Here is a 144,179-nt window from a genome sequence, read left to right on the forward strand (position 1 = left end):
GGAGAGAAATGAGGGCTGTCTGCTAGCACAAAGATTCATGAATGTGGAAATGCCATCGAGGGGCACTATGTGTCAGCAAAGACTTCATGGTAGTGGGTTTTAGGTTGGTCAAAGTTGTAAAATACCCAATTACTGGCAGCCATCCGAGTATGTCCTGGAAGGTTAAATACTTCATAAGATTAGCAAACTCTCTCTAAAAGTACTAAGTAACCTTGTGATTATTCTGTCGATTCCTTGTTCCTTGACTGCTGGAGGCAGCTCTCCAAAACATTAAAACAATTCCATGCATTTCTTGTTGTGTAACAAACCACCCCAAAACTGTAGACTCGGTGTTTTAAAATAAGGACTTACATTCACTTGGCTGTCAGTGGGCACGGCTGAGGATCCTCTAATTGAAACCAGGTATAACCAGGCTTCACCTCAGCTACAGGTTGGGTCCAGGTCTTCTCCATTTCCCTATATCTTATGTTTCTTGGGCAAATAGGCTATTAACATTTAGTTCTTGTCATGGCAGATGTGTAGTAGGAAGACGCAAGCCCTGTTGTACAAACATATTTTAAGTCTTTTTGAAGATCTCATTCACATTGACCCAAAGGTCACATGGCCAAAATACAACATAAATTGAGAAGCATATTTTATTCTTAGTTAAAGAGGTAAAGAAGTACATATGTGCTGTAAAAGAAAATATATAATCGCAATTCGCCCTTTTATTTCAACATCCCTCCTCCTCACAAAATATAGTCATCTCTATCCTTAAGAAATTATTTTTTAAAACCGATACAATCCAAACATCAAGCCCCAAGCCTATATTCTGTAATCAATATCAGATTCAGGTGAGGGTTCTCTTATTTAGCAATCTCATGCATTTATAATCAATCTACTCTCCACACCCTAAATCTATAATAAAATGGAGAGAGAATGACCGCAATAAACCCTTCTGTGCAGAAAGACAAAGAAGAAAACCCCACGGTATTCCTGGTCCAAAGTAAATTCTGAACTCAAGCTGAGCAAATGTTGCCATCGCACCCTCTGTGCTCTTTCATTAGAGCCACGTCTGCTCTTCTCCAACCGCTCGTGATTCCAACATCTGGAAGGCCCGTGCCACCCCCCAACACCGCCCCCCCCCCCAATCATATTCCTTGGTAACTTCTGAAGGCTTCAGTAAACCTATTCCCATCACTGAGAAAGTTTTTTTTCTGTTTGCTTCCAACCTGTCGAAAATTAAGATTCCTTCAACCACCCCCCTCCACAGATTCTTTCTAGCATCTTTTTAGTTTGGGCTGATAAGGCTTTTACTGTGTAAAAGGACATGTATGTCATTGTCTCAAAAACTTGGAGGGTTTTTCCATGTATTGGATTACAGACACATGGTGCCAAAGCCCACATCCACAATTCCTTTTGAGACATGCCCTGTGCTTGTTCTTATATAGCCCTTGGGTGATGCAAAAAGTTGATGTTCTTATCTGCTAATTCAAAGACGGGAAGTTTGAGCCCATCCAGAATCCACTTGGAAGAAATGCCTGTCAATGGAAGTTGTGAAAAATCAGTCACTGAAAACCCTATACGCTGATATATATGAGGTTGTCATGGGATAGTAGTTTGTTAGTTATATCTAGTCTTAATTATTGATGCTTTGGGCACTTTTAACTCGGTGGAACCAGTTTATTAAGCTTTGTAAGACCCCTTTATTTCCAAGGCCAGTGCCTTAGATGTCTCATTTCTAAAACAGACCATTTTGGGGGAGAATGAAGTTTTACAAATAAATCCATAACTTAATGTACATCATGTATAACTTTTTAGTTACCTTTTCTTTTTCATCTTTAAATCTATCTCTTGTGAATTTGGACTAATGTTAACAGATGTGCCCAAATGAAAAGTTGCTTAGTGTTTCGTCATCCTTAGGGAAGTGGTAAAAATAAAAGTTTTCATTATCCAAAGCTGAGATTTCGACCACTACTAAGGAAACAAACCAAAGGTGCCACTTTTATAGAAGAAAATGTTCAAACTATTTATATAAGCTTTATAACACTGATAAAAGTCAACCCAAAATATTTGTTGATTACTTAATAGATTTTCTTTGCTTGTATGCCTTCTCTGATATTACATTTGGAGAGTAGCATCATGGGACTCTACCTAATACTACGGTGTTCAATCCTGAACAGAGCAATGGCTGATGATTTATGCAATTAAAAAAAGACAACGATAAACTCCATATAAAGGGCCCTAAAATGACTCATTAGATGATTTCTTTAATGATTGCACGCAGATGACATAACCTTTCTGAGCTTCCGTTCTCTCAACTCAGTGAGCATTATAATATCTTTCAGTGTTGCCATGTGGATGAAATGCATTTATACACCAACAAGTGCCCAACACAGGACAGTGGATTTGCTCTGTCTCCACCTATGCTGATTCCCGGTGCACCTGCCTCTCCGTCCTTGTGATCTGGGTGGCTGAGCAATTGGATTTCTCATTCCTCTATGCAGTAAGATCTCTGAGAGTGATTGGAGCTCCACCTACCAGGTGGTTTGGGCGAGTCTTTAACACAGACTGAAACTACACAAAGAGAGAGAAACCAGCTATGGGGCTGCTATGCTGCCATCGGAGGCGTTGTAACGCTGGATCCAGCACCTGTAGAGGTGACCTTCCTGATCATGGCACAAGTGGTTTGTCACTGAAGCCAGAAGCCAAGAGAGCGGCTTTCCTTGTTCTGCTGTTCTCTGAACACAGGAGAGGTGGCAGCTTTTCGGCAAGCTGTTCTTGGGTATGATGTTGCAAGTTATTTCTGGAAGCTCAGCTGAAAAGCTGATTTTCAGCCCTGTTAAGGATTCTGTAAACTATCTGTAACCCTTAATAAATTCATTTTTGCTGAAAGTAACAGCAGTGGATCTTTTTTCGACAGTAGATCACACACTAAAAAAAATGTTAGCTATGTCTGAAGATCCTTCTCATGGAAGGCATCCTTTAAGGGAATATGTTTTGTATAATGGGGGGGGGGCACTGCTTTGGGAGAGAGCCTTTATTCAGATCCAAATGCCTTATGAGTCACAAAAACTCAGACAAATTATTTCACTCTCTGAAGTGCAGGGTACTCCTCTGAAAAACAGTGTTAATAATATCAATCCTAAAGGATTTTCAAATTTTCAACAAATGTTTATTGACCCTTTTCTAAAGGTCAACTCTTCTAGACACTTTATTTAAACAAAACAGAAGAAAATGCTTGCTCTCACGCAGCTTGCCCTTCAGTGAGGACAAAGAGACAATAAATATTTTAACAAATAAACACATGGAATATGTCAAGTAGGAACACATACTTAAAAGATAAATAAACTGGTGGGGAATGTAGTTAGAACACAGGCACATCTCGGAGATATTGCAGGTTTGGTTCCAAGTTACCATAATAAAGTGAGTCACATAAACTTTTGGTTTCCAGTGCATATAAAAGCAATGCGTATGTGCATGGGTTTGGATTTATGGCAGGTCCGATCCCACGGGCCTCTCTTAGTGTCCCATGCCAAATCAAACTGTAACCCCGAACCACTGCCTGGCTTTACCCCGTGGGTTTCAGGCACTGAAACAGGTTTCACAGCGGGGGAAAAAAAGCAATGCTTATACTTTACTATACTCTACTCAGTGTGCAAAATAATTATAAAAATGGTTTAAATATTGTGAGAGTTACCCAAATGTAACACAAAGGCACAGAGTGAGCACACACCAAGTAGCTTCAATAGGACTTGCTCAACACAGGATTGCCATGAATCTTTAGTTTATAAAATGACATAATGTGCAGCACAACAAAGCACAGAGCAATACACAGAGGGAGGCCTGTTTACGAGTAGGGAGGTCTAGGTTATTATAGGAAGTGTGACCAGGGGAGGCTTCTTTGGTAGCATAACGTTAAACCTGAGGCCTGAAGGAGCTGAGGAAGAGATTCATGTGGATTCTTGGTGGAACAGTGATCTGGGCGGAGGGGGAGCAAGCTCTGCTCATTTAGAGACCAACTGCAGCTGGAGTGCAATGAGTTACGGGAAGAACCATTGGCAGAGAGACCGGCGTGGTATCAAAAGACAAGGTCATGGTCCCCAGGGCATTGCATGGACTTGACGTTCTTTGGTGGGTTAGGGTGGGAAAAAGGGACGGAATATGTGTCCAGCTCGAATTGGCACATTACAGTCTCATTCTCTTCCCTCTACAAAGAACGGATACAGCGGTTTAATCCCTGTGATGCCCCTAAGGTCTCCTGAGATGTCTACAGGGATGTTGCCATTTTTATTTGGTTCTTTCTCTCTCTTCTCTCCAGGTGGCTATAAAAAACAAGTCACCTCCATTGTTCAACCAAGCCATTATCCTGAGGCTGACCAATCCTCAGTAACTCAGCCAATGTGGGGTAGACCACATAAGCAGAGAGAAAAGTGGGGGAAGAAAACATGTACAATTTTAAAAGAAATGAAGTTGATGTCATCCTCTGAGCTAACATCCCAAAACATCATCATAAAAGCAGCTTGGACAACTATTTGTAAACATGAAAGAAAAGTCAGTTTGTCAGTTGCTCTACTACAGTCAATTGGCTTCTCTGAAACGCATGTCTGACCCCAAGCAGACCTATCTGTCACCCTCCGATGCTGTCTTTCATCTCCTGCTGCACCTGGTTATCAGCCACCCTCTTGTCCTTGTTGCTCGTTCTCTCTTCTTATCTGGCTCCCTATTTTCCTGGCAAAGTCTTTTATCTGCTAAATATTTAAGATCTTTGAAGATTTCCCTGGGACTACAGGTAGAGTGGACCAAAGCATCTCTTTACTCTTATAACATTTTTCATATATTTATTGAAATACTTAATAAATCTACCTGTCTCTCTTACCAGGCTGTAAGCAACTAATCCATTGTTTGACCCAAAAAAAAATTTGCTGAGAGAAGAAAGGGAGGAATAAAGGGTGGAGGTGTGTGGGAAAGAGGAAGGAGCAGAGAAGGAAGGAAAAAAGATGATCTTTTATTCATGTCTTACAAACATTTTTTTGAGAAATGCTGAATATATAAAAATCTTAACAAAATATAAAATCCTTTAAAACTGTAAACCAAAAGGATGATGATAAGAGTTAATCCTTGTGAGAAAGTTAGAGCCTCTAGGTAGGAATCACATTTTCTATGATAAATAATAATAATTTATAAATTATCAAGGGTTCATGAGGGAGGGAAATGTGGGAAGGGAGGGGAAAAATGAAAAATGGGAGCTGATTTCAAGAGCCCAAGCAGAAAGCAAAAGTTTTGAGAATGAAGAGGGCAACAGATGTACAACTGTGCTTTACACAATTGACATATATATGGATTGTGATAAGAGTTGTATGAACAGCCAATAAAATTATTTAAAAATATATTGAAATTATACTGGCAAATATTAATATTTAAATTTTTAATTCACCTTGCCATAAGTTAGGGATGAAGAACAGAACTGTGGATTGTCCATAAGGTGAACAGGAATTTTCTATTCATCTTTACTCAAATTAGACAGTGATTTGAGGGATATGATTTGCTAATAAAACGTTAGTTCTCAGAGCTAGGAGGCAAAGGGTATTTATAGAGGCCTAAATAAAGGTATGTATGCATATGTAAATATATTTATGTATGATGATGGGGAAATAGATCTGTGTGCATATATTTACATGTTTAGTGTTAAGGTTGCAGTTGAACATTGGGCCTCCACTCAAGTACTCCCTCAATGCAAGAACACTTTGTTCTATTAAACTGACATTCCATGATGCTCACCCTCCCAACACAACCACTGAAGACAAAATGGGTACATAAGCAAATGTGCTGAAGAAAGCTGATGGTCCCGGCTATCAAAAGATGTAGCCTCTCGGGTCTTAAAGGCTTGCAGGTATACAAGCACAAGCAGCCATTTAGCTGAGAAGCAACAAAGTCCACATAAAAAAGTACACCAGCCTGTGCAATCATGAGGTGCCGAAGGGATCAGGTATCAGGCATCATCAGAACAAAAAGTCCTTTCATTGTGAATGCGAGGGGAGTGCAGAGTTGAGACCCAAAGCTCATCTGCAGGCAATTGGACATCCCCTTATTGAAAGGTCGCGGGGAGGAGACAAGCCAGTCAAGGTGCAGGGTAGCAACGATGAAACATACAACTTTCCTCTAGTTCCTAAATGTTTCCTCTCCCCGCCTCCCGCCCCCAACTATCATGATCCCAATTCTACCTTACAAATCTGGCTAGACTATAGGATGTACACTGGTAAAGATAGGAACTGGAAACACAGAGAATCCAGGGCAGATGATCCCTTCAGGACCAGTGGTGAGAGTGGCGATGATAGGAGGGTGGAGGGAGGGTGGGGTGGAAAGGGGGAACCGATTACGAGACTTATTGGAACCCCCAACTTTAGTTTCCTGAAATAATCTTTAATCCTTAAACCCAAACTATCTCACTATTTCACTGATGAGAAATTTAAGGGACAGGGAGAGTAAAAGTTAATAGTAGTTAAATAATGTTGGCAGGAATGATGAGGATTGAGACACAATGTGAATAATGTACTGATGGCATTGTACTGATGTGACAATGTGCATGTAGATATTGTTGAGTGGACATATGCTTTCACAACAATATAAAATAGTGAGAAATTCTAAGAACAATACTAACCCATTAGGAGTAAGATACACACCAGAGTTCTCTCTGGAAGAATAACTGCACTTCAAGAGATCCATGAGGCATGAATCTCTAGTGAATTCAATATCAGCCCTGACAAATATCTACAAATCAATAAGACCTTAATACAAAAGTAAGAACTCGATTACCCCCATCCCTTTCTTCTGGCTTATGGCTATGCGCAAACTAGTCTCAGGTTATCAGTCACTTTTCACAGCTTCATTCTTTCCAAATTGCTAAATGGAGAGGACAAACGTTGTTTTCTTCTCTTCAAGATACCATAATTATCACTAATAAAAATTAATAGATTGTGGCATTTCTTGGAGGACTAGCCCATTATTTGAGCTAAAAGTCATTTAAACACAGGTTGCCAAGGAAAAATGGACTGAGAAGCATCATTTGGTGAGATCCAACAGGGTAAACAATTCCTCACTTTGCTTTGAGAGTAATCCCACTACAGAGAACGCATTATGATGTATGAATAAAAGAACATTGTTAGTCTTCAAAAACGAAATGGAGTTCATTAAGATTGATATGCTAGCCATTGGTGAGCTGAAATGGGTTAGTATTGGCTATTTTGAATTAGAAAAATCATATGGTTTATTAAGCTAAGAATGATAAATTTAAAAGATTGACATGATATTTATGGTCAAAAAGACATTTTAAGATCTATCTTGAAGTAAAACACTGTATGTGATTGGATAATATTAATATGCATATGAGGAAATTCAATCACTATATTATTCCAAATTTTGAATCAACCATTAAAGCCAGTGATAAAGAATTTGAAGATTTACACCAATTTCTTCAGGCTGAATTGGTCAAACATGTAATGAAGATGCGTTGATAAGTTTTCTTATTGGAATGCAAATTTGGAAACAAGGAGGAAGGAGCAGTAGTTAGAAAATATGGCCTTAGTGATAGACACGAAGCTGGAGAGCACATGATAGAATTTTGCAAGATCAACAATGTCTTCATTATAAAGACCTTGGTTAAACAACATAAAAGTTAACTATACACCTGCATTTCTCCGTATTGAATACAAAGAAATCAAATTGACTGCATCTATGGGAAGTAGTCACCAGAGGAAAAGCACAATATCAGCAGCTAAATGAGGCCAGGGGTTGACTGTGATACACACCAATTGCTCATATGTAAGTTCAGATCGAAGTTGAGGACAATTGAAGCAAGTTCGCTAGAGCCAAGACAACCTTGGAATGGCATCCCCTTATCAAAGGGTCACAAGGAAGTGATGAGTCAACCAGGGCACAGTACAGCACCAAAGAAACACACAATCTTCCTCTGGTTCTTTGAGGCTCCCTCACCCTCCACTATCATGACCCATATCCTGCCTTTCACTGCATACTATACCGGAGCATGTACACGGGTACAGATAAGATCTCACAGCACATGGGATCTGGTTCAGATAAATCCCCCAGGAGTAGAAATGGAAGTAGTGATACCAGGAGGGCAGGGAGAAGGTAGAGAGAGGAGGGGAGAAGAAACGATGCAGGAAGGGAGATAGTGGTTGGTGTAAAATATGAGAATAATAATAATTTATAATTTATCAAGGGGTCATGAAGGTGGGAGTGGGGAAGGAGGGAAAAAAAGAGGAACTGATAACAAGGGCTCAAATAGAAAGCAAATGTTTAGAAAATAATTATGGCGACATATGTACAAATATGCTTGATACAATTGATGTATGAATGGTTATAAGAATTGTAAGAGCCTCCAATAAAACAATCTTAAAAAAAAAGAAAATATCATGGCTTGAGTCTGGCTTACCTAAGTCCCCAAAGTAACATCCTTGCTCTTCAATATTCTAAAGAGGTCTTGTGCAGCAGATTTACCTAATGCAATATGTCTTTTGATTACTGTTATTTTTATGAGCATTGATTGTGGATCCAAGGAAAACAAACTCTCTGACAACTTCACAATTTTCTCCATGTATCATGATGTTACCTACTGGTCCAGTTGTGAAGATCTTGGTCTTCTTCACATTGAGTTGTAATCCGTATTGAAGACTAAATAAAATCCTTGATCTCCATCAGCAAGTGCTTCAAGTCCTCCTCACTTTCATCAAGCAAGGCTGTGTCATCTGCATACCCCAGGTTGTTAATCAGCCTTCCTCCAATCTGATGCTGCACTCTTCTTCATATAATCAGCTTCTCTGATGAATTTGCTCAGCATATAAATTGAACAGGTATGGAGAGAGGATACAACCATGATGCACATCTTTCCTGCTTTCAAACCATGAAGTAGTCCTCTGTTCTGACTGCACAACTGCCTCTCGTTCCACGTGCAAGTTCCGAATGAGCACTACGAAGTGTTCTAGGATTCCGCTTCTTCTCAAGGTTACCCACAGTTACCATGGTCCACACAGTCAGATTCCTTTACACAGTCAATGAAACACAAATAACCATCTTTCTGGTATTCTCTACTCTATGTCAAGAACCATCTGAGATCAGAAATGCTATCCCTGGTTCCATATCCTCTTCTGAATCCTGCCTGAGCTGGACCTTCCCTGACAATGCAGTGCTGTAAATGTTGTTGGATAATCTTAAGGGAGGGGGTGGGAATGCACTTGTGTGATATCCAGGACACCATTCTATAGCTCGAACATTCTGTTGGGTAACCTTTTGGTTTTCTCATTCTAGTTCCTTGCGCATTTCATTATATTTGGGTTTTTTCCCCTTGACCTGTCCTTTGATACGTTCTATTCAACTCGTTGACGTCATCCTTTCTTTCATTTACTTTAGCCACTCCAAGATTAATAGCAAGTTTCAGAGTCTTTTCAGGTATCCACTTTGATCTTTTATTGCTTTCCTGTCTTTTTAATGACCCTTTGCTTTCTTCATGAATTACCATCTTGATGTCCTCCCACAGCTCATCATGTCTTCTATCATCAGTGTTCAATGTGTAAAATCTGTTCTTGAGGTGTTCTCTAAATTCAAGTAGAGTAGACTAAATTTCATATTTTGACTTTTGCGTACTTGTTTTAATATTCTGAAGCTTGATCCCTAACTGATATATGAGCGATTGACTGTCTGTTCCATAGTCGTTTCCTGGTCCGAGTTTAGCTGCTGATTTTGAACTTCTCCATTGGGTCTTCTACTGATGTAGTCAGTTTAATTTCTATGTATTCCATCTGGATAAGTCTGTGTATATAGTTGCCTTTTGTGTTGTATTTTCTATGAACAACTCATTGGTTTTGCAAAATTCTATTGTGAAATCTCCATATTCAATTATATCACCAAGTCCATGTTTTCCAATCACCTGTTCCTTCCTGTTTGTTTCCAAATTTTGTATTCAATCACCAATAATGATCAATTCATCTTGATTGCATGTTTGATCGATTTCTGACTGAAGCCATTGGTAGAATTCTTTCATTTCTTTATCACTAACTTTTGTGGTTTGTGCATAAAGTTGAATTATATTTGTATTGAATGGATTTCCTTGAATATGGATAGATGTCGCCAGCTTGCTGATAGCATTGTACTTCATGATGGGTTTCGCAAGATCCTTTCTGCCAATGCCATGCCATTCCTCTTGACCGTGTTAATCCTGGCAGAGTGAATCAATGATTTTCTGATTCAAAATTGCCAATACCGAGTTCAGCTCACTAATGCCTAGGATATCAATCTTCATGTGTTTCATTCTAATTTTCCTAAATCCATACTTCACACATGCCAAATTTCAATCATTAGAAGATGTTTGCAGCTGTTTCTCTTTACCTCGAGGCATGCCCCAGCAGGAAATGAAGATCCTGAAAGCTCCACTCACACACGCTTTCCTCAAATCATGTCAAGGTCAACTCTGATCCAAGAAATTAACTCCTCCTCAGTCACATCTCGCGAGCCCTTGGACCTGAGGAGCCCATCCTCTGGCAGTATCTCTGATGATGTTCCGCTTCCTTTTTATAGGCTTACAGTATTTGACAGTGCTATGGAGCTCTGTATACCTATTTTAGCTGCTTCTTCATCAGAAGTGGGGAAATGAGTCCTTCAGTGTCTGCTCTTAGTCTGCAAGCTCTGCTGAATCCTGCTCACTTTGGGTGACTCTGGTGGCATTTGAAATACCAGTGACAAAACTTCCAGCATCGCAGCAACACACAAGTCAACCCAGTAAAAAAAACTGACAGACACGTGCGGAATTCTTTATTATAGACAAATCCAAAAGAAAATCTGCTCTTAGTTAAAAAAAGAATATTTGATCAATACCTAAATATCAATTCGCTTTCTATATGCTACACACCAAGTACTTAAAATGCAATGAAACATTGGTGGCATTTAAAATAGAAGCAAAATTTATGAGGCATTTAGGGGTAAAAGAAATCTAACAAAATGTGTACATGCATGACCTTTACACTATACTAAAATATATTAAAAGGAATGTCTACAATGGGAAGACATGGCATTTCATGGATAAGAAGATACAGTAGTAAAATAATATACTTCAATCCAAATTAAATCATTGGTTGAATGCAATACCAATTCATCTATTGTTTTAGTTAGTTTATTTGTTTTAATAAAACTTGATAGACCACTTCGGAAGTGTGTGTGAAAGACTAAGAGACCAAGAATAGTCAATATACATCCAAAAAAAAATCAAGAATGGGGAACCTGTTCTACTCAATATCAATATTCATTAGCTTACTTATTCCATCTTAAGGTGACTTAACATATAAGACGCACTATTAGTTATATGCTATTAAAAAAGGAAAAGGACGTCACTCTAAGCTATGACACAGTATATTAGTGACAGGCCTGCATAATGAATGAATTAGTCATACTAGCTTTTCGTTGTTTGTATTTTCCCATTTATTCTGACACATTACACCATTGTTTCTGCCTTCAGATGAATTATTTATAAGTGACAAAGTATTTTAGAAGTATTTCAATAAGTAACATAAATAGCATGATTTAATTATGACTGTCTTGCTTGATTCCATTTCATGGGGCATTTGGCTGTTATTTTGAGAAGAGAACATTAAATTAAAGCCATTCTTCCTATATGGATTAAATATTATATCTATTTATTATTAACAAATATATGCTCACATGCTCTGTTTTTGAAAGATAGCACACACACAATGGCTTTTCCTTTCAACAGTAAATAATGGCATATATTTTGGACAACATCTGATCATCTGTGACCAAATAGGCATCTTCTCAGACAATGAAAACTGCATTTTGATGCGACCTGGCCAATGGGAATTATAAATTGTGGTCCACCATTAGCTAGTTTTTAAGTAAAAAGAAAATGTCTATCTAATCACTTATTAGAGATGGTGTAAAACTGAAAATTAAGCCAATGTAATATTAGCATAGGAGAGAAAAGTAGGAGCAAAGGACTATAGAAATATAGCTGCTCACCTATGGAGACATGATAAATAACAAATTGGGTAATTCAGATCACTAGGAAGAGGATAAATCAGTCAATAAGTAGTGTTGGGGAAATCAGGTGTGAAATCTGTATGAGCTTAATGAAGACATTCTTATGAGCAAAATGTATAAAGTACTAAGGAATAAATTAATAAATTCAAAAGATTAAATATATATTTTTAAATTTTCTGTTCATCAAAAGACAAACCTCAAATTGAAAAATCTTGTAATATATGTAATATGAAAATTCAGACTTAAAACTTCTATAAATCAAGTAAACAGCAAAAATAGTGGGTCAAGAAACATTCCACAGAATATCAATGGTGTATAAGGTCATAGAAGCACATTAAAAGATGCTCAGGCTCATTAATAATAAAGTAAATTGAAACCATAATAAAATGCAAATTTCCTTCTTCAATAAAAGCAAGAATTAACAATACCTTTAATATGAACCATTGACAAGGATATGGCAAAAAAGAAGACGGCAAGATATGACAAAATAATGAGGTATAAATTACCAAGGGCATATGAAGGAGGGGGGAATGGGGAGGGAGGGGGGGGGAAGAGGACCTGATGCAAGGGGCTTAAGTGGAGAGCAAATGCCTTGAGAATGATTGGGGCAGGGAATGTATGGATGTGCTTTATACAATTGATGTATGCATATGTATGGATTGTGGTAAGAGTTGTTTGAGTCCCTAATAAAATGTAAAAGAAGAAAAGAGAAAAAAATGATTAGGGCAAAGACTGTACAGATGTGCTTTATACAATTGATGTATGTATATGTATGAACTGTGAAAAGAATTGTATCAGCCCCAATAAATTGTTAAAATAAAAAAATTTAAAAAAAAAAAGAAGACGGATCTTACTTGTCTGTATATAAACTGGAAGCCATTTTGGAAAACAATTTCAATCATGTTTACTTTATAAAATTATATAATGTATATATTCCACTACTATGTACAGCCTTAGAGAACTCATTGCACATGTATCAGCTGATATTAAAGAATGCTTATTGAAGCATTGTTCTTAAGGGCAAAATAAATTAATGAATGAGGTAGCTTATTGTGCCAACCTGGCCAATAAACACATGTGGGATTAATTGAAAGGCGGAGAGATGAATGACTCCGCGAGCCTCGCCTTTCTTGTCTCTTGCTCTTTGATCATCGGACCAGTGGGCAGCTGCCTTGCTTGTTCTGTTCCTCAATTTTCAAGCTACACTACCTGTGGGACACCTAACCCGTGGACTGTGTTGCTGTAATTTGAGATTCCTTCAAGACCTGCTTTGGCACACCATTGAAATTTACATCTCTTGAGCTGGGGACTGTCCGACCCTGTCATCTGGCTGCCTATTGGTGACCTGCCTTGCTGTTTGCTACCTATCCCTGTATAGCCTGAATTTCTCTACAGAGGGCTACCTGGCAGCCCTCAAGACTTGAAGGACTGCCAGTGTCTCACAACTGTCTCAAGGGAGTGAGTTGCACTGGGCCACTTGTATTGCTTTATAATTTAATTAACTGTTTATTTTTCATGTTATATATCTATCTATCTGTATAAGTATACATAAAATTATTAGCAATGTTGTTTTGTCTCTCTAGAGAACCCTGTCTAACACATGAATAAACCAAACTACTAACCTAGTTATCATGATGTTATTTCCAACAAATGGTGAACACCTACCTGTATGATAGAGTTGACCTGTGCTTCATAGTGTTCTCAAAGGCTGATTCTTCGTGCCACCAGACCTGAGGTGTCCCTGAGTAGCCTCAAACTGCCAACCTTTCCACTAGGAGCTGTATGCTCAATCACTTGCCCTGGTGGTTCCAAGTTGGGCTGCTAAGTGCATGTCAGCAGTTTGAAACCACCAGCAGCTCTGAGGGAGAAAGATCTCTTATAAAGAGTTACAGTCATGGAAGCCCACAGGTCAGTTTTATCCTGTTCTATAGGGTCACTGTACATCAGACTTGGTCATCATCTATAGGGTCACTGTACATCAGACTATGAGAAGGGATTAATTTGATGGTAGTGAGTTTGGTTTCTCTCTCTCTCTCTCTCTCACACACACACACACACACATCTCTCATTTATCTATTCCATATACACTCTAAAGAAATATATTTGTCATAGAGTAAATCAAGCACATTAAAAACTGACAAGCCATCAGTATTTTATCTTAGGCTTTCCACATCCCATCTGGAGTCTAATGTATTTATCGAGCACCCTCTATTCCTATCCTCTGTGGAGGTGAACAGCATCATCAAATTGTTTTTAAAATTTTTTAAAGCTTCAGTTCGGTACCAAAAGTGATCTAAAAATAAAATTGAAAGGGAACAGTTGAGCCTGGAGGAATGAAATCTTGTGATAAAACTCAAAAGTGGCCTTCAAATAGATGTCATGTGGAAGAAAGTGTCCATTAGATTTCTAAACATAGTTCCTGAGAGGAGAATTTGGATGAAAAAATTATTACAGGATGGAAAAAATGTTTTCGAGTAGGTAGATCTTGACAATTAAAAAAATGTGTCTACGTGCATGTGTATATTTTTAAAACATTAAAGCTTTCAGTATTTACAGACATATATATTATGGTGGAAAACATTTTAAAATACACTGTCTGTTATCTTTCCCATTTGCAACGGGATGTTTGTTCCCTTTCTGTTATTCTTCATTATGCCTTATGTATTCTAGACACAAGTCTTCTGTCAGATGTGGAATTTACAGACATTTTCTCCCAGACTGACTTGCCATTCTAGTCTCCTGACGGTTTTTAAATCTCTAAATGGCCTGTGTTGTTATCTACTTATTCATTTCTGAGGTAATTTGATTTTCTCTCTTTTTCACTTTTATTATTACAAAGCCTGTTAGTCATTACGATGATGGAACTTAGTGTTCTTTGTTTTTCTATTTTACTTTTGTTTCCTATTGAATTATTTTCTCCTCTGAATTTTGTTTACTTCATTCCATCTACTTTCATTAGATTTAATGTGATTTTTATTTGAGATATTTACTTTCTATTTGAGATATACACTTAAATTAGCTTTTGAATATTTATTTTCTATCTAAAGAGTCCCTTAAGCTATAAATTATTCTCTAAGCGTTAAATAGGCTAATTATCATAACTTTTTACATGTCATAGTTTTGTAATTATTCAATTAAAATATTTTCTAACTTTTACTTGATCCCTATTTTATATGTGTGATATATATTGTTCCATTTCCCAACATTTGGAGATTTTCTAGCAATCATTACTCAATGCAGAATTAATTATGTACAATTTCATGATTGCAGTATTTTGATTTGGGGGGAGCTTGGTTTATGTCTCAGTATATGGCAAATTTTGCCAAGTGTACACTTAAGGCACAGCTTCTCTAGTTGCTAATTAAGCAAAGCTCGTAATGTATTTGTAACTAATAAGCATATGGAAATTGAAAATCAAAACAGCTGACCACTCCAAATCCTTTTACTTTATAACCCTAACAGCTCCTCCTTTTTAAAGGAGACCCAGAATAAGGGAAGGCCCTCCAATGGGTTCAGGCTGCATACAACTTGTATTTTCTCTTGGATTCTGTAAGCCGGAAGATTCAACGGGTGCTTAATGTATCTTTGAAAGACAGGCATGATGTTAGGAACCCTCACCTGGCCATTATGGATGAGTCATAGTGCACATCATTTTAACGTTTTCAATAAACAAGAGTTTAGTGATGTTCACAAGAATTGATTTTGCCCCTAAATAGGAAACCTGCACCTTTTATTTCAAAATATTACAAACTCGATGCTTGAAAAATTCAGCAAGTAGAAATCAGGCTAAAAGAATTTATCTTGAGAATGGACATTGGATAATCATCACATCGCTGTGGCCTGTTTTCAAGGAGGGGGTGGGAGCAGTTCTATTTACATCTCATTTAGAACTTCTCCCTTCCGCCACTCTCAGCACAACTGGTTCATCTTGAAGTCTTCATAGCGATAGTCACTGATGGCATTCTCACCAGTGGCATACTTGTGGTTAGGAGAAGACTATTCAGGCTCCAACTTCTCTATGTAGCCCACTCTCAAATTTAGGTTATTCAGATTTTGGTGCCAGATCATGCTATTATCTGTGGAAATGCTTTCCTTTTGAGTAATAGAGTTTGGTTTACTATTATGACTATATGATGAATTGATTAAGGGCTTTGCTGCTAACCAACAGGTCGGTGGTTCAAAACCACTTGCCACTCCACAAGTGGAAAGAACTGACCATCTGCTCCCTAGGATATTCTAGGAGACCCTATGAGGTAGCTATACTCATATAGGGGCAGAACCAACTTGATAGCAAGCAACACCACCAGCAGCATTAGCAGTACTGAACCTGAATAGAGCTTAAGTGCTTGGCCACAGACCACTAATAGACCATGTGACTTTAGTTGTCCACCATGAACCAGGAGTTATTGACCCACCATTTTGGTCTGCATAGCATCACTTCATTGTTAATTGGAAGTCATACTCATACTTTGACCCATGCACAAAAAGGAAATTAAGATGGATTCGAGTCCTCAATGCAAACCCAAGAGCTACAAGGATCATAAATGAGAAAATTGGGACAAATGTAAAGGCCCTAGTGTAGGGCATATATATTGGGGTTTTTTGTTGTAGTTAGGTGCCATTGAGTCAGTTCCGATATTTAGTGACCCTGTATACAATAGAATGAAACACTGCCTGGTCCTACGCCATCTTCATAACTGTTCTTATGTTCGAGCCCACTGCTGCAGCCACTGTGTCAATCCATGGACTACTACACATCCTAGAAAACAGCGATGACACCACACAACACCTCATGACACGGATGGAGTTGGACACCATTACGCTGAGCGAACTTAGTGGATCACAAAAGGGCAAATGTTGTATAAGTCCACTATTCTAAAGCTAACACCAAGACAAAGGCACGCTTCACAGGTTATGCAATCTTCTAAGGAGGTCTCTTAAGCAATTCAGTAGTGAGACTACACAAGGTCCATGAACCATATACCATCCCTTATTTGTACATCTTAAAAACCATGTTGAGAGAGGAGGCCTTACCTCAGCACATCTCAGAATGGGGCGAAGGAAAAGAACAATCACTGCCATATAATATCATTCTATGGTCCCTCCAAGCCAACAGACACTTGTACAAGAGTGATACGTGAACCCCCATTGGAAATTCAAGTCAAGGTGGCTGGGGGTGGGAGTGCAGTGGACAGAGAAGTCTGTCTTTGTCTTGGTGTGTATACTCACAGCAGTGAACTCATGCTTGTCCACCATGCTTGTCTCCAAGAAGGCAATTACACACCTCAGAATCTGGTCACGGTAGGCAAACAAGATGAGGCAACCTACCATTGGGGGAAAAAACTTTCACATTATTTATAGAGACTACAGGGGATAATATGCTTGATATTATGTTTCTAATTGGAACATTTTCACCTAGTTTCTACCCAGACCTTGGCGACCCAGGCCCTCACTGTTTGTATAAATGGTGTCTAGTCAGTTAATATTTTAATATGTACAAGTCAACAATTCACATAGTGTGGTCTAAAAAGCTTGCCTACACATGTGTAATTTCCTTTTTTCAACAGTGTTCTAAATTCTATACCACTGGCTAACTTATTGATGGTATTAGTAGAATTACCTTATGCCTTCATGGGGCTGTCTCCAATAAAATAATAATACTGTCTCTCTCTATATATAAAGCATAGATATATGAGTATACTTTGAATACAAGCATAATTATACCTCTAACTTAAGAACAATTACATCTTATGACATGGTCCTGTTTAATACTTGGATGCTACAAGAAAGTATGGTTTAAAAAAATCAGATTGCCCAACTATCAGAAAGAATAGTGCCTGGGGTCTTAAAGCCTTGTTTCAAAACAAGCAGCCACCTAAGTGAATTGCCAACTAAATCCATGTGAAAGAAGCACACCTCTGGAGGAAGAAACTATATGCGGGCTTAAATTCTGAACATCCAGTTTGCAGAAGGCTATGAATGACAATGAGAGCCCCAAATTTGTTTGCAGGGTCCCCAGGAGGAGTAAGTCACCTATCATATCTCAGATATGCGAATAGCCTTGCTAGCTACAGAGAGCATTTTATCATTGATAATGGCACAGACAGACAGCTGGGTAAAATATAGCACTTAGCCATTTGATCTCTCTTTTGTCCCATTTTTAATTTGTTCCAGTTTTTCTTTTCTTTTCCTTCTTTTTGTTTTTTAATCATTCTATTAGGGGTTCATACAACTCTTTTTACAATGTGTACATACGTCATTTGTGTCCAGCACATTTGCACATATGTTGCCATCATCATTCTCAAAACACCCACTCTGCACCTGAGCCCCTGGCATCAGCTCCTCATTTTCTCCTCCCTCCCTGCTCCCCTCTCCCCCCAAACCCTTGATACTTTATAAATAATTATTATTTTATCATATCTTACACCATCTGACGTCTTCCTCACCCAGTTCTCCACTGTTCGTCCTCCAGGGAGGAGGTTACATGTGAACCCTGTCATCTGTTTCCCGGTTTTAATATTTTCTTTTCAATTGAGGTTTGTATCTGTTTTATCTTGTCCTTATTGTTAAGGCTTTGCATTGGTTTGTTTCTTGATTTTGTTTTGTAGGTTTCTTCAGTGTATGGAATCCAGGAGAGGTAAATCTATAGAACATCTAACTAGATGAATAATTACCCAGTGACATGTCAGGAGAGGTTGGGGGTAAGCAGGGGCTAACAATAAGAACAAGGAGAAAGAAAATATTCTAAAACTGAATGTTGGGATAATTTTACAACTCTTCTTAATTGTAAACTGTGTGATATGTAAATTATATGCCAATATAAATTAATTAACAAAGAATACAATAAAATGGAAATAATATAAGAAACCAGCCTCAAATAGGGTCATCAGTGCTGAGCCCACGAGGACGCTGCATAAGAAAGTGGTCCACATTCTAATGGCCCCTACTCCTGGCACACTATTTTCTTTCTTTCACTTCACACCTGTGGTTTCATGGGGCTCTCCCTAAAACCAACGAATCAAGGAAGAAAAAAAATGCTTATGGTTTAGTGGTGGTTTTGCCTGGGGTAACAGCAGCATCACAAAAATGGACCGTTGTAACAGCCTTTGTCTGGAGCAGCCTTAAAGGACAGAAGTGATGGGAAGCTCCACCAGGAGGTGGGATTCTGAGGAATGCATATGGTTATCGCTTTTGTTTGGATGGTGAACTGGTGCGTATTTGAACTGGTGAACTGTTGCTGACTTTATGGATGGCCTGTCCGCATTTGACTTTGCTTATGGATGTGGACTTCACCAGGTTCCAAGTGGAATGAAGACTCTTCATGTTGAAAAGTATGAAAAATATGATTGTCTCTTCAGAGTACTGGATTGATGTAAGTGGGCAGTATATAAATTGGCTACCCAAAATTGGAGGGATAAAGGCATGAAGTAGTTGGCTTACAAACTTTCATAGGTGAAGGAACATATTCACAGGATTATAGGATGAAGGTGCAGGTGGTACTTAATTGCAATTGTGAGGCTTCAGAATCATGTACACGTGCCAAGTTGGCAAGGGTGGATTGAGGTAGTTAGTTTATCGTGCCAACCTTGCTGATAAACACCTGTGGGGTTAATTGAAGGACAGAGGGATAAATGGCTCAGTGAGTCTCGCCTTTCTAATATAGGTCTCGGGTCTCTTGTTATGTGATGGTTTGTACCAGGGTGCAGCTGCCGTAGCCAGTTCCCTGCTTCAGCTGATAAGGCTCACTTCCTGCAAGACATCCCCAAGGAGAAGCTGCATGGACCCACCCCGATGCAGCCATGGGTGCTGGAGCAAGCCGTGTGCAGACCCCTGCCAGTGCTGAGATGGCACACGCTCACTGATTCGGCTTTCCTCCTCTTCCTGCAGTCGTCATCATTGTGTGTTGTGAGATGGATGATGACTTTATGGATTGGAGTCGGGCATATGGGTTAATGTTGGACTTGCGGGCTTAGGCAACACTGGGTTGGGATGCTTTCTGGATGTGTACTTTCCTTTATATAAAACTCTTATACATGAGTTTCTGTGGATTTGTTTCGCAAAAGTACCCAGACTAACACAGAAGGTAAGCTGACTTAGTGTAGTCTCACAACATCATGGGCTGTAGGTGATGTTTGGGCTGGTTAGTCAGGGACTTGGAAATCATACAATGAAAACATTGGTGACAAAGAAGTCTGGGGAAGAGTATTTTAACACCCCCACAAATGGAACCAAGTGCAAAGACATTTGGCTCCCATGTAAATTTTCATGAAAGAGTGACCCCAACAGAAGCTGAATTTTAAAACCAGGCTTGTGGGATTATCTTTCTGTAGACATCACTCAGCCTCTTACTTAGTCACCTCTGCCGTTTCCTATGATCGAAGTGACCATAATGGCAGAGATTGAGGTTCTCATAGACTCATCAGTAGGGACATCCATTTACCAAGGCCAGTATGAGTGTCCGATATCCGAAATCAGAGATTTATACTGAGTCCCAATATCCCAATGTTCTCTAGGCAAATAAACCCTTTACCTGTAGCAGGCACTGCTTTGGAATTCTTCCATCATGGAAGAGAAAGAGTTTAATTATTACTGGGATAGATAGACACTGTGAAAAAATAATATTTTGTTGTTTTTGTTGAGCTTACACATCCAGTTATACTCTCATTTGACAATATGCACACCAATTTATGCATAACTTTAGTTACATTTTTTCACATTGTGTCAACATTCTCTTTAGTTGTGTTCTGTTTGTTCCTTTTCCAGTATACTGTCCCTTGCCTTCATTTTCTCATCTTTGCTTTAGATTAAATGTTGAATTTTTGTGCTCAGACAGATTATTTTTTTCATATAGTACTGATCATAGGAAATTGCTTTTATTATTATTTTTCATTCTGCTTTTCTGCTAAAAGCTGATCTCAGATGATAGCTCATTCAATGTCTAAAGGAAACCTCTGGGTGAACGTGTTAGGGACTCCTCTGGCCTCAGTGGTCCAGTCGGTCTGGACTTTTTAGAATAAATCGAGTTGTGGTCTGCATCTGTCTCCCATTCTAACTGAGGTTATCTACTGTTCTCCTTTTCAGATGGTCTCTGGAGAAGCAGTACACCATTTCCATCTTCTGTTCTCAGAGTCGATGCGGCAGTGGCTCGTCTACAGGTTGTCAGTCTTGGAAAATGATTTCTTCTCTGAGACATTGGTTGTCATCTTACTCTTCTGCTCCTGGAAAACAGTTGTGCCTTAGATAGCTATTTGCAAGGTTTTAAGATCTTAGATGCTGCTCGCTTCACAGGATTCTGAACATGAAGTGGGTGGACTACCCTATGCCAACCAACTGAGCTGTCCCACAAGACTCTGTCCTAAGCGTTCAGACCTAGAAAACTATCGTAAGACATCTTAATCTGGATAGATTTTCCCTTCTTTCCCCAGTACTCTGACAAAATCACCATCCACGGATTCTTATAATGCCGTGTGTGCAATCACAGAAATCCACACAGCAATGCTTCTAACAACGGAGCTCCTTCAATAGCAAATGGAGTGTAGCAACAGACATAAGCTCGTGGAAGGTACAGATCTCAGCATTTCCCCGTCATGCCGAAGCAGCGGACATGGTAGAACTCTCTAGAGTGGTCTTTAGAAGACTAAGTTCTGATTTATAGTTCTTCCAACCTATGCATTTTAGGACTGAGGAAATGCCTTCCAGTTGACAATACGTACTCTAAATCGTGTCACACATGAGATGCAGTATCTTCCACAGCCAGGATTCATTGGTCAAAGAATCAGGAGGTTGACGTAAGCTTAGCTCCACTCACCATTGTCCTACTAATCTACCAAAGTGTTCACTTCACATTCTGACAACTTTGGACTCCGATGGTCTTAAGATGATAATTAAAAAAGGATAAATTTTTCCATCAGATGATATAAAAATATTTTATTTAACTGGAGGTTGAATTGCCACATAGTTTTATTGGGATCTTTTTTGCCAATGAATCAACAAGTAAAGGCAGGGATTATTATACTGGTTGGGTGGTTTATTCTATAACTGAGTTAGAACTGACTCTGACATCTAACAACAACATGTCCTATAATTAAAGTGAATGGAAAATTACAGCCCAATTTAGGCAGGGCTGCTAATGGTTCAGACATTATCGATAAAAATCAGTTTATCTCATCAGACTCAGAATCACAACCAACTGAAATGCTCATTGAATAGTAGGCCTCAGGGGAATTTGGTTATCCAAACCAACCACGACCACACCATGTGACTAGGTGCAGAAACAAGGATTAAAGACTGCAGTGGATATGCACATCTCTCTTATTTTGACAACATGTGCTTGCATGTATGTTAACCACACATTTTATTTTCTGCATCTTAGTATCTTGCCCTCCATAGCATGCTAACCATAGTTAAGTTATATTTAAATATTCAAACTAATGGTGTTAAATGAGATGTATGATCCTAGAGGTTCTGGGTGACCAAATGAAATTGGTTTGTGACTGAAGTTCAATTTAGGAAATATTTTCAGGTAGAACATTTCCAGAAACAATTTCTAAACAATAATAGAATTCTTTGTCTGGAGTAGTCAGTTTCCAATTATTGCCTCTTTCAGAACCCATAAAAGGAAACAAGTTTTTATTAAAATGTTTCTAAACTTTCTTCTGGTGGTGGTCTCAATAACTGAAAGAATTTCAAAAATTATTTTACCCAGATACATCAAGGTGATCCTCTTCAATCAGGGCTGTGGCTTGACAGCATTGAGTCAAATGCCATGTTTAATTGCTGGGATTTTATAGTAAATAGATATAAATTTCAGTGTTGTGAGAATGGAAGATCACAAGTCATGAAATCCTGGACTTTGATGGATTGTTAACAGTGACACACTGAGTGTAACTCCACTGTATAAGCCGGGTGTGTGTAAGGAGAAAGAAAGGGCATTTGAGTACTGCTAGTTTGACAGGTGGGTGTGTGGTGGCATCAGTCTCAGGGTAAGATTCAGACGTGTATTTCTGGGATGTGGGAGGTTTGTGTAATCTTCCTAAACTTTGTCTTGAACTATTAAATGGGGATCATTGTGTCTACTTTTTCCAACTCAAATGGTTATCATGAAGATTATTCAGTCATTTCACACGTGCCTTTCTAAGCATATAATTAATCACAGGCGTTGTACTCAGTTCCCTTGGTTACATGATTAAGTAAGAGACAGGACTCCTAATCTATATGATTATAATAAACATTGGAATGGTAATAACCACTTCATATTTATTTATTTGGATTATTTTGGTAACAGACATAATGTTGTTGGCAAAATACTTAGCACATGGTATAAATAAATATCTACTATTATTATTGTTTTAGAATGAGGTAGTAGGGTTCAATTTTCAGCCAATGTAACATGCACAGCCACCATCCATCTATTGGCAGAGGCTTTCCTGTTGTTGTGAAGCATTGCAGCAGAGCTTCCTGACTAAGAAAGACTAGTAAGAAAAGTCTGGCAATGTGCTTCAGAAAATCTTGTGAATCACAATGGCCCGATTCATAGCCCTTCATGGGTTTGTGCAGGACCAGGAAACATTTGTTCCATTGCGCAGGAAACTACCATGAGTCAGGGCTAACTCAACAGCAGTCAACAACATTATTTTACAGAGAAGGCACTAAGTAATAAGAATCTGTACTACTTTGGATGAGGCATTGTGAGAATACCTTCATTAACAGGTGACCCTTGAGCTGAATCTTACAAATTTGACTCAGACTGATGAGGGTGGAGAAATACCAGGTAGGTAAAGGGAAGACATAGCAGTAGGGAGGCGGAGGAAGGATGTGGCTGTCTGCAGTTCGGCAGGTGTGATGCGCTCCTTTAGGTAGGAAGTATAGAGGCAGTCTTCTGTGGCCATATACAGACTTCATCCATTATGCTATACCATGTAGAAGGAGAAGCTCTTCCTCGAAGATCCTACATTCATGAGTTCTAGTATGCTACTTATCTCCTTTCATAATTGTGTGTGTGTATGGTATGTTACTAGAGTTATAGATCCCTGCATGGTAAAAACATTTAATAACCCCTGCTACTAGTGGAAAGGTTAAAGATTCAAGCTCCCTACAAAGAAAGAAAACTCTTGTGATCTACTTTGGAAAAATGCAGCCATTGAAAACTGTGGAACACAACTTTACTCTGAGATATATGCTAAGCTTCTTGAAGAGATGGCATTTTATTTAGGGCTGTATTTATAACTTGCATAGGACTGTATTCATAATCAGAACTCAATACATGTGTCCTACAGGACAATATCTTGACCCACTGGAATGAGTGCTATAATAAAGTTCAGAACAAAGTTTTAAAGCAGAGAATTGAGGAGTCTCTGACTTTGCTGAGAAACATTGACAAAAGGTTTAAAGCAAAAGTATTCTAAAGGAATAAATCAGGATCTTTGTTTATATCCAAATATACCACGATTTTTAAGAAAACATTTTTCAGATATTATGTAGTGTCCTATATTAGTTAGTGCTCAGGAGTTAGAAAATTCAGGTGTTTATCTGTTGAGGCTTAGAAGTATGTTTCTGCTGTTGTTGATTAATTACCGGTTTTACGCAAACATAGGCTGCCAGGGCTGAGTTATGGTTTAGTTAGAGTAAATACATCTTCCAAACCTTGAACCAGAACCCACAGTGCGACAAGGATACTTTTGGAACAACAGATATTTAAACTGGCAACTTTCTTGGAAAAACTTTGTGATCACTGTTTGCTGTTGCTGCTATTAAAAGCAGTCAGGTAGGTTCTGACTCATAGAAACACTGCGCACAATGAAACACTGCTAGGTGTGGTTCCATCCTCACGACCATTGCTATGCTTAAGTCCATTGTAGCCGCTATGACAGTCGATCTCTTGGACGACATCCTCTCTTTAACTGAACCTCTAATGCACAGTGTAAAATCCTAACCGGCGGTAGGCAGATGTCACAACCTTGCTTGCTGAAAGTGAAAAGGAACTGAAGCACTTTCGAATGAAGGTCAAGGATTATAGCCTGCAGTGTGGATAAAGCCCCGTTGACAAATGGAGAAAAGGTTGAAGTTGGCAAGGATTTTGCTTTACTTGGATCCATGACGAATGTTCATGGAAGCAACAGTCAAGGGGTCAGAGAAGTGTTGAGTTAGGTAAATCTGCTGCACATGACCTCTTTAGAGTATTGAGGAACAAGGATGTCACTTTGAGGACTAACGTGCTCCTGACCCAGCCATAGTATTCTCCTTTACGTTGTAGGCATGTTCTCCTTTACGTTGTAGGCATGTTCTCCTTTACGTTGTAGGCATGTTCTCCTTTACGTTATAGGCATGTTCTCCTTTACGTTGTAGGCATGTTCTCCTTTACGTTGTAGGCATGTTTTCCTTTACGTTGTAGGCATTGGACGTTGAATATGGAAGGCCATAGAAGAATAGGTGCGTTGGATTGTGTTTCTGGAGAAGAATAGTGAAAAGACCATGGACTACTGAAAGGGCAACCTGATTTGTATCAGAGGAAGCAAGGCCAGAGTGCTCCTGAGAGGCAAGGATGGCAAGACTATGTCTGACATGCTCTGGACATATTGTCAGGGAGACGAGTCCCTGGAGACGTCCTTCATGTTTGGTCAGGCACAGGGGTGGTGAAGAGGAAGGCCCTCAACGAGATGGGTTGACATCATGGCTGCATCAGTGGGCTCAGGCACAGAAATAATTGTGAGAATGAAGCAGGACTGTGCAGAGTTTTGTTCTGCTGTGCATGGGGCACTGTGACTCAGAGCTGACTCTATGGCTCCTAACAACAACAGCTATATCCCCCAGCACGGAGTTCTTCTCCAGGGACAGACAACATGTCCAGCGTATGTGAACCAAAGGAGCATTCTGGTTGTTGTACATCTTCCAGGACAAACTTGTTCATTTTCATGGAAGCCCTCAGTTTATGAACTATTCATCTCCAACATCATAATGTAAAGATATACATTATTTTTCAGTATTCCTTATTGATTTCCCAACTTTGGGATGTAGATGAACAAATGAAACTATCAAGCCTTGGGTCCAGTGCACCTTAATCTTCAAAATGACATTTTTGTCTTTAATCTTTTAAAGAGACCTTTTGCAGCATGCTTGCCCAGTGGAATACATTCTTGGACGTCTTGAGAGCTGTTTCCTTAGATGTTGATTGTAGATCCAAGTAAAATAAAATCCTTAACAACTTCAATCTTTTCTCTGCTTATTCTGGTATTGCGGTTGTGGGGAATTCTGTTTCCTGTATGTTGAAGTATATCTAATTCATTCCAAAGTTATCTGTCCTTCAGCAGGACATGCATCAAGTCCTCGTCACCTTCCAGCAAGAAAGATTATGTCATCTGCATTTTGCACATTTTCAATCCTGGTGACTCATTCTTCTTCATATACTCAAACTTCTTATATTATTTTATCAACATTCAGATTGAATAAATAAGAAGAAAGGATACAACCAGTGGTGGGATTCAAATGATTTAATACTGCCTCAATGACCATTTTAAGCATAAAAAAACTGATATACTACTAGGTTTCATACAGTTAGTACTCAAATAAGAACTATAAAAGAGATGCATCAAACTAGATTATGTTATAAAAAAGTTTTAAGATATTCATGATAAATATTAAATAATATCTGACAATATACAATAAAACTGTTATTTAAGATATGTCCATATTGATTCTTGATTAGCATCCTCTCTTGCAATGTCCTTTGCTTCTATCTGAGCATCATGCACTGTGTAATTTGTCCTTAACCATCTTGGCACTGTGGAAGTGGGATCCGATTCCTTTAGAGGTAGGCCAACTAGACAATAGTCATTGTGCTTGATACATTAGAAACAGGCAACTTTTCTTCTCTGGGCCTATTATGTTCATCTTGGAAAATCCCCTTTACACTTTGGCTAAACCTACAGCTACTGTTCTGACAATGTTTTTAGCTCTTTAACACTTTCAAGAATTGCATAATTCCCTCTTAATAGCTCATGGGAATTTGAGGTGCAGTACAACACTGAAATGACGGACTGACTGTGTCACCCTGTGGTTATTTGCCACCTTTTCTGTTTCTATTCTGCTTGTTTACTGAAGTAACAGACACAAGGGAATAAAAATGTAATATTTCATAGAAGATATAACCAGTTTTATGGAATGAATAAATAAATATTGCAAGAATTGTCTATTTTTTACACCTATGGACAGAATGGACATTAGTACTTAGAACATACTTTTGCACGTGAATGTTAAAAAAGACTAAGGAGTATAAATGTGTGATTTCCACATCAGGTAGCTGCCTAGTCACTCACCTAAAAGAGAACCCTGATAACAAGTGCCATGTTAATCACCGGATTACCAAACCCAACTACAAATTAGATATTCATCTGCTGAACCAGTACAAACAGGCCGAATCCCACCACTGGTGTACACCTTGGATGTACTGATTTTAAACCATGCGGTATCTCTTTTTTTCTCCTGGAAGATTGATTTTTGGTCTTTGTACATATTCTGCATGAGCCCAATTAAGCATTCTGTAAATCCTATTTTTGCAATGCTGCCCCAAGTTTTTATGATCCCCATTTGGCAATACTCTCCATGATTCTCTAAGACCCATGCAGTCCAATCCCTTTGCATATTCAATAAAGCAGAGATATGTTTATCTTTCTGGTACTCTCTGCTTTCAGCCAAAGTCCACCTGACATCAGCAATGATCTCCCTTCGTCCATGTCCTCTTTTAAATCCAGTTTTAATTACAGCTATTAGCCTATCAATGTAATCCTGCAACCATTTTTATTAGTTTGCTTATTTTTTATCTTCAGAAAAACTTTTGAGCTTGAGAAGTAAGAGACTTTTTATTTTGTCTTTCCTTGTTTTTCCTGGATCTCTTTCCTTCTCGTATAAAATGAGTGCTTAGTCGTTCAGCCATTTCTAAAGAGAAGGATAATGGGATCTGGCTCAGAACTGCAGTGGATTCACAGATTGATTTGGGAAGCGTGGTAGTTAAAGATTTTGTCAGCTTGAAGATCTGTGAAAGTGTAGGGGTGAAATCCAACCTGTCAATCAAGTCACAGTCAGATAGTGCCTCCATGGGGGATAGCCGTCTCATTAGGAGAACCCCAGGAACCTCCTTCTCTCTCTGCCTTCACCTTCCTCCTTGCTTGAATGCTGCCACTGACCCTGAGAACTCCTGGATCCTACCATGTTTCTACCAACCGTGGATCCACACATCTCTGCACCCTCCTGCCTATGATCTTCCTGCATTCGCTGCCATTGCAGGTGGCTGTTCGAATGTGAAGAGGGACTTATGAACTGTGAACTTATGAACTTACTTGAGTTGAACTGGGCTGGAATGCTTTGCTGATATAATTACTTCTTGATATAATGTTCTTCCTTATAGCTGAGTGTTATTGAATTTTTTTGTCAACCCTGCCGAGCCCAGGATGGTTGACATTTTCAAATGGAAAGCCTTCTAATCATGTACACTGAATATTTTTCCATTTTTGGAGATTTCTTTTAGTTTCTTGTGTTAATATTTTGTACTTTTCTTTGTACAAATCTTGTTGTTCTAGTTGTTTATTCCACTCGATAGTTTTAAACAGCATATTATTCAGTTTATATATATTTGTTTTGTTTAATTTTTCCATTAATCTTCCTGTTGTTGACTTATAATTTTATAGTTTTGCATTCTGAGAAGCTGCTGGCAGTATTTCAGAGTTTTGAAATTTTCTGAAGTTTGATTTGTGACTATAATATTGCCTAATCTACAGAATAGATACAAGCATGCTTTCTGAGAGTGAAGAGGACTTGATGGCAGCCTTCAGTATAGATTATGACTCTGGGTAAAGAAGATCAAAATCCTCACAGGTGGACCATAGGTCACAATACGGGAAAGGGAGGAAATATTGAAGTTGTCAAGGATTTTGTCTTGGTTGGATCCACAGTTCAATGCTCATGGAAGCAGCAGTCAAAAGAACAAAAGATGGGTTCCATTGGGTAAATCTGCTGCACCAGGCCTCTTTAGAGCATTGAAAAGCATGGATGTTACTTTGAACACCAAGGTGTGCCTGACCCAAGCCATAATATTTTCACTAGTCTCATTTGCATGTGAAAGTTGGATATTGAAGACAGGAGAATTGTTGATGCATTTGCGTTGTGGTACTAGTGAAGACTATTCTGAATATCATAGACTACTAAAAGGAGAAATTGATTTGTCTTGGAAGAAGTATTGCCAGAGCGCTCCTTAGAAGCAAGGATGGAGGAAGACTTCGTCTGGCATACTTTGGACATATTGACAGGAGAGACTAGTCCCTGGAAAATGCCATCATTCTTGGTAAAATGGAGGGTCAGTGAGAGAGGAAGGTCCTTAAGATGATGGATCGACACAGAGACAGCAGACCTGGACTCAGGCGCAGGTAGAATGGGGAGGATGGTGCCGGGCTGTGCAGGGTTTGGTTCTCCTGTGCACATGGTCGCTGTGAGTCAGAACTGAATCAGTGTCACCCAACGTCAACAGCGTAGAATGCTCCATGTTCACTGAGAAATAGTGCACATTGTGCTATTGTTGAATGGAATATTCTGTATACATCTATGAAATCAATTTGGTCGGTTCTAGTATTTATGTCTTCTGTACCTTTACTGAGTTTCTTTCTGCCTTCTTTTTGTACTAAGGTGCCTGTGTTATAGATCATAAATTGATGAATCATTCGGCTGCTCTCTGACTCTTGACTCTATTTTCAGTGTAATTATAGATAAGTATGAATTTAGTGATAGCATTTTGTTTGTGTCTGTATATGTGTGTTGGGGGATGTCAATAGTTTCTTTATTCCATATATTTTTTCTGTACTGAGTTTATTTTGTTCACAGTTTGCTTATCATTTCCTTTTGTGCTGTTGTTTTAGTGTCTACTGAATCTTTGTGATTTTCTTCTTTGTTATTTTGGAGAGAGGATCTATTTATTTCCTTTGAATTTACCATATAATTTATTATTATCTCCCCCAATTTAAAATATTCTGATATATCTTTATTTCATCTTGGTTTCCTATCCATTTGAAAGTTCTGTTGTTCCACTATTCATCCTCTCTTTTTGCTGCAGGAACTACCTGGAGAGAGGCTGATGGAGCCAGACTCTGGAGCTGGAGAAGCCACGTGGAGATCCCTGCCAGCACTGAGATGCTCACACCGCCACTGGATCCACAAAACTTCCACAACCCACTGGCCTGTGATTTTCCTGCACTTGGCATCATTGCATGTATTTCATGAGTCTGAAGAGGACTTTATAGATTGATATCAGACGTATGGACTTGATCTGGACTGAGCTGGGATGTGATGTTTTTTTCAGTATTCAACTGCCCTTGTATCTAAAGCTCTTTCCTATATACGTAGGCAGGGAAGAAACAAATCAATGGAAGACAGATTTAGTGGATGGAAAACGAACATCTTAATCCTATGAACTCATCGGTGGGTTGGCTAGAGGGCTGCTAACTGCAAGGCCAGCAGTTCCAAACCGCCAGTGATTTCTCAAGTGAAGAAAGAAAAAAGTAAAAGTTCAACAAGGAGCAGGGGGAAAGTTCTAAGGTGAACAAACATAAAAATGATAGGAGGGAAAAATCAAGCAAAAGTGGAACAAGATCAGCCGATTCGTTACCACACACATATATGACGGACAGGTGGTGCTCACTGCACGGAAGTAAGGACTGGTAAGCATGCAGGGTTAGACAGGGCTAATGAACACAGAAGTGGTGCTGTGGGGTATCATCTGTGCTATTAAAAAGGGAGGGGGGTGAAGAATAGAAGGAAAAACAAGGGAGAGGAGGGAAGAACTAAGAAGACCGAAAAAAGAGAATGACAAAAAGAGGTACGATAGTGGAATCAAGGTTCCCTGCCAAACACAGCTGCAGAGGGCACATGGAGCTTGCTCTATGGGAGAGGCTGCCCCTCCATTGAGGGGAGGCTGTGGACATGACTTAGTGGGGGAGTGGGGGGCAGGGACAGGCTCTATGGGATAAAAAAGGGGTGGGGGAAAGAAGAAAGAGGCAGATCACTAAGAAGAAGGGGGAAACAAAAAGAAGAAGCAAGAGAAGACAGATGAAAGTACTAGCGTCCAAAGCAGACAAGGGTAAGAATGCAGCATTCGCTCCACGGGAGTTTGCGCTGCTGACCAGGGAGGCGCAGGAGTGGGGCTGGGAACCCCGGAGGGGGCGAGAGCAGGGCTTCCTCTCAGCAGGATTTTTTGTAAGATGTAGAAAGAGGAACAAAAAGAGACTGTGGGGAAAACTAATCAGGAAACAAAGGCTAAAAACCTGCACAGCTCTTGCAATGTGGGGTGTCTTTGGCCAGCTGCTGGTGGGAGGGGACAGGGGGTCACACATCTATCTGGTCAGCAGAAAGGTTGTACAAGGTCAAAGGGGAGATCGGACCTCTCTGGTCACCCATCACAGATGTTGGCACGGATGCAGTCAAGCTCCTGGTCAAGGCGAGCAAGTTATCTGGTTTCTGCCATGATTGGAAGACGACTTACAATCAATCTAAATGGCCCACGGTGTGATGCTTGGTGGTTTACTGCTCTGCATGACTCCATGCTTTCTGCTTTTGCTCAGTTTCTTCTTCTAGTGATATTTGATCTGCTTCCTTGTTCTTTCCTTTGAAGGGCAGGAAGGTCAACCGCACGCATTTCACTTGGTGTCTTTAAGTCCTGTGGTAGAGGCTCTGGGTAGTGCGTGCTGGTCAGACATCTCAGAAGGCCCTGAGTGTGCTCTTGGCTGTGCTGCGCTCACTCCAGGTATCCCATCCGCAGGCTGCATTATAATCATTGCCTTTGTCTTCTGAAGCTGCCCTTTGAAACCTGTTGTTCGGCTCCTTTACTTCATCATTTCTTCCTTTTGCTTTAGCTAGTATACATTCAAATGAAAGTTTTATAGTTTCCTCTGATATCCATTTTGATGATTTCTTTTGTTCTTGTATTTTTAATAGTTTGCTTTTCTGGTGAATTATGTCCTAGATCGCTCTCCATGGCTCACCCCGTTTGGGGTCATTAATGTTCACCGCGTGGACAAAGCTCAGTAACGGTTCTTGAGGTGATCTCTAACTGCAGGCTGTATTGGTTCAAGGTCATACTTTGGATCGTGTGGACGACTTTTAATTTTTTTCAGCTTCAACTTGATCTTTTAAAATTTTTGCTTTCGGCATACCCAGTATTTCTTCCTGCTGAAAGTAAATGTGGATTCTTCAGGGGCCACTGGGTGGTCTGTTGTTAATAAGAGTAGACATGCGTGTGAATGGAATACATGGTCTTAGTTACCTAGTGCTGTCAAGTGGTTGACTTGAAAAATGGGAATTTATTTTCTAACAGTTCTGGAGGTTTAAAGTCCAAATCAGTGTTTTGTCTGTGTCAATTCCTTCGGTGAACTCCCTCTTAGTTCCTGGGGTTAGTGATCATCGATGCTTCCTTCTTGGTAGAGGGTTCTTTTGTGTCATCTGTCTCCTGAGTCTCTGTATGTTTATTCTTCTCTTCGTGGTTGTTGTTTAAACTCAGAAGCCATTAGCTTTAGGAGCAAGTCTACTCTGTGTGATCTCATTACCATGAAAAAGAAGACCGGTTTCCAAACAGGAGTTCATCCTCTGATACTTACAGGAGTCAGAAATTTAATCTATTTTCAGGGGGAGGGCACAATTCTATCCATAACAGTGAGATTCTACAGAGGTATGGAATATTGGTAATAGTAAAAAAAAAGTGAGTGCACTAGCAAAAGGGAAAATGGAAGATACAAAGAGACGTTCTGTACCCCAAATACATGCCTTTGAATAAGTAGAGGAGAAAATTAAACTCTTCTACAGAGTACAATATCCTTCCTTGAAGTTCTAAAGCAATGGTTCTCAACCTGTGGGTCGCGACCCCTTTGGGGTTCAAATGACCCTTTCACAGGGGTCACCGATTCATAACAGTAGCAAAATGACAGCTATGAAGTCGCAATGAAAATAATTTGATGGTTGGGGGGTCACTACTACATGAGGAGCTGTGTGAAAAGGTTGCGGCATTAGGAAGTTGAGACCCACTGCAAGAGGAAGGAAAGGAAATAATGAAATTAAGGAAAAGAAGCGCAAGTATAATGTAGATAAGCATCACATTTCCCAATTTGACTTCTTTCTAGCTGTCTGACCTTGAATTCATCACTGATTCTGTTTGAGTCTTGGTTTCTCCTGAGGAAAAATATGAAATAAGCATCCTTGATTCATGAAACAATGTGTGTGGAACACTTGTCATGGTGTCCCCAAGAACAGAAGTGAATTAAAGTTTGGAGTAAGAAAGACACTCTATCATAGAAGTCATGGAAAGGAGGCCGAGGAGAGAATGTAAGGGAAGTTCAGAAAAATAAAAAGGATTAATTTAAAGAATAAATGACACAAATTAATTGTGGTGATGATTGCACAACTCTTTTTAATATGTTTAAACTATTGGATTGTATGGTATGTGAATTACAGGACAATAAAACTATTACAATCATATATACACATACAATAGTACATAAATGATTATATATGACATACATTACCAAGATCCCATCTATCAGATGAGACCTACATGGAAACTTTTCTAAAAAGAAGAATAAATGACATAAGCAAACCCAAAAGTAGGACTATAGGACACCAGAGTTTATAAAGACTGAGGGAAGTGAAACTGCGTGTACCAGATTAATAGATTGCACATGTAGAAATGAAATGAAAATTTAATGAGAAGCTGTTGAACACTAAAGGAAGACAATTGTGAACAGACTGAACCAATATCAGACTTTCATAAATGAACACAAAAGCATAACCTCACATGTTAGTCAAGATCTCTAGGCCTCTGAGAAACCAGAGTGGAATAAGGCCCAGCTGGCTGAAATCTGAGTTCAGACACATTTTTGAACAAAGGAAACAGACAGAGGTTTATAAAACGACCCTAACTATATACTAAAGAGTGATTGTCCTGTTTTGTTTTTTTCCCTGAACCACATAAATGACTGTGAATGAATTCCTGTTAACCTCAAGGAGAAGGACGTGGATAGAAGTGTATTTTTGTGTTCACACACATTCAAGTCATGGATTTTTAGTAAAGAAGACACACAGAGTCAAAGTTCATACCCTGTCACCAACCTTGAGAAGATGTTATAATAAATAACTTGAGTGAGTTAACAACACACTATAGAACTGGTATAAACAAATAAAATAGGAACTTCAGAGCTAGAGCCAGAATTCTCCTAGTCTACATTCATCTCTGTTGATATAAGCTGGGTGACCTTGCCCAGTGCCTCAGCTTTCTAATCTTCAGATGACACATGTGTATTGTGGACATTTTAACCTTATCTCCATTAGTCATCTCACAGTTATAAAGATAAAGTGAAATAAGGTGAGAAAGAAAAGAAAATCAGCCGTTATTTTAGGTTACTAGGGTGACCACAGGGTTGGAGAAGTTGGTAGGGAGTCAGAACCGGAACCAGGTTGTCTACTGGGCATGCTCCAAATTCAAGCTCTGAGCCAGGAAGGGGCGGTACACCTAGGTGGGCAGTACACTTGGGCGGGCCCCAATCTGTGCCAGGTGAGTTTAATTCAACCATGGGGTCAACCAGTACTGTCGACCATGCCTCCAAATGGGGGGGGGCTGGGGGCCTAAAAAGCCAGGATCCGAAACCCACTGGGCTCCTTTCCAGCTGCTCCTTGACCAGGTTCCCGTCTTCCTCTGTCCTCAGGTCACCACGTGTGGGTGAGAAGAGACCCGAGGGGGCCTGCGCAAAACCTGAAACTTAGTCTATCCTTTACAAAACTCACCTATGTACACCTATGAACCTGCTCTCATTTATAAAACTCACCTATGTACATCCTCTGGTCTAGCCAGATCAAAAGATATAGCATCTGGGTTCTTAAATGCTCGAAGATAAACAAATGGCCATCTAGCTCAGAAGCAACAAAGCCCACATGGGAGAAACACACCAGCCTGTGTGACCACAAGCTGTCGAAGGGACCAGGTATAGAGCATCAAGGAACAAAAATATCATATCATTGAAAATGTGGGTGAGTGCAGAGTGGAGACTCAAAGCCCATTGGTAGCCAACCGGACACCCCTTACTGAAGGGTTGTGGGGAGGAGATGAGTCAGTCAAGGTGCAGGGTAGCAACCATGAAACATATAACTTTCCTCTAGTTTTTAAATGTTTCCTCCCCCCAAATATCATGATCCCAATTCTACCTTACAAATCTGGTTAGACCAGAGGATGTACATAGGTACAGAGAGCAACTGGAAACACAGGGAATCCAGGGAAGATGACTCCTTCAGGACCAGTGGTGAGAGTAGAGATGCCTGGAGGGTGGAGAGAATGTGGGGTAGAAAGGGGGAACTGATTACAAGAACCTACGTATAGCCTCCTCCCTGGGGGGAGGGACATCAGAGAAGAAGGTGGGGGAGACATCAGACAGTGTAATATATGACAAAATAATAATTTATGTATGTTGAAGGGTTCATGAGGTAGGGGGGAGTGGGGAGGGAGGGGAAAAAGAGCTGCAGATATGAAGGGCTCAAGTAGAAGGCAAATGTTTTGAGAATGATGATGACAACAAATGTATATATGTTCTTGACAAAATGGATGTATGTATGGATTGTGATAAGAATTGTATGAGCCCCCAATAAAATGATTTTAAAAACACAGAAAAAAAACCTCACTCGGATCACAAACCAGGCTTCTGAGTGAATTCTTTCTCACACAAAGCCAAGGACCGAGGTATTTCTACCTGAGAAACCTATTAAGGTCAAACTAGTCCAAATTGATGACCGGTAGACAATTGAACACCTCTAAATTTTATATAGTAGCTCAGAGTATATTCTATGATACAAGAGTACCAATGAATAAAGTAATAAGGCCTGGTCCCAGTATTTTTCTGAATCATACTTAGAAATTGGCTTGAGGAAGGGAGGTGGAGTGGACCTATTGATACATCATTGCTCTTCTTCCTCCCTGCCATTGAGTAGATTCAGACTCTTATTGACTCTATAGGATGGGGTAGAACTGCCCCTGCAGATTTCTGAGACTGGAACTCTTGGTGGGAGTAGAAACTGCACTCTTTCTCCCAAGAAGCGACTGTTGGTTTCAAGCAACCAACCTTGTGGGTAGCAGGACAACTAATAACCACTAAGCCACCAGGGCTCTTTCTCTTAGAATCACTAAAGAGGCTTACTCTCACTGCCCTTGTCTTTTCTTATTCACATCAGAAAGATATTATAGACATTCCTCCAATGTGTCAAGCATATCTGCACGTATGCCGCCATCATCATTTTCAAAGCATTCTCTTCCCACTTGAGGCCCTGATATCAGCTCCCCATTTCTTCCCCCTCCTTCCCTTACCCACGCTCCCTTACGAACCTCTGATAAATTATAGATTAATTTTTCCGTATCTTACATCATCCTCTGTCGCCCCTCACCCACTTTTATGTTATTCGTCCCCCTGGGAGGGGTTCTAGATTGATTCTTGTGATCCATTCCCCCTTTCTTCCCCTCCCCTCCCCTCCCCTAATCCTCCTGGTATCTCTACTCTCCTTTTGGGCCCCGAGGGGTTTATCTATCCTGGATGATGGCGGCATATGTGCAAATGTACTTGACACATTAGAGGAATGTATGGACTGTTATGAGATTTAAAAGCCCCAGTAAAAGTCTTTTTTTTTTTTTAAAGAAAGATATAGAATGCCTTCATGAACATCTTGCTGCACTTTCTATTGGACAGGTTGCAAAACATTTGATTTATTTTAAATATCTCTATCTTTTCCATTGATATCTCTCTACCTATATCAACTCTACCCCTTTCCTGAGTTTTGGACAGGCTAAGTGGTCCCATTTTTGCAGATGAGTCAACAGGGGGTTAAGGAATCACAGGAGCTACCGAGCTACCTGGCCTATGATTCAAATTTTGTGACTCAAGGTCACATAACACTGAGACAGCTACTGAGAGATGTTAGTTGTTACTAGGAAAAAAAGTTCTCTGAATCTCAATTTATCTAGCCACTATTTTTTGAAGTGTGCACTTCCAGTTCAGTTTAGCTCTTACCAAGAGATACCATCTGTGCTTTTGAAATCCCTTGCAAATCTATTGCTGTCTTGAGGAGTTTGAATCTGAAAAAAAAAAAACCACCCAAAAAAGCCCTTTATTTGAATCTCAATTGCCATTATCTTCATCATGCAGACACATTACAGACTGCTCATGAATGAGACACTGTCTCCTCACATAAGCTAAAAATATATACTCTTTTGCTTTCTCTGCCTATTCTTAGTCATTCTCAGAGGCAAAATTTGGCCTGATAAGATATGTGCCAACCCCAAAGGTTGTTAAATCTTTCCAGGGGAATAAAATGCAGCTTAAAAGGGGTAATACCAACACCCCCACCCCAGCCTTATTGACTCCCTCAAATGAAAGAGAAATGGAACTAGAATGAAAAACTATAATGGTTATTCCATAAAAAATTAACAGTTGTTCTTCCCTCTGTGTTTTTAGGCTTTTAACACATTGTCTGGGGGTGTGCAGAACTAAAAATCATGATGGGTGCTTGGCGTCTCCAGAACAGCAGCAAAGATGCAAAGCGAAGGAAAGGCAGTGCACAGATAGCTCGGAAGAGATGGAGGACTTGGCCACCTGCCTGGGGGACTCAGACTACGATCTAGCTCAACCACCTCCTCTCTGCCTTGGTGCCAGCTTCCCCTCCCCTCTGACACATTGGACAGCAAAGCCAGTTGGGAATCGAAGGGAGTGTAAAAGTAAGGGGAGCATACTGAAAAAAAAGGACAGTGATTTTCATTTCCTTTTCTTGGCCCGTCTTCCTCGGTACTTGGGAGGATTCGAGTATCTGGTAGTTTTCCCATGCAGACGTTTTCAGAAGAATAAACTAGACTAGGAAGTGCCTTTGCTCTCCCAACACCATTCAAAGAAGAGAATCCACTAATCGCTTTATGCATGACTTACCCAGTGGATACAGCTGCGTTGCTAGCGGAAGCAGTGGTAGTCTCGTGACTATAGAAAGTTCTTAAACATAAGCCCTGAGGCGTAGGGGTGAAACTCTCGTTGCTAAGTGAAGGGCTGGTGGTGGGACCACCTTAGCCACTCCAAGAGAAAAAGAGGCGGCCATGTGTTTTACTGAAGACCCTACTGACACCAAGTCAATTCTTGTTCATGAGGAGCATCCTCTCCGATCAAATCGAACTGCTCCTTAGCATTTCTAAGACTATGAATCTTCACAGGAGCAAGCAACCATATATTCTCTCTGATGGGAGAGTCTGGTGGATTCGAACCAACAACCTTTTGTTTAGAAGGTCATTCAGTACTTACCACACTGCATGGTTTGAGCTCCTGGAGCAGATCAAAGGCTGGCTATGTAAATTAAGCCCTCTCTGGTCATAGACCAGGGATGTATATGGTCTTGCTACTGGGGAGAGTGCATTGGAAAGTGGATTATTGCAGATGCATTTGCCTTAAGTAAAAATTGGCACCTTATCATTTGATCACCTTTTTGATCCCTTTTAGTTTTTCCCAGATTTTAATAATTTACTTTGTTATTGTTGTTTTTGTAGTTTTTAAAAATGATTTTTTTTCTGCATATGAATTCCAAGATAGTTAAATCTATAGGCACAGTAATAGGATTAGTGGTTTATTGTGTCTATGATAAGAAGGTTAGGGAGAAATACCAAGCTAATAACAATGAGTACACGGAGGATGCTCTAAAATTATCTGTGTACAACTCTTTTTAGTATGAAAGAACTAGTGAATTGTTTGGTATGAGAATTATATGCTAATAGAACTATTAAGGAAAGACGATCTGAGACAGTAATTTGTGTATCATGCTGAGGATTCAGAATATTATTCTCTAGAATTTGGCAGTCAATGTATTAGATATTTAAGATAGTCTTTCAGATTAAAATTATTTTGAGGACACTCATGTAAACAATGGTAACATTGTAATCTATTCATTTAAAATATTCAAAATGATAAGCTAATAGGAATTTGAGGATTTTTTTAAAATGTAAATGTACATTTTATTCTCAATAATGACACCTCAAACCAAGCCCACTGCTATTCAGTTGATTCTGACTCATACTGAATGTATGTAGGGTTTAAATATTAAGGCTTCAAATCTTTATGGAAGGAGATAGCCTACTGGAGCATATCGCATCGTCTTTCTCCTGAGGATCAGCAGGGGAGTTTGAACCACCAACCTCATGACTAGTAGTCCAAAACTCATCTAATGACACAATGAGGATTCCAATAGCACCTCAGTGAGTTAAAAATGTGGATGGATGTTTTTAAAATGAGGAGCCCTAGGGGGCACAGTGAGTGTACGTTGGCTGCTAATCACAAAGACAGCAGTTCAAAACGACCAGCAGCTCCACAGAGGAAAGAGTCAGACTTCAGCTAATAGCAGTGAGTGGCCTTCATCTTCTAAAGCTGGGCTCAGATCACTTACCAAATTCTTAATGTTAGATTCCTATTAAGGGAGAAAGTATTTGAGGAATTCCCTAGTGATGTTCATGAAAGAATTCCTCAAAGCTATTGTTTTTTATTTTAAGGGTAAATTTATATTTTTAAAATAGAATTTGATCTTAAAAGAATTATATTCTAGCCTCAATTTTCTATAGAATATAATTATATAATACAAATATTATTTTAAAATTTGACAAAATAGCATGTCAACCTGCTTTCTAGTTTGTCTTTCCCCTTCCCATGTTTGATATTGTCCTGTGACATTCTTCTATTTAGGAAGCTTCTAGAGACATGAGGGACCATAGGAGAACAACAAGGTTACACACGTTGCTTTTGAATTTTGATTGTAAAGTGGAGGAAACGTAGAATTTCTGATCAGGGGAAGGCAAATGTTTCGCTCATCCTTTTGCACCCACCTTAAACTAGATAAAAAACATTGTGAAGAAACTTATCAGAGAAAATGGGGAACTTGGGTAGAACTCTGGGATAGGAGGACTGTCCTCGAAAGGAACTGTGTGCATAAGGACTATCAGGATCTAGGGACACAAAGCCGTCTCTTGATTAAACATCATCAGTGGAGGAGCGATTACCTGAGTTGCCCTTGCCGTTGGTCCAGTGCTATATCTTGAACGTCCAGAAATACAGCCTACCCATGCCTTGAACATTTTATCTCCAAAAACTACCCCATCTGAAACCTCGCCTTCAACTGCCTTCAGAGAAGTGCCTTATTTATTTCAAGGTAACCATCAGCTGAAAGCAAATTGATAGCATGAACGAAAACATCATTAAATATGTTTACTAGTAATTGAGCATGTCAAGCAGTGAATTCTGTGGCCAAGATATCAGAAGGAAGATAAATTCAAAGAGTCGAGCCCTGCATCTGATATTACTTTCCCCGAAGGGGCTTCCTGCCAATCCTGGAGCTAAGATCAGAGATGAGGAGCCAGTCAGTGGCTTAAGATGCAAGTCTGAGAAATCGGATGCTTAGCATTTTAGGCTGGAGGGACCAGAAATGGAGTTCGGAGGCCACCAAAAGACATAGCAACATCTCTACTCCGTGCATTCCATCTTCCAAGTTGTGTAAGTTCTTCACTTTTTACTCTGAGGGGGTAGGGGGAGTCAGCATGATTATATTTTAATGTAGAAAATGTGACATCTGGATACAAAATAAAAATAAATGTCAAATTAAATGGAAAAAAAGACATGTTTTCAGTATTATTATTAATAATAAACTTAAAGTTGTACAAATCAAAGCTTGCCAAGTGTAGAGGGAATTAGCATTTCAAGGTTTACTCTTATAATGAAATACTTAATATGGATAATAGCATGGATCATTCCTTAAAACTTTACCTTGAGTAAAAGGATATATACTTAATGATCTATTTGCATAATTTTCAAAATCAGAACAATATTCATCTCTGTTGTTGTGAATCACAATAAGTAAAAGGTTGTGAGATCATGTGAGGGACACTCTTGAATCCTGGTAAAATTCCATAGTTGATTTATGGGAGCAAGAGGCCACGTGTTCACTTTGTGATCACTCATTACTTGCATATGTATTTCAGAAGAATTTCTTTTCTAAGATTTATTTTAGAAAGCACATAGATTTTCCTTTGGTGCCTTAAACCTCTTCCTCCCGGTCCCACAACCACACCCCCACAAAATCTCACTCTATATTCTTAACACTTATGCTTTAAATGAAAGATTGCTTCCGGCTTAAAATATTTCCACCTACTCATCTGAGCTGAGCCATGTTCCCATTGCTCCTCAGCACTGAGTCAGTGATGCCGCATGAGACGTCGCTGGCCTGAACACCTCCAGGTCTATCTGCGTCTTGAGCAAGATCACCCAAGGAGATTGAAAAAAAAAAAATCCCTGACCTCAAAGTTGTCAAGAACAGGATAGGGCTTAACTACTTAGTTTCCTTCTCCGGTGACATCTTGAGGCTAATACTGAGCACAGTACCTGGTAGACAATAAATAGCCTTTACTTGAATAGAAGCATCTGGGTTGTTTGTTTGATTTTTCAATCTTTCAATTGAATGTGGCTACGGAATCTTATTATTTTAAAACAAGCTAAAAGACTAAATCAGGTGAGAGAAATGACTCACCGTGTACAAAACGATGACCCAAGATCCAGGCATTGAGTCTCAGGCCAGCCAATGGAGCTGCTGGCAGGGGAGCCTGTATTTCAGGCCTTTCCTTGGAGTGGGAAAAGGGAAGGAAAGGCCACGCCCACTGAGAACTGCAGGATCCAAATGACATGATGTGCGCAGTCAGCTCCTAACAGTGCTAGCAGTTGGGTTACTATGTCATTGTCACCTGAATCCAAGGGAAACAGTCAACAGAGCATATAAAACCGCAACACTTTGTCTCTCCCTCTCTGAATGTCACATACAGCTCATTCTTATTGGGATAAGGATCTTCTAAATTGATGAAGGGCTCATAAGATATAAGAATCACAGTGAAGAAACAAGTATATCTTTAAAATAATGATACTAATAAAACTTTGCAATAAAGAATATTCAGGAAGCAAGAAGGATTAGTGTTATAGAGATAAAAATTTAATGTAATGTATGTGGTCATGGTTGCAGATACATATTTGGTGCTTTACTTATCAAGAGGTATGATTCACATAGTTCATAAAATATTAGATACAAATTCAGATAAACACAGTTGTTCTGGATTAAATGCTTACAGGATAGGACTGACAAAAGAGCTTTCGAATCTTTCATTTCGACTCTATTTCCTGGGCTGTGTCACCTGAAGGAGAGGTGAGAGTTATATTACAGTTCTCCAAAATATTGAAATGGTATGACAGGAAAATTTAAAAACAGAATTTTGGGCAAAAATTATCCAGAGAGTTTATCTCCAAAGGGGTATTTAAAAAATCATTTCCATTCTTTTTGCCTGGAATCTTAGCCTCTAAGTAAGGAGTTAAAACCTTTAACTCTACTAATTACCACATCACTGTGGTGATTCCCACCTCTTAATCACTTATTCTTCCTGAGGGAGAAGACAAAGGAATAAGGGCGTGGGGTGGGAAGGAAAAGTGTATCAAGTAGAGAACGTGCGATGTGCAAGAGATTTATAATCCTTTAATAATGTCGAAAAGTTGATTTGTAGTGTCTGTACTAGCAGAACAAAACAAGACCAAAACAGGATATTTAGTAACACACAGTAAAGTAGTGATAATGCTCCTAAGATATTTGGCTTGCAATGTTAGTTGCATGTGAGTTTCCATTCAAAGCCACTAATGCCTACTCCTTTGGGAGAGTGGACCTTTTCAGTCCCCAGTATGGTTCTGCTGGGAAAACTCTTTCCTTGTGTGGAGTTGCTCTGACTCTCTGAGTGAATACTGTGTTTAACATAAGCAGCAGGTGCTAAATCCTTCTTTTAAGCATCTCGGGCAAAGGAATTATTAAATGCATGTATTTCAGAATATAATGGAGAGACTAGAAAATCAGAGAAGTCTAATGGCAAGTCAGTCAGGTGAGACTGTGCGGCACCAAGACCTCATGTCCAGAACTTAGGCAGAGTTGCCTGGCCCTTGGGCTTAGACACCTGGGTATAGAAAGGGAGTTCTCCACTCTACATTCTGGCACATTCAAGTCCAATGGGGAAAGCAGATCCTCTACATTGGGTTGTTTGCTAGTTTGTATTCTCTATTCAAGGCTCTCTACGATGCTAAATTGAAGTTCCTAATCTAACTGCATGATGAGTTAAGAAATGCTTTCCTGCAATTCTCGAAAATGATAGCAAAAAGCAGACTGGATATTCAATAACTGTGAACTGCTCTTAAACGTTTCTTAAACGAGTGGGTTTAATTTGGAGGTTTTGAGCACGTAACTCTTTCCCAAATTTCTTCTTCCCTTTGTCCCCTTCCTTCTCACGACTCCTAAGCCTACTAAATCCCTAGCGAAAAAGAGGGAAATGGCCCACTAACGTGAGTGATTTCAAGCATAAAAATCACTTCTATGACCTGTAACTAGTCTTTCAAGTGATTCTCAAATGATCACAGTGTTTAGGAAATTGATAACTCTGCAAAGGCATGGCAAGTAACACTTGGTTTATTAATGGAACTGTTTATTAGTTTATTAACTGAATTATCAATGCTAAGGTTCTTAAATGCATTTTGGGGAGACCAATCATTCTTTAGAAAATAGATAATAATGCCATCCTATCAAAATGTTGTGTAATAAAATACATCTATTGCATTATAAAATGGAGCTAAAATGATTTCTTTTGCCATGTTTCTCTCTAGGTTTACTAAAAATGGAATCCGCTTAAAGCATGATGTGTACAGCACTGATCAGGAGTGGAGAAGTATGGAGGGCAGGCCACATAGTATCTCCATCCACTTGACCTTCCATTTGAAAGCAAAGCTATTGAAATGCCTCTCTACGTGAATACAAGTTCCACCTCAGGTTACACATGAGACCTTTCCTAACTGTGTCTCAGTCTTTTAAGTGACAATTGTAAATGAATTCAAACAGATGCATATGGATTTAACCTCTGTTGTGTGCAAGAACAGGCTCCAAGTCCTTTCGATGATTCCAAAGCCGCCCATGTAGAGCATGAAGGTACATGTGATGAAGAATTGGCTGTGAGCAGGGAGTAGTACGCCCACTTCAAAGTGAGGACAAGTTTACATCACATTAAAGGACAGGAGTCAGTTCGTAATCAAACATTTGTAATTTGGGGATTGTCTATTTCCTAAGGTAGCTATCTGGGAGAAAGAGAATGTGTGTGTGTGTGTGTGTGTGTGTGTGTGTGTGTGTGTGTGTGTGTGTGGAGAAGAGTACTCGAAAGTCAATAAAATGTCGCTTTGTCCTGGTTTAATTTAGCTTTTAATCTGACTTCAAATCTAAACTTTATTTAAAGTCAGGCATAACAATTTAGGTTGTGGGCCATTTCCTGTGCTAATCATATGTTTCTCCGAGAATGAGAAGCATCTATTCCTGTTCCCGTTGATCACAATTGAGTTCTACCACCTCTGTACATACCAGACCCACCTTCAAATGCAGTTACATTTTCACAAGGGAAATGCAAGCCCTACAGGGCTCCTATTAAACCTCCTATTTTCCCAGACAAGTTACTGCTGGGAAAGTGTGGGAAGAGAGGGAAGGAGGCAAGAGAGTGATTAACAGACACTTCACCTTTTTCTTTCCCCTGGAAAGGCCATTGCAGTTTTTCTAATTCCTCGAAATTAGAAGAATGTATTTTCTTTGTTATTATGGAAACTAGTAGCACGCTGCCCCCACCCCCTAAGATTTCAAATAAATTTTCTAAGGCAATTTTCATACTTCGCTGTGTTTACCAGGGTATGTCCTTTTAGTGTAATCATTTTGTATGGTGAAGACTGTGCTCTGTAGGTGCATGTGAACAGACTTCCTGCTCCTCACTGGAAGGCATTCTTCATGGGCCCTGCTCTGTTGGGTAGCTTCCCACCCATTCAGTTTATGAAAAGGGAAAGGTTCGTTTTCCTTCCCACTGACCAATTAACCCACTTAGACGGCTGCGCCACGAGAACAGTCAATTTGGGGGTTCACTACAGCAACACGCTAGGTGAGGGCTGCACGTCTGAGTTAGTCATCCGGGCATTTTCAAAAGTGTGGGTAGTTCTAGCAACCTGACTGAAATGGTTGTGTTTTTAACTGAAAATGTTTTGGTAGACGTGGTGGTGATTGTACAATTTCCCTTGATGTAATGAACTATTCAATGATATGATATGTAAAGTATGTGTCAATAAAACTGTTGAAGCATAATAATAAAATTTTTAAAAGATTCAGCAAAAGCCTATAAAACAAAAACAAAACAGCATATTTTTTAAAAAGATAATGTTTTGGCATGTAAGGGGTAAAAAACCTCACCTACTGTTCTTGAGTTCTTCAAAGTTCTAGCTGCATTGGAAAGTAGAAACAAAACAAAACGCACTGCCATTGATTTGACTGGGGCTCCCCAGGACCCTACAGGACAGGGTAGAGCGCCGCAGGGGGTTGCGGGGACCAACCACCAGACTCCGACACCAGCAGAGCTCCCAGAGTCAGCTAAGGGCATTACCACGGATGCACGGCAAAGAGGACCCATGCTGAAGGTGGTGGTGCCCCGAAGTTCGAGTAGGCATGCGCTGGGACTTTAACTCTGAGTTGCTTGTCAATCAAGCACAAATTGATCAGAGGAGAACTGCGCCTTCCATGCACCATGATGCTCTGGGTCTCGCACCGCTGCTGCTTGGTGACGAGTGTCTTAGAGCGGGCAGTCCTCACCAAGGTGCGTGCATTCTCACCACACTAGCGCCTGTTGGCGGCTGATGAGTCACTCCAGCCTGCTTACAGATCATGCAGTGACGAGTATTCGGGGGGGGGGGGGGGGGAGCAGATTGTTCTTTGAAATTAGTAAAAATAAAAACAGCAGGAGGAAGCCAACCCACAGTCCAGTGTTAGCCTAAAGAATGGAGTGACCCCGGGACCTCACTGTGAGTGATCCGGGGACTCCCTGACTCCCCGGCTCTAAATAGGTGACACTAGCAAAGGAAGACAAAAGGGGAGGGGCAGAGGAAACGAAGGTGCAATGCATTCTTGTACTTTAGCGCTTCAGAATCCTACTAAACCTTTAAAAATATTCGCTCGTGTTTGAATCAACTCAATAGCTTAATCTTGATCATCTCCATACATGGTTTCATTAGACTCTTGTTAGTACTAAATTATGCAGATTATTGCATATTCAATTCTATTAAAATGTAGGCTTAAAAATCCTCTACCAAGACATAATAATGAAGTGCAGAATTAATGCTTTAAAGTACGAAAATGACCATCTGTCACCTTATCAACTGACTATATGTGAGGCGTCTTAGGGGTATGAATGTGCACTTCCACTGTAAATACAACTCACTCATGCAGAAAGCAAAGTTGTGAGGGCAAATGGGGGTGCTGACAAACCACGCCATTCGGCAACGCAGGGTGCTTTGCAACTCGGCCTCCCTCAGGAAGTTTCTGAGGGTGGTCATGTTAACTCTTCCACAGCCAACCTGTTGTCCTGAGGGTAGTAACCTTTTGCTAAATAAATCCATGGTATCACAGGATCCTTAGACATTATTTTTCAGTGTACAAACCTGTTGATTTTGGGGTGGGGACCCCCTGCCATGCACAGCAAGTTTTCCTTTATGCAGCTGAGGCTGGAATTTTGTACTCACATGGATTCAAAATAATTTGAAAATGGAAACTTTTTTGCTTAGGTGATAGATATATTTATAAAATAGTCCAATGTTAAATCCAGGTCCCTGATTTTATTGATTTAATTTAGTAACCTTGTTAGGGATAAAGGAGGTATGTGTAATGCAGTTTGTCTTTAGCTTGATTTCATGTAAATGCATTATATCTGTGGTCACATCTCCCATTTATAACCTCTAGCTGACATAAAGATACTTTGAGGGGAACATCAGTACTCTGTGTAATATACTTTTGAAAACCAAATATTTCAAGGGGAACAATTTAAAGAGATGATTTCCATCCACCCCTCATGAGAATTAAAGAAATTAGCTAGGATAATTAATTACTCCTAACCTTAGTTTTTCCACATCTGTTTACTCCTTCCAGTCCAATTTAGGTGGCGATCCATAACCCAAGTCAAATTGGCCCATATTCAGTAATATCATATTCTTGCTTTTTATTTCCTTGATTTATGATTCTGCCAACAACAAGCTGAGTAGAGCTTAATTTAAAATGGGATGAGTGAGTACTGGGAAAGGAGCGCATTTGGACAATAGCTACCCATTTAAACAATGTGTGCTGAATGAGGAAGGAATGCTCCCTGGGAATGTCCCTATTGGAGTACCTTGGAGCAAAGCTGCTATGGGATGATACAGTGGTTACTCAAAATTGCAGGTTACTAATAAAGAACGAACTTTCAGGATAATTTTCAGAGCCCTACTAAATTGCTTTGATAAATTCCTGATAAAACTCAGAGCGCACAAAGCGAGGCAGGGAATCCTTTTCCATCAGGGCATGGATTCTTTTCTGGGCCAGGTCAAAGCTGCTCAGAGAAGGCTGAATCAGGTTCTTCATAGTGACGTCCTTCGTGAAGTGGTCAATATTAACCTGTTGACCAGAGAACAGGGTCAGGGAGTGAGCCCGAGTCACAGGAAAAGGGAACAGCACTTCTTACCAATGAAACAAACGAGGAAAGTTATCATACAAAGGAAGAAACATCATTTCTATCTTACAGGAAATGGGGTAATCAGAAATACTGATGTTCTAATATTTGCATAATGCAGATTAAGATTCACTTCATGTTTAGACTTCATGTCGGACTCTCACCATTAGCTATTTCATGTATACTTCATTTAGTCCTCAAAGTCCAAAGCGTGATTTTTCCCATTACAGCCTGGTTGACTGATTGATTTCGATAGAAGTCAAAAAGTTGATGAAAATTCTTTTATCTTTTGATTACACTTACCATGAACTCTTTGAAATTCCTAGCGCGTCAGCCCACTGCCTACCTTACCTACACATGTGAAAACAGGCTGCAAGGGGCCAAGTGGCAGGTCCACAAAAAACTAGTGTGAGGCAGATCTGAGGTTATAATAACAAGCAAACAAATAAAACAAAACTCACTGTCACAGAGTCAATGCTGAGTCACGGCGACCCTAAAGGACAGGGTAGAACTGTCTCTGTGAGTCTCCAAGATTGTAATTCTACTTTTGAATGATCAGATTATTATTCTTCCCATTACAGTATAAAAATGCTTTTCCCCTTACTGACATTAAATCTGAGACTGAGCTAGGCAGGAAGCCTGACTTAAAGTGGCTGAAATAATAAAAATTGTTCCTGTAGCTCCTGCTTTTACTTTATCTAAAGTGGGGCAATGCATTTGGGGTTCTCTGACATAGTAGCCAACAGCTTATACAAGCTGCTTCCCCTGTCACTGGTCTCCTCCAACTCCAGGGAGTCATTTTGGGATATCCTTTTTTGCTTCCTAAGGCAGGAACACACCATAGGTTATTTTTAAACACGGTCAAGTGAAACTTATAATGTGAAAATTATCTATGTATTAAAATCCACATGGCCGTTTCTTCTTCGGTTTGTTTGCTGGCTTGCTTGTCTTTAACCTGATCTCCAGTTCTCACAAGCGCATCTCTGGATCATCTCCTGATACTACAGCGCTAAAGCAAATGCTCTGAGAAGGAACATACATACAGGTGACTGTTTGCTTGAGGAGATTTGTTAAGTAGGTCAGCCTGCTACTTATCTAAATGGAATAATAAACATTTAGATAAAAAATGAAGACTTTGAGATTTTTTAAGCATTAAACATTTTTGAAATGTGCCACAGGTACACATGCACACACATGAGATGTTCATCATTAAGGGTTACAGAGCTTTAGCTGGACACTTGCTCCTACATCTAGGAAGGTCAGGAGCTAGCATAACCATATCCATTCTTCGCACAAATGTTTATGGAATTCTTATTCTATAGAAGAAGTAGAATTCACATGCTCTGTGAAGCTCACCTCAAGCTTATTAGTCTACATTATCTTGGGCTGCCTTCTTTGGGGTGTTATGTATATTATTGTATCCCTACATTAGCAGAAAGCATGCATAATGAGGGCCAAGGTTATCTAAATAAGAGCCCATACATCCTTGTGATTGGTGGGGAAAGGAAGTATCATTTATTATTTTAGCAACCCAGTCAGCCAGATTTTTCATTACTTTGCACACTGTTTTAATGTCACATACTTTCATGATAACCCCCAATGTTTTAAGATGGAATCGTGAAACACTGTTTTCCTAAAGCAATGCACGCTCTGTGATTTGCAATGTTTACACAAATCCTAGGATTCTATGTAAAAAACTAGGTTGGTAGGAAAGTTGGATGGAAGCAGGGAGTTTAGTTGAAGAGAGGGCATTTGGATATAATTTAACACTAAATTAATATCTTTGTTAATATATACAAGTAGAGAGAGATTCCATGCAAGATGGCCCAGCACAACAGACAGCCAAAGTAAGAAAGCACTAACATATGTACAATGAGGTGAGAGACTGAAGAGTAGAAAGACGGATCTGTCATGTATTGTCATAATTCATGCCCACAGCAAGATTAAATCCAGTTCCCAAATCCAAATCCTTTGATTCCCCCACTTTGCTCCATAGTTCTCTACGCATTCATACACCTAACCTCTATTGTCTTAGCCATGGACGTAGTATATCCGTTTATATTAAGGTATATAATTTGTTCATCTGCTCAAAACATATTTACTTTTATATAGAAAGTTGAGCGAAGAATAAAATAGGAAATGTTGGCACTCTATAGCTTGTGTGGGAGAGAAGAAAGAAGTCTTTCCATATCAAACTGTCTGAAGTAATTTGCTACATATCCATATGACTACTCAGCTCACTTTTGTGCTTGATTCCAAACTTTGAAAAATTCTAATATTTGGAATGGATCAAAGGGTATAATGTAGACTTAGAATGACCTGGTCTGCTCATGAAGTAGAGGTCTTGCTCTGGTCATCTTGAATTCACTTGAAAAGTGAACATGGAGGAGGTGTACCAATAAAGAGAGAGGCTGAACTTGGGCATGTTTTGTGGTTGCTCATTAATCTAATCCACAGGGACAGGGGTGAAGGAAAAGGATCTGGATTGGATGGTCTGAAGTGCAGGCAGGTGTTTGGCCTCTTGAGTCTACAGCTGCTACCCGTTCATCTAGCTTGAATGGTGAGGAATGAATGGACCAGAACACTAAAAAATGAAGAGAAATGTGTTTGATACCAGCAACGGTTATAACTTGCTGCAATTTGATGGTTCACTCTGGACTGGACTTTGCTTATGGATGCAGATGCTTAAAGTTCCAACCAGACTGGAAAATTCTGAAGACCCAAGAATGAGTATCTCCTCCACACTATTGATTCAATAGGGATGAGCAATTTAAACATTGGTTGTCAAAAGTGAAAAATGACAAAAGCATGTTGTGGCTGGCTTAACTACTTTTGTCAGTGGGTAATAACAAATGTGAGGGCTTAAGGAAAGGTCCTGATGGAACAGATCCTTCTTTCTTTGATGGATCTGGAAAAGAGAGGGTAGGAAAGATGCTAATAGGATTATATGATTCAGTTTTGAGTGCTGGTTATTAAAAGGGTTAACTGTGATTAGAAAAACTGTAATTGTAGAAACTATACCTGAAAGAGTGGACATAGGAAGAAGCAATTCTGGACTGGATATTGTGACCGAACCTAAACTCTTTCAAAGGTTTGCTATGTTGATACCATGTAAAGTTCAGGTCAAAGGAACTATCTTCTCTCAATTATATCAAATCAGAGATCAGGAAAGGTAAAGCCAAGATAAATTTTTGGAGAAACTGAGCCAATCAGATGAACACTTGCCGAAGACCTAAATGACTGGTACATAAGCAGCCCTCGCCTTGGGAGTCTTTGCCCTACTGATGGACTAATTGTTGATAACAGGTAAAATTGTTTTTGGACAGGTAAAATTATTGGGAAGGGAGAGTAGATTCTTAAGCTTAGAAAAGCCATAGGGTGGCCCTTGGAACAGTGAAATACTCAATAACGGCTCCTCTAGTAGTAGTCTATGTAGCTCCCAATACTAACTGGGCGGGGTTGTGCAAATAAGTTGCCTGTGACCAACCAAGGGAATTAGATGGTTTGCAAATAATACAAATAGGGTACGCTGCACCTTTGTTGGGACAGGTCGAAGCAAACAAGGTATATGGGCCCTAATGCAGAGGTTGGCCAGTTTTGCTACTCAGCTAGACTTAAAATGAGATGTCCTAGAAGTAGAAAGGGGGACATTATGACAACTAAGGAAAGGTAAGTAAGAGGCAGGAGTGGAACGTGTCTTTTGGACCTGGAGTCCCTGTGCTCAGAGACAGAGAGAGAAGGAGAGTTTTAACCATTGCAGTGGAGGGTCTGATCAAAGAACCAAGGGTGAGAGACAGACTTGTCTATGGTACAGCTGGAAAGGAGCTGTCCAGATGACAGAATTTCATGCTGAATATTCTTGAACCTGAATTGTAACATGTTACTTCCCCAGTAAACCTCACAATTGGGGGTGGGGGGAGACACATCAAATATACAAGATCAAACAATCAACATTTACCCTCAAGGATAGGGGTGGAGGGGCAGGGTAGGGCTTCTAGATTAATGCAAATGAAAAAATATAAATGGAAATAATGAGAATGTTGATGCGTTATGAAAAGTGTAACCAATGTTGCTGAGCAATATACATATCATAAAATGGGAGTCTAATTTGCTGAGTAAATTTTACCAAAAATGAAATAATGTAATATAAAAGAGCAGAGAAAAAGAGTTCAAAGGGATTCAATAATTCATCCAAGATAACACAAAAGGTATTATTATGACTAGTGATTACATGCTACTCAAGGGAGGCACAAATAACTGGAATTGGTCTCCACATGATTCAAGTTTATCTCTGCTTGACCATATTGCTCATTTTTGACCCTAGTAGGGGCTTACTAAGGATGGCTAGAAAGGACTTAGTAAGGACGGTTCCTTACTAATAGGAGCACCTTAAATGCCAAACTCAGCCCTGTGCCTCAGAGATAAATCCTTGCTGGGAAGTGGTTGAGCCCTTGTTCACCACCTATATCTTAGGACCAACCTCTTTAGGAGCTTCAGTTTGGATGAATTCTTCATAAATTTTCTTTGCCTTCTCAGCCATCTTGGCAGGGGATTTGATCTTCTTGTAATCCTCACAGGCAATCCAGAACTCAAGATTTTCCTCACTGAACTCAGACTTCAGGAAGCTTTTGAAGCTGGTAAGTCCATCTGCAGATAAAGATAATATATGGGGGTAAATGTGTGCATGCACGTGCATATTGATTTAACGAACATTTATGTTCCATTTTCAGGAGCCCTGGTGGATTAATGGTTACACTTGGGGCTGCTAACTGCAAGCTTGGCATTTTGAAACCACCAGCTGCCCTTAGGGAGAAAGAAGGGGTGTTCTGTTCCCATAACCAGTTAGTCTCTGAACTCACAGGAGCAGTTCTACCCCTGTCCTACAAGGTCGCTGTGAGTCAGCATCAACTCAATGGCAGGGAGTTTGGTTTGGTTTATTTTCCAGTAGAAGGAGCCCTGGTGGCATATTGGGTTAATACACTGGACTGCTAACCATAAGGTAAGCAATGTCAACCTGCTCCATAGGAGAAAGACGAGGTTTTCTATTTCCATAAAGATTTATGGTCTCAAAAACCCATAGGAGCAGTTCTACTCTGTCCTACAGGATAACAAAGAGCCCGAATTGTCTGGATGGCAGTGAGTTTGGTTTGGGGAATATTGTATTATAGAATAGCCTGCCTCAGCTTATTTTCTCCATATTTCAGTCACTTATGTAATAATCCTGCAATCTCAACTCATGAATACATAGTATATATTTAGAAGTGGCTGGTATTAATATCCATTTTATAAATCAGGCCAGGCAGGATAAGTAGCTTGCCTATTAGTAACTAGCTGTTAAGTATCAATGCCAAGTTTCAAATCCAAATAGTTGGACTTGAAAATTCCATGCACCTATTAATTACGCTACATGATTTCTCTTTAACTGCATGGCTCAACTTCTTGAAACAGAAATTGTCCAATAACAGCTGCCTGCTTCCTTCTGTACTTAGATGGAAAATTAAAACACAATGCAAGGTCAAAACAAGTGATATTAGTGAGAAAATGGAAAAGGGCTTATCAATGCTAGCCTATACACAGTTTTAGTTATTTCACATATGAATTTCTTTATGCCTTCATCTGGATCAGTAGTTCTCCACCTTTCTGATGCCATGACCCTTTACTACAGTTCCTCGTGTTGTGGTGACCTCCAACCATTAAACTATTTTTGTTGCTACTTCATAACTGTAATTGTGCTACTGTTATGAATCCTAATGTAAACATCTGATAGGCAAGATGTATTTTCATTGTTACAAACTGAACACAATTAAAGCGCAGTGATTAGTCATAAAAACAACATGCAATTATAATTCACAAAGTGTCATTGTACCTCCTATACTGCTGCTTTCAACACAGTAGCTGCTTTTAACACAGTAGCTGCTTTCAACACAGTAGCTGTTTTCTACACAGTAGCTGCTCTCTACTCTGTAGCTGCTGTCTACACATGTGTAGCTAGTCTGCGTAAGTTCATTATGGTGCCAATCCTGTCACCCACATATTTTATATAATTGAATTAATACAATAGATAATAATCACAATACAATTATAACTATGGCAATTCTGCTTGTAGAGTGTGATTGCTCATGTAGAATAGATTTTAGCTTCTAGTTCAAAGATATCTCTGTGTATATATCCACTACAAATATATACTTACACACCTGTAGATATACTACACTATTCCTGGGACTAATCCTTTTTGTCTTTTGTTATCTTTCCTACCTGTCTGTCCAAATGGCAGATGAGTGAAAGGTATGCTGAGGACATAGGAAGGTGTTGAAAAGAAATAATGAAAAATCAATTCTTAATCTCCAATATTAATTTCATCCTCTATAAACTCGGACTACACATACTAGAGATTTGAGGTGAGGTTATCTATAGAGAATTGTAAGTCAAAATTTCAGCAAATGTGTGTGTCTAGGGAGAGAATCCATATGCAATAATAATTAAGAGAAGTAAATTTTTTAACGGGAAAGAAAACATTCTGGCTTCCTACAGGCTGGGCCAAAGCACCCGCAGAAGGTAGCACTGCCTCTCATCAGTAGTTCAGAGTCCCATTTTCTTCTAAATTGTCCCTTTTAAGAAACATTTTAGAAAACCATTAGTTCTGCTTAGGGAACATACTCATGTTTCAAAGTAATCCCTTTTGATCTAATTTTCCCTTCCCATTTGAGGTAGTTAGCTTATTGTGCCAACCTGGCTGATAAAAACATGTGGGATTAATTGAAAGGCGGAGAGATAAATGGCTCCGCGAGTCTCACCTTTCTTGACTCTTGCTCTTTGATCATCAGACCAGTGTGAGGCTGCCTTGTTTGTTCTGTGCTTGTTCTGTGCCCCAATTTGCAAGCTGAACTACCTGTGGGACACCTAACCCAAGAACATAATTTGAGGTTCCTTCAAGACCTGCTTCACCACACAATTGGAATTTACATATCTTGAGCTGGGGACTGTCAGACCCTCTCATCTGGCTGACTGTCGGTGACCTGCTTGCTGTTTGCTGCCTACACACGAATAGCCTGAATTGCTCTACAGAGGACTATCCGGCGGCCCTCAAGACTCGAAGGAGTGCCAGTGTCTCACAACTCTCACGAGAGTGAGTTACACTGAGCCACTTGTATTACTTTATAATTTAATCAACTGTTTATTTTTATGTTACATATCTATCTGTATAAATATGTATATAATATATATAATTATTAGCAATGTGGTTTTGTCTCTCTAGAGGACCCTGTCTAACACACCATTGAATCTTTGCCCCCTCTCTTTATCGACTCTAAATTTTCATTCAAGGGACTCAGTGTCCATTTACACAACAAGCACACAATTTTTATGATGCTCAAACTGGAGATACAATAGGATTCCCCCCTCTTTTTTTAATTTACCATATACACACACACACACACACACACACACACATGCATGCATTTACAGACTCCATGACCTTCACAGTCCCTTCAATCTATTAAACGTGGAAGAAAACTCGTGGCTCATGTAATCATGACCCTGCTTTAGAATCATCAGAGATTTCAGAGCCCCAGACAAGGCACTTTATATTTCAATCTTCTCCTCCTATCATTATTCTCAAACTAGTTCCTATTGTTCGGTATCTAATAATACATTTAGGAGCAATGAGAGGTATGGTAAACATTTTTTGTCTAGAGACTTCACTGAAGGAGTGATTGTAAGACATTTGATAACTTGTACCTGGATAAAATCAAGTGTATTTTTCCCTCTCTAGGCCCTTATTGCTTACATACCAAGGTAAGTGAACCATCATGGCTGCTACGGTTATAAATGCATATATACACAGGTTTACTCCAAACAAAATGTTTTTAAACATGTCCCTTGATAAGTGGATGGTTGCAGATTAGTTCTCTCAGGAACACGCTTGTCTTAATCTCAGAGGGTGCCTTGGAAAACAACAACAAAAAGTCCAATCAAAATAGTGACTTCCAAAAAAAAAAAAATAGTGACTTCCAAGAGGATCTGCTGGCCAATTAGATTCAAGATAGAGAGGTCAGCTCCGAAGGATATGGTGACTGGTTCGGGGTCTCAAGGAGATAAACTTGACAAAGTTTCTCAAAGCGCACATGAAAATCAGGGGAGATTATGAGATGGCGCTCAGAAACTTGGTAACTGTATGGGTGCGGAAAAGGACAGAAAACTTTTGCCGAGCAGTTTTTCCCATCACAGCAATGCACCTGCTCATTCTTCAAGGGGAGCGGGGACTGCACTAGGAGAATCCCATGGGGAAACCTTACTCCATCCACCCTACAGCCCTGCTCTTGCCCCTACTGACAGCTCCTCCCCATGTCCAAACTGCCCTTTGACATGTAATCAAAGAGTGCCTAATTGGGGGGGGGGGTGGCAGGGTTAGAGATGGAAACATGACCTTCAGGAGTGTATAGACCTAGAGAGGGAATATGTTGAGAAGCAACAGCTTTGCATGTTGATATATTTTGATATTTTTATTTTGCAAAAGTTTCTAAGATCTTACAGTAAAACTTTTTGACTTAAACTCATACACCCAGCACTACTTGTCATTATTTAGTGACAAAGAAATAGGCAGACATGCCAAAGGGAGAACTAAGACTTAGTTCTCTGGTCATGGTTGAAGCTCTTTACTGTTTCGTGTCAGACATTTTTTGTCAAATAGAAAATGTCCCGGGCACTTCTAGCTGCCAGGAAATGACAGCAGGGATGCAGTGTTAGGAGCTTCCCGGCAATCTGGTCTGAGGCTGTGGAGGAAAAACTGATCTCACAGAGAGTGTTCTGCATACGGTCGTACACAATAGCCTCAGGTCTGCACACCTGTCAGACACTCGGAATCACGCACGGAGCATCGTTATCTTTGAAATGCAGGGATAAAATCTGAGCCCACCCAACACTGGCATTCACGATGTGAGGTCACACACAGGCCAAGGCTGCCCAACCACGGGAACATGTACAAAGTGTCCAAGGAAGCAGCTTTGTGAAGCACATTCCAGCTCAGCGAGTTCGTTTCCTGTTTTCACCACTCATTGGACTCCACGACATAATCCCACGGGTTTGTGTCCATTTGCAGACGTTAAACCCAGACTGAAGTATCAGATATTGGCTTCATGGTGTGTGGGGGATATTAAAGCTCACCCTACTCTTACCAGGCTTCTGAGGATTCTCTGGAAGCTTGCTTACTGGGACTTTGAACTACCACTCCCCCACGCAGCCTCTGATGGCCTATTGGAGACTTGCCGTGGGATTCCTGTAACCCCTGAGGACGTCCATTTGAGTGGCAGTCAAGCAGAGTCCAAGTCAACATGCTACTGCGTAAGCACATGCATGTCATACATGCCTATACTATCATTAGTCCTGTCTACTCCACACCCTTGTAGAGTTCCTGGCTGGCACACATCTCCAATAATTGCTCCATTTTTTCCAGCTCAGTCTGCACAGAGCCCAAGAAAGTCTCACAGAACATCTCCTCAGGCATCTATTATTGGGGAAGCTAATGCTCACTCCCCAAGTCTCTGGTCCTAATCAAATGCTCTGGAATACGGCCCCGCATTTCAATCCCAGAGTTAGTCCCAGTGATTGATATAGTTTTCGACATCCATGTGAAATAGAGTTGGCAACCCTATCTGAGAACAAAATAAAACCACCTGCAAAATCATTGCACAAATAAACATAGCGCCAGGCATTGTGTTAGTCTGGGTGGACTAGGGAAACAGATCCATAGACAGTCATATGTGTATAAGAAAGAGCTTTACATACAAGAGCAGTTGAATATTGAAAAAACATCCCAGCCCAGTCCAGATCAAGTCTGTAAGTCTGATATTAGCCCATATGTTGGATATCAGTCTATAAAGTCCTCTTCAGACTCACGAAACACATGCAATGATGCCAAATGCAGGAAGATCACAGGCCAGTGGACGGGAAGTTTTGTGGGTCCAGTGCTGTTGTAAGCATCTCAATGCTGGCAGGGGTCTCTGCATGACTTTTCCAGCTCAGGGCACTAGCTTAGTTCCATGTGTCTTGTCAGTTTCAATTTCTCCAAGGACGTGAGCAGAGAGAGTGTGTCTCCCGCCTGGAGGGAGGAATACAGGAGTACCCAGAATCCTCAGGAGAAGGCTATGCCCAAACAGAGTACTCATTGGTTATGACCTGATTGACAGGCTAGACTCCACCCCTTCACTCTAAATCCTCATCAAGGTAAAATAGTGAGTACAGGTATACTTTGGAGATAATTAAAGATTTTGTTCCAGATTGCTTCCATTAAGCAAATGCTGCTATAGAGTGAGTCACACCTTTGGGGGCTCATAATAAACATCAAAGTTCTGTTTGTATTGTACTGCTGTCTACTATGTGTACAATAGTATTACAAAAAGGTCTGAAATAGAGGGAAAGCATTTTCCCCTGAGCCACGAAACTGAAGAACACAAGCCAGACACCTGTTTCCTTGACTGAAAAAAACATGGAGTGTTATTGTACTGGCTTCATACATTATTATAATAATCAAAGAAACTAATACAGGAAAAGTTCTTATAATAGTACCTGATATATCCACCCAAAAAAACAACACTGCCATCAAATCAAACTCATATCCCTAGAGAGGGCTTCTGAGACTCTACATTTTTATGAGAGAGGACAGTCTCATCTTTTTCCTACAGAGCTGCTGGTGGTTTTGAACCGCTGGCCTTGTGGCTAACACAGTATTGACACATTCAAATTGTGGTGTTGGTGAGGATTATTAGATACACCATGGACTGCCACAGGAAAGAACACATCTGTCCTGGAGGAAGTGTAGCCATAAAATGTCCTTTACAGGTGATAAAACTCAACTCAAACTCGGGAAGAGGATTCAATTCATTAAACCATATCTACATAGGGTTTCCAAGACAGTAAATCTTTATGGAAGCAGATAGTCTATCTTTCTCCCATGCACCAGTGTGGGGATTTGAACTGTAGACTTTTTTGGTAGCAGCCCAATGCTTACCTCTCAACACTGCCAGGCTCTTTAACCAGGGTATAGTATAGACTTTTAATCAAATACTAATCTAGGTGTTGCTGTGAAGGTTGTTGTGTAGATATGTTTACTAGTTACAATCAACTGACTTCAAGTAAAGGAGATTAGCCTTTATAATGTGAATGGACCTCGTTTCCTCCGTTGAAGGTTTTATGAGCAAAATGCAAAATCATAAAATAGACGAGGTTTAGTAATCAGTGAAAACTGCAACACTGTATCCCTTAGTCACCATTCAAGCCTGGAACTGAATTCACCCTGAATTTTAACTTTCAGCCAAAGAATAGGCAGTGAACAATAATGGATAAGTGAACAAGAATCTATACGATGATGTTTTCTCTACACCAAAAGGACAGCCTTTGTCCAGAGATAATGTTCATAAGGTAGGAAGGCATAGGAAAAAAGGATGAATGGAAAGAGAAACAGGGAGGAAGTGGAAAGGGCTTTTATGTTGTGGTGATTATAACCCATGTCATGAAACAATATTTGCATGAATTATCAAATGCAAAACTAATTTGCTCTGTAAACTTTCACCCTAATCACAATAAAAGCGTCATCTCCTGTCAGGTTTCCAGCCTATTCACTACTCTACATTCCCCACAATCACATGAACCAATTCCTTAATATTAATAAACAAACAAACAAAAGAAAATCTCCATCCCACTGTCTCTGTTTTTCTAGACGACCCTGATAAGGACATCAAAGAAAGCGGATGATTAAAAAATTTTAAATTAGGAATGATGAAAAGAACAGAAACCATGTCATTTATAGAGAGAGAGAAAGATGGAGTTGAAGCTAATTGTTTATTTCATAGAGATTGAGTATTGATTTTATTTTCACTCAAGAGAAATTTAAAAATTGCATTTAAGGAATGCTTGGGGAATTACATCAACTGTGGAGTCAATGTCCTACATTAGCCTCAGAGAATACCAAATGTTTCTTATAAATCAATAAAGATGCCTCTCCTCAAGGTTCAGTAGGCTAATTTATTAAAACAAGAAAGCATTGTGAAATTTCAAATGCATATTTCTCAAGCATACAAACACATATCTTTCCTAATGATGTGTTTTGCAATTATTAAAACAAATGTTGCATACTTTCTGATTATGATCATTAATTTTCGGAAGTAACACCTTATAAAGTTGCTACCATTCTTAAAGTTTGACTTACAGTCATTCCTGATGCAGGGCTTTGAAGGAATAAGTTAGATGGTGTTTCTTCAAGACAAATGGTGGTGGGGTAGAATAATTAGAGCTAGCATGTCATTTCACAAATTCCTCTCCAGCAACTAAGTCAATGGAATAGAGACAAAGTGGGAAAAGAGATTAAAAAAGCAGGAGAGAGCATCAAAGACAAGCAGAGACAGAGCTGTGGAGACAGGAGAGACAGAGGTAGACAAGACCAAAGAAACAAAGACAGAGACGGAGAGGCTGCCTCACTGGTGGCTTCTTCGAGCCAGCTTCCCCTGCTGTGGTGCATGGCTCTCTAGTTTCTCTGGATTGCTCTATTCTTATCATAAGTTTTCTTTTTCACTTGACCTAGTTTGAATGGATAGATGCCCCTTTCAAATAATTTTAACTACAAAAGCTATGAAATGCTTTCCTTTTATTGCTTTGGAGAAATTAATTATTCATGTACTGAGAATTTTATTTTCTTAATCATAAATATGTGGACCTTAATGTTTTATATATAGTTTGAGGTCTGAGATTCTTAGGGTAATAGATCTACATATATATAAAGATATGTGGTATATATATATGTAGATCTATTACCCTAAGAATCTCAGACCTCAAATTATGCCAAGGTAATCAGACCTTAAATTAATGTTTTATATATAATTTGAGGTCTGAGATTCTTAGGGTAATAGATCTACATATATATTCAGATATGTGATATATATTGGAAAGATATGTGTTATACATATATGATATATATGTAGATCTATTACCCTAAGAATCTCAGACCTCAAATTATGCCATGGTAATATTCTATTTTCAAGCAGAAAGACTGGTTCCTAAACAATGTTAAGATTTTTAACATTAGCAGCCTTTGATTCATACATCAATTTTTTTATCCTAATAGCTCTCTATCCTATAGAAACCTGAAAAATATGAACATGTTGCTCTAAGGATGAATGGGACTGAAAAGCATTGTAAATGGTCATATAAATATTTACCCTTCTCCTTAATGGTTTTAAAAACTTAGAAGTAGTTCTGGTAACACTCAGTTTTATTGACAATAGCAAAAAATGTCTGCGGCTTTACAACTTATCAGTGTTACCTCTCAGATAGCTACTGTTCCAAAAATAGTGAATCTCTAAATATAAACCAAGCTGACTGCTATCCAATCAGTTCTGCCTCACAGTGATCTTATAGGACAGGGCTGAACATCCCTGTGGGTCTCTGAGACTGTAACTCTGTACAGGCACAGAAAGCTCATCTCCCTCCAGAGGAGCAGTTGGTGGTTTTGCCACAGTGCCCTTGAGGTTAGCATCCCAATTCGTAACAACTCCACCACCAGAGCCTACGACTTACTAAACAGTCAAGATGTGTGTGTGTGTGTGTGTGTGTTTCTACATCCAGGAATCAAAGGAATTAATTCATCCCTCATGAATTTGGTAAATATTTATAGAATGCTTTGATGTGTAATGGCAGGGTACCCATACAGATTAAACAAGCACAGGACATTAGAAGGCAATAAAAACATGAGAAAATTGTGAATTTGACGTCACAAATATAAGAAGCTTTCATAAGAATCATAAGATTCTATCATATGTAGGCAGAAACTTGCCACATATGTTGTACAAAAACAAAATATTCATTTGAAATTCAACATACATTCCTTGTTTTCTACTCTGTGCTTAATAATTATGATGGCCCTGTGAGAAATATTTTCATATGCTCATTTTTTTTTTTTTGCTAAGTATCTAACTACATTGCACAGGCTCAGTCTTGTTCTTAGGGTGGTGGAGTTTGGGCTGTTGAGTCATTTCCAACTCCCCGTGGCCCCACAACCGAAGGAAACACAGCTGGTCCTGTGTCATCCTCACAATTGTCCTCAAGTCTGAGCCCATCGATGCAGCCACTGTGCCCAAGGTCTTCCTCTGTTTGGCTGCCCCTGCTCCTTTCCTGAGCACGATGTCCTTCTCTGGTGATGAAGAAGCATGACCTGAGTTGCACATTTTAAACGGAATAGTGCTTGTAAAGTGAATTACTCAACAAACACGTGCTTCGTCTGGACTGAGCACATCCTGTTGTGGGATGATCCAGACGCAAAAGACGAAATCCTCTGTCAAAAGAGCTTAGGAATCTGTAATAGGAGGAAGATGACTTTGAGACGAATACAAGGTAGAGACTATCAAGAGCCTAAAAGTGTGCAGATAGATGGCGCTGGAAGTATAGAGGGCGAATGAATCATTCTGGCGAGTGAAGGAGCGCTGGACATGTAGCATTTAGATGAGCCTTTATGGCAGAGGGAGTCTTTTGACACAGAGATATATGTGAGTACAAGTTATCCCAGCCAAAGGGATTAACATGTAGCAATCCAATAGAGAGCAGAAAAGATTTCAATTTGACTTCAGGCAGTAACCTGCGGTTATCATTGAAGAATCCTGACCATTAGAGATGTGAAATTTATTCTTTAGGTCCCTGGGAATCATTAAGGATTTGGGATAAAGAGAGAGGCAGGCAGGGCTCACTAGTTCAGAGAAGAGCTCTGTGCTGGTGAGCACGTGTCATACCCGGCATGGAGATGTAGATGGCATGCTTCCAGGGAAGGAAACCGAGGCAGCAGCGGCAAGAGCAGGCTGTGTCTGGTCTCAAGAGCAACCCTTAACCGTTTGACACAGGATTCCAGCTCACCTTTCACTGCTCTTTTACTACCACATCGAGTCTTTCTCAACCTGGTCTGCGGTGAAGCCAGAAAAGCAATGTCCCTATTGCACTGATGAGAAAAAGAAGAAGCACATTGATGAAGCTACTTGCTCCGGGTCCGGCAAGTAGGGAAGACCTTTGGGAAGTTGGAAGGCCGTAGGCCACCAGATCTTCCGATTCTTCCACAGTAGTGTGTCCCCTCTTCTCATGAGCGGCACACCCACATTCTCTTCACCCCTGAGCTAATCGGGCTTCGACAATTTGAAGCCACATCGAAGGATGAGAAGAAAGACACATGGAGGAAAACAGCGTGGGTGGGGTGGGGGGTCTCAGCTCCTGCCCGACTCAGTCATTTCCAATGCATGGGGGCTCTCTTGTTACTGGGTGTCACTGAGTGGATTTTCAACTCTTAACGACCTCGTGTGACAGAGAAGAACCGCCCTGTAGCACGTTCCAGGCTGTAATAGTTACAGGACCCGATCACCAGGTCTTTCTCCCATGGAGTGTCTAGCTGGGTTTGAACCGGCAACCTTTCGATAAGCAGCGGAGCATTGAACTGTTTCACCACCGTGCTCTTCATGTGGTAGAAGGAGGCGTGATGGCTCCTACTTCTCAATCAGAGAGAGGGTGGACTCACAGTTACTCTGCAGGAGCTTGTCCAGGGAATCCCGCCACTGCAGGGCCTCTTCCGGCGAGGGTCTGCATGAAGAGGATGACAAGAAAAGGGTGAAAGCGTCAGTAGGAAGCTAAGCACATTTAAGAACAACGAGTCGACCCTGCTTTTCTGAGATGGAAAGGATACCAATGCTGCATCCTCCTTAGACTCGGAGGCTGTTCTTTGGGCCGTGTTCTTTCGAACAATCAGGTTTGATGATTGATTGGAATGGGTGGGTTTGCTGTTAATGCACTATGATTGGGTCTCTTGGAGACAGGGTCGACTCAATGGCAGGGAGAGCTGTATTGTACATCTTCATTATTTTTTTTGAATAATTTGACTAAGTCTGTCCCTCTTTGAATGGTGGCCTAGTGGTCATGAGTTAGGTTGTTAACCTCAAGGTCAGCAGTCAGAAACCACCAGCCAGGTCCGTGGGAGATAGAGGAGGCCTTCTACTCCCATAAAGAGTTAGTGTTCCAGTCTCAAAAATACACAAGGACAGTACTGCCCTGTCCCATAGGGTCTCTGGGAGTCAAGATTGCCAATGAGTTTTACCCAGGGACTGAACTTTTGTCCTCTACCTCACCGACTCTCAACACTGGATGTTGGATGGCTCGTCCACCCCCAAGCAATCACATTAAGCCTACTGGAAGATAGTTTGTGTAACACCGCTGCCACACACTGTGAATGAATGTGCTCATAACACACTTAAATTAAAGGGGGAAAAGTGAATTTGTATTCAATTGATTAGGACAGGAAACTGTGTTTATAAAGATTTCGTCTTTCTGAGAAGAAAGATGGGTAATATATTGCAATACAAACATTGAACACAAATGTTCTGGATGCTGACTCAAAAGGAGAAGGAAATAGCGAGCTTATAATTTCCCCCTAGGCTGCCTTTATTTAAACATTTATACACGCAGAAACCCTGCAGCTACTTTGCTGTAAGTACCAATTTTTCTCTCACAGCAGGGCTGTGACAAGTGGAGCTGGGCTTGTCTGGAGGGAAAATGGCTGATTGTGCTCGGTTGGGCTCACCCTGTTTAAACTCGTCTATTAGGAGGTGAATTTCTCACTGTCCATTGAAAACAGACTAACATGGCCTTTATTAATATATGAAGGGCAGTGGAGGTGTTTTTGCTACTTGGAAATTTCCTTACCTCTTGCTCATGTAAGATCCCAGCAGCCCCGGCAGCAATGCTGCTGCTGGTGGGTGAAAATTACTCTGGAGCTTTTAGCTATGCCGATTAGCAACTGAGGCTGATAAGACACGTTGCTAATTCTACTCTTGATTTTGTAGGCCCAGGCACAGCCTCATCTTTAGTAATATAAGTAGTGTAAGAGCAAACCAAAAAACCAACCTCACTGCCATTAAGCGATGCCAATGCACAGCGACTCCTGCAGGACAGGGTAGAAGTGGCCCTGTGAATTTCTGAGCCTGTCACCCTGGATGGCTGCCGATTTCCAACTGCAGCCCAAGAAATCACCACCATGCCACCAGCAGGGTTTTAGACTGAAGTATTGTGACTAATTCCTTCTCTCAGCACCTTCAATGGGCTGCAGTGACATCGCCAGGCCTTCCTTCCAAGGGTATTATAGGTGGTGTGGAAATGCCAAGCTTTTGCTCAGGGGTCCAGTGCATTAACCCTTTGCACCACACACGATTTCTTATTTGAAAATGAATGAACGACTTTCTCTCTCTTTTGTATAAGCTCACTGCCATCGAGTTGATGCCGACTCATTGCAACGCTATAGAACAGGGCAGAACTGCCCATGAGGTTTTGAGACTGTAATCCTTCATGGGAGTAGAAAGCCCAGTGTTTCTCCCACAAGGTTGCTGGTGGTTTTGAACTACCCACCTTGAGACTTGCAGCCCAACAAGTAATCACTCTGCCCTTGGGCTCGTCTTTTTGCATAAAGGAATACTGAAAGGAGAAATGCCCTGTGTTCAGGTTCATTTTATTCCTAACCAGAAAAGGCTTTGTGTTTTAGATGTCAGTAGCCTTGGCCATTTCATGTGGTCTCGTACTGAGATCTCTTCTTGGGTCCATATGACTGTGTATCTACATTTTGAGAAGTAGGCTTTACACATCTTAAATTCTTCACAACATTACGTTAAATATTTTCCATAAAGGAGACACCCACCAAGTCCCCAGTCTACATCGACAGAAGTGGCAGGACATTAAATTCTTGCATAACGAGAAAAGTAAAGCGGTTTAGAGCCAAGGGAGAGGCTGGGTTTGCTCGCGCTTTCAGATTTTATAACAGTTCTCGTGAAATGAAGCACCTTCCTGCTCGCTTACCTTTTCTGCCCGATTGGCATGAAGGAATACAGGAAGAGGAAATGACACGAGCAGGCGTGCCAGGCCTAACTGTGTTACCGCGTCTAATCCGTCCCAAATGGTCTCATTAGAACCAGACTGATGGTCAACCTCCACGGCACAGCACCGCTGAGATTAAATTCCCGCAAAGGACATGTGCAGAGCCCGCTCCGGGGTGAAATTAACCCAGATTGATTCAAGGACACAGTCAAGCCGGACACTCTCTCCCCAGCATGAGGCCCAGTGTTCTGATTACCAGTTGAGAAGCTAACACGGGTTCATGCTGTCCTGGTTCTCAGAATTTGCCAGCCTGCAGTAAGCCTGACTTCTTTGGAAAGAGGCTAGATGCAAATCTAAATGACCCCTACACATCCTGGCTTGCAAGGTCATCACTGGCCCCAGCGGGTGGCTGTGGCATCTATGTGTGGGTGTGGTGGGAGACAGCAAGGCCGGGATGAAAGACAACATGAATGCTGAACAGAGATGATTAACTCCAAGTTGTACGGAGGCCCGTGGAAATGCCATCTGGTCCAGGAAGTGGCCTTCGCAGCTGAAAGCACTCTTTCCCTTTGCTACTCGGGAGTCGCCGTTATTCCCCGAATCGCTCACGTGGTGCCAATCCTACCATTAGCCGCGATGCCAGTGTGTCCTTCACACAGAGCGCTTGGCAATCGATTTATGAAGCATGCTTCATGCGTTAATCGACCCTGCAGTGAATGCACTCAACCTAGAGGCAGATCATCAACGGCTCCGCTCAACTAGAGCAGTGGTTCCGCTGGAACGGGCCACTGAAGCTTTGAAAGCAGATTCCTATACAGGATCCTGGATTAGGGGCTATACCGCAAAAGCTTTAAATTCCCAGGGGGTTGCAGAACAATTTTTCCCCTGTAAAGGGGGCAGAAGGTCAAGTAAGTTTGGGACCCTATGACCTAGAGTTCTCCTGGTTGGTGAAAGCCAATGTAACCCCAAACTTGGACACCAGTGGCCATTCCCATGAACCGTTCTCATAGCTGTTGGCAACTCTGTCGCTTACCATTGGTTATCATGGTATTTTTTTTAACTTCTCTAAGTACCAAGTGTTTGCTTTGTTGCTGCTGTTGGTTTGCTTTTGTTTTATCTTCTTCTTATTGTTATTGGTTTGTTTTTCTTTCGCTACAAAGAAATGTTGCCTCTCGTTTATGTGAGACGTGTATGTGTTGATTTTAATAAAGACACACAGAACCTAGGATGCAAGTCCTTCCATGCCTTCCCTGTTTACAAGAAAGTAAAAACTCAAGGTATGTATTGACATTTATAAAAAGTCCCTGGAGGGGCAATGATTAAGCACTAGGCTGCTAGGGAAAACCTGTCTGTCCGGGCCCCTCCAGGGAGCCCACAGGAGAGAGAGCTGATGACCTGCTGCCTTAAAGGTGGCCTCCCAGGTTGTGACATCCTCCAGAAGTCCCACGGGAGCAGCTTTGTTCTGTCACATGGGTCCCTATGAACCACACGGAGTCATGGCAGACACTGGTAGCAGCTCCAGCCACACTTGCAAGGACCAGGAAGAGTGTAGATGGTGCAAATAGTTAGACTAGGCTGCTAGTCACGAGTCTGGAGGATTGAGTTCTCCCAGAGGCACCCAGGAAGAAAGCCATGGCACCTCCTTCTGAAAAAAATCAGCCATTGCAAACCCGATGGGCCGCAGCTCTACTCAGACAAGTCAGATTTGCCGGCGAGCGCTGCTGAACGTGTCCACGCATCCTGGTTCTCTCCACGATCTTCACGGTGTGCATAACCCAGCAAGAAGCATGTCTATGTGAAAACTGTTCCCCACTGTGCACAGGCTTTGAGCTCGTTACAGGTGAGGCTAGCATGCCAACGGCACAAGGCCACAATGAGATGGAAATAAAAGTCAGCTACTGGAGCAGGAAGAAAATGAATATCTGGTAAACAGAAACAAACTATAAAGATATCGTTCTAATCTGTGATAACAGCCTTCACATCTTAGAAATACATGGCTTCACAATTCATCTATTTTTCCTCTTGAAAACCTCCAGCAGACCCTTCTGAGATGCAGCCAGAGAGAGGGGAGGCAAAAGTAAAAGTAGGAGCAGCTAGAGAAAAGAGAATGTGGGAGGGATGTAGCATAGTAGAAGTCTGGGAAAGGGCTCTTGAGCAGAGTCAGAGTGTCGACAGGTCTGACAATGGGGACACTGCCATGGGTGGTGGTTCCAGGTAGTTGCCCCGGAGTGGATTCCAACTCACAGTAATCCCAGGGGTCATTGTTTTTGAAACTGTTTTATGGATATGTGATTTATATACCATACAATTCAATTGTTTAAATATATGAAAAATTTGTGCAACCATCACCCCAATCAATTTGAGAACATTTTATTCATTCGTGTACCTATTATTATGAGCTCTCCATTACTCCCCAACCTCCCCTGCCAGAACCCTAAGAAATTATTCCTCTAATTCCTGTCTTTATAGATTCACGCATCCTGGATTTCATATAAAAAAAATCCCCCCCCCCCAAAATCCCAACAATAACAAAAGTGAAACACAGAAAAACATCAACTCAGGAGAAAGAAAAAGACAACAGAAATTAGAACAAATTTAAAATGAGTCATAGGGAAAAACAAATAATAATAATATATTAAAATTTAACATAAATATATCTATAGTAATCCATTTTCCAATGCACTCTGTCTGAAGGCAAGACTGTTCACATTCCCTGGTCAATGGTGTGAGAGTATTTAATGAAGTCTTAGTTTCTGTGGGCACTCTGCAAACAGATTTTGGCCTTTCACTATTATCCGTAGCCCTCTGAAAACCAGTGCTCACAATGTGAGCACTAATACAATTTCCTCCTCTAATCTTGGATTTTATTATGTACAATCCTTGGATCACATGGACTAGTGTGCTCCTTCCATATGAACTTAGCTTATACCTCACTTAGATGGCTGTTAGCTTTAAGACCGGAGTGGAGAATCTTTTTTTGGGGGGGGGAAGGGGGGAAGGCAGGGGGACCAAGGGCTAATTGGATATTTATCACAACACAATTATCAACTTAAAATTAGCCTGCTATATTTGACCAAACTTAATTAACTCACTCCTTAGGTGATGGCTGGAACTGCTTTTCTTTGGTGAGGAATGTGATTACATATATTTAAACAATTGAATTGTATGGTAATAAAAATCACATATGGTATATAAATCACATATCCATCATCAGCTCTGATGATGATTTTGTGGGTCTTATATGGCCAATGGATCAGACATTCCTTACCCTTGTTTCAGAAATGCATTTAATACCTGAGAAGCTCTTCTTTCTGATAGCCAGACACCATTTGATTTCTTTACCCCACTTTCCTGTAGAACCCCTATGTTCCCTCATCACTTCACATGGGCAAGCATTGAGCATGGCCTTATCATAAGAAGAACTAATTGTTATTGGACTAGTGTTCATGATTAAATTCAAGTTCAAAATCTGTGCCTACATCTAACATTTATATGTACATCCCTGATCCACCTTTGAGGCAACGTGATCAGCTTGTTGAGAACGAATTTGAGTCACCTCCATGAAACGTGTGGTAATTCTAACATACGGGATACTTAGTGGCTATTTTGGAGGGACATGCGTTGCCAAGCCTTTCTTTCAAAGTTCCTTGGGGAGAATTCAAACCGCTAGCTTTTCAGTCAGTGAAGAATCAATTTAACCATTTGCACCACTCCTCCCTCCACCCCCACCCACGCCCCCAAAATCACTGCAGAATGAACCCCTGTCCCTGACACCATTCAGACTTACAGTGGCCCCACAGGGCACAGTACAACTGCTTTCTAGGGTTTCCAAGGCTGCAAAGATTTGTGGGAGCAAGCAGCCACCCACAGACTCCTGAACCTGAGAGGAAGGAGCTAACACACTGGAGCAATGTCTTGGCCTCAATTTCCAGAGTTTGCCATAGAAAGCAAGAAAAAGAGATAGACACCAGAGGGTTAAAAAAAATTAGTAACACCATGTTTTGAAAATGATGATGGCAACAAATGTATGGATTTTGATCAGAGCTGTACGAGCCCGCAATGAAAAGATTTTCCTTAAAAAAATGAGTAAAACCAGTTTCATGTATTTTTAAGGGTGGCTTTTGGGCACTTGTTTCATGTATTTTTCAGAGTGGCTTTGGGCACCCGGACAAGAGGACATGTGGAGGGAAGGGGCCGATGAAAAGTCCTGAAGTGCTAGCAGGGGTGGGTTTGAGGCAGTGGGGCTCTTCGCGGTGGCGGTGGTTGTTAGTTGCTGTCGAGTCAGTGCAGACTCATGACCGCCGCAGGTACGCAGAGCAGAAATGTGCTCCATTGAGGGTTCAAGGCTGTGGCTCATAGAAGCCAATCACCAGGCCTTGCTCGGATGGATTTGTTTGCAGTCTATTGTTCAATCATTCCATGTTCCCAGAAACTGTGGGAAGGGCAAGATATGGGAGCCTTTCTTTCCCCTCCATTTTTCCTACTTCTCTGTTTTTCTCAGTTGCTCCTTGTTTTCCTAACAAAAAGAATAAATCATTTTAAAAATGGAAAATGCACTTTAAAAAAGCAGTTTCCATGGGTCTCCGTGACCCAGAGGACATGAGAGGTACTAACAATAGTTTATTTTCTTCTCTGAGGGGGACCGAAAACAAACATGGATGAAGTACACAGAGCAATGTTGGGGAGACAGACGACAACTTCATCTTTCTCATTCAGGCAAAACACACACAAATGTGCTCAGCACCAGGACAGAGATGAAGGGGGCAGGTGGGGGGATAGGTGAGTGTTCAGAAGAGGGTGGGAACGATTTGCAGTCATCACTGTTAATTACACAATAGAGACGCACAGACTCTCTAGAGACATGAAGGATTTTCCAAAACAATTCGAACTCCTGGAAGAAGAAAGGGGATGAAAGGAAAGAAAAGCTAAGAATTCCGAAAACACTAGCCCAGCTTTTCCTCCCAACCGCTTCCCGCTGATGCCCTGTCCATTAGTCAGCAGGTCAAGAGTGGGTGGGGACGGTGGAAGGAGGAAATCAAAAGTTGGACCTAAGGCCTATGCTTTTTTTTTTTTTAAGTTAATTCCAACAGATCAATCATGACCACATTGTTTCCTGCAAAACAGACTTTTGATCTGTGGCTTCTTTAAAACGGGCCTCTTCTTCTCCACCAGTGCCTGGTGCCTGCCACTCCACTGTGAATTAGCTTCCCCTCTTTCTAAGTGCAGAAAACCCAGTGATGCCTCGCTTCCGGTTGGAATCACTGAAGTACTAAAAAGAGATTAGAAATATCCACTTAGGCTGATGGAAGATTATTAAAAAGTAATCATGTATCTCTCTCCCCGCCAATCTTGTCAATTACAAGTGGAAGGTCATTTGGGCAAAGGAAGGGCTGGCCACTTTAGACAAACAGTAAATTGAACGGAAAGGGGGAATGCCCATTAAAAGGAGCTCCTGCCCTGTGGCCAGCCTCTGCCATCTCCTCCAAGCTTTTAGGTGGGAAAGGGGTGAAGGATTGCATTTAACTTTGCTTCTCCTCACTCGCTTTTCTTGGGTTTTGTATTGTTTTAAGGAGACGGTGGGTGGACCTCTGTGGGCAGTGACAAGCCACGACAGCGGTAGTGGAACCACAGGAAACCACGGAAACACTGAGAGCCGTGTGATCAAATTTAAAGTGCTAATGCAAACTGGGAATGCTAGATCAATTGTGATGGCATCTTGGTTCTTTAGCCTTCTGGCTCCCCACTCCGCCCAAAGTGAAAGGAGACGTGTCTAGATCTATCGAGGCGAACATTTGCGGGGGAGTTAGTAGGGAACATTGTAGAAATCCTATCACCCAGGAATATTAAATTAACCAGTGGTAGCAGGGACGGAGCTTGATGTTCTTTAAAAAGAAATAGGTATGCAAGGATTCATTATCACATCAGATGGCAGTCTTCCTGTCAGCTGTTGAACTTTGGAGGGCCAATGTCTTGGAGAAGAAACTATTCGTCTTAAAGTACCTGTGGTGTCCTCACCAGTTTCCCAAGAAACATGCCCCCACCGCTTCTCCCTGCTGAGCGAATAGCCTGGCATAGCTCCTTAGCAAGTGACCATCCAGTGATCATAGTCAATGGTCCTAGTTAGGGTTGGTTACCTAACCCAAGAGCACTGAATGAACAGTTAAGGTAATAGCTGACAAGGTACTGGTACTGTCTCTCCAACTAGGTTCCAAGCTAGGGCCTTACCTTTTATTGTTTACATATCCTGCCAGGCAGGGCTTTGCTCCAGACAGAGTACTTAAAAAAAGGCTATTTACAAACTCCCTCTCTAAGCATCCTGTGATCCTCAGTGGGTAACTGAGGGTGGTCTACAGAGGAGGGAGCACTAGACACTGGAAAACTAGCCACCCCTTTGAGGAAATGAGAATCCCCATTCACCACGCACTTCTGGGTCTTGGCTGGTTTCTCCGGCTTCTCGCTGTATGGAATGACGAGGTCCCCAGCGGAGTCTGGCTTCTGCAGGAGGATTCCCAACTTGATCTTAATCTCCTTGGCCCTGGAAGAAGAGAATGCTCCATGAGTGTCTGGATCTAAAAAGATTTCTTCATGAGGAAAACAGAAATGAACACAAGCCTGTTTCACAGGCTGGGTTGTGACAAAAAGAACACTAATTCAGGGATAAGGACCCAGGAGATCTAATGATTAGCATTGCCAACTCCATGAAGCCAAGGTTACGATGCAGGGTCTCATTTTATAACTGAATGATAGCCTTATATGCATCCCTCTCCCTTGAAATGTGGGAGCTATTTCTGTGGTAGAAATGGAAGAGAATTCCCATTTTACAGAAGAGATAAATGAAACAGAGTTCAAATAGCCCACCTAAGATAACTCTGTATGTAGCAGAGAGGATTTGAACCAAGTGGTCTGACCATCAAGTTCAAAGGCAGAGCCATTCACTGCTTTGCCTACTAACCTTTGCAGAGGCCTGATCCCAGATCTGCCATTAAGTAGATCTGTGAGATTTAGGGCGGGGGAAATTATCGTTCACAGCCAAGTCTGTTTCTTCGGCTACAAAACAAAGAGAGTGGATGTCGATCCACTCTTCAGCCATTTCCAGTAAGACAATTAAACAATTCTAGTTGGTAAGGTATTTCTCTACAAATTATTCTGTATTTGTGTCATGGGTGGATCTGACTTTCTATTCCAATCCCTTTCCTATTGTTCCCAAATGGCTGAGGCAGCATTTTGCATGCAGTACATGCGTGTTGGGGTCAATGCTGGCTCAGTGAGAGAATGCTCACCTTCCACACCTGATCCTCCTGGCAACTGCACCTCACTCACAACCACAAAGTATCTGTCCCTGGAAGTTTGTATGTTGTCATGATGCTCAATGGTCTAGGGAAGCTTCCAGATTAGACAGACTAGGCAGAAAGGCCCGGTGATCTACTTCTGGAAAATCAATCCATGAAAACCCTATGGATTACAAGGATCCAATCATGGAGAGAGTGAAGGACAGGGCAGCATTTTGTTCTGTTGTGCATGGTGGTCACCATGCCTCAAGGCTATCTTGACAGCAGCCAACAACAACCATATCAAGCGTGGGTTGATTGCTGACGGGCTGACTGACCGCAGCAGCGCTGCACCATTGCTGTCTATCGCCAGCACTCTAGTGAGCAGATACGCTCACAATATTGTGTCCTCCCATAGTAGACGACGTCCTGTGTCATTGCATGCATGTACTGCTTCAGGCTGGCTTCCAAACTCACCTTCTGAGCCATACTTCCTCTCATCCTGAGGCTAAACTCTAAAAAGACAACATCTAAAACATTAACCCAGAGGACAACCCAACGTCTACGGGGAGAACCCCACACCTGTCCTCGGACAGGCACCCGGGCACATTACACACACTTTTATGACAGGGTTTATCATAGTACCGTATGACCATTGATTTATGCGTCTATTTTCCAAGCTAGGGAGGAACACTCTTTGAGGGAGGGATTGAGTCTGAAATACCATTGAACTCCTGTGCCTCGCACCATGCTTGGCAACATTGTAAACATTCAAAAATATTTGTTGAAGTGAACTAAAAATATCTTGATTTCATTCTGCACAGTTCTACTCAGATTTATCTTCCAGTCACTGCTGATCATAACCAAAGTCTTAGAGAGAGATATGGGGGTTTAGTTGTGCCTGAAGAGGATTTTGCTGCTATAAACACACTTTCTCCATGTATTGACATGGGGACCGTGCTAACGAAATGTCAACAAGGTGAAGGGCAGCACAAGCAACTCTGGTAAGTCATATAGGGAGACAAGGTCAATCAAATCTACTATACCCACTCACAGATACTCATCAGTATTTAATCATCATGTTTTCCTTTCATGTAGTAAATGTGATTTCAAAGCTATGATTTTGAAATAGTGACCTCTAGACTGTCTTTCCCTTTCCCTCTTCCTCCCTCTGTTCTTTCCCAAGGACCAGCTTGGGCTGGTCCAGTACAGGAAACTGTGCTTAACTCATCACCACCCTGTGGATGACACTCCTCACAAACGTGGGAGCTGAAGTCTGGGAATGTTCTATGCAGGGGCTTATATAACTTAATAAGCAAGACGTATGCTTTGTTCTCAGGCTTTACAATGACTTGGATTATCTAAAATTTGCATGTGTGTTGTTTTGTTTTTGAACATGGAAACCAGGACTTTAAAAATAACACACCCGCATCGATGTGTTTTGTCGTGTAATGATTAGATTTGCTAATGCACGAGAGTCACTGCGCACCGCGTCTGGTATGTCACACTGCTTCTTCAATGGTTTCACTTCGTTGTGGTTCCAACCAAATGCAGCTGATGTTCGTTAACTTAGCGCGTCAAATTAAAACCTCCAACCATGTTCCCACGGGCAACTGGAGAATTACACCACCGCCTTCCATATTCTACCACTAAAATTAAAATTACCAATTTTCTGTTTATCTGAAATATGAGGAAAACATTCTTCTGGGGAGAAACGCATGCAAACTTGTGCGTACCCTCTGCTGGCGAATGTGTAGCACTGCAGCCAGGTCCCTCAGGGAGAATGTCAACCCTAACACTTCCTAGTTCTGTGTGTCATGTAGGACCCATATTTAAAAGGAACACATGCAGACATTTTTTTTCAAATTTAAACTTCAGCCAATACACAGCAATGTTTACCTACAAGATGAGCTAGTGAATGCATTTCATATATATGTTCTACTTTTGCTTGTTTGATTTGGTTTACGTTGAGAATTTTTAGATTTGGGTTTTGATCTTTTCCTCTCTCTCAATTTCTCTTTCTCTCTTATTTTATTCAAACCATTAGTTTTTTCTAAAAGGAAGATAGATGCTTTTTATGACTGTCTGTTGAGTTGAGCATGAAAGGGAAAATAAAATGCAGGCTCTAGATATTTTTAAAAGCTATCCATTGAATGACGTCATTACTGATTTGAGTTCACTATTACTTTACTTACATGAACCAGGTCAGGATATTTGGAGGCATGTGAAAGATGGACAACGAAGAAGGAGGCTGCAGACGACCTGCTGCAGAAATGGTGGGGCTCGTGAGGATGAGAGAACGTGCTGTGGACTGTTACAGAAGCACTGCTGCCAACATGGGGAAACCAAGACCGAATTCACACAAGAGGTGATATTTGGACAAGTAAAAGAGACAAGGAAGGGATGAGATTTCCAGGCACAGGGGCCTATGTACCTGCTCTTTTCAAGGACACAAACCTCGTCGATGTTCCTTGGGTATAAACTGGAGTTAGAGAGTGCTAAGTGCAGTGGATGGTGATGAGGAAGACCAGAGAAGTATGGAGGCAGTTGGCTTATATTGCTGAAGACTATGGATGAGATCAGGCCTTCCAGAGAACAGATGGAGCCGTCTGCAATAGGCACCATCAGGATGCTCCTTAAACGTGAGGATGGAACTGGGCACATTTGACTAGTGTCTATCTAGCTCCTGGTGACCTCGGCAGTGTGCCACAGACAACAGGGACATCGGACTCTTTCCTTTGGACGTGCACAACACCCTGCACTGAGGACATCCTAGTGATCTGAATTGGAAACCCCACTATACAAACGGAACTTTACCTTATGCTCATTTGTAGCATATTTAAGGGACTAAAATACTCCCTTGAACTTCAAACTGAAATGCCCTAGTGAGAGAAGAAGCAGGTAGTCTCTATCCCAAGGTTAGGGAATTGGTGGTTTGGGGACTTTGATTTGGTTTGGATCTGTTGCTTTATGCCCAACGAATGGCAATCTGGAACCAAAATATATTTTCTGTTTCCCTGTTCTCTCTGCTTTTGTGACATGTACAAGTCTATCAGGCGTGGTGCCCCACTGTAAGATAAAAGCGAGTCTGGAGCCTTGAAGGCTAGTCTTAAAACAAGCACCATCTAAATGAGCTGTCAGCTAAGTCTTTAAAAAAATCATACTAGCCTAGGCGATCCAAGGATTGCAAAAATAAAATCCATACCTGGACGAGGGAATGGTTCCAGAGCCTAACATATAAACACCCAGTCTGCAGAACACTATGGATGATAGTGCAAGTCTAAAATGCATTTGCAGGGTCCCTACATGTATTGAGTCTCTGGCGAATCCCCACTGACCATCGTCTCTGAATGTGATTATCCTTACTATCAGATCAAGGGCACTGCAAAGTGGATTTAAGCAGCTACAGTTAGTCTGGAATATCACACCTTGTGATTTTATTGCCCTTTTGAACCATTTTAAATTTATTCTAATTTTTTAAACTATTTTCTGCTTCCTTTTCTATTGAAGCTTTTTGTTGTTGTTGTTTTATTTGGTCATTGTTGCTAGCTCCTTTGTGTGTGTGTCTTTGTTTTGTATATATTTCTGTATAGGGAAGTATGGATGGGTACATCCATGAAGCCAGGAGCTGGATTAATAATTATCACCTGGGCGTACTGAAAGGAGGGTCAGGGGAAATGGGACATCAATATAAATAAGTAGAAGGAGGAAAATGTTGCAAAATGGATTGCAATGATGATTATAAACCCCTCTTGATGTGATTGAACGATTGAATTGTCCAGTGTAGTAATTACATTCTGCGTCACCAGAGGAGACCAGTCTCTGGAAGAGGAGCTCATGCTTGATCGCGTGGAGCCCTTGCAGCAACGAGGACGACCATCCACAAGAAGGGCTGGCGGGACGGCTGTAGCAAAGGACTCAGCATCGCAACAATTGTGAGGACAGGGCAAGGACCGACTGTGTGTCGTTTGTTGTCCACACGGTTGCTATGAGTCAAAACTGGCTCAATAGCCCCTAATAACAACAAGAGCAAGCCTAGGCGAGGCCAGCCTATTCTGCCATACCTTTCTGTTGGACAGATGTCTGGTGGAGCGCCGCCTAGAGAGTACCCAGGCAAATGCAAATCCGGCTTGAAGATAAGAGCTAAAGCGAAATCGATATTAAAGGATGCTTCCAAAGGCTGTCCGTGTAAAGAGGAAGTACCCTATCCTAGGAGCTCAGTGTCTTCCCACGTTTTGGGTTTTGTCTTTTTGGGTGTGTGTTGGCAGGATCGCAATTTTTCCAGGATATATTTTTTCATAATCTAGTGCCTATAAGTGGTGATTGAACTTTAAACCATCCTACAAAAGCCCTTTTGTTCAAGTACAGAATGAATCAGAACCCTAATACCATGCTATCTTTATCACTCGGATTTTTTTGTATGTAGATGAACTGGAAATCAATTGCCACTTAGAACACTGCCTGTAGAAAAATCATATTCCATTTCCTCTGTGCAAAGATAGGCAGCCTACCGGGTCACCCTTGTTTGACCCCAGCAGTGTAGGGGCGAAAGGAAAAGCTAAGCTTTGGAAAGGTATCCATTCTATCGTTACCACTCTTGAGTTAGGATAGACTCAGCTATAGAACATTAAAAATTGGAGTATATAAATTAGGAAATCTGCTTCCTTATTTGGGAATTTGATACAATTCAAAGGATGACCACGATGATGGCGCCTCTTCTTAGGGAGCTCTGGTGGCCTACTGGTCAAGCAGTCAGCCGTTGGTGGTTCAAGCCCACTGGCGAGGCTGCAAGAGAAAGTTGAGGTGGCAGTCTGCTTCCCAACAGGTTGACAACCCTGGACACCCTGCGGGCAGTTCTGTCCTGTCCTCCAAAGTCACTGGGTTGGAATTGACTCAATGGTGATGGAATTTTCTGATAACACAGTAAAATATTAAAGGCTGAAGACTTGCCAGCTCTTGAAGCTGAAACCACTTTAAACCCTTTACTCTTTTTATAGGAATGAACAGTGTTGCTACATTTGTCTTCTCTTCACAAGTGTCCCTTTCCCACCAAGAGGCTCATGCAGATAAACATGGGGATAAAACAAATCAAACTGAAAAATCAAACAAAGCCAAAGCTCCAACCTCATATAATATGTTGCCTTTAAAGCATAAACTTGAAAAAAAAAACATACACTCGAATGTAGATGACATTAATTTAATGTCAAAAACAACCTCATCCACAGAAGAAAACATTTTGCTTTGCTTATGAAATTGAAGTTCTGGCTGTACTTTACAGCACAAGAGTCATTTTTGTGGGCTCCATTACATTGATACTTGTTAATAAGAATTTATTTTATCTCCTCTCATGTTACCCCCACTTTCTTATCCCTTTGTTTTATAAAGAAAAGCTTGTTTTGAAATGAAATCTGTCGGAAATTCCTGGGTGATGGTCATAATTAAAGGCTCCGGGGATGACAATTCTTTCTCTAGATGACTCACCCTGGCAATTTCAGATGGAAAAGGCTTTGAATGATTCTAAGGTTATTGGATATTAAATCTGCTCCCTGTGTGGGTATGTTTGACGGGAAATCAAATTCCATAAAACCCCAAGCCAGCAGTGTACTTCCTGCTCATCATCACATTGAATTATTACCCCAATAAGTGTGTCAAACTAGTAAAGCAATCTCTAAAAAAGAGAACAGATTCATGAATGGATATGTAAGCTGAACAGGTGCGGGAGGGAGAACCGGAGTATACTCACCAATGTATATACACGCTTGACAGAGTATATTTATTAGTACAGGATCTTTCCTTTTGCTGCAACTATGTCCTTGAATGTGATGGAGCATATGGGTGGGGCGGGTAGGTGGAGCAGAGTCATGAAAACTAGTTATATAGAACTAAACAGCCAGTGGGGATGAATCCCCCAGCCCCGAGCACCCCAGACCCTAGTCAAGGGGACATCTAACATAGTAGCACGATTTACCTCTACGTCCTATTTTGCTGAGCAGCACCAAGGACTTTACAAGTTCAGGAATGACCATAGAAGGTGCAACTATTAGTCTTGTCGAGTCTGGAGGGAAGAATGATAAAAACTGAAGACACATGTAACCAATTAGTCTGATCTACTAACAGGGACTGTTTAAACATCCAGTTTCCAGGCCCATGAGACCAGAAAAACTAGATGATGCCCAGTTACCACTACAAACTGCTCTGAAGGGGAGTATATTAGAACAGTGGTTCTCAACCTGTGGGTCTAAACCCCTTTGGTAGTCGACGACCCTTTCACAGGGGTCACCCAATTCATACCAGTAGCAAAATTACAGTGAAGAGGTAGCAATGAAAATAATTTTATAGTTGGGGGATCACCACAACATGAGGAACTATATTAAAGGGTCACAGCATTAGAAAGGTTGAGAACCACTGCATTAGAAGGTCCTGGAGAGAGTGGGAGGAAAATATGGAACAGAACCCCAAATCATAGAAAAATAAAAGATCAAGCCAATGGGTGGAATAGAAGTGAGTAGAGTCCCCTGAGACCAGTGCCCTTAGTCACCCTTCAGGTTTGGGAATGAACTCACCCCAGAGAGTTCTACAAGGAAAATAAAATGAATGAGAACAGAAACATGATTGGATTTTTAAATTCATAACTACATTCAAGCAAAATTTAGGAAAACACTACACATAGAAAGCTTTCCAAGGGTGATAAAGATGTCACCATCTTGGGATCACTTAGAAAAATTGAATGTAGGGCATGCACGCACAATCAATATAGTAGATATTTTTATAAGTATTGATAAAAGCAGGTGGGATATAATAATAAAATAGCATAACTCTTAATCAAGGAGCTGAAATATACACTAATGTGATAAGAAGGTAGTGCCCTGTGTGATGGGAACAGGAGGACATGCTATTCTCTTGACACTGCCTCTACGAGTGCTCAGAGCCCTCTGTATGTCTCCTTCATAGTCTTTACAATTTGAGTTTATATCTCTATGCATTTAGGGGGGCCTCTGAGGGCCTAGTGACTCAGGGCTCAGCTCCACCAGTGGCTGGGTGGGAGACTGATGTGGCAGTTTGCTTCAGCAAAGCTTTATAGTCTTGAAAACCTTTGTGGGCAAATCTGTTGTGTAGACAGCAATAGGTTTGAATTTGTGCTTGACTCTATTTGAGTGTTGTCTGTTTCTCCCATTAGGTTGGCAGGTCTTCAAGAGAAGGATTGACATCTGTTCTGTCCACAGTTATGGCCGTACTTAGTCCAGGGTCTGGCAGTTAATAGTCACCCCCAAAATTTGCCTTATAAGTTGGTGAAGGAAAACGAATGAAGAAAGTACATTTCCAGAATCATGCAACTCTTCTCAACTGCTGACCTACATGCTCTTAGCTACCCATTCAGTGGTGCTGCTGACGAAAGGCCTGACAAACAGCTTCTCTAAAGATTATGACCAAGAAAACACCATGGATGTCTTATACTTTGGAACACATGGGTTTTCCGTGAGTCATTTTGGCTTTTCCTGGTGGGTGAAATAGTAGGTTGTAACATAGAATGAGTCATGGAGCATTACAAGTTACCTTCGGGTCTATTGTGACTCACGGAGACCCTGTGTGTGCTTCAGAGAGTAGAACTGTGCTTCAAAGCGTTTGCAAACAGTTGTGGTCTTTCAGAAAGAGATTGTCTTTCTTCTCAGGGACCTCTGAGAATATCTAAGCCACCACCCTTTCGTCATGTAGCCAAGTTATGGACCATTCCTGGCACTAAGGGCCTCCCACTCAAGCACAAGGACAGTGTGGTTAACCAGGGAGGGGTAAGGTCCAGTGACTACACAGCGCCACCTAGTTGATTCAGACTCGTAGCACCCCCGTGAGACTGAAAATAATAAAGTAGTTGAAATCAATTCAACCTCTTTTAAAAAAATAATTAAATCATTTTATTGGAGGCTTGTACAACTCTTATCATAATCCACACATGCATCCATTGTGTCAAGTACTTTTGTACATTTGTTGCCATCATTCTCAAAACATTTGTTCTCTGCTTGAGCCCTTGGTGTCAGGTCCTCATTTTCCTCCTCCCTTTCCACGTCCCCCTCCCCCACGAACCCTTGATAATTTATAAATTATTATTTTGTCATATGTTACACCATCCGACATCTCTTCACCCATTCTATACTCTCTGTCCCCCAGAGAGGAGGTTATATGTAGATCCTTGTAATCGTTTCCTCCTTTCTCCCTCACCCTCCCTCCACCCTCCCGGTATCACCACTCTCACCACTGGTACTGAGGGGTTCATCTCCTGGATTCCACGTGTTTCCTGTTCCTATCTGTACCAGCGTATATCCTCCGGTCCAGACGGATTTGTAAGGTAGAATTGGGATCCCAATTCAACCTCTTTAAAGAAGTTGAAATTAAGCAAGTATGGTGTAAATTAAGGGTGCTCATTCAGTTCTTCACACTATTTGGCTTTGCCTAAGACATACTCTGGTTGGAAGAGGCATGAAGGGTAATTAACTAACTAGAATCAATTTTGAGGTCATAATCTATAAGGACTTAAGAGAAACAGAAGGGTGTTGCCACATTGCTGGAAAGGTTTCAGCAGAGCTTCCAGACTGAGACAGACTAGAAAGAAAGGGTGGATGATTTACTTTTAAAAATCAGCCAGTGAACTATACGGACCACAGCAGTTCAAGCTGTGAATTATAATGAAATAGCACAGTTCCTGGATGGATTTTGATTCATTGGGGATGGAGTCACCTTGAGTCAGGGGCCAATTGGAAGGCAGTTAACAAGATGAGGCTGTCTGTTCTTATGAATATTCATAGTTTCAGGAACTGTAAGAACCAGACCTGCTTTGGTCTGTAGGGTCACCATGTATTGGGGTGGACACCGTAGAGGATGGGTTTGTTTAATAATAAATTATTATACACAGATGTGGTAGCTTTGTTTTAAATGAGTTCCTGGTTGTGCCTCGGTGCTTTTGTTCATATTAATAACGGACAATCATAAGTCACTTCTAATTATCAGGATGGTTGAAAAATTGAAATGAACCATATCAAGCCTATGTTCTTCCTTCCATGATGCCAAAGAAAAGCCTGGAGATCTACTTTTGGGAAAATCAGCCCTTGAAAACTCTAGACGGCATAGCGTAACTCTAACATACATGATTAAGATTCAAACCAACAACCCTGTGTGTGTGTGATGTTTGTGGGTTCCTCCAGAAAATTCATTGAGGAGATATGCTGGGTCTTCCCAACAAAGAGAACTGAGAGGGCACGTTCTTTGCAGGTGGGAAAGGAAAAATATAGAGAGGGAGAAAGGAGAGAATCTCTGAGAGAATCTCTGAGAGAATCTCTTAGAGGTCTGTGGCCGAAGGTGCTGTCGTCTAAGGGTAGTAAGATTCTCTCCCTACCTTCCTACCACCCTACACACACACACACACACACACACACACACACACTTTGTGGGGTCCAAGGAGGTGTAGGAGCACAAGCAGCAAAGATAGGTGGTTTCCCCAATGAAACGTGACCATAAATCCCACAGCACTCAGCTGCTCAAGATGCTGTTCGTACTTTGGCTAGGGCCCCTCATGTGACTTCAAGGGGCTGTGAAGCTTCAGACAAGAAAGGTATAAATAGCGATGTATTCACTTAAAAATTACTCAAAGGCACTCACCTCAGCACGGGAAAGCAGCCCCATTTTAGTTGGGGTAAAGATCATCCAGAAGAATTTACTATAATTGTGGTGAAACCATGGAAATAATGAACAATCAACGTGGTGACATTTCCACTGCAGAACAATAGCCTTCAAGAAAGGAGCAGCCACCGCTGCTTAGGATAACTCAGTCACATGAGCACCTGGCCTGTCCAAGTGATCTCAGAAGATCCTCTCCAGGTCTCAATTCCAGGATGACAGTCGCAAGTAACATGCACGCTTGTGTAAACCCCTTCCCGGCACTTGGCAGAGAAAATGTCCAACTGTCAACTGTAGTGAAAACCCTGTTTCAATTTATGAAACTGGGAGTTGTTGCCAAGCAACTCGGATGTATGTAGAAAGGCTATTCCTAGAGACAACGTGAGACCATACCAAGGAAACCTAGTTGGTACCCGAATCAAGCATTTCCACTAAAAGTATAACGTATCTGTTAACAGCATAGATGTTGGAGCCATATTTCCCAGATCCCAACTCTAAATTTACATCATACTACATGGGTTACTTTTAAGGACACTTGGTGACATAGTGGTTCGGTGTTGAACTGAGATCTGTAAGATCAGTAGTTCTAAACTACCGGCCTCTCCATAGAAGAAAGATGAGGCTTTCTACTCTTGTGCTGTAGGGTCATGGTGAGTTAGAATCCACATGATAGATCTGCGTTTGTTTGGGGCATGGATTACTTTGAGTGGGTTCCTTAGCCTTATCTCCACTCTGTTTTTTACATTCATCAAATGGTGATAGTAAGTAACAGCATCCACCTCATAAAGTTGTTATAATGATTAAGTGAATTACTTTTTGAGAAGTGCTTGTATAACTGCTTAGTTCAGGACAGGTACTTCAGAAACGGGAGGCCCCTGTGCCAGTGCAGGCAAAGGTCTAGTCTGCTGAATGCCAATCTCAGGGCTAAGCATAGCAATTGGGAGGAAATAGGGGTGGGGAGGGGGAGGAGAAGGACAATGGGGTAGGATGTGCTCAGGACTAAGCTATTGTCACCTGGATCTCTAATTTGCTGGGTGACCTTGAGTAAGTGATTAAAATCCCCTTGTCTGCAAAGAAAGGAAACAAGGAAGAAAGGAAGGAAGGAAAGGAGAGAGGGAGGGGAGGAGGGCATTTTGAAACCTCCAGGAGTTCCCCTAATTTCAGTAATCTAGAGTTTCAAGGGTTTCAAATTCACCATCTTTAGTAAATAAAAAGAGCACTTGTTTGTAATGAATAGGGATTTTAAGTGACAAGAATTTTGGAGAAGATGTATTTTGTTTTACTTGGCCCTCCTTTCCAACATGCTATTTTTATCCATAATCATAACATTTTCCTTATTTTCATAATTTATAAACTCTTATTCACATTAAGCTGTTAATTTTCTTCACTTTCAATAGCCAATCTGTCATAAATGCTGTCCTTTCTTCTACAAAACAAAACAACTTTGTTCCTTTTCCCCCAAATCTAAATTTTCCTCGCTTTTCTAGGATTTCATGATTTGGTTAGTCATTGCACTGGTTTTCGCGTCCCACGTCAATATAGTTTGTGCTCACTACCGGGCAGCCTTTCAAAAAGACTTCCCCGGAGTGACTCTCTTTGATCACCCACAAAGGTTATCACTCTTGGATGTGCATTAGAATCACTGGGCGGGCTTGTTAAGCACAGAGTCAAGGGAACCCAGTGTCTGGCTGGGAGAGTCTGGCGTGGGCAGGAGAACTGATCTAGCTGGTCCAAGGACTACGCTTTGAAACCACCAATCTACTAAATCAGTTCTGAGATCATATTGTGGCTTCCTTGGAGCCCGGTCTGAATTCAGTTAGCCTGTACACAAGATAAGAACTGCTTTGTCGGGTTTTCCAGGCTGTAGTCTTTAAGGATGGAGCCTGAAAGTGTTGCCAGATAAGCACTGAACTGCTAACCTCAAGATCAGTAACTGGAACCGATCAGCTGTTCGGAAGAACATTGAGGCTCTCTGCTCCCGTAAAGACTTATGGTCTTAGAAATCCTATATAGGGTTGTTATGAGTTAGAATCAACTCAATGGCAGAGGAGTTTTTGAATCTTGATGGGGATGAATCGCCAGGTCTTCTCTCCTGCAGCGCGGTTAATGGTTCAAACGGAATACCTTACAGCAACCAGGTGAATGCTTAACCAGTATACCAGTGCAGGGTTCTTGAATCCTCCAGAATATTCTTCTCCCAGATTTCCCAGCTTTCTTTTCCATTATTTCACACAGCAACGTGTACTCACAGGAAACCTAGCCATCACCTCATTGCCTCTCAGGCACATCATGGTCATCAGTTCCTACTCATGCACAGTCTTCCCTCCTGCTTCTGCCTCCACCTCTATGATGTTTTTTTATGTTGTCTAATATACTGGGCCCAGAGAAGTTTCACTCCTTCTGAATCTTCTTTCCGTATTGGAGATGACTGCTTGCTCTCTTCTCTAGCATAAAAGCATACAATATAGGTTATGCTGGTAGGCTCTTGGAGAGCTTTTGGGACATCCTGGTGGCACAGTGGTTAGATGCTTGGCTGCTAACCAAAAATCTGTCCCTGTGGTTTTCTGAGACATTGACTCTTTATAGGAAGTGACAGCCTCAACTTCCTCTTGTGAATGACTGGCGGTTTCAAAAGCTGACCTTGCACTTAGCGACACAACGTGAACCCCACTATGCCGGAGAGCTCCTTCTGAAAGACGTGGAGCCTTAGAAGTTCTCTGGGGCGATTCTACTCTGTCTAGAAGAAGGCCACTGGGCGTGGAAACCATCTGAATGGTAGTGGGTTTGTGTTTAGAAAGAACTCTTGAGTTTTGTGAGCGAAGCAAATGGTTTATGCTAAACTGTTAACCCAAGGTCGGCGATTCCATGGCGTAGCAGAATCAAGGCCTGGGAATTGGATTTCATAAAGATTTCAGCCAAGCTCTGCTCTGTAACACATGGCATCGCTATGAGTTGGCTCAACTTGAAAATAACAAGTTTCACATTTAGAGAGCGGAAAACCTGAGGTTTCTAGAATTTCTGAGATTGTTCTAAGATCCCACATAAAAGTCAAATTTGTTTTTGGAATTGAACTCCTTCCCGTCACTCCATTTTCAACCCAACAGCAGACTTACAGGGGAGCAACAACAACACTGGTGAGGTACACACACCTCTCACCATAGTCAACCAGGTGAGAGTGAAAGGGCGACAGGAACCCAAGGACAAAGCTCAGAAGGTTAGGGAAGAAGGAGTGGAAACTGGAAACACAGGGAGGGAGCCGGTAAGTGATGCTGCATTGTAGGGGTTGCTGTGGGTGGGTTAAATAGATATGTGTGTTAATTGTTGAGGGCAAAACTGATGATCTACACTGGGAGTCTTCACCCAATCACAAGAAAACATATATATATATATTAATATATGTTAATTATATATATAATTACTTCCAGTGTAGGAGCCAGTACGTGTCTCTGCTACAGTTGTGAGCAGCATTCCTCCCCTGAATGACTGCAGCTGCTGGCACAGCTAGAGCGGAGTGTCACAACAATCCTTCCAGTGAAAATCCAAGCCCCTCGGTTATACTTTCTTAATCTCCCAGAGCATCTTGAAGATAACCCAGTACTTTGAAGTTGCTTTAGTTATCAGGACAGCTTCAAAAAGAGCTTCGGTCCACACTGCTTGGGTTTGCACTCCAACTTAGCATTTCAACTGAGTAACTTTGAGTGAGTCATTTAAATTTCAGTCCTCTGTCTTCACATGTAAGTTTTGCTTAGAATCACATGTGGTACTAATAAGTATTTGATATATGTGACTTGTTATTATTGCTATTATTATTGTTTTTGTCCTACTTTCCTCAGACAGCATCTTGTGCATGGATGCTGTTTGACAGTTGCTTGTTGGATGGGTGACTGAATGCATACAGTGGGATAGAATATCCTCAGGGAAGATCCATTAGACTGGAATAAATAATGCAGTAAGTCCTGAAAGCATAGCGACAATCCATGGCTGACCTCAACATCAAGAACTTCTTCCAGGGCTGGTAAATCTATCTATGGAGACAATAACTAGATTAACAATTACCTAGGGACATGGCAGGGGAGGATGGGAAGCTAAAAACAATGAATAAGAGAATAACATGTTCTGAAATTGTGGCAATTATTGCCCAAGTCTTCTTAATATGGTTGAACAATTGAATTGTCTGAAATGTGAAGGATATGCCATAAAACTTTTGTTTTTTTAAAGAAGAACTTCCTAAGGTATGCTGAAGAGAATCGAGTTTGGGGTCGTCTCCGGCTGCTTCACAGAGCTAAGGGTATAGTGTAGTCTAGGGTAGACTATAACCCTTGGACACTCTTCAAATCTTGTGTTGCTATTTTTAAAAACAGGAGAAAAAGAGTATTGTTTTTCCCAAGCACTGGATATTCCTGACTCAAGGATTCCCATGGAAATTGAGACATTTCCCATGCTTTAATTGTCTGTCTCTGATATACTCATCACTCAAAATAGGTTACAGGCGGCAATAAAGGAGACAGTGGAGGGATAGAAGTTGTTAAGTTCCTTTGACCTTCCATTCCCTGTATAATTAAAAAATATTATTGGCAGATTTTTGGTCCTTGGACAATTCCATTTGGAAGTGAGATACTGAATAGTGGGAAAATGATCCACAAGTTGAAGAAGACAGAACTTTATAGTTTATTTTGAGTCTCAAAGGTGGAGGGGTCACAAAGGATTCCTATGAGAGCTTCTCTGGACCCCGAGGTGGCCCACAGCCTTTATGGGTCATAGAGCATCTCTGTGCCCTTCTGTTTTAATGATAAAGGGACTTTATAACTACGATGTTATAAAGAGGGATTTATAAATGAGGTAGTTATAAATATTGTTTCAGGGGAAAAGCAGACAGATTATATAGACCCCTGGTTATAAAGCTCATTTTCTACATGGGCAGAGAAAGAAATAAAAGGAAATATAAAATGTAGGGCATTAGGCAAGAGGGAGAGAATGAAGACGAAAGTTGAATTGCCTGAGACCTCAGTAAGCACTAAGCACTAGTGTGAAAAGCATTAAAATTTACTTCATCACTTAATAGAGTGTATAGTCCAAGAACTTCATATGAACTCTGTTAGTGAATTTATAGTACATTTTCTATAGAGTTAATAAGTGGAATTTGTAGTAGATATTAATCATTTGCCTCAAGTAATTAGACTACTTGGCTGATATTAATCTTTACCAAATTACTGAAAGAGCTTGTTGTATAAAGCAGCGGCATAACAATGAGAAATCAGGGGACTCTTTCATCTATGAAGCATAGAATTTTATTTTAAACCATTTACTCTCATCCTCTCCAAAAAATGTTGTAATGTAGACACACAAGTTAGCAAGGGTAGGAAAACAAATGGAATTGTAACCATGAATATGTATAAATTTGTCAGATAAAACTTTGACATGTGGATTTATATGCTACAAATATACTCATGTATATAATAAATCATAAGGAGGGAAAGTTATGAAAACTTCTAAGTCAGAACCAAACACTTTGAGGGAATGAATTGCTGGGCCAGAAGGTTCATGACCATGATCTCAGAAAACATCAAGAATAACTGGTATGACATAGTCCACACAACAATGTTCTACATCCAAATTTGGTTTGTGTCCACTGGGATCATAAATGTTTGTGAGAAGCTACTGGTTTTTCCATCTAGATCAAAGAAAAGTGAAGAAAATCAAAGTCACATTAGAGCAACTGGTCCAAAGGACTAATAGACCTTGTATGCCTCAGCCTCCATGACCTTGAGACCAGAAGAACTAGATGGTACCCAGCTACCACTTCTGATCACACTGAAAGGGATTGCATTAGATGATCCTCCACAGATTGGGGGGGAATGTAGAATAAAACTCAGAATCATTCTTTATAAGAGCAGGATTACTGGTCTGAGACTGAAGAGACCTCTGAGATTATGACCCTTAGACACCCTTCAAGTCTAGAGCTGAATTTACCTCTAGAGCTCAACTTTACGCTAAACATCCAGCAGGTGTATAAGGTGAAAAATAACACCAGGGAGGTATGCGCTCTTTAAGAAAATCTTCCATAGAGGATCAAAATGGTAGCATTGACTCAGGACCAAAGGTCAGAAGAGCGGGAAGAACGGGAAATAAGGAGAAATGGAAACCATGGGGAGGGAGGGAGATGAAGGCTGTTCTATCGTGGGGTTGCAATCGATGTCACAAAACAAAATGTGGATGAATTACTGAATGAAAAACTAATTTTCTCTGTAACCTTTCACCCACATCACTATTTAAAAGGGGGAAAAAGTCGAAGAAAGTTTCTTAAGGAAAACAAAACAAAATATTGTAATGCATCATTATTGTTCCCCAAATGTCCGCTTTCAAGAACTATCCATTCATTGATTCATAGAGACATTTTTATGCATTTATTTATCAAACTTCACTACAACAACCACCATTCGTCAGGTACGACAAGGAGTCCCCGGTGGTGCTGTCACGTTAGTGATGAACAACTGACCTCAAGGTCAGTCACTCAAACTTGCTAGCTACTCCTCCTGAGAAAGATACGGCTATTGTATCTGGGCAGCATCAGAAGGTGTATATGTGGTTGTTGAAGTCTAAATCAATTCCATGGCAGTGGGTATGTTTGTTTAATACTAGACACTCTGCCAATCTAGCTCATGGAGAGATCGTCCTCTTTGTCGCTGGTGTTATCAAGCATGCTGGATTGACATTGTGTTACAACAAGTTCAAACGCAGAGTAACTGTGAAGACGGTGCAGGATTCTTTCCGTTGTACACGGAGTCACTATGAGTTTCTATGTACCCAATGGCACCTAAGAACAACAATATGCTAGATAGAATGAGGATAATATACCAAATTCTCACTACCACTGAGTCAAATCTTACTCACAGCAACCCTATTAGACAGAGTAGAACTGCCCCTGTGGGTTGCCAAGACTAAAATCTTTATAGGAGTAGAAAGCCTCATCAGCTCCCAGAGTGGCTGGTGGTTTAGAACTACTGACCTTGTGGCTAGCAGCCCAACTCGAAACTCACTATGCAACTGGCACTCCTTAATTAGTAAGGCTTTATTCCTGACTTCCAGTTACTCTCATTTATTAAGAAAATGTTACTCGGTAAGTTTTCTTGGGCTAGCACAATGACATTGTGGAAAGAGTTTTAGATGTAGTCTAACACACCTTGCAGTGAATTTGTCTTGGGTCAGACATTTAACTTTTCAGTTTCTTGATTAATAAAATGGTGATAATGATCATGGTGTTGATGATAATAATTTCTACCTCGCAGGACGAGTGTGAGAATTAAATGAGATAATATTCAATATTCAGCCCACCACCACCCATCTGCCAATTTGTCATCATGAGGTGGCTTTCTCGTGAGTGTTCTGCTGGCTGTGATACCCTGGTGTTTAGAATGCTAGCAAGCTCACCCATCATGGACAGCTTTCAGCAGAGCTTCCAGTCTAAGACAGACTCTAAGAAAGAGCTTATTGTCTAATTTCAAATATAAGCCAATCAAAACTCTACAAATTCCTCCAGTACATTTAAGAAATGTACAATTTTTCTTTAGACACAATATTGGGAGGGATCTGTCACTGGAGGATGGACTCAAGCGGGTGGACAATTGTAAGGATGATGCTGGACCAAGCGCCGCGTCCTTCTGTTACACAAGTTAGAGTGGACCCTCTGTCACCCATCACCTATCTATCTCCTCAACTAAGATGAATCTGAGGAATCTAGAATAACAAGTGACATGAACTACAAGAAGATAAAAGATCACCGAGGGGGCTGGAAGGATAGCTTTTGTGTGACGGAGTAAACCCTTTCATTATACTGGGTTTCCCTGGGGGGATAATACTTAGAGATATACAATTTTGCTAATGTCTGTGTGCCAGAGGCTTTTATTAGGTTGGATTCTAAAGCAGGATCTTTTTTCTTATCCTCCTGCTAACTCCACAGAGAAACTTCCCAAAGTTTTAGTGTGGAAAGTCTCCATCATCTAATATGCTTTCTAAAAATCCCAAAGTGGCTCTCAAGGTCTATTCCCATATCACAGGTTCACATTCCTGAAAATTTCTCCCCCTCGTCCCTCTTCCAATGACCAATGCAGTCTGCTAAGTGACCCTCAGAGACTGAGGATTGAAGAACAGTGATTCACGCAAATTGTATGGTTACTGGGATGGAACAGGCATTGCTAATAGAGAAGGGGACCCAGGATGAGAATCAGGTACATGAACCAGGCAGATGCCAAAAGAACACTACAAAGTGGCCGTCGTTCAGCTGAGTACCTTCCCCAAGACTGCGGACATGAGAGACCTTAGGGGAAAAAGGTGAATGTAACTTTCTATTTGGTACAGTCTAGTCACAGTTGACATAATGGCATCATAAATAAGACAGAACAAAGTAAAAAGAGAACAATGTCTTCTAAGGAAACATGTCTCATTACATCCTTGGGGAGCTTGACTTGCACCTGAAAAGTTTCTGCCTTCAAGGACCGATCACCGGTCCGCAGGCATAGGAACATACTCAGTAGACAGAGGACGTGAGTGACATGGCAGAGGTCACATGCGCAACTCACCCTCTGTGGTAGGCTAAATCCCCACCCTCATACGGTTCCCAAGTGTAGCCAAAGAGACTCAACAGGTGTGATTATGTTAAGGCTTGCTAAGTAGGGAGATAATTTTGGATTACTTAGCTAAGGCCAGTGTCATCACAGGGCTCCTGAGAAAAGGGAGACAGGAGGTCAAAGTCAGAAAAGGCAGTGACTGAGGAAGCAGGGGGAAATGAAAAGCTGTCATACTGTTAACTCTTAAGATAACGATGATGTCGCAAGCCCAGTCATGCAGGCATTTTCTAAATAGGCAGGAGGTGAGTCTCCTCCTAGAGACCCCAAAAGAAATGCACCTCTGCCAACACCTTCGGACGTTTGATGCTGAAAGTTGTAAGAAAATTAATGCTGTTTTAAGTCACTGTGCTTCTGGTAATCTATTATTGTAGCAATATAAAACTATTAGCTTAAAAGAAAAATTTGATTAACCAAAAAAATAGATTTATAGCTGTCTTCATTTTTCTCTTCTGTTTCCAGTTAATTGATCATCTCAATTCTTTGAACATTTATTGAATAATATGTTCTTACAACTTTAGTTCCTTAGCCAATCAATAACTATCTATTCTGATCGTAACTGCGTCCCTTCACAGGTCCAAGCTCTCAAACCAGGCAAATTGGCTCACATAAGCCGTACCATTCTATAGGCTTTTTTTTTCTCTCTAACATCATTTACTATCCATCAATTACTCCCCAGAGTCTTGCATATGAGAGCCACAGCTGTTCTGGTTTTGCTGCTTTTAAAATCAAATTAATGATTAGTAACTATCTCAGCAGCAATTTAACATTAAAAAGTTACCCAGAAAGGCCAAGAGGTTCAGACTTGACGTCATCTAAGACTTCCCGAACGAGGTCAGAGTTCAAAGGAATGGACCCACCACCCCCTCTGGGGACAACTTCCTTGGCCGAAAACCATATTCCGCCAACTATTCCAATCAGTCTTCCACACTGAGGCTCAGCTGGCTTGTCTGTGATCCCGGCTTCTTTCCTGTTCTCCTCCCCCACCGCCCAGATGTCTTACTTACTTCCTAGTGCTTCTTGCAAGTGGTCTTTCTGCTGGCGTCCCCTCCGCACACTTATTTAATGGTACAGGAAGATGAAGATAATTCCTGATGCTTCCTGCTTTCCTATTCTGGTCGCATTCCGAGATTTGTCCGCAAGTTTCTCCCAATGTGCAGGTAGCAGGAGTCCACGAACTAATTCTAATATTTCAAAATATTAAAAGGACCTCATTTCTTGGATAACTGGATGGTATACTCAACAAAGGGCTACTTTTTGCATTCACAATAACCCTATAATGGAGATATTCTATTATCCTCATTTTACAAATAAGAAAATTGGAATCACACATAAATTAGGTGATTGGCCCAGACCCTGAGCTTTTATTCATAATATCACCACTCTCATGTTGCTCAGAAATTCTAATTGGTAACCATGTGCACTTGGAAAATAAAACTGGAAGAATAATTAATTTATTATTAATGACTGAAGTTTGTTTAGGAGTCAATATTTTTAACAACATTGTGTCTATGAAAGAATACATATTTTAAAGTGGAGATCATAGATGATAAAAACAAGCCCAAACATTTTGTTTACATGTCCAAAGTCAAAGAAGAAGTACATTTTTCAAGAGTGAAGACAAACAGAATTTTGGTTACTTGGCAAAAACTTTAAAAGGTCAGAAATAAAAGTTCCTCAGATAAAATAAAATGAAGGTGGTATTTAAATTCAGAGTTTGCATTGTGCTCTGAATACATAACTTTAGTGAAGTCACCCAAGTGATTTGGACTTGTTTTCTTAGCTATAAAAAAACTGATTCTAAGTTGGCCAGACTGAAAAAGGGCAAACAAAATCATTAGCCTTCTTCGAGAGAAGAAACTACCAATTTAAGCCAATTAACCTTTATTAAATACCTGTGCAATGAATGTTACACTGAGCACCCATTCCTAATCTGCTACCTGGTTTATTGTCTTTTCTATTCTTGTCTTTTTTATGCTCATAAGCCAGTATCCATTCAGTAGCGTGTATCCATAGTGGCTGAGTAAAATGATATAGTCCTTCCCTCCACTCGGTTGCAGGCTAGCCATCTGCACTCACATATCAGCTTCAGCACAGTCACGCCAAGTCTGGACCAAGGAAGGAGAGAGAGGAGGGGCGATTCGTAAGCATCTCAAAGATGGCAGATTAGTTGCCAAATAAATCATCATCATAATAAAAGTGTTTGAACCCTTCCAGATAAGAATGTTTAGAAAAAATTTTTATTAAAGTATAAAATATGAAGGCAGGAAGAAAAAGCAAAATCAATCTACATTCATCCTTATTATAAGAAAAATGCATTCTTCCTGCCAGTTTCAGCTGCACGAACCTCTGATTTTAATCATTCAAGTCACACACACACACACACACACACACACACATGCGCACGTGTGTGGTGTGTTTGTGTAGTCTAAAAAAAAACACAAAAGTAAACATGGTCAGTATATCCTAAACTTCAAGAAATAAAAGAAAAATTCAAGCTTCGAGTTACAATATTTTTAGATGTAGGAAACATCAAAAGAAGATGGAAAGAATACACAGTCACAGTTCCAAAAGGACTAGTCAATATTCCACCATTTCAGGAGGTAGCAGATGAGCAAGAATCAATTGGGCTGAAGGAAGAAGTCCAAGCTGCACTGACAGCATTGCCAAAAACAAGGTTCTAATAATCGACGGAACACCAATTCAAGGAGGAGTGAGAAAGATGATGGCCAAGACGGATTGACATGGTAGCTGCAGCAATGGGCTCAAACAGAAGAACAATTAGGAGATGATGCAGGAGAGAAGTTTTTCCTTCTGCTGTACATAGAATTGCCATGAGTAGAAACCAACTCAAGAGCACCTAACTATAACCGCAATGTGTGTGGATGTGTGTGGATGCAGGAGTGTGTACAGATGCCATGCTTGTTTTGGATTTGAGGGGTTCCAAAGCAATGTCCACAACTCTAGAAGTTTGTCACACAGAAAACACCAGCACTGGGCCTTTGATAAGAGGCTCTTTGGGAACCTTGGCTACGTGACTTGCATTACTGAGCTGTCTCAAGACTTCACAGGGCACTCAGTCCCACGCTTCTGTTGACCCATGTCTCGCTTTCCAACTATGATGTAAATGGAGTTTCCACAATACAGGAAGCTACTTTCTTAATGGAACATCTTGATTCTCAAGTTCCTGAATCCTTGTAGACAAGTGCTTCGTCCAAAAACATGTTCCCACAAGATGTCAAAGTGGTGTCTTGACCAAAGCAGCTTAGTAGAACTCACTGATAAAAATAAGCATGTAGAGAATAGAGCACTTCATATTTTCCGAGCGCTTTACTTTATGCTACCTCTCCTCTCTCTGACGCTGACATAATAGCTCCACCATCTTTCTAGAAGACCTGAGTGAGACTCTGCCCGGATGGTTAGGTGCTGTTTTGGGGGGGCTAAAGATGCAGTTTTGATGGGGAAAAATGATTACATGAATACTAAAGAATAATGGTCTTAGCCTCATTTGCTTCAAAACTGCAACAATTTACCAAAGCATTCACAGGCTGCTTAGCTGAATCCTTTAAACCCTGGAATACTTTGTCTTTGAGAAAGATGGCAGGACAAGTTATTCGATGGGTACAAACCACTTAAGAGGAATCCCAGCAAAGAAAGAACCTATCTAGGCTTTCCAGGAGCATCAGGATAAGGGCAAATAAGCCCCAAACCACATGTGAGTTAGCGGTGTCAATGACGCACACGTCCTACGGCTGACACTCAACCCAAGAAAGACTCAATTCCTAATGCTCTGCTAGCAGCTAGCCACATGCTCAGTCCTGGTCAGGATTGGCAGTTGCTGTGCATGTAATAATCTAGTCCGAAGAGATCTTCTCGTCATTTCCAGGAATTGTCAGTATTCAAGGATCTACCCAATTGGTAGATGCAAATAGGCTAATTAGAAACTTTGAATCCCCTTTCTCACATCAGCCTCAAGAATGGAAACTCTTTTGTGATTATGGTAAGAGATGAGTCTCCCTCTCTATAGACAATATTCAGGACATGGATTGACTAGTCTCTCCACTGGCTGGAGAAAAATATGATGTAGTATGAAATACTTAGTAGATCCACACAGCGAATTCAGGTAGGTGTGTGTCTTTGGTTCTTCTTTTTCTTCTTCTCCCTATCCTTAAGGAACTTACACTCAAGAAAAGAAACAACAAAATGATGATAAACAAAATGCAAGAACCTTATACGAATTGATTGCATGATCTATGAATCTACTTTTACGGGAGTCCCTGAGTGAGACACATGGTGAACTTGCTTGACAGCTACCCCAAATATTGGTTGTTGGAGTCCACCCAGAGGTCCCTGGGAAGAAAGGCTTGGAGATCCACTTCCCAAAACATTGAACACCCATGGAGCAGTTTATCTGGACACGCATTGGACCACCAAGGGAAGGAATCAACTCAACATCAGCTGGCTTCGTTTCCTAGGAAACAGAGATCATCCTTTCTCTTCATGGAATTTGCCAAAGCACAATCTTCTCCACAGTATCTAAACATAAAGCTTACACGAACTGGGAGCTTATTCTGAATTTGTCACAAGTCTTTTTAAAGCAATCCAAGGCTCTGATTTATTCCATTGCAATTAGAAGAAGGTTGCGTGTTTTTAAATGACTTCTTCTTGTTAATGACCCCTAAAGATTGTAGCCTGTCCTTCCTAGGTGACTTGGGATGAGATGCAAAATTCGAGTGAAAATGAAGCTTTCCTGGAAACACATGGCATTCCCATTCCGAAGAGTAAGGCATCCGGGCTGGAAGGAAATGCAGGGGGACATCAAGCCAGTGAGCAACTTTTACAGCTAGAGAGGGAGGGAGGGAGGGATGGACTCCGGACTCCAGACTGCTAGTTCAGAGACCAAAATGAAACCACACGCTTCGGACTCCTGGTGGCCAGTGCATTACCGAGCAGGACTGCTCCATAGGGTCTTCATGTCTGGGACACGGGCGGCACAAGTGGCTTGTAATCAGTTACTAAATCAAACGTTGGTGGTTTGAACCCACCCGGCAGCATCTTGGAAGGAAGATCTGGTGATGTGCTTTCATAGAAATTACAGCCAACGAAGCCCTGGGGAGCAGCTCTACTCAGTGACACAGGGTCACCACGAGCCAGAGCTGACTGCATGGCAAAGGCTGATTTATTTGTGTAGTTGTTCATTGTTCACCTTTTGGAAGACTTTCTTCTAAGGCATGTCTGGGTGGGTCCAAACTGCCAACCTTTGGGCCAGTAACCAAAACTTGTTTGCTTGCACTACCCAGGGACTGCTAGTTGGTAGAGGCAACAGTAAGACCCAGGCGCCTGTCTTCATCACCCATCCATAGCCTTTCCTACTGGTGATACAGCCCTTATCTCATCGAGTCGATGCCGACTCATGGAAAGCCCATAAGACAGGATATCTGGCCCTGTGGGTTTCCAAGACCGTAACTCTCCCGAGGAGTGAAAAGCCTCATCTTTCCCTGTAAGAGTGGCGGGTGGTTTTAAATTGCAGACCTTCTGGTTAGCAACCCAGTTCATATCCATTATGCCTCAAGGCTCCTACACTTACAACGAAAAGGTCTGGGCCATGCAAATAAATTGCAAGAAGGAAACGAGTAAATTTCTTGATGAAGAAAGATTGAAGGGACTACCCATCATCCTCAATGTGTGGCTCCTGTTTGAGTCCTGATGCCAAAAATCCAACTCTAAAAAAGATTGCTGATGATGTTTGAATGATCACTGAGGAGTCCTGATCTGAAAGAATTACTGCTAAGTTTAAAATATGATAATGACTTTTGGTAAGTTTTAGAATATTTAAAAATAATTGGTATGCTATTCTTTAAAAAGATACATACTGAATGAATTATGGACGCAATAGTAAAACTAATATACCGTTTTATAAATCTACCTTTTAAAAATGATAAGCTTTTGAAAAACTAAAATATCACTTTCATGACGTTGGTTTAGGCTCATAGAGACCCTATATAGCATTCTTATGGCTTTAAGTCTTTGCCAGAGCTGTTAGCCTCGTTCTTCTCCTAAAGAGCTGCTGGTAGGTTTTGAACCACTGACCTTTCAGTTAGCAGTATATAACACTCACCCAACACAACTGACAGTTGCTCTCAAGGTTGTGATAAGGGAAAACTGAAAGAAATACCTTTTATTTGAAAGGCCTTGGCACAGAAGGGGATGATTATAATGATATATTTTAAAAAGTATTGCTAAGAATTAACTGTTTAATAGGAGTGTACTTAGTAAAGTATGGAGTCCTGGTGGGATTTAAAGCCTTGAGACCCCCATACAGGGTGGTGATGTGTCACAATTGACTTGCTGGCAGGGGACTGGTTATTCGGTTTTATGAAGTCGGAGCCTTGGTAGTGCTGTTGGGCGAGTGTTGGACTGTTAGCTTCCAGGTCCATGGTTCAGACCCACCAGCTGCTCTTTGGTAGAAAGATGAAACCATCTGCTGCAGTCAAGACGTATGGCCTGGGACACCCTGTAGAGGGTCAGTGTGAGTGAGAATGGACTCTGGAGAAGTGGGTTTCTTTTACTTATTAAAATTATTCACCTTATATTGGATACATGATATCATTTATTGTCATAATTCCTCCTCCCAATAAGATAAATACTCTCTTTTTATAGATAAGGAAATAGAGTCCATATTGGACTAGTGATGTCTCCCAAGATCACACAGCTAGGCAGCACACTTACAACTCGGATGTTCTTCCCACCCCACCACAGTGTCATAAAAGGGCCTTGTTGGCCCCTCGGATGATGTGAAAGCAGAGGCTCCCCTGAGAGCTGGCGTTCCTTCCTACTCTGGTCTTTCTTTTGTACTCTTCAGATCAGTAAGCTCGGGATAACGTTCTTTGGTCAGAACACTTAGACTTTCACTATCTGCATCCTCTAGATGAGCTAGCCTTTAAGAGAGAGTGCAGGCCCCACATTATCTGGGAACAGATTAGACATTTAAAGGAAGGGATAGAGGCTTCTTATCTTCTAGCTTCTAGTCATAGTCTGGTTCTTGTTCCTAATGATTAGTCCTGACAGAATTAATTAGTTCTTTTGCTCTCCAGACATTAGGACAAATTAAAAACTATTAACGTTGGCCTCAGAGACATAAATAAATACCTTCCCTTGATATCATCTAGCCAGTAATAATGTGTAGTCCTTGCTAGAGAAGGGTAAACAAATTATATAACCATTCAAGGACCCTTCCAAACATGGTGGACATCTCATGGCTTAGCCTCAATGCTGTTGTTTGGTGCCTTCTAGTTGGCTCCAACTCACCCCGAGGCAAAGGTAGATGAGAAGAAAGGGTCCATACAGCAACTAGTCAGAATGTGAAAGAACCTGGGACAGCAACTGCTTGAGGAATGGCCAGAATTTCTCAATTTACTGAAGTCTGCCAATGGGTAAAGGCACACCGTCATTAGAAATAAAAGAAGACTCACCTGTTACCAAGGTTGTCCTAAGGAAATAACGACCTGAAGGTTCTCATCACCCGCTCCCCTCTTCCCAGCAAAACACCCTCTTTTTTATGCCATACACTTTTTTCCATTTGGCCTTAAATGTCACTTCGGAATGCCATTAGGATCAGAAAAACATCATGGTAAGCTGGAAGCAGCCCTGCCTGTGTTTGCTGAAATCATTTATGCATTCTTCGGACAAAACAGCTCTTGCACATACACTAGGTGCCACGACCAGGGTCATTGGCGGTTCACAGGTAGATTTCTCAACCTCCATGGGGGAGATCCAGGTTCAGCTCCCAGTCAATGCACCTCATGCGTAATCACCACCTGTCTGTCTGTGGGGGCTTGCGTGTTGCTGTGAACAGGTTACAGCAAAGGTTCCCAATGAATAGATATTAGGGCAAGGGGGGAGGTATAGTTATCTACTTCTGAAAATCAGCCACCGGAATCCCTGTACATCCCAATGGTCTAAGCCACGACTGATCCCAGAGATGGTGCAGGCAGTGTGTGTTTTCTGATGTGCATGGAGCCACCAGCAGTAAAGGTAGACTCTGGCAGCTAACAACAGAAGTTAAATATATTGTCTTTCCAGTAAGTGGATTTTTCAGGCAATTGGGGAAAAGCTTTCCCCTGAGCAAACCTCCTTAGAGTTTTCTGCATTTGATGTGAAAGAGCACTGGGCTAGTTCCTATCCTAAGGAATAGCACAAGGGCTGGGCTGCACATGGAGGGGCAATGCTGGCTAAGTGTGATTGCACCTGCAGAGGTTCCCCACGCTACCAGCCTTTGGAGACAACCTGGCTTGTTTGGCGCTGCCACATCCTACCAGACCCTCTCACCTCTGTCTTTCACACGCAGCTCTGTCCCCTTTTCACTCGTTGTCTTCCCTGACAAGTTTCTTATTGAGTTGATTCTGTCTCGTGGCAACCCCATGTGGTTCCCAGGAGCACTGTGCTACATAGGGTCTTCATAGCTGTGACCTTTAAGAAGCAGAACACAAGACCTGTCTTCCAAAGCACCTACAGGTGAATTTGTTTACCCAATAATGTTTACCCAACAGAGCCACCAGAAGATATCTTCTACTCAGACCTGCCGCATTCCTCTATCTTTAGTACTTAATTCAAGTATCACCCTGGTCCTTCTGGAAAAGTCTCTACCCACCAAGAGTTCTATGAGGTCCTCCTGTGTTTCTTAGTACTGTGTACATTTGTTTGTTCATAGTAGTGTTGTACGATTAGTGAGTTTATCAGACTGCCAACCACCCTGTTTGACTATTGCCCTGGAAATAGAGTTCAGTTTATTAAACTCTGCTCCCATTTCTCACAGTGGAGAAAGATGCTATATGCTCCTGTAAAAAATGTATAGCCTCAGAAACCTTGTGTAGGTTCAACTATAAATTGGAATCACCTCAATAGTAGTGAGTTTGGAATTGGTTGGTTTATTCCTCGTCTGGTTTCGTTTCTTATTTAGTTTCCATCTACACTTTCCTTGAATCTTGAGATCTTCCTGAGCCCTTTCTTCATTATGCTGATGATAGTACAGGGGACTGAAGGGCAATGCCGAAAAATAATCAATACTACTTCATCAATAAAAATACAGCACAAAGTTTTATTTCTGACTACCCCCCCCCATTTAATTAAATAGCTCACTCAATTCCTTGACATGATAAAATTTTCCTGCAATATGTGTAATTATATTGATTGAGGCGCTATCGATTGTAGTGACTTTCAAATTCGCACGGCAGTGCTGGCAAGCATGAGCCTAAATTCCCAGAGCAGGTCTGAAACTGTCATTGGGCTCCTTTGAAGCGCCTCGATCAACTCAGTGGTTTGATTTTGGACCCCAGTTATTCAAGTTAATTGCCATAAACTTTGATTTACTCAGTATTTATATTTCCTCTGTAATTGGTCCAAGGCTGGCAGGCTCATGCATTTGCAAAAGGCTGTATTTACTTAACTGCAGATCCAGAGGTCTTGATCCACTCTGGTGCTTGAGTGTGGATAAACAATTTTTAAAAGAAAATTACTTAAAAAAAAAAGAAAATTACTTAATGTATTAAGTAATTTATTAATTTACTCCACATTGTCCTGTCTCTCAAAAAACAAAGCACACCCACTGCAACTGAGTCCATTAGGCTATTGAATCTTTACAGAAGCAGACTGCCTCAAGGAGAGGCGGGTGAGTTTGAACTGCTAACTCTGCAAAGAACAGTCCAACACACCTGACTCATATATATTAGAGCAGATAAGGAGAAATGAAATGGCTAGTAAAATAATGACAAAAGATAAATATCACCTTCCCCGTTTACTTTCTACAGTTCCTGAAATTCCTGCATTTTTCTACATTTGTGGTAACCCAGACCCCCTTGGTGAATGGAGGATTAAATATATTATGTCACCAACTGAAATCAAATGCATTGCTGTGAAGTCAGGCCCTATGTGCCACAGAGCAGCACTGCCTCATAAGGTTTGCTCGACATCCTCCTTACGGTTGCAGATTGCTAGGGCCTCATTCTGTGCTGCTGCTGGCTCAGTCCCAATGGCCGACTTCCAGGAGCATGAATCATTGACTCTACTCAGGTTTACTACCTGCACTTATAATATAAACTGTACGTCAGCTGGACGCCAGGTCACTACAGACGTAAACATTCTGTGATACCTCCTCACTTACAACTCAGGACGAGTTGCGTTTTTGTCACAAGCTTTAGCTTTGATACACCTTTACTTCCCTCAGAAGTAAAGCAGAGATTATGTATTTGGTACTCAAGCCAGTCAACAATAGTGAACAAAAGTAATCATCATGATTCTCTCTCTCTCTCTCTCTCTCTCTCTCTCTCTCTCTCTCTCTCTCTCTCTCTCTCTCTCTCTGTCACTGCCATCGAGTCAATGCTGACTTATAGCGATAACCCCTCTACCCCGGTAGGTTTCTGGGATTGATGTTTACATGAGCAGAACCCCCAGTCTTTCTCCACTAGAGCTGAGGGTGATTTCAAACCAGCAGCCATGCAGATCGCAGCCCATCATGTAACCACACGGCACCTGCTGGGCTCCTCCTTATGCTGGTGGCTTGATATTGTTATGACACCTTTTGGAGGATCATCGTCATCATCATTTTCATCAGAATACATGCATCTTTTTCTAAAATGCAATACTTAATGCTAACAAATTAAACCAGTTTGAAGAAAAAATTAAAGACTGAAAATAACATGAATTGTTAAAAGAAGTCCGCATCCCAAAGTTGGAAATCACGGGTCAAGTAAGACCTTCCCTTCTCCTCAATCTTTCTTCTTCCCCTGTCTGGAAGATTCCCATCCATATGGCAGATTCAGACAGCACAGCTCTGGCCATGTCAGAGGGTCTGAGTCGGAATGGAGTGGGATCTTGGTTTATTTTTATTCATTCTTTGCTCCAATGTTTGGATCACTAATCTCTTTGGATATATAAACAGGCTACGAGATCTGCTTTGAGATGCAATTAACTTAAATACCTAAATACATAAAGGGGCAATACCTTTCCACTAATAGTCAAAGCAGATGCTAAACACTGAGAATGTGATTATTGTCTAGGATTAAATCTCCCCTTACGTGAACTAAATTATATTTCTGGTAAGCCAGAATTAGAATCTATGAGTAGGTCTACTTTTGACAGGACCCAGTGCTTTCAGAACACAGTTAGGTGGTTGCTGGGTACAGATTATTTAACTCTGCTCTACATCCAATGTTTCAGAGAAAAATAAACTAGGAAGACATTCCTTTTAACCACATCTCTCTCTAGCCACTGAAACCAGGGCACCTCATTTTGTCTAAGTTATGATGTAACTGGGAAGGATGTTAGAGAACATCTACCCCAACGTTCACTTACTAAACAAAGGAGCATGGGGTTCTATGGGAATGAAGTAACTTAACTCGTTTAGATAATGACAAAAATCAGTGTACCCTTCTCCCTTAACCAGTACTCTTTCCACTAGGAGAAATGATAGCAGAGTTTTATAAACGGAATGCTGATTTAATTCTTCAGCGAGGATTTTGTTAAAACACTAATTCTGCAGTGCATATTTGTTGGCTGAATTTATTTTAGAGTACGTTTTCAAATATCTGTTTATATAGACATTGAGGCAGAGTCCTGTTCCTATATTCATTTTGAAAGAAGACACGACAAGATGAAGCTCAGCCAAGGTGTTGAAAAAGCAAAGGCAGCTTTGGAAGCATTTATTCAAGTATCTCTTTTACCTTAGAATAGATAATTTCACAATCTGGTTACCTCATTCATTCCATGAGTGAATGGCAGAGTTTCCACTGCTCACAGTTAGATATCTCCAAACCCCTCTTCAGGAGTAGCATTGTCATTGAAAATAACTCCCTGTTTGCAATGGTAACACACCATAAAAAATGTAATAGAATACTTGCAGACAATAGGCATATTCTAGAACATTAAAAGTTGCCTGCCACCTCAGCAGAAAAGCGTATTCCTTGACTCCTCTTTAGCATTCCACATACATTCATTGTGAGTTAAAAGATACATAATGTGTCTCAGGAATAATGTTGATAATGCATCATCTATAAAACAGCAATAAAAGGAATTTTCCCCCACATGCCCCAAGGAACATTATGCATATTTACAAGAGCATAAAGGAAAAAATTAGCAACATCATCAACTTTCAACAAACATTTATTGATTACTCACTAAATGTCAAACTGTGTGTCACAGGACCATAACATGCCCATTAGACTGATGTTGTGGTCATTTCAGTCAGTTGCTTGGCAGTTAGCAAGTTTAAGCTACACGCACTGACGGAGAGTACACAGTTTTTCAGCATGAGTGACATCCATTAAAGTTGTTGAAAAAGTCAGGTTGTGATTCTCATCATTGCAAAACTGGAAAAGGAAGTAATTGTGCATCACCTTTTATTCAAAGAACTCGGATGTAAAGACATCCCTCCCTGTTTGTCAGACTGTCTTTAGGGCACGGCAGAAGGAGGACTAGGTTAGGCTCACAGCTATGGAGAGCATCCACCATTGAAGCCTGTTCTCTTCCTCAATGTTGGCCCAATGGGTCATAAGGATCACTCACTTGTAATCTAAATGTTACCGCTTTACTTTTACTTGTTTTTTGGAATCATCTTTTAAATAATGAGTATGGATTTATTTACAGTCACTTGACGATATTATTCAAAAATAAGCCCTATCTTACAACATTCTCTCTTTAACAATCATTTTGAGTTTATGTGTCTGGTGGTAATTATTAAAAACAGAGACTTAGGCTGAGACCAAGCAATGCTACCATCTATGGGAATATAATATTATAAATACTATGAAGGATGGGGTTAGGCTGCACAAAGGTTTGGTTTCATTTTATCTTCTTTTTCTTTAAATAATTGGGGATCAAACCAAATGTAATCAAATCCGCTCATAAGAAATATCCCCATTTCCTTGTATCAGGTAGGATTGTTGAGGTTCTTTTTCTAATGAGTCAATATTTGTTCTTTCTTTCTTTATTAAAACCTAGAAATCTTGATTGCCTCCAGAATGTTATCCAGCCAAAAAGACACCCAGTTAGGCTCCCTGGTGCATCGCCTAGGAAAGAATAAAATCAACAAAACAAAAATACTCAAAACCAAATTCACTCCCATGTGATTTCACGTGATGGCAACTCTCTAGGAGAACTGTTCCACAGTGTCCAAGGCTGGCCGCCTGAGTGACACGGACTGCGGCGCTTCTCCCACACAGCTGCTGGGCTGGGGGTAGCGCCGGCCGTGTGAAACCACCAATCCTTCAGTTATCAGCCCAAGTTCCACCAGGGTACATTTTGAGGAAGGAATGCTAGCTCATAAATAACTTCCGTGCCCTAAAAGTGCGTGTGTTTTCTCTTTAGCCCCCGCTGTGCTTCCTTCGAATGAGGGGTCAGGATACAAAGCACCAGGACAGATCACCACTGCTCGGCGATAGAGCCGCCCTTCTCTCTCAGCCCGTGCACATGAATAGAAGTCAACATCTAGAGCGTTCTAGCGGGTGTCCAAGGAGCCCTGTTTGTGCCCCGGCATAAGAACTGAGCTGCTAGAACCCCAGGTCGAAACTAACCAGCTGGAGCTTACTCGCTGCTCCAAGGGAGAGAGGTGAGGTCGCCCCGTCCTGGGAGATCCAAAGACTGGGAGAGTGTAAGGAGACGTTCCAATCTACCCCAGGTAGAATTGCTCTGAATCAAAACCAGCTCAGTGGTCGTGGGTTCGTGCTTGCCATGTGCCGGACTACTATGAACGTTCCATGCGCATTTTTTCACAGGCTCCTGTGCCGTAGATGCATTTTATAGGGAAGCTAACTGAGAAACACAGATTAAGTCACTCGCCCAATGCCACACTTAGGAAGAGCCAGGATTCGCACCCAGAGAATTTTTCCTCATCAAGGACATCTAGAGCATAAGCATTCTCCCTGAAGGAACACTGTTCTGGATACAAAACGACGCATGGACTATGCTATGTTGTATCAGGTTTCTGGTTTGGCTCTTTGCTAGTCACGGCTGAAGTCCAATTCTGCATTATTCACAGAGAGATAACTCCCTAGAGTCTAGAATCAAGCACCTTTTGCATCTCAGCTTAGCTACCAACCAACCCCAGCGGCTCCTGCTGCACTCCTTCCCCATGGAAAGAGCCTGTCTATCTCCAGCTCTTACACCAAAATAACTTGGATTCTCACCTTTCCAGGCATGAGTGGGGCAAAGCTGCAAGTCCTTTACACATTTTGGCAAATGGCTTCGATCTTCAGCTTTGAGAACAGATTCTTAACAGCAGAGATCGTCTTTGACAACTTCACAACTGCCTGGGACGCCCTTGCCTTCTGAGGTTATGTAGAGGCTCTTTCCCAGCCCTCTGCCCCTCTCTGCACCAATCAAGAGCTCCCAGTTACAAGGCTGGAGCAGGAGCAGCCCTGCCCCTGGTGCAGGCTGGACAGTTTTCTCTGCTGCAGACGCGCTTTAGCTTTAGGTTTCCAACTGCTCTTATCAGGGCACTTCCTCAGCTTATTCTGCGAGGCCAGGCTTAGGCTCTAGTCTGGGGACAGGTCACTCCTGTTTGACACAGGGGAAGACGTGGGCTTTGTTATGAAGCCCAGGGTCTCCTGCTGCTCCGAGTCATCAATGCCAGGGGTGTCAAGGTGGCAAGGAGTCCAAGGGATCATTTGCTTCAACTTTGCTTCACAGCGGAGGAAAGGGGATTTGGAGAAGACCAGTGAGTGCTTACATGAGTCCCTGTTATGCCTCTGGATGCTAACATTCAAGGCTCCAAAGTACACCGTGTGATGATTGGAGGGGTTGAATTCCACCGTAACTCCCAACCAACTACCATCAAGTGAACATAAACCCTACCCGTTACACTCAGAGATAACCCTTGAAATAGAGGCACCTCTCCAAGGCCTCCCAGCAAATCAATTCGTTTTTGTTTCTCGGAGCTACGAGGAGCACTTCTTCTGTTTAACCTACTATGGATTGTTGTGTCTAAAGTGGGAATCCAAGATTAGTAGAGGCGGCTCTTCAGGCAAGAGCCAAAATCACAGGTTGAAACCCAGCAAACCCTGGGGAGAAAATACCTATTAGCACAGCGAGTGGAGGGCCGTACAGATGGAAGCAGGTTTCTGCCTGCCCCGGCTTCAAAAGAATGAACAGTCTCGCAAGCATGCTAAAATATGGACTAGAGTCTACAGTGCAACATTCAACAAAAGCAAAGGCTAAATCTGGTGCCTACTCTTTTCTTTTTAAGTTCACAAAGATGAGAGAACTAGAGATTATGTAAGAGTGTGTGCATATAAAATGAGGGCCTTTTTTTCAAAAAGAAGCTGACTTATTATTTATCTCTTCTCCCTGAGGTACTCTCAAGATGACAGCAAATGTCTGAAAACATGAAGCTGTTATAAGGAAGAGAAAGGGAAAGAGAGCATTAAATTCAGACTCATTTCAATCGCTTTGTGGAAGCTGCACAGAGGTGGTTAGCAGTGACTGCAGATAAAGGAATTCAAGTGACCCTCCAAAGAGCTCTCTGTCTGCCCTGCTGGATGTCACAGACGACGTCCCCAACACTAAGTGCTAGACACGTTTACAAAAGAAATTACTTAGCTGAGGGCTGGAAACCGAGGGAGGAATTCGAATTCTTTCTCAATTGAAACAGTGGCCGCTCCAGTCTCCCTTCACTCTTCTCAACTGGGATTTATAATCTTAAGTAAATCAAGGATAAGGGTAAATTAAAAAATGCTACTCTGAGAGTTCTAGTTCATACGAGGACAGATTTATTGCAAACAAATACATCTAAGCATATCTCTTCAGTCTCTGGGTGCTGAAAGATGAGTTCTTTCAGTAATATATTTGTCTTAGTCTGATTAGGGAGGTTTCACAATACAAGGTCCAATCAAAAATCATGATTTGGGAGGGCATCTGGTGTCCCAGTTAAATTCAAGAAAGAGGACAATTCAGAAGGTTGAGGCAATTGTTTCCTAGAACTATGGAAGGATAATGTTGATAGATTTAATTTTTAAATCTTTTTTTATCAATTGGGAATTGACACATATTATATCATCCCATAGTTCAATCATGTGAAGCAGAATTGTACAATTGCTATCACATTCCGTCTCCCTTTTTTCTGACCTTCACATTGTCTCCCTTTTACCCTATCCATACCCCTGGCCGCACCCCCATCCACGAAACTCTTATTCGACTTGCTGGCCCTATGGGCTTATCAATCCTGGGTTTCATGGGCCGAAACACAGGACAACATGTAACACAAATTCAAGAGCGTGACCTCCAATGACACAACACCTCTGAGTTACATCCTAATATGAACAAGCAAAAATGAAACCAAACATAACAAACCAATAATACAGAAAATGTTGAAATCCGAATCAGGTCCAGCCTGCATCTGAGAGCAGATCTGCTGACAAGGTTTGAACTGTTCAAGTCAGATTTTCTTGAAGGATACCAGACTATCACAGATGTATTAGCAAGTAGTTTTGAGAAAATTGAAAATTCTACTGGTGAGAAAAGGGCCAAGACATTTGCTCCCCAATTTCTTTCCCCATAATGACAGCCTGTCCTACAAGAATTTCATTGAAAAACCTTCATGCATCCACACTACAACCAAGAAGCACAATTTGTTTTCCCATGGTCAAACTGCCCTTTTGACACGACTTAAATACAAGATGGCAGAATTAAATCGTCTGGAAAGAGTCAGAGATATGGAAGCATTGCCCTCTGAAGCACTGACCCACAAACAGAGGATGTGCTGAGAAACAATAGCTTCACGCTGCTTCGAATGCCCTGCTTTGTACTTGGCCACCTGTAACTCATTGTGCTCGAGGCCATGTTCACATCCAGAGTTCCCTTAGGACAGAGGAGGACTGCCCAAGAGGGGTTCCAGGTCTGCGATCTTCCAGGAAGCAGACAACCACATCTTCCCCGTCAGAGCAATGGTGGGTGAACCACCGACCACTCTTGAATCACTGCACCACCACGGCTCCTTAAATAATGTCTGACCCTCTTTGTCGTAACCAAATTTATGGAGAGGTGTTTTACAGTCCGTGACTGCACACCCACAGGGAGAGCCTTCAGTCAGGAGCCTGGATGACTGTGTGTCCTTCAGCGAATAGCCACCCTGCCAACAACCCACGCTCCTTTACCACTGCAGTGTCCCATGCGTCCAACTAGGGACACACAGGCTCAAACATGACCAACGTGTCACCTGATAACCACCCCCTAGGAATATACATGGCACTATTAGATTCTAAGCATTGGGGAAAGTTGCAGCAGTCCGTTTCTGTAAACATAACAAATTGGGAAACCCCATGGACCGGTTCTACTCTCTTGGATCACTATGAGTTCTAATCCACTTGATGACAGCAGGTTTGGCTTTTTTCTACACTTTAATAATATATCTCCTCCAAAGTTCATAAAACATTCATAAATCACTTTCAAAACACTTTCTCTCTATTTGAGCCCTTGGAATCAGCTACTCATTTTCTCCCTCCCTCCCCCACCCTCCCTCTCTCACAAACCCTTGATAATTTATAAATTATTACTTTTTCATCTCTTACACTGACCGATGTCTCCCTTCACCCACTTTTCTGTTGTCCATCCGCCAGGGAGGGGATTTTATGTAGATCATTGTGATCGGTTTCCCCTTTCTCCCCCACCTTTCCCTTACCCTCCTGGTATTGCTACTCCCATCACTGATCCTGAGTGGTTTGTCTATTCTGGATTCCCTCTGTTTCCAGCTCTTATCTGTACATCCTCTGGTCTATTTGTAAGGTACAATTGGGATCATGATAGTGGGGGAAGGAATCATTAAAGAACTAGAAGAAAGTTGCATTTTCAACGTTGCTACACTGCACCCTGACTGGCTCGTCTCCTCCCCATGACCCTTCTGTAATGAGGTGTCCAGTTGGCCTCAAGTAAAAAGAAAATGTTTTGAGAATGATGAGGTCAACAAATGTACAATTGTGCTTGACACAATGGATGGATGGATTATGATAACCATTGTATGAGCCCCCAATAAAATTATTTTTAAATATTCATAAATATGAAACATATTTTGGCTCACAAAGAAAAATCGACAAGTCATATCAATCTCACCAAGAAAATATTAATCAGTTCTGTGTAGTATCTATATGGCAAAATAAAAATACTCTCTTACCACACTAATTCTGAATTCTATTTACCATGAAAACTAGATGTTTTCTGCTTTATAATTTTAATAGTTATAGGTTACATTTTTAGGATTTCTCTTGGATTCTTTTGAATAACTCTTCTCTCTTTAGTTTTATGAGTCTCATGTTATGTTGGCTTCTTTTCTTTAAATGTTTTAAAACACTTATAATAAAAGCTATCAATTACCTTGCAGGAGGCAGTGTGTCTTAGTGCTTAAGAGCACAGATTAAAGAAACAGTGACTCGGCTCAAATGATAGCTCTTCCACCTACTAGCTATGACTCTGGTTATTTAAAATTTAGGCAGTGTTTTCTCCTCTAAAAAACAATGTCTGTAACGTGTTTGTAACAATGTCGCAAACAGAGTGCTCAGTAGATGAGCTATTAGAATGATCTCTTTCTTGTTGCTATTTGTTTTCACTGAACCTGAATTCCGTCCTGTGGTTTTTAATTCCTATCTGTGATAACATCTTTTAAGAACTTTTTTCCTGTAAAATTTGTTCCCAAAGGTGTTCTGGGAATTATAAATTTCAAGATTGGTCAGGTTGCCCCTGCCAGCCTCTGCTGGATACGGTGGTTCCAAACTAATCTTCTGTGGCCTCTTGGCTGGAACTTGCTTTGGGTGTGGGCCATGAATAGTTTAAATATGAGTCTTAACTATGGAAGACCCCAGTTAAGTATATAAGATATTTAAATTAAGCCAGGAGTAACCCAGGAGTGAGAGGGATATATTTTGCTCCAAGTTTTACCAGAATTAGTTGACTGAGAGAAGAGCTTGAAGTGAACCATTTCATAAAAGGCATGAATGCGGAATTTCAATGATAAGAAATTCACTAGAGAATGGGTGTTGACAAACTTGAAGCTAGGATTAAAGACTATCCTTTCAAGAATTTGGGACGTGATCAGAAGAGAATTATATGGTAACGTAGGTATCCGTAAGGTTGAGTTTTTTTGAAAAGGGCAGGTGAGATGTGAGCATGTCTAGACGCTGACTAGGAAGGGTGGCTTAGGTTTGGGAGAAGCATGCAAATCCCTTCTGAGACACAAAGGAAGGCAAATGGATGGTTGGGTACTAAAAGAAAATCCGTGATGAGAGAGCAGAAGATGAAGGAGTCTCTTTGGCAGTTTCCATCTTCACAGGTAAGAAGCAGGTGAACACACAGATGTTTCAGAAGAATTCTCTCCAGCACTGTCCCTTTGGTTCATGAAAGAGTTATGGGTGAAAATTCCCTATGTTACGAAATTGTTACATATTTTCATAGAATCCTATTAGGAGAGAACCTCATTCTCTCTAAACACTGCAGCTACTGAACAAGCGGATTTCCTTGGGAATTCCTAGGGTTTCTCATCACAAATGCTAAACGGAACTGAGTTCAGACTTACAGCTTCTTGCCTCTAAAAGATATAAAAACATTGTCTCTAAAGAAAACAGAAAGTCAAGATCACTATCTGAGAGCTTCTGTCCTAGCATAATTATTCTAATGTCGTATTTATCTTCAAGGTCAGTAGCAGCTGCTAAAAAGGCTCTTCCTTTCCCTGGAGAACAGCATCCTCCCAGGACAAATAATTTCTGTTGGAAGAACATTCTGTTAGTTCGTGTTCTCACTACAAACATTGTCCAACTTGGGACTGGAAGAGGCTTTAAAAACAAAACTTTCTTGATATTTCTGAGTCCGAATGTCTTAGGTTTAATTCTCTTTCCATTAAATAAGCAAAATCATTTAAATCAAGGATTAGTCTTTTGATCTTTCATCTTTTCTTAATAGTTTTGTTGGCACATATTTCCCATATATCCAATTAAACTATTCAATCATGTGCAGATATGTGCAATCATCAGCACAGCCAATTTCAGAATCATCTCCATCTTCTTCACCAGTGTTTTAAAAAAGTTTTTGTACCTGAATGAGGGATTTTACTAGATTACTTCTAACTGAGTTCCTTTCCATTTCTAACATCCTAGCTGATCATAGCTATTTGTTTTTTATTTCCCTTGACCTTGAACACCATAAGTTCCATGGAACTAAATAGAGAACATATTCTACTTGTCTTTTGGACTCCCAAAGTGCTTAGACAGAACTATTTAAATCAATAAGTCTCTAATATAACTGAAAATACAATTTAGTTGATTTAGCAAGACCTAAAAACTCATAACATTTATCAAGAAAACCACTCAAGAATGATTTTTTAAAAAGATGTCATTCCAATTATACAAAATCCCTAAGTACGTGGCTGCATTCATGCAATTCAGGATGATTTTCAGCCTCAATCTCTTCTGGTCATGTGCTCACGTGCAGGACACATATTTGTACCTGGTGACGGTACTGTTCCTTTGCCTCCAGTGAAGCCGGGGGAGTCGCTTCTCATACAGCCCCTCAAACATCTGCATGTAACTTCAGGAAACATCTGTTTGAGGAGGTATGAGGCAAGAACCTATCCATCCAGACCACAATCCAGGTATAAACACACACCTTGCCCTGAGCTACTCCTAGAGACCACCACCAACATGTCCCCTGCCCCTTTTTACCTCTGATCCTTCCAGAAAGAAGAGTCCTCGCTGTTCATCCACTATCAACTCAAATTACTTTAATAATCAGGAATTCTGGGTGGTGCAGTTAAGATGCTCAGCTGTTGACCAAAAGGTTAGAAGTTTGAGTACACACAGAGTCTCCCCAGAATAAAGGTCTAGCACTCATGCTACTCCGACATGCATGGGCTCTCCATGAGTCAGAATGGACTCGCCAGTAACTGGTTTTTATTTTTATTTTAAATTCAGACTTAGTCCCTTTGTCTCTTACATCCATAGCTCTGGTCTCTCTGTGCTTTCTCTTTTTTATGGTCCTTTCCTTATCTTTAGATCCCCCCATTATCAATCTCTCTACTTCCTGGATTTAATGGAATGGAACTGCTCCTCAAAATAGAGGGCTTGTCTGTTTGGGGTTATTTATTTCCTTACATCCTGCGGATTTCAGGACCAGCAAACAGTTTAATTGTTCTCCTCTAACTGTGTTTTCCTTTCCAGATCAATAAGCCTCTTTGTTTCCATAAAAGCATCCTTGTAGACACATACCTTCTGGGTATTTCCAAAGCAGAAAATGGATTTTCCATGGAGCTGAAATCTGCTTACCTTTCTAACAAAACTAAAATTTAAACTCCCCTTGCATCTAGAGTTTTCCGTGTCACATAATTTCTGTTAATGGGATTGAAGTAGACATTACTGGATAGAATTTCTAGGAACCCATTTCTTAGGGGTGGGGGCAGGAATTCAGTTGGCTTTCTGCGTTTGCTTCTCTGCTTTCTCTTGTTCCTCACTGTAATGCCAGCTTGATGCTGGACCAATGCATGAAGTTGGCATTACATCTTGGTAATCATGTGGCAACAAGCAGAGAGGCCAAAGCCACCTAGTCAAGATGGATTTTTCACTGCCCTTGAGTTGATTCTCACTCATAGCAACTTTATCGGCCAGAGCCGAAGGGCCCCAGTGAATTTCTGAGACTGCAACTCTATGTTCCTGCTGTTAGGTGCCATTGAGTCAGCCCCGACTCATAGTGACCCTATGCACAACAGGACGAAACATAGCCCAGTCCTGGGCCATCTTCACAATTGTCCCTGGGCTTGAGCCCATTGGTACAGTCACTCTGTCAGTCATCTCTCTGGGGTCCTTCCTCTTTCTCGCTGCCCGTCTACTTTAGCAAGCATGATCTCCTTCTCCAGGGACTGGTCTCTCCTGATGACATGCATGTAGTATGTAAGACAAAGTCTCTTCTTGTCTCTAAGAAATGCTGTGGCCGTACTTCTTCCAAGACAGATTTTTTTTTGTCCTTATGGCGGTCATGATAATTTGAATATTCTTCCCTAGCACCACAATTCAAATACATTGATTCTTCTATAGTCTTCTTATTCCATGTCCAACTTTCACATGCCTGTGAAGCAATTGAAATGAAGCACTCTAGCTCTTTGTAGGAGTACAGAGCCTAGTCTTTCTCCCAAGGAGAAGCCGGTGGTTTCAAACTACTGATCTTGTGGTTAGCAGCACAACATGGAGCCACTGTGTCCCCAGGGCTCCTTCAAGAAGGTTCTAGTGGGGGGCCAGGGGCGGGAAGAGTCCAAGCCCCTTCTGGCACCATGTGACCATTGTATAAGTCTCAAGAGGCTGCATGCAGACTTTTAGTTATGTAAGGAAAATAAAACTCCTTATATTGTTAAGCCACGTTTGAAGGTAGATAAAGCAATTGCCTTGGCCTTTCTCATACCTTATACCTTTGGGACTCTCCAAAGACTTTGACTGAAAGATCACAATCTCTCTCAAGCAGTTTTGTATCTTACCTCTTACAAAAATCCATCGTGACTTCAGTTTCTTGGGGAAGGCCTCACTAACTGAAAACCCAAAGCCAAGCTCATTGCCGCACAATTTCAGCTCCAGGTGTTACAACGAAGGCCTCAACTCCACGTGTGTTTCTTGGCTGTAATCCTTACTGAAGCAGATTGCCAGGCCTTTCTTGCTGGTTCTGATGAGTGGGTTCAAACAGCCAAACTTTAGGTTCATGGTCTGGAGTAAGCATTTAGATCCCTGAGAAATCATTTAAAATCAACATCTAGATCAGTGGGTTTAATTTGTATTCATTCTCAAGGAGCTTTTCCTCACTCCCCGAGGTCTGACTCCGGATTCCGGAAACCGCATCTCTGAAGTTTCACATCCCTTTTCCTGATGCCAACTCTACCAGGTAAACTGATCAAATAATCCAATTATGCCAATCCTCGGACTTCATCAAATCACAAAGCAATGAACTCTGCTTTCTCATGACCCTCGAAGTCCTCTCTGTATTTACTTTCCTACGTACTCAGTGTAGAGTTCGCAAAAATAAATGATAATCCTTCCCTGCCATCAATCTCAACTCCCCTGACACTTGCTCCTTTCAATTCACACACACACGTTACCGCCCACGTCTAGTTACCCCAAGTGACTGGACATCCTGGAGATAATCACCCAGCAGGGAAGTGCTCACACTATCTGGGTGGTCAGAAATGCCAACTGGGTACCCGCTCCTCCCCAGCAATTCCATCAGGTTAATTTAGTAAACTCCTTTTCCTGATTGCTGGGAAAATGGCCTTGTGCAGTCTTATCTCAATGCAAAAAAATCTCACGTACACAATGAGAAGATGAGAACGGTTTAGTAGAAAGAAAGAAAAAAAAGGAGGTTGAGTCCTTAATTGGCAGCAAATAGGGATCTGTCAGCCCGGAGAGCCATGTGTGTTGTGGTGGGGAAAGGAGCAGGCAGAAACATGACTCCTTCAGAAAGCCATGCTGCTCACACAGCCACCGAAAAGCATGTCTCCTGTCCTTCACCCCTATCCTGTAGTGTCGCTCATCTTCCTCATCATCTCCCGCTTCTTATAGACTCATTTCCACTTATTGAACCAGGAGGCTCCCATTTTTCCTTTTACCACGATGCCTCTTTTTTTTTATGGCCAGTATTAGAAAAGCTTATTCCTACATATAGTCTCCATACCCTTGCCTCCTACTCATGACGCCCGTTTGTATGTATATTGCAGGGTTTTGTTGTTGTTGTTGCTGTCTTTTTGTGTTGTTGTTGAGCTTTTAAAAATGTTTGTTTCAGATCATGGATAAATAGCAAATGTGTGAGGTTACTTCAGAAAAGGTCTATAAAATAACCCATTATCCTTTAATTCCACTTTTTGGCAAACTTTTTGAGGCACCCTTGCATACTTATCACTTGGGTTTAGAACATGCTACATTTTTGGTTAGTTGTTTTTGTGTGATTCATTTTTGCTTGCCTTACGCAAATAAATAATTTCAAGTAAAGTCAAAATTACATTCGCCGACACTTCTACATTCTCTTCCATTGCCAAGAAAAGCTTCATTGTGTGTTTAGTCTGCATCTACAATATTAAAAATAAATCAACAAATTTACTTTACTACATACAGGAGTACTGGTAGCATCGCAGGCTAATCTTTGGAGTACTAATAGAGAGGTTCAGTGGTTTGAGCCCACCAGTCACATTGAGGGAGAGACATGAGGCAGTCTGTTTCTATAAAACATGCCAGCATTGGTTCTACCCTTTTCTAGAGGGCTGCGATGAGTCCGAATCAACTAGAAGAGGCCCGAGTCATATGCAGAATTCTAAATCTACTTTTGTCTGTGATTTTTAAAGTATACAGTAAACATATATTAAAAGGACATCTGGACACATTTTGCCTCCACCTTATACCTTAGGGACCTATATTCATATTTTTCTATGTCATTCATTGTCAACACTGTAACATATTTCACCACAGGAATTCAAAATCATTTATTTGAGACACTGCATAGTTTACTGATTGAAACCAGAGGCTGTGGAGCTAGGCAGCTTGGGTATAATCCAAGGCCCTGTCACTTCCAGGCTGTGTTAGCTTAAGCAAGTTATTTATACTCTCTGACGTCAGGTTCCACATCTAAGTAATGTAGTTAATAATCATAGCTGGGATCTGGGATCAAGCAGGAGATTACATGAGTTAATCTAGGTAAAACACTTAGAAGCTGCCTGGCCCACAGCAACCACACAATGCTAGCACGTCAGTTCGGAAACAGCTGGTGCACTCTAATATGAAGAGGATTCACTTACAAAGAGAGGAATTATAAAGTCATATGTGAAAGATATGGTAATCACAAGATGAGTACAGTAACTCATGCCCAAAGCAGTGGAGTGAACTGTCAATAATTTTAGGTCAGGAGAAAAACAAATACATCACTAGGAAACTAATAAATCATTCTAAATAAATTGAAATCTCCTCAACTCCCCTCCTAAGTATACCTCCTCTCCTTTTGCCAATGGTATTACTAGGCATTTGGTTTGGGACTGTTTGGGCAGGGTCTGAACTAGGCAGCCCCCATCTCCTCTCTGGCTCCTCAGGAAGGTAGAACTTCAAGGCCCCGATTACTAGCCTCTTGGGAGGATGAATGACCTGTTGAAGTATGCATCTTCTTCCCCAACATTCCAAGGAGCTTATCTCCCCAGACCAAGGTTGTGCAGCCCCTGTCCCAGCACTCCAGGGAGCAGGTTGGCAAACAACAAAGGCACTTCCCATGGATCGCATCCTGACTCGAGATCCTGCAGCTGCAAGCAAAAAAATCTCCCTTCTTGTTTTCAATGTACACCTTCCTAGCTTGAGCCCTGTGTATCTCCCACCGCCTCACCGACAAGCTGCGATTTCCCTGACTGAGCTTGTTGGGTCTGGGAACCACCCAGGAGCTCAAGATGCTCCTGTATCTCTCTCTCTGCTCTCCCTTCCCTCCGGGGAGCACTTTCCCTACCCTAATAAAGCCACTCTTAACCACACATGCCCTGCCTCAGTGTTGACCTCTCAGTTACCACTGTATATTTTAAAACTTTTATTAACATGCATATATATTCACCCACCCACCCCGTTTTCTCATATAATGCATGAAAGTTTGCATGATTTCCAAGAACATGTAATGTGTGCATTATTTTCATAAAAATTACAGTAGACCTCTTCAAAAAAAGAGGTGACCAGAATTCAAGGGTGACTCTGTAGTGAAGGCATCTTTCTAAGAGGAGCAGTGTCTTTCCACTGAAGGACACAGTCCTCTTGAAGTACCCTTGTGGGAAAGAAACGAGGATACTGTCTCTCCCTTCCACCAATCTCTTTCCAGTGATCTCTACTGGTCAACCCTAAACTATAAGTCAGAAAGTAATAGGGTTTCTTCTTACAGGTTATCCGCTCAGAACAACAGTTTTAAGAAAACAATTTCATATAAGTACAGCATGGAACATTTTCAAGGCCTAAATTATACATGCTAAAAGCAAACCCATTATTGTGGAGTTGATTCCAACTCAGGAACCCTCTAGGACAGAGTGGAAGAGCTCCATAGAATTCCCAAGACTGTACTCGTTTTAGAAGCAAACTATCACACCTTTCTCTTGTGGAGCGGTTGGCATATTCAAAATGCTGACCTTCTGATCTGCAGCCAAGTGCTTAGCCACTGTACAACCATAACCTATATGCAAGTGAGGTTAATCAAAAATATAATATTATACGACATGGTTCTGTTAAGCCAATTAGGATCATTTTACCCTATTCAGTATGTCCCCCAAAATTATGTCTGCTGGACCTCTATTCAGTGATCAATTCTTAAACAGATGCAACTAGGGAATTAAAATCAACAATAAGGAGAATGCAGAGATCCTGGGGGTATTAGAGCAACAGAAAGCTAGCAGAGGGGAGTTTCTAAGAGGAAGAAGAAAGGTGAGTGTGATGGTGGGGCAGGAGGAAGGTAAAAGGACACAGAGGAAAGATAAAAGTATGAACATAGATGTGTACATATTTAAATACATTAATTCATAAAAATAGAGGTATTGGAGAATGTACATCTATTTCTATGGTACCATACTGAGGTAGGTGGACAGACATTGGGCCTCTGCTCAAGCCCTGCTTCAACACAAAAAACACTTTGTTCTAACAACCTGGCATTCTGTGATGCTCACCCTCCTAGCAAGGTCCCTGAAGACAAAATGAGTGCACAAGCAAATGTGGTGAAGAAATCCGATGGTTCCCAGCTATCAAAAGATATAGCGTCTTAAAGGCTTTAAGTTTAGCAAGCAGCCATCTAGCAGAGAAGCAACAAGCTCACATGGAAGACTCATACCAGCCTGTGTGATCATGAGGTGTTGACAAGATCGGGTAACAGGCGCCAGAAGACCATATATATATATATATTTGAAATTGAGAACAAGCAGGGTCGGAGCAGAAACTAAAAACCTATCTGTAGACATGGAACTTCCCATCACAGAAGGGTCACAAGGAAGGGATGAGTCAACCAGGGTGCAGTATAGCACCAATGAAACACACAATATTCATCTGGTTCCTTTTCCTCATCCCCCACTATTATGACCCCAGCCCTACTTTTCACTGTGGGCTACACCGGAGCATGTGCACAGGTACAGATAAGAGCTCACAACACCCAGAATCCAGGTCAGATCAACACCTCAGGAACAGAAATGGGAGTAGTGATACCAGGAAGTTTGGGGAAAGTGGGAAGAGGAGGGGAGCAAGGGAGAACTGATAGCAATGATCAACACATAACCACACACCCCCACAGGGGATGAACAACAGAAACCATAAGGGAAGGGAGAGCATGGTCGATGTAAGATATGAAAATAATAATAATTTATAATTTACCAAGGGGTCACAAGGGTGGGGGAAGTAAGGAGCTGATACCGAGGACTCAAATAGAAAGTAAATGTTTAGAAAATAATGATGGCAACGTATGTACAAATAAGCTTGATACAATTGATGGATGGATTGCTATAAGAGACCCCAATAAAATGATCTTTAAAAAGAAGATACATAAAATTCAGGGAAATATCTCAGGGACATTTTTTTTTCTTTAGAGAGGGCTTTGCTTTTTTATTGTAAATTAGTGAAAGTTCAGAGAGCATGTCATCAATTTTATATTCAACAATTCACACAAATTCTGATTCATGCCATTGATTGCAATCGCGTCAGTGTACCACTGCCAATTCCACTTCCTTCCTCTGGACACTGTCTGTAGGTAAATGCCGATTTTTCTAATTAATCATTTTATTGGGAGCTCTTACAGCTATTATAACAACCCATGATTAAATTAGATTAAGCTAAATTGTACAATTGCTGTCACCACCAGTTTCAAAACATTTTCTTTCTTCTTGAACTCTCTGATATCAGCTTCCCTCTCCTACCGTACCCCAATAAAAACTTATTATTATCATTTTGCCAGATCTTTCACCAACCAATGTATTCATTCACCTACAATTCTCTTATTCATGCCCCTCGAGTGGAGTTATACAGTCATTGTTGCGATCAGTTCCCCGTCTGCCCCCTTCCCTCCCTATCTTTCCCACACCCTCAGGGAATCATTACTCTGATTACTGTTTCTGAAGGGTTAGCTATCTTGGCTTTCATGCATTGAACAAACTTAGTTATACAGATGAACATATGCAGCTCTTACAAGATTAATGAGGTAAAGCAAAGAACGTGATAGTAAGAGAAGGTAATATTAAAGACATAGAGGATAGTTATGTGCTTCATCAGTGCTATACCACACTCTGTATATGTCATCCTTTACGTGTGGCCTCTCTGGGAAAGACTGTCCATTATCTTACAGGTGGGTTTTGGACCCCAAAACAACTTTTTCCATACTTCTTCACGTCAATTGGATTTGTCTAGATTGTTTTTGAACTTCTCATACCTCTTTCCATTGACACCTCATGATCCCACAGGCTGGTGTGCTTCTTCCATGTGGGCTTTTTTGCTTCCCTGCTAGATGACTACTTGGTTAAATTCAAGTCTTTAAGACCCCAGATGCTATATATTTTAATGGCCAGGCACCATCAGTTTTCTTCACCACATTTGCTATGCACCTGTTTTGTCTGCAGTGATTGTGTTGGAAAGGTGAGTATCATACAGTGCCACATTATTAGAACAAACTGTTCTTGTACTGAGGTAAGATTTAAGTAGAGGTCCAATTGCTTTCTTATTTATGGATGTGTGTGTATGTATATATATACATACATAGACAAATACACTTATCTCTTTGTTTATATATTTACATATATACATATCTATATTTATACCTATATATATAGCACCTGTGCTGAAAGACATCTCTCCTCAACCCCTCATATTCCATTATGGTCCACAGAGGGTTGGGGGAAGAAAAAAAATACATGGTAATGGGGAACCAGGGGGAGGATATTGTTTATGTCTCCAGAGGAAAGGGAGAGAGAGAGTAGACCCCATTCCAGTTTGCCAATCATTGAGGGCAATATTCCCACTCAGAGCAGCTCATTCCCAGAGTTGACTGCAGGGCGGACTTCAGCTAGAGACATAACATCCCCTCCCTAGATGACAGTGCTAAAGAGGACAGTACTGAAGGTACAGTTTGGGGAGAGTGGCTGGTGTGACCTGCCCCCATGGGGGCAAACCAAGTGGGGAGTACAACAGATCAGTAATAGGAGCAAAGCCATGAAGTCTCTGAGGAATCCCGATTGTAGGCATCAGACTCCGGAGCAGCCCCTGGCACCCCATCTGAACTGGTTGGGGGTTTTTTACAAGAGGGACCCACTGAGAGCCTAAAGGTGCAACAGGGTGGGAGCCACTAAACTACTCCATCCCAAAGAGGAGACCCGATTTTGGTCAGGAATGTTGAGGACTGGAACGGTTTAAGTGCTGTAGGTAAGTGGGTCCAAGGACATGGAACTCTGAAAGAAAAGGGGACTGGACTGATGGGTTGTAGCAGGGCCTGCTCACTATTTAACTGACAGACACTCATCTACTCTGGGTCAGGATGCCACTTAGACTTGGACCTGTTTGCATGGTCTTTTTCTTCTCCTCCTTCTCCATCTCTGTCTTCTCCTCCTTCTCCATCTCTGTCTTCTCCTCCTTCTCCATCTCTGTCTTCTTCTCCTTCTCCGTCTCTGTCTTCTTCTGCTTGTGCTTCCCTTTCTTCGGCTTCTTCTTTTTCTGGTGTCAATCTAGACAAGATAGGTAGGATAAGAAATCCCAACGAGACAGTAACAGGACCAAGTGTCCCGGGGGGAGGGGGGAGGGGGAGGGGAGGTGGGAGGTGGGGACAAAGGAGTGGTGAGCAAGCAATGACAGGGACAGGAGGATAACAAGGGTTCAAAGATTGACAGTGAGGAGGGTGTAGCATTCCTGGTCATGTTTGACCAATGGAAATGTATCCAAGAGAAAGTACTGAGAGGCGAACAATGGGTAAACATGATAGTGGGGCAAGAGGAAAGAAAAAAAGAAAAAGAGGAAAGAAGAAGAATGCTGCCCTTTTTATGTTAAATGGTCGGTTATCCTAACACAGGGGTGAGTTCAGTTCCAAACGTAAATAGGACTAATACGCATAATAATTTTAGAGGGTCCTACAGTCTCTATTGGGCTAGTAACCCTAGTATTTTTAATGATTTGTTGTTTTGTTCCGTATTTTTCTCCCATTCTATCCAGTATCTTCCAATGTGATCCTTTTAAGACCTGTTGGTAGGGCTAGTCAGGCACCATCGAGTTCTTCTGGTCTCAGGGCTGTGGAGACTGAAGTTTGTGTGGTCCATTAGTCCAGGGAGTTCACTGTTTCCACGTATCTTTTCATGTTCATCATTATGGTTTCCTGTAGGTGGCGATAGACCAATATTGCACCTGACAGGGCTGCTTAGGAGTTTTTAAGACTCCAGACACTACTCACCCAAATAGGATATAGAAAGATTATTGTCATTATAAACTAAGTTATGCCAATTGACCTTGGTGTCCCCCGAGATTAGGAGCCTCATTCCCCAGGTCCAACAACTCACTCCCTTCCAGGTGGTTATGTCTAAAAAATTCTCATAAGCTTGTCCCCTGTGTGGTCCAAAACATGCACGGATACATTTTTAGTAAATATATCCTATGTCATACACACACATACACACACACACACGGGAGTAACCCCTGCCAAAAAACCGGAACAACCTCAGTGTGGTGGGGCTTTTGTATATGCATTTTTTCCCCTGCTAGGCAAGTATCCAACAACTGGATCTGAGTTAGTGCACCCAGTGGCGTCACCTAGGAAGAGTCTCTCTGGTCATAGTGAATTTTCTCATACAAGTTGTTTCATTCAAACTTCGTTTTTTGTGATGGCTGATTTAAGAGACCAGTGGGAGGCTTTGAAAGTTTGTTTCCTGCTTGGGAAAAATGGCACAGAAATTTGTGATGTTGAACACAGCTTACAAGCATAGCACTATGGGAAAAACTCAAATATAAGAGTGGTTTTCTCATTTCAAGAAAGTGAAATGAGAAATGTCAAAAAGTGAAAGTGAAATGTCAATTGATGACAAACTTCATTCTGGATGTCTGTCAACTTCCTGAGTTGATGAAAATGTCAACAAAAATTGTATAATTATGCTCAAAGACCTACAGCAGACCACTGAAGAAATAGGGAATTTATCTGTACTATCTTAGTGCTCAGTTAAGTGAATTTTAATGGGAGAGTTGTGAATGAGAAGGATTGCTGTGGAATTTATGCCTCCTGTTCTGACTGACCGGGACAAAGACCAAGCGTAAAGATACATTGTTTCAAAAGAACAGCTGGGAAGAGACCCAGACTTTTTTTCCTAGGTCATTACTGGTGATGAGACATGGTGCTATTCTTACCACCCCGAAAGGAAACATCAATCAAGCCAGTGGAAGACCCCATCGTCACCTCACCCCAAAGAAGCTAGTCAAGTGAAATCAAAGATCAAGAAGATGCTCATTTGTTTTTTTGATGCGAGGCAATAGTGCATTTGGCTTTCATTCCGTTAGATCAGATTATTAATCAAGCTTTCTATTTAAAGATTCTGAAAAGATTGCTTATACTGTGGGTAAAAAAAGGCCTGGTTTGTGACAGACGGGGACTGGTTTTGCCACCACAACAATGCATCTGCTCACACAGCCATCTCAGTGTGCCAGTTTGGGGCAAAAAAAACAGCATGCCTCTCTTGCCCTGTGCATCTCTCTTGACTTTGCTCTGTGTGACTTCTTTTGGTTTCCACCAATGAAAAGGGACATCAAAGAACAGCAATTTGACAAAGTAAAAGAGGTGAAGAAAAAAATGAGGGAAGTGCTGTCAGCCATCCAAACAGATGTGTTTGAAAAATGTTTCCAATACTAGAATCACAGATTTAACAAATGTATTAAGTGTAAGAGAGTAGTTTGAAGGTGATCCAGTTGTTTTGTAAAAATAAATAAATAAACACAGAGCTTTGAAAAATAAAATTACATTTTGGGGGTTACCCTCTCATATATATGGATATATCTATTCCCATTGTCCTTCCACACTTGTTCGGCTTGCATGCCTAACGAAGCACCTACACATAGATAAGCACTATTGCCCAATTGGATATGTAACAGTACATGCCTGTGTTGCCTTTAAGTCTTGCAAACCTCCCAATGCCTTGCTCTGCCTCTGTCATTTTTTATCAACTTTCCTCTTACTTCATATTGTCTTTACCGAACACTTGTCTACCTTCTTGCCTGTTACTTCTTAGGATCCATCTTGGTAAAATGGCAAGACATAATTCATTAAGATAATGTCCTCCATCCCAGTTTAGAGAGTCATGTCTAGGTTCTTAAGAGCTTATGAGCAGCTCTCTAGGATGCAAATATTGGTCTCCTCTGATCTGAAGCAAAGGAGAGTGAAGGGACTTGAAGACTCAAGGAAACCATTAGTCCATAAGAATAATCACCCTCCATTTATAGAAGTCTAAATAAAGGCATGTACATATGTAAATATATTTGTATATGAGAATGTGGAAATAGATCTACGTGCATGTATGTATAGGTTTAGTATTAAGGTAGCAGAAGGACATTGGGCCTCCACTCAGTACTCCCTCAATGCAAGAATACTTTCTTCTATTAAATTGGCATTCTATGATACTCACCTTCCTGACACAATCACTGAAGACAACACGGGTGAATAAGCAAATGTGTGAAGAAAGCTGATGGTGCCCAGCTATCAAAAGATATAGTGTCTGGCGTCTTAAAGGCTTGAAGGTAAACAAGCAGCCATCTAGCTCAGAAGCAACAAAGCCCACATGGAAGAAGCACACCAGCCTGTGTGATAATGGAGGTGCCAAAGGGATGAGTTATGAGGCATCAAAGAAGACAAAATTATATCATTGTGTGCTCACCTCCCCAATATGATCACTGAAGACAAGTGGGTGCATAAGCAAATGTGGTGAAGGGAGTTGATGGTGCCCGGCAATCAAATGATATAGCGTCTGGGGTCTTAAAGGCTTGAAGATAAACAAGTGCCCATCTAGCTTAGAAGCAACAAAGCCCACATGGAAGGAGCACACCAGCCTGTGCAATCAGGAGGTGTCAAAGGGATCAGGTATCATCGGAACAAAAAATCATATCCATGTGAATAATGGGAGTGCGGAGTAGAGATCCAAATCCCATCTGTAGGCAATTGGACACCCCCTTACAGAATGGTCATGGGGAGGAGGTGAGCCAATCAAAGTGCAGTGCAGCAACGATGAAACATACAATTGTCCTCTAGTTCCTAAATGCTTCCTCCCCACACACCCACTATCATGATCCCAATTCTACCTTACAAATCTGGCTAGACCAGAGGATGTACACTGGTACTGATAGGAACTGGAAACACAGGGAATCCAGGACAGATTATCCCTTCAGGACCAGGTGTAAGAGTGGTAATACTGGAGGGTAGAGGGAGGGTAGGGTAGAAAGGGGGAACTGATTACAAGGATCTACATAAACCTCCTCCCTGGGGGACAGACAACAGAAAAACGGGTGAAGGAGATGTCAGACATGACAAAGGGAGATGCAAGACATGATACAATAATAATTTGTAAGTTATCAAGGGTTCGTGATGGAGGGGGGAGGTGGAGAGGGAGGAGGAAGATAAGGAGCTGATGCCAGGGGCTTAAGTGGAGAGCAAATGGTTTCAGATGATGAGGGCAATGAAAGTATAAATGTGCTTTACACTGTTGGTGTGTGTATAGATTGTGATAATAGCTGTATGAGCCCCTAATAACATGATTTAAAAAGAATCATTGCCCTCATGTACCAAAGCCTGATACCAGGAGAACTAGATAGTACCTGGCCACGACTACAAACCACGCTGACTAAGGACACAGTAGAAGGCTCCTGTTAGAATGGGAGAAATATACAGAACAGAACTCAAATTCATTTTCTAAAAAGAGTATGTACATTGCATAATATAGTACCAGGTTCAAATCCCAGCTATACCACTTGTTCAGAGTTACTAGTCTTGTAGTAAGACTGGAGAAACCCGTAAGACAAATAGCCTAAGACATCCATCTACTTCAGTACTGAAACTACCCTGGAAGTTGCCTTTCAGCCAAATAATAGATTGGTTTATGAAATAAATATTAACACTTGTGAGGGATGTGTTCCTTGCACCAATCACCTATAGGAGACCAACTGGGCTACATCTCCCCCAAAGCACAAGTGAGACAGCAAAGAGGGACACAGATATGGGAGAGGTGAAAATGGGAAAGGCATGGGGACGCGAGAAGAATGCTGACATTTTGGAGGGCTAGTGGCTAATGCTATGATACAATTCGTGTAAAAATCAAACAGGAAACTCATTTGCTTTGTAAGCTTTCACTTCAAACACAATAAAAATATTTCAAAACAACAATTATTCAGTGAGGGAATAACAGATAATACAAGCTTCAGTCTTGGAAAGGAAGGGGATTTGGATCTGTGTTCCTGAGATCACTGTGTGCCTCACAGTAGATTGTGCAACATAGTGCCAGGTTCAAATCCCATCTCTGCCACTTAATCCTCTGCAAATCATGTCATGTCTCCAATCTTCATTGATAAGACTCAGAGAGTAATTGTACCCAACTCGCAGGGTTCATTCGATCTCCATAAAGTGACGAATGCTAAATGCACTCTAAAGCCTGGCATACGACAGCGTTACATGCAAGTCATTGCTACTTACGACTTGGTACAGAAGCAGATGAGGACATCGGTCTCTTACCTAAAAATCGTGGAAACACTTTGTCCTCATACTTTAAAGCCTCTCTTCATGCTTACATATGCATTAAAATAATTTGAAATTTTGTTCAGAGTTTTAGATCTTAACGAGTATTTGATTATTGTTCTCCCTCCTCTCATTTAACAAACACATTTCAGAAAACCAAAGAATCCTTAGCACAAAGGATTGCCAGGCTGTTTACCTTTTCTTCTTATGTGTTTACTACTGTCTCTTCTAGATTTCTACCAATAAATTTCTTTTCCACCAATTTTCTGGGAAATTTTCAGAAATACTTATGAATACATTTCTTAGAGAAAAACAATCTTAGGCAATTGTGGTCCAATAATCTTCATAGTCAGGAAAGAGAAATTAGTATTTATCATAAGCACTGACAAACCATGTTGTGGGACATTGACCCTTTTTCTCTATCTGAAAAGACCAATAACAGGGCAGGTGATATTTCCTTTTCCTCAAGATTTAATGAGTCCATTCTTCATGCACTCCTTCTCCCTGCACAGGGCAGGAGGCTTGCACAGTGACCAAAGGCAAAGTTTTAATATCTAGGTTAGACCAGTGTATCTAAAAATATACTTAGTGAAACACCAATTCTGAAGCAGATTAATAGACTTCTTATTAAACCTGTTTGGGTAACAGTGTTTAAAACTAAAATGAAGAATTGTTTTTTCAGGATCTCTGAGAGTTTTAACGTCACAGACGTGGGAGTCGGGGAGTCTGGATGGTGCAAATAGTTAAGTGTTCAGTGGCTAACTGAAAGGTTGGTGGTTCAAACCCACCTAGCAACCTAGCAGTTCTGTAAGAAAAAGAACCAGCAATCTGTTAGCATAAATTAGACAGCCAAGAAAATGCTATGGACCGGTTCTTCTTTGTCACATAGATACATTATGAGGCAGAATCAACTCTGTGACATGTAAGAACAGCCAAAATTGGGAGTCAAAGACAAAGCCCAAGAAGACCATTATGTCTTCTGCCTTATCCTGTTGTCAACACAGTCAAGGTGTATCTAGGGCCTGGGAGAGGTTGTGTTTTCTAGTGCTCTAGAAGAAAACCATTTGAAGTCAAATTCAAGTCAAGAGGCTTCCTTAGGTTCATCTTGTGCTATTTTTGGCCTCATGAAACTTTTGACTATGAACATGAACCCTGCAAAATGTGAAAGCCCCAAAACTGACAAACCCAGATTCTAGCCTTACAGAGTTCCGTTAAATTGATGGAGGAAGCAAATGCGAAAAATTCACCATTATGTATTTTTATTTAGTCTCACTAGGGATCTAATCTATGATAAATAATAACTAGGTAGATGTAATTCAACAATAAAAACAAGTTTAAAAAGTAGAAATTTATATCCTGTGAGTAAATTGTTTTTAAGAAATTTTCTTAAAGACTTGTGATCATAAAGTTCTATAACCATAAGGACTGCCTGTGTTGAGTGTAAGAATGGTCACTGTAACACTAGGCTCCCTGAAGATATTATCAAGTAATCTATACATGACAAACATCGAGCATTTTACAGGTGGCTTTGAAGACCAATTATGAGCATGGTTGTCAATCCCAGAATTAACAGTTTATGGGTGGCCCTGAGAATGGGTAGGCAAAGTCATTTTAAATGATTCTAAGCAAGATCTGATTTCAAATAAATATTAATTGGCAATGAACTTGTCAACCAAACTTGGAGACCTACAAATACCACTATATGGTACATTTCGTACACTCCATTGGAATTTAATGTCACTTCATGTGATACTTTGCAGAAGATGCTTATGGATAGAAAACACATGCATGAGCCAACATGTAAATGTGCTACAGAGGTTTTGGACTGTTTGTCAGATGATGCTGTCGGGAAGGTGAAGTTTGGGGGGCTTTGAACGGAAATACTTAGCAAAATCTTGTTCTTAGCTATAGTCCTCTGTGTTTAATAACAGGGACAGCCTTTGGGCTCAAGTACACATAGCTGAGGCAGTCTCTTTTTATTTTTAGTTCTGCTGTAAATAAATAGGCAGAGCAAAGGACCAAGATAATTTCACACCTGTTACTTTGTGAGAAATGTGGGATTCACTTGATAAAGTTCAAGCTTGAACGTAAAGGCTTACATTTAGTGATTCTTCTATTTGAGGCAAGGAGCAATTAAAGAAATATGATACAGCCATTTGAAAAACAAACAAACCACTCCATACACACAAAATACAAGTAACTTCACTGATCTTTTCTTCGAGGTGTCTTGGGTTACAAGTTGGGCCACCAGTTCAAATTCATCAGCCGCTCCTTGGGAGAAAAACAAGGCTTCCTATTCCCATAAAGATGTAACTTCTTGGGAACTCACCGGGGCAGTCCTACTCTGAGGCCTTTCCTGTTGGCTCTCTGTGAGTTGGAATCAGCTCCGTGGCAGTGAGTTTGAAGTGAGACATGATGCTAGTCTTTAACGTCCCATTTTCTTTGTGCCTCCAGCGTTGACAAGTGAAAGCCGCAAAACTCCTGCCAGTGCCGACAGCATGTGGATAAAGTGATCCAACTCCAAGAAAGGGCCGCTCAACCTTGCCGCCATGCACACATGAGAGATGGACAGCCTTCGGGTGAATTCATGACAGAACAAACCAACAAGCACAAAAGGAGTGAAGCCATTCCTTCCTTCTGCTCATCAGATTTTTCCCCCTGAAGACCAAGAGATAGATAGATAGAGAGAGAGAGAGAGAAAGAGAAAGAGAGAGAGAGAGAGAGAGAGAGAGAGAGAGAGAGAGAGAGAGAGAGAGAGAGAGAGAGAGAGAGAGAGAGAGAGAGAGAGAGACTACAGCCTTGGAAACCCCATAAAGCAGTTCTGTTCTGTCCCATATGGTCACTACAAAAAAATGTGTGTGTGCGTCTGGGCCTGTGATAGTAGTATGTCACGGGGAACCGGTGGGTGTTGTACCTCTCCTGGCCCCCACATGGGCAGGCCGAGATGAAGGTTCTTTGGGCAATGGGTTCCAAGTTCACATGGGGTGGACTAGCCATGTCACGTGCCAGTCCTGCAGGTAATGGTTTGGGTAGGTAGCCAGAATAGGGACCAGGTTGTTGACTGGACATGCTCCAAATTCAGGCTCCAAGTCAGGAAGGAGCGGTACATCTGGGTGGGCCCCAATCTGGGCCAGGTGAGCTTAATTCAGCCAATGGGTCAACTAGTACCATCGACCATGCCGCCCAACACGGGCCCTGACAAGCCAGGATCTGAACCCCACCTGTCTCCTTTCCAGCTGCTTCTTGGCCAGGTTTCTCTTTTCCTCTGTCCTCAGGTCACCACGTGTGGGTGAGAATTGCCCTGAGGGGGTCTGTGTAAAATCGGAAACTTCTGTTATCCTTTATAAAACTCACCTGGATCACAAACCAGGCTTCGGAGTGAATTCTTTCTCATGGGAAGCCAAGGACTGAGGTGTTTCCACCCAAGAAAGCTGACATTTTCAAATATTCCAGAGAACGCACATAATGTCTTGTGTCTGCTCTGGCCATGGCACCCAATACCGACTCCTTGGGCATTGTTTCCCTGAGTGTCTGAGCAGCTCATCAACAATAAGGTACTCGCAGAATGAAGCCAGAGCCACAGAAAAGTAGGCAAAATCATGGGGTCAATTCCAACTCTTAGAGACCCTGTAGCACAAGTGACAATGTTGTTCCCTCTTGGTTTCTGAGACTGTAATTTCTTTATGGGAACAGAAAGCTTCTTCTTTCTCCCGAGGAAAGCCTAGTGGTTTTGAACAGCTGTCCTTGAGTCTAGCAGCCTCTGTACTTGTAGCCACTTTACCACCAGGCATCTTCAAAAGAGAAATGGGAGGGAAATATTAAATAAATAAATAGATAGATAAATAAATAAGAGAAATGGGGCTCCTCATGCCTGGCTTCATTTTTTTTTAACCTCCAAGACCCATGTAGAGCTTCTTCACAATATCTACATGTCTGCAGCGTTGAAAAGATCCTACCTGTCAGATGATGCGCCCTGCCAATTCTATCCACAGATCCTGCGTAACAAACAACTCTCACGCTTCTGCTTTGAGTCTTTCGGCTGAGGAACCTGGATGCAGTGGAAGGCCTCTGGAAGGCAGCAGTACGTGACACACATCAGCTATAAGAAGAAGGAATTGGGGACTGGAAAAAGAACACCTAGTCGTGCCCTTCCATAAAGCGATTGCCCACCCTTTCCGCTGTAAATTAGAACAATAAGACCAACCGTTAAGACTAAGGCTTCATGTATGCATGTAGATGCTACTGAGTACTATGACTCGATCTGAAAAGCAGACCAAAAGAAAAACACTGCAGGGAATGTTTCCTGAGCATATGTTTTTTCCACAGGGCTTTCATTCATGTGTGTTTATTTTGGTAGCACTGTCTTTCCTGCGATAACTTTTTTATGGAATTCATTTTGGAAATAATGCTTGGAAGAGAACAAAGAGCCTGAGAATTTTCATGAGCGGTGGAGGCATGAAATAACCCTGAACCTGAATTCTACCACCTTTTGAGACTTCTTCTATGTGAGCCATGACGTCTTCTTCGTGTTTAAAGTGGTTGAAATCAGTGTTGTCTGTAACACAAACCAACAGACACAGAAATGGTTAGCCATAGATGTGTTGTTGTGAAGTGCCCTTGAATTGGCTACAGCTCACAGTGACCCCGTGTACAACGGAGCAAAGCCCGCCCAGGCCTGCGCCAGTCCCACCATTGCTGTTATGTTGGAGCCCAGTGTTGAGTCCAATGCTCTCCTGGAGGCTCTTCCTCTCTCTCCTGCTGACCCTCTGCTCCATCAAGTAGTGCACTACAACCATACATCCTAAGATGTGTCTGTGATGCAGTGCAGGAGGTGGGGTGCAGGGCGGTGATGGAGCCACTATTTAGAATGCTGGGGTTTCGTTGTTGGGGGATTTGGGGAGTGACTATTTGTTGAAGGTTGAAGTGAGAGAAACCATGTTAGACCTGAGTGGCTGTCTGCGGGGAAAGGAGCAGGAGGAAAGCTGGCTTTGCTAGTCTTCAATTGACGAGAACAAGAGTCCCATAGTGTTACCCGTGCCTGCTTAGACAAGCAGCCCCCAGTGGAACAAGTGGTGAAGTGATGTCAGGTCAGTGGTTTGAGTCCACCCAGGTGTGCCTCACAAGACAGGCCTGTTTCCAATGATAATAGTCTAGAAAACGCCATAGGACAGCTTTCTACTCAGGCGCACGTGAGTTCAAATCTCCTGGATGGCAACGAACAGGAACAGCAAGGCTGAATCTGGCTGAAGGCTTCCAAGTGCCTGGATAACTTTAAGGCTTATCAATGCCATGCAGAGGATGTCCGGACACGGAAAGCGGGTGGGGAACCAAACTCTTATTTTTACTAGCTCCTCACTGAAATGTCACATCTCCTCCCATTAGAAATGCGGACCAGACAAACAAACCTATCACTGTGTGAATTGTCACCAAGAGAATTCACATAATTTGCATTATAGCTATATATTACAAAATACCATTTCCATTCATTACTACCTTGAGATGACAGTAGGCCCACTGCAAGATCTTGAATTATTTGAGATTTTTCAGGTTTTGGAGGCTAATTTTCACGAATTAATAAGACAAATATATGTTCAATATCAAAAATATATTTTTGATATCTCTAAAAGTGCATTTCCATACATTCTTTCCTAAATCCTACCCATTTAATTTTATGCACTTAAGAACATTATTCTGGGGAAAAGTCCACAGACCTCCCCAACAGAATTTTCTGCTGCATTAAAAAGGTTCAAAAGCCCTGTGCATTCCCCAAAGTAAACTTAATGAGAGCTGAGATGTGGAGACTGGAGATGTAGGGGTTGGGCCTGTGGACAAAGAGAAGCATCGCCTCTGGCCATTCGGAGGCACTTTCTAATAAGTGATGTTCTCTACCCAGTAAAGGAGACAAAGAAAGCAGCTGGGAACCAAGACGTGACTTATCCTGGTGCCACCACACCCCAAACATTGTCTATAATTGCCTCAAACACCCAGGGCCAGGAAGTACGGCTGGAGTCAGGAGCTCCTTGCCTGAAATCCTGAACCCCAGAGACTGCGTGGGAAGGTTTCATAGCTCATGGCAAGACTTGAAAGATGAACAGCTTTCTCAGAGGGAAAAACGTTGTTCATTTCTTTTCATTTGTTTTCCATTTTTATTCAAGTGTAATATGCATGCAGACAAGAAACAAGTGAATAGCTCTGTACGTGCTCCCCTATTACCAGCACCCAGATTAAGACGCAATATTAACTCAAAATCAAACAAACAGAAAACCTCACTGCCGTCGAGTTGATTCTGACTGCCAGGGACCCTTCTGGGGCAGAGCCAAGCGGTTTCTGTTGGGCTTCCAAGGGTATAAGTCTTTACAGACGCAGAGAGCCTCGTCTTTCTCCCACAAAGCAAATGATGAATTTGAACTGCGGCCCTCGCAGTTCAAAGCCCAACATGTCACCCACAGGGCCATGAACAGCACCCCACACGTCCCCATGTGCCCTTTCAGTCACACTCCCTTATTCTTGCTTCTAACAGCAGAAATCATCTTTGCTCTTTTCTGTACTTTTTACATAAACAGGACCTTATGGTTTGTCCTTGTCCTTCAACTTGGGAGAACAAGCCTTATGTTTGCAAGTAGTTGTAATTTGTTCACTTTGGTTGCTGTAAAAGCAGAAGTTCTCTAGGGATTCATGAGAGCTTTCCAGGGTATATAAAGCACTAAATTATTTTCATAATAATGTTTGCCTTGTTGTTGTTGTTTTTTACTTTCCAGAAGCTGTATGATGTGTGTATCAGAGCTCAGATTCTAAGTATTTGGTGAATGAGAAGGCTGAAGTTACAGTACCAGCCCAAACCTCATTCTACAATCAGCCTATATTTGAGTTCTTTACGACCATGAACCTTCAATGCAGTGCCTTTGCTTTGCGGTAAAGTATGTTTGAAAATAGATATCCAACTCTGGGGCCATCCGATTCTACTCATATTGACCCGAGAAAGAATTTCCAAGCCTGTGAATCTCTACCAGAGCAGATAGCTGTGCCTTTTTCCCACAGAATGACTGGTGAGTTTGAATCACCAACCTCGTGCTTCGCAGTTCAATGTTTACCTTGAAGTGCTAGTAGGCCCACTGCATGATCTTGGATGATTTGATTTTGGGGGTTTTGGTTATTAATTTTCAAATTAATCCCCAAATTACTATTCAAAATATCACAGAGATAGAAATGTCAAGAAGCAGTTATCCATCGGGTTTGGAAATCAAAGAAATGAGGTTGGTTGTTTTCAAAGGAATTCAGAGATGAATGGTCCCTGGGGACTTTACCTAACGCCTCTGAGGAGGGAGCATTCCCCCACTAGTAGCAGTGTCTCCAGGCTCCAAGGAACGTTCCCTGGGTCCGACACCAAGGCTTCTGAGCAAGATGCCTGTGTCATGGATCTATTGTGGTGTCTGAGATGTCCTTTCCATCCTGCTAAAAATGGTCAATATGTTGACTACAGAATGTTCCTTGACTATATTTTGCCAGTGAGACAAATACCAATCATGTGTACCAAGAACAGCTAAGCTTCGGAATTACTCTCATAATCAATAGAAAAATGATTGCAGATGGAACTGGGCTTTGTGTGATAAGTGCATCGTGGAAGATGATTGCTGTCACACCTAGTTTCCTGAAAATAAGAGTTCAAGCAATTAGGGTTTATTTTTACCTGTGCTTTCCTCTCTTTTAACGGCAAGATGAGGAAAAGCCAAGTCAAATGCTTGTTGACTCTGTAATAGCTTATCAAGGCCCAAGTTATTTTGAAATCTCATCCATCTCGGTCTTAAAAATGTGCCATCATAAGCATGGGTATTTATTTAGCTGATGTGGTTTTTTAAGAAACAAAGGATGAGTGATTATCTGACATGATAACCAGAATAAACCGTTCTCACTACCTCCATTGGGCCAGTCTGGTCCAAGCCATCAGCACCTCTCACTTGAATTCCCGTTTGAAGGTACTGAATGTTCTCCGCTCCTCCACCCTGGCCCGTTTTCCTCTCTTCATACAGCCGCTGCAGTGCTCATGCCAAGTTAGAAGTCAGAGTATGTCAGGTTTCTGCTCAAAGCATCCACATTGCTTCCCAGATTATGGAATAAAAGCCTTAATAGATTTATACATCCCCTCTGCCCATCTCCAGGTCCGAGTATTGCTGTCTTTCCAATCGCATCTCAACCCCGCGGCTCTCCACTCCCTCTGCTCCAGTCACACCGATCTCTTGCTAGCTTCCAAAGGGCCGGGCGCGCTCTCACCTTCAGGGCTCTTGCTCTGGCAGTTCCTTCTGGAATGTTTTCTCTGGAAACTTACAAGCCTTTCCCCTTCCTCCTTCAGGTTTTGTTTTTAACTTATACTCCAGGTTTTTATTTTTACCTGCTGGAAATCTTTTCAACCAGACTTACCTTGGTCATTCTAAGGAAAAATTATCATGCACATGTACACACATTCTCTTTCCCCTCCTCTGGTTTATTGCCGAGTTCCTCCTTCAACCTCTGAGTTCCACAGACTTGAGACTTTCTATCTCTTTTGTTCACTGCCAAATTCCTAGCACTTTCCAGATGTCTGGCTCATGGAAGATTACCAATATTTATCAAACAATGAATGACATATAATAAAATTGAGAATCTAATTATTGGCTGATTGGAACTAAACCTCTTTCATCTCTTTGTGACTTAATTCATTCCTCTTTAAAAGAACCATCATGATATTGTCATCCAACTAGTAGCTATTTCATCATGGGAAATGAATTCATGTTCATAAAGGAGATGAGATACTCATATTTAGAAGTAAAATTTCAAACAGCTTTTGTATTGAAGTCAGCAGACTTGAGATCGAAGCATGGGTAAGAGATTTTAACTTCCTAATGGTACAACTAGAAATGCGCTCTTGAGTTTATGAGATCGCCGTTAGCTTTGCTGGGGGACATGGCACATAGTAAGCACGCCATAAGAAGGCAGGATTTGTCTTGGAGTGGTTAGTCTAAAAAAGGCCTAGATGCTGGTGGATTTGGTTTAACATGGGCCAGTTAGCTTATTCAGTTTTGTCACTCATGAGTTCACCCACTACCTAGCCACACATACCCACCAATGGAGACTGGCAATCTCCTCTCACAGTTCTGTTCCAATCCATACCTTTCACCCAAATTAATATTTGTTTATACTCTACTCAGTGACTTATCCTCCCTTCTACCGCCAACCCTGGAATGATCCAAACATGTTTTTCGTTTCATGTAAAAAAAATGACTTTTTACCATAGTGAGCTCATCCATTATTTGTCCTTTTACGATTGGCTAGTTTCAGTCATAATAATGTTCTTGTTTTAAAAATGCATCATTACTCTTTAATGTTGCATAGTATTCCATTGGGTGTATACCACAGTCTGTTTATCCGTTCTTGCACCGAGGAGCATTTAGGTGGTTTCCAACTTTTTGCTATTGTGAATAGTATTATAATGAACAGGGATGTGCATATCTCTGTATGTGTTGCAGCTCTTATTTCTCCAGGTATATACCAAGGAAAGGGATGATTGAGTCATACGGTAGTTCTGTTTCTATCTTGTTAAGGAAGCACCCTCCCATGTTCTACAGGAGGCAAGGGAAGACACTGGGAGGAGTTTAAGACTCAAAGGTAACAGAGGCAAGTCCTACTGTATAGCCAAGCCTACAAGTAGAGTGATCTACATGTATGTAAGGTCACTATGATGAAATGGGTCACTGAGTCTGGGGCTTAGGACTAGAGTTTGGGGAAACACTAGGTCCATTGGCCTAAAATACTACAGCATGACAAGGTTTTACATCTTACTTTGGTAAGTAGTGACTGGGAATATAAAAGTTTATGATCAGCCCTCTAAGGTGCAGCTAGTAGTCTCTCCCTGTCCAAGGAAAGAAGAGTAATGAAAATCAAAGACCAAATGCGTATAATTAGTACAATAATGCATTGTGGAAACATGTTACTATCAGTCTTCACAATCCTGAGACCAGGTGAACTAAATCGTGCCTAGCTACCACTACCAATTACACTAAACAATGTTGCGTTAGATAGATCAGGAAAGACGGAGAGAAAAATGTGGACCAGAACTCAAAATCAGCAAAGACACCAGGCTTACTGGTCAGATAGAGATTTGATGAAACTCCCAAAACTCTGACCCAGAATCACCCGGCAGGTCTGCAAGTGAGGTCATCCCCATGACGCGATTTCCAGCCGAACAAATGTCAGATCTTTAAGGGGAACAGTAAAACGGATGAGATACACGCATGTTAGAATAATCAACCATTGTATACTAAAAGGGCAGCATTTCCCAAAGGACAGAGTTCAGACAGCTTAGAAAAGAAGGAATGGAAACCAGGAACAGAGAGAAGCAGAGCAAGTGATGAGACATTGAGGGGCTTGCACTGAATAAAATGAAACAAAATATGTATGCGTTGTGGAATGGAAAGCTAATCTGTTCTGTAACACTTCACCCAATTCACCATAAAGAGTTCATTAAAAAGAGGAAGCAGTCTAAAGCTTGGTACTGAAGCACAAAATCTCACTGCTCTGGAGTCAATTGCGACCCACAGAAACTCTACAGAACAGAGTAGAAGTGCTCTTGTCGGTTTCTGAGACTGTAACTTTTTACAGGAATAGAGAGCCTAGCCTTTGTACATCAGATTGGCTGGTGGTTTTGAACTACTGACCTTGTAGTTAGCAGCCCAACGCATTACCACTATGCTACCAGATCTCCTCAATTGGTATTATATTACCACTTAATTGTTTTTGTCATTAATTGTCTGATCATTGACAGTCAGGAACTCATGGTAATTTGAATTTATGTGGGTGAGGCAAAAAAAAAAATATTTCTACTAGAGTTCTAGTTCACATTTTTTTAAATTTCTTCCAAACAAAACATCTTTCAGCATGGCGGTGAGAGCAGGGGATGGCTGCCAACAAGTCCTCTCAGGAAGACGTACGTTTTAGCCTCACTGAGGTGCCTAAAAAAATTCCAGTCAAAACAGTGCCCTCTGAGTGGATCTGCTGGACCAGTTAAATTTAGGGCAGAGGATTATGTTCAGAAAGCTATGGTGCCTGGCGCGGCGATGGCGTCCGGCCGCTGGCACTGGGTGCGCGGCCTGTGGGCGGCGGGGAAGCCGCTATTCCAAGGCCGAGCGCAGCTCGTCACGAACACGCTGGGCTGCGGCGCACTCATGGCGGCCGGGGATGGTGCGCGCCAGACCTGGGAAATCCGCGCCAGGCCTGGCCAGAGGTTCAACCCGCTGCGCTCCGCAAGCATGTTTGCCATGGGCTGCAGTATGGGCCCCTTCCTGCACTACTGGTACCTCTGGCTGGACCGCCTGCTCCTTGCCTCCGGCCTCCGCAGCCTTCCATCCGTCCTCAGGAAGGTCCTAGTGGACCAGCTCGTGGCCTCACCCTTGTTAGGTGTTTGGTACTTCTTGGGTCTTGGCTGGCTGGAGGGCCAGACGCTGGAGGAGAGCCACCAGGAGCTGCGGGACAAGTTCTGGGAATTCTACAAGGCAGACTGGTGAGTCTGGCCACCTGCCCAGCTGGTGAACTTCCTCTTCGTGCCCTCGCAGTTCCGGGTCACCTACATCAATGGCGTGACCCTCGGCTGGGACACGTACCTCTCCTACTTGAAGTACCGGGTGAGCACATGAGTCGGGACAGGCCCAGCTCAGCCCCCCTCCTGGGCGGCGGGGTCCGCCCCAACAAGGTGTCTGATGTTGGTGTGACCAGGTGCCAGCCGTGGCAGTGGAGCAAGGCTGACCCAAGACAGAAGACGGGTGGCTGAGGCTGTGAGACAGCCAGGATGGATGAACCTGGTGTCACATGAGCCTGGCCCACGCCCCCAGGCTGTGTAGTCCTGGACGCCAGCGCACACTGAGCCTCCTGCCGGATGAAGAAGCATCAGAGAAGGTCCACCTCCACTCCCAACTAAACATCACTGTGGTCCAAGGGAACCTGCACCAAGGTGTGCCTACCCCACACCGGGGCTACCCCTTCCAAGCCCACTGCCTGGCTTCAGTTTCCCCATCTGGAGCAAAACCACAAAGGTGGACAGCCGCAGCCTCGCCCTTTAGATCCCAGGAGCCTCGGGATTCCCTGCCCAGAGCACCAGCCCATCCACACTGCCTGAGTCAGACAGCATCGGGCCTGCCCCAGGCCCTGTCCGCAGGCCCCAGCCCTCCTAGCTGACCAATGACTGGAAAGCCATTAAATCCTCTCTCAAGTGGAAAAAAAAAAAAGTAAAGAAAGCTATGGTGACTGATTTTTAGGACTCCAATTGGATAATCTTGATAGATTTTCTTGACACAGGCAGACCACAGGAGTTTATTAGAAGGAAGTTTTACAAAAATTTAAAAGTAAGAAAAAGGACAGGAAAATTGTGCCAAGGACTTTCCCCCCTCCTTATAACAATGCACCTGGTCCTTCTTTGGGGTAGCAAGGGCTGTCTTTGAGCCTGTCACCGGAAACCTTACTCCATCCTCCAAGAGCCCTGCTATCGCCCCTCCAGGCTTGCTTTTGTTCTCAAGACTCAAAGAACCTTTTAAAGGAACACAATTTGAGTCCACTGAGGATGCTAACCCTACTGTTTTGATACGGTGTAAGTCAACCAACATGCAATCCCTCCAGGGAGGGTGGGAAAGATGAGAGCATCACCGTTAGAAGCGCAGAGACCACCATAGAGGGTCTGTGGATGAACAACACAGCCTCACGTTTTGCTAACTTTTTAAATAAAGGTTTTTAATTTTTTTATACCAATACTCTTTGACTTACCATTGTCTGCCAAAGGAGAACACATTGAGAGTTAAAATCGAGTCCTTTCAAAATAGATCTCTGCTTATGTCTAGACTGGCTTCTGCTCACCACAGGACAGTCCCAACAGGATCTGTTCATCAGAAGTCCCCTACACAATACATATGGTCACATATAACAAGAAGTCCAACTGCATTTATAATCATTTTCTCATTCTTAATGATAGAATGATATCAATTAAAAAGACTTTCTACAAGTGGTTGTCGTTTATGTCATTAGTGAAATCAAATCAGGAACTATTCACTGGCCAGTATGTGAAATGACTCATTGGGTGTAGGAGAAAGGGAAACGCCACACAGAGAAGGAATTGTGATAGATAGTGGCCCCAAGTATAAAGAGATGATCTAATAAACTCTTCCCAGCAGAATTTCTCTCCTTGTATTATTAAATCAATACAGGTAGTATAGAAGAAATGTACCTCTTATGGGGCCCCAACAACCACAGTAGTCCTGTGTGCTTGTGCAGTGTTTGCCAATTGATCAAGTCCTCTTACATCTACCCAGGTAATTACTCACTGTCCTCAAGCCAATGCTGACTCATAGCAACCCCCTAGGACAGGGGAGAACTGCCCGTCAGTTTCTGACACTGTAACTGTTTACAGGAATAGAAAGACCCATCTTTCTCCCTCGGGAACACTAGTGGTTCCTAATTGCTGACTTAGAGATTGACATCTGTAAGTCACACAGCCCAAGGTGCGACCACTAAGTCATCAGGGCTCTTTCTTAAGGTGAGTAGAGCTGCATAAAGCCTTGGGCACAACTACCTTATTTTTATTTCTATTTGTATTTATAGGCAAAAAGACAAAGACAAGGAGAGGTCATTGGATGTGCTCCGGTGTGTGTACTGGTCACAGGCAGAGCCAGGTGCTCTCATTCTGAGGGACTAGAAGGAAGGACGTGGGGCCAGAGAAAGTCCAGGGAAACCTCCGCTTTTATGATGATGAGTGTCTCTCTTGTGGAAAGCCAACTTGCCTGGAGAATTTAACAATGGGAACCCAAACAGTGCCCCGGGAATAAATGGTGGCTCTATTTTTAATCCAGTGGTATGCACAAAGCTCAAGTAAGCCCAAAGGAATGTGTTTTGCATGGTGGGGGAGAGCTGAACATTATTTAGTATTGTTTTCTTATGTCGTCGCCCGCGCCCGGGAGTCCTAGGACCGTTTAGGTTACCTTGCTCACTAAGAAGAGACACGTGGTAAAGTCAAACAGACTCTCTGGGAACTTTTGTCTCTTTACAGTTAAAATTGGTGCTTTGCTCAAAATCCTTAAAGAATACTAGGCTGTTTTCAGAGAGTTTGAACCCTCATGCCCTGTTAGTGGGAGGGACTATCAACTGAAAAGCCAGTGGAGAAAGTGGTATGGCTTTTCTTCAAACCATGTGAATCGAAGGATCATATGATCCAGCAATCCCTCTACTTGGAGAAATTCTACCTTAATGAAATAAAGAACACAGCACGCAAGGATGCCTACGTGCTCATGGCAGCACTAGTCACAATGGCAAGAAGATGGAAACCGCCTAAACGCCCATTGGTGGAAGAACGGACAAACACCTGCACAGACACACAATAGAATGTGGCATGTGGCTACAGAATAATGGAGGACATTGTGCTGGGTCCAGTTGGTCAGTTACAAAAGGCGAATATTGTATGAGGCCACTTCTCAAAGGAAAAACAAAAGCAGCACACTTTGATGGTTAGCAGAGGTGAGAGGGGAGGGGGATCAGTAGCCAATAAACTAGAGCAGGGGTTGGCCAAAATGCAGCTCTTTTGGTACACACGTGTTCTCTGAAATAAATTTGAAAATGAATTGAAAATAGAACTATTATTCAGATGATGATTTCCTTTGTTCGTAAACTATATTTATGGCTCTTGAATAATTTTTAAATTTGTGGCAGGGGCAGGATTGACTCTTCCATCTCAAAAGTTTGCCAACCCCTGGGCTAGAATGTAGGCTGGTGCTAACTTGGGTGAAAGAAGAGATAATATCTTATAAGAGGGAGAAGAGAGACAGAAAAAGTGACAGGGAGAGCTTTTGGGAAGTTTAATAAGTTGCTGAATATACAAGTGATGATCTTAAATGTAAACTTCCACCTAATTCACAATAAAAGGGGTTTTTTTCCCAAAAAAGTAATGCTAGGTTTTTCCTATCTTTCCTTGCCATTAGTAGACATATAGAATTAGGATGTTTCCAGAAACTATGAGTTGTTATAATTTAACAGATGCAGTTTTCATATTTAAGGGTGAGTTAAGAGAAGCTGATATACGGAGAAAAGAGCAAGACTCATGAGAATTCAGATTCTAGAGCAGACTTGCCTTTTAATTGTTTACTTTTGAGTGATTCATTTAGTCTTACTAATCCTGTTTGTTTTCCTATCAAATTTAGAAGGAAATTTTAATTATGTTTGTTCTTTGTTTGATTTCAGATCTAACACTATAATTCATGGATAAGTTATTGAGTGGAAAAACTATGGAATGATGATAAAATTTAATCAAGTCTTCTAAAGTAGGAGTACTTCTCTATATCACTTTTCTGTATCAGGCCGAATCAAATGACATTCTTAGGCTGTCAATCCTGTCTGATTGCTCACGATTCATAATCAGGGAAAGCTTCTAGTGTCTGATGAAGGAAACAGTGACTATCTGATATATTTATGATATTCAATATTGCCTCCACTAAATGCTTACAGACCAATACAAACCAGTTCTAAGGACCCTCGTGTGTTACTCAATACATCTGGTTGCAATAATAACTGTGCGTTGAAACTATTCATTTAATTTTATTCACTCAAAATTAAGTGCTGCAATCCTAGACCCTGTACACATACAGGAGCGTGACCCTGTTTGGAAATGGGGTTTTTCTTTTGTGAGATTGATGAAGTCATATCAGTGTGGAGTGGAACCTAAACCTAATCACTTCTGGTTATTAAAAGACCATGATAGACGAAGACACACATACACACTGAGGGATGCCATGTGAGGACTCAATGTAAGCAAATGAACACAGAAGATGGCTGCAGCTGCAGCAGCACAGGTCAGGGATAGTAATAGAAGTTGGATCTTTGGGAACATTGGGATAGTCAGGAGAGAGGGCCACTTGCACAAAAGCAAGCAACAAATAAAAGGGAATGTCATTAAATAGAAGACCTGCTCAGGCCCTACATCCTCCTCTTCAGTCTGGTGCTATGTTGTGGTTTTCCCTTTTTGAACTAATCAATCACCATGATAGTATTACGTGTGCTTTAAGGAAGGAGACTTGGTTGTGGACTGAGGTCATCGGACTTTCGAAGAAGAGGTAGACTTTGAAAAGGAATTTGAAGAACGTGAGAAAATGGAGAAAATAAAAATAATGTTCTGTTGTGAAAGGCAACTTGAGCCAAGAGGCAAAGAACGGAATGTTCCTGAGTGACCTGGAGCCGGCCAGATCAGCACCCAAGATTAAGCGTAGCCATATGTCTGCGAAGATCAGTTAGGTGGAGACTGGTTGGCGAAGAAAGCAACGTGACCTTGCATTCTGTAGTTCAGGAGATAGCAGTCGAGTGGTTCATGAATTACAGCTAACCTGCTGATATGTTTGTCTGATCAAGAAGGTTTTCAAAACACTGGGTGTGTGTGCATTCGACTTCTCGCCCTAGCAGTTTCCATCACTGCCTTGATTTTTGACATTTTATTTTGAAATAACTTTAAATTTTATATTAGCTGCAAGAATAGTAAAAAGCACTCCTTAATGTCCTTCACCTACATTCACTAATTATTAACATTTTTCTCTGTTATCTTTTCCAGTCACATCTTCTCTCATCTATTTGCCTGTCATAGGTACACACTTGTTTTTCTAAATCATTAGAAAGTGCACATATTTTATACATTGCACACATATTAAATCTGTATTAACTAAGTATAATGGGTATTCAAATATTTTTTGAATGCTTGCCAATTTGGATTATAGAAGTACTTCTTCATGGTTATAGTCACGTTATACACCTTGGAAAGAACTGTTACATTAGTGATGTTTTGTCTTTCTCAGTACGGCATGTCAGAAGGCAAATGAGTGCTTATATTAACTTTGTTCTCTTATTTGTCCCATTACTGGTGACATTAACTTTGCTCGCTTGATTTAAATGGTTTCTGCCAGTTTTCTTCATATCAATCAGTCATTCCCTTGTGATAAATAGTAATCCGTAGGGAAATGTTTTGAGATCACATAAGTAGCTCATCTTCATTAAACTTTCACCAAGTATTGTATCACCACTGATGATTCATGAGCAAGATACTTCTTTGCACAAAGCATCTCCAGTGACTGGATTCCTATTCACTGTCAATTATTGTAAATGCTGTTAGCAAGTCATCTATGTATAAAAATGAGAATTGCTGAAAGTATATGACAAACATATTTACAACAAAAGTGAGAGACTTGCTGCTGAGGCTGCTTATGCACAACCAAACTTCTGATGGGATTTGCTTCCTTAATGTGGAGCTCTAAGGTCATGATTTGATGGGCTAGCTAGGTTAATCAGTATAACAATATGTTGCATTGTTCCTGTTCCTGGGGTCTTAACAGCATGGAAGGAGCGATCCAAGGTACAATGGGTCTCTATTTGTCTGGAACAACAGAGGAAGGAGAATCAGGAACAGGGGAGGAAGGTGAGGCTGATTGCTTCCATGAACAAATGCCTCCTTTGTTATGAAATCAAAACTGGAACATTTTGATCGAAGGTTCTATAGAAAAATCATGATCAAAGGGAGCTTGGGGAAACCTTGAGTTTTATGCTCTTTTAAGAATTGCTTAATCTTAAAGGCTTGAAGATAAACAAGTGGCCATCTAGCTCAGAAGCAACAAAGTCCACATGGAAGAACACACCAGCCTGTGTGATCGAGTGGTCCCAAAGGGATCAGTTACCAGGCATCAAAGAACAAAAAATCATATCATTGACTGCACACCTCCATGATAGGATCGCTGAAGACAAATGGGTGCACAAGCAAATGTGGTGAAGAAAGCTGATGGTGCCCGGCTATCAAAAGAGATAGTGTCTAGGGTCTTAAAGGCTTGAAGGTGAACAAGCGGCCATCTCGCTCAGAAGCAAATAAGCCCACATGGAAGAAGCACACCGGCCAGTGCGATCACGAGGTGCCCAAGGGACCAGATATAAGGCATCATGCAAAAAAAAAAAGATATAAGTGTGTGTATGTATGTGTATATGTATATATGTATGTGTATATATATATATTATATTAAATGAAGGGGGAAGTGCAGAGTGGAGACCCAAGGCCCAAGTGTCGGCCAATGGAGATCCCCTCATAGAGGGGCTTAGGAGAGGAGATGGGTTAATTAGGGTGTGAGGTAGTATCGATGAAGAACACAGCTTTCCCCCAGATCCTGGATGCTTCCTCCCCCCAACTACCATGATCCGAATTCTACCTTGCAGGGCTGGATAGGACAGAGGCTGTACACTGGTACATATGAGGGTTGGAGGTACAGGGAATCCAGGGTGGATGATACCTTCAGGACCAAGGGCGTGAGGGAC

General features: G+C 41.4%; 1 protein-coding gene, 1 non-coding gene and 1 pseudogene across 2 annotated transcripts; 2 read left to right on the plus strand and 1 right to left on the minus strand.

Moving 5' to 3' along the window:
• Window positions 1-3,457: 3,457 nt before the first annotated feature.
• On the plus strand, window positions 3,458-3,591 carry LOC142437732 (small nucleolar RNA SNORA42/SNORA80 family). The gene has a single exon (XR_012782257.1). It is a non-coding gene; the product is annotated as a small nucleolar RNA SNORA42/SNORA80 family (small nucleolar RNA).
• Window positions 3,592-42,090: 38,499 nt separating this feature from the next.
• Window positions 42,091-105,429, minus strand: RGS5 (regulator of G protein signaling 5). The gene is made up of 5 exons (XM_075564228.1): window positions 105,299-105,429; window positions 71,991-72,101; window positions 63,228-63,289; window positions 52,167-52,333; window positions 42,091-47,631 (listed from the first exon to the last, which is right to left on the minus strand). The coding sequence occupies exons 1-5, from the start codon at window positions 105,340-105,342 to the stop codon at window positions 47,464-47,466; spliced, it is 552 nt and encodes a 183-aa protein (XP_075420343.1). The 5' UTR covers window positions 105,343-105,429; the 3' UTR covers window positions 42,091-47,463.
• A 31,498-nt stretch (window positions 105,430-136,927) lies between these two features.
• Window positions 136,928-137,941, plus strand: LOC142437180 (mpv17-like protein 2; annotated as a pseudogene).
• The last annotated feature ends 6,238 nt before the right edge of the window (window positions 137,942-144,179 follow it).

Source organism: Tenrec ecaudatus, chromosome 1, assembly GCF_050624435.1.
Source record: "Tenrec ecaudatus isolate mTenEca1 chromosome 1, mTenEca1.hap1, whole genome shotgun sequence".
Lineage (NCBI taxonomy): Eukaryota > Metazoa > Chordata > Mammalia > Afrosoricida > Tenrecidae > Tenrec > Tenrec ecaudatus.

Coding starts and splice junctions, on each gene's coding strand:
- RGS5 (XM_075564228.1), bottom strand. CDS start 105,342: ATGTGTAAAGGACTTGCAGCTTTGCCCCACTCATGCCTGGAAAG. Junction 72,102..105,298: donor CCCCACTCATGCCTGGAAAG/GTGAGAATCCAA, acceptor CTCTTCTTCCAG/GGCCAAGGAGATTAAGATCA. Junction 47,632..52,166: donor AAACTGAAGCTCCTAAAGAG/GTTGGTCCTAAG, acceptor TCTGGTCAACAG/GTTAATATTGACCACTTCAC.